Source organism: Dendropsophus ebraccatus, chromosome 13 (genome assembly GCF_027789765.1).
Source record: "Dendropsophus ebraccatus isolate aDenEbr1 chromosome 13, aDenEbr1.pat, whole genome shotgun sequence".
In the NCBI taxonomy this organism is placed as follows: Eukaryota; Metazoa; Chordata; class Amphibia; order Anura; family Hylidae; genus Dendropsophus; species Dendropsophus ebraccatus.
The window spans coordinates 16,231,768-16,375,946 of NC_091466.1; the positions used below are offsets into that span (position 1 = coordinate 16,231,768).

The following is a 144,179-nucleotide window of genomic DNA, read 5'->3' on the forward strand; positions in this document are numbered from 1 at the left end:
ACAGTGCTGTTATATACAGTGTAGTTATATACAGAGCACAGTGCTGGTATATACAGTGTAGTTATATATACAGAGCACAGTGCTGGTATATACAGTGTAGTTATATATACAGAGCACAGTGCTGTTATATACAGTGTAGTTATATATACAGGGCACAGTGCTGTTATATACAGTGTAGTTATATATACAGTACAGTGCTGATATATACAGTGTAGTTATATACAGAGCACAGTGCTGTTATATACAGTGTAGTTATATACAGAGCACAGTGCTGTTATATACAGTGTAGTTATATACAGGGCACAGTGCTGTTATATACAGTGTAGTTATATATACAGAGCACAGTGCTGTTATATACAGTGTAGTTATATACAGAGCACAGTGCTGTTATATACAGTGTAGTTATATATACAGGGCACAGTGCTGTTATATACAGTGTAGTTATATATACAGGGCACAGTGCTGTTATATACAGTGTAGTTATATATACAGGGCACAGTGCTGTTATATACAGTGTAGTTATATACAGAGCACAGTGTTGTTATATACAGTGTAGTTATATACAGAGCACAGTGCTGTTATATACAGTGTAGTTATATACAGAGCACAGTGCTGTTATATACAGTGTATTGTTATATACAGAGGACAGTGCTGTTATATACAGTGTAGTTATATATACAGGGCACAGTGCTGTTATATACAGTGTAGTTATATATACAGAGCACAGTGCTGTTATATACAGTGTAGTTATATATACAGAGCACAGTGCTGTTATATACAGTGTAGTTATATATACAGGGCACAGTGCTGTTATATACAGTGTAGTTATATACAGAGCACAGTGCTGTTATATACAGTGTAGTTATATATACAGGGCACAGTGCTGTTATATACAGTGTAGTTATATACAGAGCACAGTGCTGTTATATACAGTGTAGTTATATATACAGGGCACAGTGCTGTTATATACAGTGTAGTTATATACAGAGCACAGTGCTGTTATATACAGTGTAGTTATATACAGGGCACAGTGCTGTTATATACAGTGTAGTTATATACAGAGCACAGTGCTGTTATATACAGTGTAGTTATATATACAGGGCACAGTGCTGTTATATACAGTGTAGTTATATACAGAGCACAGTGCTGTTATATACAGTGTAGTTATATACAGGGCACAGTGCTGTTATATACAGTGTAGTTATATACAGAGCACAGTGCTGTTATATACAGTGTAGTTATATACAGAGCACAGTGCTGTTATATACAGTGTAGTTATATACAGAGCACAGTGCTGTTATATACAGTGTAGTTATATACAGAGCACAGTGCTGTTATATTCAGTGTAGTTATATACAGAGCACAGTGCTGTTATATACAGTGTAGTTATATATACAGGGCACAGTGCTGTTATATACAGTGTAGTTATATACAGGGCACAGTGCTGTTATATACAGTGTAGTTATATATACAGAGCACAGTGCTGTTATATACAGTGTAGTTATATATACAGGGCACAGTGCTGTTATATACAGTGTAGTTATATACAGAGCACTGTGCTGTTATATAGAGTGTAGTTATATATACAGGGCACAGTGCTGTTATATACAGTGTAGTTATATATACAGAGCACAGTGCTGTTATATACAGTGTAGTTATATATACAGGGCACAGTGCTGTTATATACAGTGTAGTTATATATACAGTACAGTGCTGATATATACAGTGTAGTTATATACAGAGCACAGTGCTGTTATATAGAGTGTAGTTATATACAGGGCACAGTGCTGTTATATACAGTGTAGTTATATATACAGAGCACAGTGCTGTTATATACAGTGTAGTTATATATACAGGGCACAGTGCTGTTATATACAGTGTAGTTATATATACAGTACAGTGCTGATATATACAGTGTAGTTATATACAGAGCACAGTGCTGTTATATACAGTGTAGTTATATACAGGGCACAGTGCTGTTATATACAGTGTAGTTATATACAGGGCACAGTGCTGTTATATACAGTGTAGTTATATACAGAGCACAGTGCTGTTATATACAGTGTAGTTATATATACAGAGCACAGTGCTGTTATATACAGTGTAGTGTTATATACAGGGCACAGTGCTGTTATATACAGTGTAGTTATATATACAGAGCACAGTGCTGTTATATACAGTGTAGTTATATACAGAGCACAGTGCTGTTATATACAGTGTAGTTATATACAGAGCACTGTGCTGTTATATAGAGTGTAGTTATATATACAGGGCACAGTGCTGTTATATACAGTGTAGTTATATATACAGAGCACAGTGCTGTTATATACAGTGTAGTTATATATACAGGGCACAGTGCTGTTATATACAGTGTAGTTATATATACAGAGCACAGTGCTGTTATATACAGTGTAGTTATATATACAGGGCACAGTGCTGTTATATACAGTGTAGTTATATATACAGAGCACAGTGCTGTTATATTCAGTGTAGTTATATACAGAGCACAGTGCTGTTATATACAGTGTAGTTATATACAGAGCACAGTGCTGTTATATACAGTGTAGTTATATATACAGAGCACATTGCTGTTATATACAGTGTCGTTATATACAGGGCACAGTGCTGTTATATACAGTGTATTGTTATATACAGAGGACAGTGCTGTTATATACAGTGTAGTTATATACAGAGCACTGTGCTGTTATATACAGTGTAGTTATATATACAGAGCACAGTGCTGATATATACAGTGTAGTTATATACAGGGCACAGTGCTGTTATATACAGTGTAGTTATATATACAGGGCACAGTGTTGTTATATACAGTGTAGTTATATACAGAGCACAGTGCCGTTATATACAGTGTAGTTATATACAGAGCACAGTGCTGTTATATACTGTGTAGTTATATATACAGAGCACAGTGCTGTTATATACAGTGTAGTTATATACAGAGCACAGTGCTGTTATATACAGTGTATTGTTATATACAGAGGACAGTGCTGTTATATACAGTGTAGTTATATATACAGAGCACAGTGCTGTTATATACAGTGTAGTTATATATACAGGGCACAGTGTTGTTATATACAGTGTAGTTATATACAGAGCACAGTGCTGTTATATACAGTGTAGTTATATACAGGGCACAGTGCTGTTATATACAGTGTAGTTATATACAGAGCACAGTGCTGTTATATACAGTGTATTGTTATATACAGAGGACAGTGCTGTTATATACAGTGTAGTTATATATACAGAGCACAGTGCTGTTATATACAGTGTAGTTATATATACAGAGCACAGTGCTGTTATATACAGTGTAGTTATATATACAGGGCACAGTGCTGTTATATACAGTGTAGTTATATATACAGAGCACAGTGCTGATATATACAGTGTAGTTATATATACAGGGCACAGTGCTGTTATATACAGTGTAGTTATATACAGAGCACAGTGCTGTTATATACAGTGTAGTTATATACAGGGCACAGTGCTGCTATATACAGTGTAGTTATATACAGGGCACAGTGCTGTTATATACAGTGTAGTTATATATACAGAGCACAGTGCTGTTATATACAGTGTAGTTATATATACAGAGCACAGTGCTGTTATATACAGTGTAGTTATATACAGGGCACAGTGCTGTTATATACAGTGTAGTTATATATACAGAGCACAGTGCTGTTATATACAGTGTAGTTATATATACAGAGCACAGTGCTGTTATATACAGTGTAGTTATATATACAGGGCACAGTGCTGTTATATACAGTGTAGTTATATACAGTGTAGTTATATATACAGAGCACAGTGCTGTTATATACAGTGTAGTTATATACAGGGCACAGTGCTGTTATATACAGTGTAGTTATATATACAGGGCACAGTGCTGTTATATACAGTGTAGTTATATATACAGATCACAGTGCTGTTATATACAGCGTAGTTATATACAGGGCACAGTGCTGTTATATACAGTGTAGTTATATATACAGGGCACAGTGCTGTTATATACAGTGTAGTTATATACAGGGCACAGTGCTGTTATATACAGTGTAGTTATATACAGGGCACAGTGCTGTTATATACAGTGTAGTTATATACAGAGCACAGTGCTGTTATATACAGTGTAGTTATATATACAGAGCACAGTGCTGTTATATACAGTGTAGTTATATACAGAGCACTGTGCTGTTATATAGAGTGTAGTTATATATACAGGGCACAGTGCTGTTATATACAGTGTAGTTATATATACAGAGCACAGTGCTGTTATATACAGTGTAGTTATATATACAGGGCACAGTGCTGTTATATACAGTGTAGTTATATATACAGAGCACAGTGCTGTTATATACAGTGTAGTTATATATACAGGGCACAGTGCTGTTATATACAGTGTAGTTATATATACAGTACAGTGCTGATATATACAGTGTAGTTATATACAGAGCACAGTGCTGTTATATACAGTGTAGTTATATACAGGGCACAGTGCTGTTATATACAGTGTAGTTATATACAGAGCACAGTGCTGTTATATACAGTGTAGTTATATATACAGAGCACAGTGCTGTTATATACAGTGTAGTTATATACAGAGCACAGTGCTGTTATATACAGTGTAGTTATATATACAGGGCACAGTGCTGTTATATACAGTGTAGTTATATATACAGAGCACAGTGTTGTTATATACAGTGTAGTTATATACAGAGCACAGTGCTGTTATATACAGTGTAGTTATATACAGAGCACAGTGCTGTTATATACAGTGTATTGTTATATACAGAGGACAGTGCTGTTATATACAGTGTAGTTATATATACAGGGCACAGTGCTGTTATATACAGTGTAGTTATATATACAGAGCACAGTGCTGTTATATACAGTGTAGTTATATATACAGAGCACAGTGCTGTTATATACAGTGTAGTTATATATACAGGGCACAGTGCTGTTATATACAGTGTAGTTATATACAGAGCACAGTGCTGTTATATACAGTGTAGTGTTATATACAGGGCACAGTGCTGTTATATACAGTGTAGTTATATACAGAGCACAGTGCTGTTATATACAGTGTAGTTATATATACAGGGCACAGTGCTGTTATATACAGTGTAGTTATATACAGAGCACAGTGCTGTTATATACAGTGTAGTTATATACAGGGCACAGTGCTGTTATATACAGTGTAGTTATATACAGAGCACAGTGCTGTTATATACAGTGTAGTTATATATACAGGGCACAGTGCTGTTATATACAGTGTAGTTATATAGACAGGGCACAGTGCTGTTATATACAGTGTAGTTATATAGAGAGCTCAGAGATGTGATATAGAGTGTAGATATATACAGGGCACAGTGCTGTTATATACAGTGTAGTTATATACAGAGCACAGTGCTGTTATATACAGTGTAGTTATATACAGAGCACAGTGCTGTTATATACAGTGTAGTTATATACAGAGCACAGTGCTGTTATATACAGTGTAGTTATATACAGAGCACAGTGCTGTTATATTCAGTGTAGTTATATACAGAGCACAGTGCTGTTATATACAGTGTAGTTATATACAGGGCACAGTGCTGTTATATACAGTGTAGTTATATATACAGGGCACAGTGCTGTTATATACAGTGTAGTTATATATACAGGGCACAGTGCTGTTATATACAGTGTAGTTATATATACAGATCACAGTGCTGTTATATACAGCGTAGTTATATACAGGGCACAGTGCTGTTATATACAGTGTAGTTATATATACAGGGCACAGTGCTGTTATATACAGTGTAGTTATATACAGGGCACAGTGCTGTTATATACAGTGTAGTTATATACAGGGCACAGTGCTGTTATATACAGTGTAGTTATATACAGAGCACAGTGCTGTTATATACAGTGTAGTTATATATACAGAGCACAGTGCTGTTATATACAGTGTAGTTATATACAGAGCACTGTGCTGTTATATAGAGTGTAGTTATATATACAGGGCACAGTGCTGTTATATACAGTGTAGTTATATATACAGAGCACAGTGCTGTTATATACAGTGTAGTTATATATACAGGGCACAGTGCTGTTATATACAGTGTAGTTATATATACAGAGCACAGTGCTGTTATATACAGTGTAGTTATATATACAGGGCACAGTGCTGTTATATACAGTGTAGTTATATATACAGTACAGTGCTGATATATACAGTGTAGTTATATACAGAGCACAGTGCTGTTATATACAGTGTAGTTATATACAGGGCACAGTGCTGTTATATACAGTGTAGTTATATACAGAGCACAGTGCTGTTATATACAGTGTAGTTATATATACAGAGCACAGTGCTGTTATATACAGTGTAGTTATATACAGAGCACAGTGCTGTTATATACAGTGTAGTTATATATACAGGGCACAGTGCTGTTATATACAGTGTAGTTATATATACAGAGCACAGTGTTGTTATATACAGTGTAGTTATATACAGAGCACAGTGCTGTTATATACAGTGTAGTTATATACAGAGCACAGTGCTGTTATATACAGTGTATTGTTATATACAGAGGACAGTGCTGTTATATACAGTGTAGTTATATATACAGGGCACAGTGCTGTTATATACAGTGTAGTTATATATACAGAGCACAGTGCTGTTATATACAGTGTAGTTATATATACAGAGCACAGTGCTGTTATATACAGTGTAGTTATATATACAGGGCACAGTGCTGTTATATACAGTGTAGTTATATACAGAGCACAGTGCTGTTATATACAGTGTAGTGTTATATACAGGGCACAGTGCTGTTATATACAGTGTAGTTATATACAGAGCACAGTGCTGTTATATACAGTGTAGTTATATATACAGGGCACAGTGCTGTTATATACAGTGTAGTTATATACAGAGCACAGTGCTGTTATATACAGTGTAGTTATATACAGGGCACAGTGCTGTTATATCCAGTGTAGTTATATACAGAGCACAGTGCTGTTATATACAGTGTAGTTATATATACAGGGCACAGTGCTGTTATATACAGTGTAGTTATATATACAGGGCACAGTGCTGTTATATACAGTGTAGTTATATACAGAGCACAGTGCTGTTATATACAGTGTAGTTATATACAGGGCACAGTGCTGTTATATACAGTGTAGTTATATACAGAGCACAGTGCTGTTATATACAGTGTAGTTATATACAGAGCACAGTGCTGTTATATACAGTGTAGTTATATACAGAGCACAGTGCTGTTATATACAGTGTAGTTATATACAGAGCACAGTGCTGTTATATTCAGTGTAGTTATATACAGAGCACAGTGCTGTTATATACAGTGTAGTTATATACAGGGCACAGTGCTGTTATATACAGTGTAGTTATATATACAGGGCACAGTGCTGTTATATACAGTGTAGTTATATATACAGGGCACAGTGCTGTTATATACAGTGTAGTTATATATACAGATCACAGTGCTGTTATATACAGCGTAGTTATATACAGGGCACAGTGCTGTTATATACAGTGTAGTTATATATACAGGGCACAGTGCTGTTATATACAGTGTAGTTATATACAGAGCACAGTGCTGTTATATACAGTGTAGTTATATACAGGGCACAGTGCTGTTATATACAGTGTAGTTATATACAGAGCACAGTGCTGTTATATACAGTGTAGTTATATATACAGAGCACAGTGCTGTTATATACAGTGTAGTTATATACAGAGCACAGTGCTGTTATATACAGTGTAGTTATATATACAGGGCACAGTGCTGTTATATACAGTGTAGTTATATATACAGAGCACAGTGCTGTTATATACAGTGTAGTTATATATACAGGGCACAGTGCTGTTATATACAGTGTAGTTATATATACAGTACAGTGCTGATATATACAGTGTAGTTATATACAGAGCACAGTGCTGTTATATACAGTGTAGTTATATACAGGGCACAGTGCTGTTATATACAGTGTAGTTATATACAGAGCACAGTGCTGTTATATACAGTGTAGTTATATATACAGAGCACAGTGCTGTTATATACAGTGTAGTTATATACAGAGCACAGTGCTGTTATATACAGTGTAGTTATATATACAGGGCACAGTGCTGTTATATACAGTGTAGTTATATATACAGGGCACAGTGCTGTTATATACAGTGTAGTTATATATACAGGGCACAGTGCTGTTATATACAGTGTAGTTATATACAGAGCACAGTGTTGTTATATACAGTGTAGTTATATACAGAGCACAGTGCTGTTATATACAGTGTAGTTATATACAGAGCACAGTGCTGTTATATACAGTGTATTGTTATATACAGAGGACAGTGCTGTTATATACAGTGTAGTTATATATACAGGGCACAGTGCTGTTATATACAGTGTAGTTATATATACAGAGCACAGTGCTGTTATATACAGTGTAGTTATATATACAGAGCACAGTGCTGTTATATACAGTGTAGTTATATATACAGGGCACAGTGCTGTTATATACAGTGTAGTTATATACAGAGCACAGTGCTGTTATATACAGTGTAGTGTTATATACAGGGCACAGTGCTGTTATATACAGTGTAGTTATATACAGAGCACAGTGCTGTTATATACAGTGTAGTTATATATACAGGGCACAGTGCTGTTATATACAGTGTAGTTATATACAGAGCACAGTGCTGTTATATACAGTGTAGTTATATACAGGGCACAGTGCTGTTATATACAGTGTAGTTATATATACAGGGCACAGTGCTGTTATATACAGTGTAGTTATATACAGAGCACAGTGCTGTTATATACAGTGTAGTTATATACAGGGCACAGTGCTGTTATATACAGTGTAGTTATATACAGAGCACAGTGCTGTTATATACAGTGTAGTTATATACAGAGCACAGTGCTGTTATATACAGTGTAGTTATATACAGAGCACAGTGCTGTTATATACAGTGTAGTTATATACAGAGCACAGTGCTGTTATATTCAGTGTAGTTATATACAGAGCACAGTGCTGTTATATACAGTGTAGTTATATATACAGGGCACAGTGCTGTTATATACAGTGTAGTTATATACAGGGCACAGTGCTGTTATATACAGTGTAGTTATATATACAGGGCACTGTGCTGTTATATACAGTGTAGTTATATATACAGAGCACAGTGCTGTTATATACAGTGTAGTTATATATACAGAGCACAGTGCTGTTATATACAGTGTAGTTATATATACAGGGCACAGTGCTGTTATATACAGTGTAGTTATATACAGAGCACTGTGCTGTTATATAGAGTGTAGTTATATATACAGGGCACAGTGCTGTTATATACAGTGTAGTTATATATACAGAGCACAGTGCTGTTATATACAGTGTAGTTATATATACAGGGCACAGTGCTGTTATATACAGTGTAGTTATATATACAGTACAGTGCTGATATATACAGTGTAGTTATATACAGAGCACAGTGCTGTTATATACAGTGTAGTTATATACAGGGCACAGTGCTGTTATATACAGTGTAGTTATATATACAGAGCACAGTGCTGTTATATACAGTGTAGTTATATACAGAGCACTGTGCTGTTATATAGAGTGTAGTTATATATACAGGGCACAGTGCTGTTATATACAGTGTAGTTATATATACAGAGCACAGTGCTGTTATATACAGTGTAGTTATATATACAGGGCACAGTGCTGTTATATACAGTGTAGTTATATATACAGTACAGTGCTGATATATACAGTGTAGTTATATACAGAGCACAGTGCTGTTATATACAGTGTAGTTATATACAGGGCACAGTGCTGTTATATACAGTGTAGTTATATATACAGAGCACAGTGCTGTTATATACAGTGTAGTTATATACAGAGCACAGTGCTGTTATATACAGTGTAGTTATATATACAGAGCACAGTGCTGTTATATACAGTGTCGTTATATACAGGGCACAGTGCTGTTATATACAGTGTATTGTTATATACAGAGGACAGTGCTGTTATATACAGTGTAGTTATATACAGAGCACTGTGCTGTTATATACAGTGTAGTTATATACAGAGCACTGTGCTGTTATATACAGTGTAGTTATATATACAGAGCACAGTGCTGATATATACAGTGTAGTTATATACAGGGCACAGTGCTGTTATATACAGTGTAGTTATATATACAGGGCACAGTGTTGTTATATACAGTGTAGTTATATATACAGTACAGTGCTGTTATATACAGTGTAGTTATATACAGAGCACAGTGCCGTTATATACAGTGTAGTTATATACAGGGCACAGTGCTGTTATATACAGTGTAGTTATATACAGAGCACAGTGCTGTTATATACAGTGTATTGTTATATACAGAGGACAGTGCTGTTATATACAGTGTAGTTATATATACAGAGCACAGTGCTGTTATATACAGTGTAGTTATATATACAGGGCACAGTGTTGTTATATACAGTGTAGTTATATACAGAGCACAGTGCTGTTATATACAGTGTAGTTATATACAGAGCACAGTGCTGTTATATACAGTGTAGTTATATATACAGGGCACAGTGCTGTTATATACAGTGTAGTTATATACAGAGCACAGTGCTGTTATATACAGTGTATTGTTATATACAGAGGACAGTGCTGTTATATACAGTGTAGTTATATATACAGAGCACAGTGCTGTTATATACAGTGTAGTTATATATACAGAGCACAGTGCTGTTATATACAGTGTAGTTATATATACAGGGCACAGTGCTGTTATATACAGTGTAGTTATATATACAGAGCACAGTGCTGTTATATACAGTGTAGTTATATACAGAGCACAGTGCTGTTATATACAGTGTAGTTATATACAGGGCACAGTGCTGCTATATACAGTGTAGTTATATACAGAGCACAGTGCTGTTATATACAGTGTAGTGTTATATACAGGGCACAGTGCTGTTATATACAGTGTAGTTATATACAGAGCACAGTGCTGTTATATACAGTGTAGTTATATATACAGAGCACAGTGCTGATATATACAGTGTAGTTATATATACAGGGCACAGTGCTGTTATATACAGTGTAGTTATATACAGAGCACAGTGCTGTTATATACAGTGTAGTTATATACAGGGCACAGTGCTGCTATATACAGTGTAGTTATATACAGGGCACAGTGCTGTTATATACAGTGTAGTTATATATACAGAGCACAGTGCTGTTATATACAGTGTAGTTATATATACAGAGCACAGTGCTGTTATATACAGTGTAGTTATATACAGGGCACAGTGCTGTTATATACAGTGTAGTTATATATACAGAGCACAGTGCTGTTATATACAGTGTAGTTATATATACAGAGCACAGTGCTGTTATATACAGTGTAGTTATATATACAGGGCACAGTGCTGTTATATACAGTGTAGTTATATACAGTGTAGTTATATACAGAGCACAGTGCTGTTATATACAGTGTAGTTATATACAGGGCACAGTGCTGTTATATACAGTGTAGTTATATATACAGGGCGCAGTGCTGTTATATACAGTGTAGTTATATACAGAGCACAGTGCTGTTATATATAGTGTAGTTATATACAGGGCGCAGTGCTGTTATATACAGTGTAGTTATATATACAGAGCACAGTGCTGTTATATACAGTGTAGTTATATATACAGGGCACAGTGCTGTTATATACAGTGTAGTTATATATACAGGGCACAGTGCTGTTATATACAGTGTAGTTATATATACAGAGCACAGTGCTGTTATATACAGTGTAGTTATATATACAGGGCACAGTGCTGTTATATACAGTGTAGTTATATACAGGGCACAGTGCTGTTATATACAGTGTAGTTATATATATAGAGCACAGTGCTGTTATATACAGTGTAGTTATATACAGGGCACACTGCTGTTATATACAGTGTAGTTATATATACAGAGCACAGTGCTGTTATATACAGTGTAGTTATATACAGAGCACAGTGCTGCTATATACAGTGTAGTTATATACAGGGCACACTGCTGTTATATACAGTGTAGTTATATATACAGGGCACAGTGCTGTTATATACAGTGTAGTTATATATACAGAGCACAGTGCTGTTATATACAGTGTAGTTATATATACAGAGCACAGTGCTGTTATATACAGTGTAGTTATATACAGAGCACAGTGCTGTTATATACAGTGTAGTTATATACAGAGCACAGTGCTGTTATATACAGTGTAGTTATATACAGAGCACAGTGCTGTTATATACAGTGTAGTTATATACAGAGCACAGTGCTGTTATATACAGTGTAGTTATATATACAGGGCACAGTGCTGTTATATACAGTGTAGTTATATATACAGAGCACAGTGCTGTTATATACAGTGTAGTTATATACAGGGCACAATGCTGTTATATACAGTGTAGTTATATATACAGGGCACAGTGCTGTTATATACAGTGTAGTTATATACAGAGCACAGTGCTGTTATATACAGTGCAGTTATATACAGAGCACAGTGCTGTTATATTCAGTGTAGTTATATATACAGGGCACAGTGCTGTTATATACAGTGTAGTTATATATACAGAGCACAGTGCTGTTATATACAGTGTAGTGTTATATACAGGGCACAGTGCTGTTATATACAGTGTAGTGTTATATACAGTACAGTGCTGATATATACAAGGTAGTTATATACAGTACAATGTAGTTATATACAGAGCATAGTGCTGTTATATACAGTGTAGTTATATACAGAGCACAGTGCTGTTATATACAGTGTAGTTATATATACAGAGCACAGTGCTGTTATATACAGTGTAGTTATATATACAGAGCACAGTGCTGTTATATACAGTGTAGTGTTATATACAGGGCACAGTGCTGTTATATACAGTGTAGTGTTATATACAGTACAGTGCTGATATATACAAGGTAGTTATATACAGTACAATGTAGTTATATACAGGGCACAGTGCTGTTATATACAGTGTAGTTATATATACAGAGCACAGTGCTGTTATATACAGTGTAGTTATATATACAGAGCACAGTGCTGTCATATACAGTGTAGTTATATACAGTGTAGTTATATATACAGGGCACAGTGCTTTTATATACAGTGTAGTTATATATACAGAGCACAGTGCTGTTATATACAGTGTAGATATATACAGAGCACAGTGCTGTTATATACAGTGTAGTTATATACAGGGCACAGTGCTGTTATATACAGTGTAGTTATATACAGAGCACTGTGCTGTTATATACTGTGTAGTTATATATACAGAGCACAGTGCTGTTATATACAGTGTAGTTATATATACAGAGCACAGTGCTTTTATATACAGTGTAGTTATATATACAGAGCACAGTGCTGTTATATACAGTGTAGTTATATACAGGGCACAGTGCTGTTATATACAGTGTAGTTATATACAGAGCACAGTGCTGTTATATACAGTGTAGTTATATACAGAGCACAGTGCTGTTATATACAGTGTAGTTATATACAGAGCACAGTGCTGTTATATACAGTGCAGTTATATATACAGAGCACAGTGCTGTTATATACAGTGTAGTTATATATACAGAGCACAGTGCTGTTATATACAGTGTAGTTATATATACAGGGCACTGTGCTGTTATATACTGTGTAGTTATATATACAGAGCACAGTGCTGTTATATACAGTGTAGTTATATATACAGAGCACAGTGCTTTTATATACAGTGTAGTTATATATACAGAGCACAGTGCTGTTATATACAGTGTAGTTATATACAGGGCACAGTGCTGTTATATACAGTGTAGTTATATATACAGGGCACTGTGCTGTTATATACTGTGTAGTTATATATACAGAGCACAGTGCTGTTATATACAGTGTAGTTATATATACAGAGCACAGTGCTGTTATATACAGTGTAGTTATATACAGGGCACAGTGCTGTTATATACAGTGTAGTTATATATACAGGGCACTGTGCTGTTATATACAGTGTAGTTATATATACAGGGCACAGTGCTGTTATATACAGTGTAGTTATATACAGAGCACAGTGCTGTTATATACAGTGTAGTTATATATACAGGGCACAGTGCTGTTATATACAGTGTAGTTATATATACAGTGCACAGGGCTGTTATATACAGTGTAGTTATATACAGGGCACAGTGTTGTTATATACAGTGTAGTTATATATACAGTGCTGTTATATACAGTGTAGTTATATATACAGGGCACAGTGCTGTTATATACAGTGTAGTTATATACAGAGCACAGTGCTGTTATATACAGTGTAGTTATATACAGAGCACAGTGCTGTTATATACAGTGTAGTGTTATATACAGAGCACACTGCTGTTATATACAGTGTAGTTATATATACAGGGCACAGTGCTGTTATATACAGTGTAGTTATATACAGAGCACAGTGCTGTTATATACAGTATAGTTATATATACAGGGCACAGTGCTGGTATATACAGTGTAGTTATATACAGAGCACAGTGCTGTTATATACAGTGTAGTTATATATACAGGGCACAGTGCTGTTATATACAGTGTAGTTATATACAGAGCACTGTGCTGTTATATACAGTGTAGTTATATATACAGGGCACAGTGCTGTTATATACAGTGTAGTTATATATACAGAGCACAGTGCTGTTATATACAGTGTAGTTATATACAGAGCACAGTGCTGTTATATACAGTGTAGTTATATACAGAGCACAGTGCTGTTATATTCAGTGTAGTTATATACAGAGCACAGTGCTGTTATATACAGTGTAGTTATATACAGGGCACAGTGCTGTTATATACAGTGTAGTTATATATACAGGGCACTGTGCTGTTATATACAGTGTAGTTATATATACAGAGCACAGTGCTGTTATATACAGTGTAGTTATATATACAGAGCACAGTGCTGTTATATACAGTGTAGTTATATACAGAGCACTGTGCTGTTATATAGAGTGTAGTTATATATACAGGGCACAGTGCTGTTATATACAGTGTAGTTATATATACAGAGCACAGTGCTGTTATATACAGTGTAGTTATATATACAGGGCACAGTGCTGTTATATACAGTGTAGTTATATATACAGTACAGTGCTGATATATACAGTGTAGTTATATACAGAGCACAGTGCTGTTATATACAGTGTAGTTATATACAGGGCACAGTGCTGTTATATACAGTGTAGTTATATATACAGAGCACAGTGCTGTTATATACAGTGTAGTTATATACAGAGCACTGTGCTGTTATATAGAGTGTAGTTATATATACAGGGCACAGTGCTGTTATATACAGTGTAGTTATATATACAGAGCACAGTGCTGTTATATACAGTGTAGTTATATATACAGGGCACAGTGCTGTTATATACAGTGTAGTTATATATACAGTACAGTGCTGATATATACAGTGTAGTTATATACAGAGCACAGTGCTGTTATATACAGTGTAGTTATATACAGGGCACAGTGCTGTTATATACAGTGTAGTTATATATACAGAGCACAGTGCTGTTATATACAGTGTAGTTATATACAGAGCACAGTGCTGTTATATACAGTGTAGTTATATATACAGAGCACAGTGCTGTTATATACAGTGTCGTTATATACAGGGCACAGTGCTGTTATATACAGTGTATTGTTATATACAGAGGACAGTGCTGTTATATACAGTGTAGTTATATACAGAGCACTGTGCTGTTATATACAGTGTAGTTATATATACAGAGCACAGTGCTGATATATACAGTGTAGTTATATACAGGGCACAGTGCTGTTATATACAGTGTAGTTATATATACAGGGCACAGTGTTGTTATATACAGTGTAGTTATATACAGAGCACAGTGCCGTTATATACAGTGTAGTTATATACAGAGCACAGTGCTGTTATATACAGTGTAGTTATATACAGAGCACAGTGCTGTTATATACAGTGTATTGTTATATACAGAGGACAGTGCTGTTATATACAGTGTAGTTATATATACAGAGCACAGTGCTGTTATATACAGTGTAGTTATATATACAGGGCACAGTGTTGTTATATACAGTGTAGTTATATACAGAGCACAGTGCTGTTATATACAGTGTAGTTATATACAGAGCACAGTGCTGTTATATACAGTGTAGTTATATACAGAGCACAGTGCTGTTATATACAGTGTATTGTTATATACAGAGGACAGTGCTGTTATATACAGTGTAGTTATATATACAGAGCACAGTGCTGTTATATACAGTGTAGTTATATATACAGAGCACAGTGCTGTTATATACAGTGTAGTTATATATACAGGGCACAGTGCTGTTATATACAGTGTAGTTATATATACAGAGCACAGTGCTGTTATATACAGTGTAGTTATATATACAGAGCACAGTGCTGTTATATACAGTGTAGTTATATATACAGAGCACAGTGCTGTTATATACAGTGTAGTTATATATACAGGGCACAGTGCTGTTATATACAGTGTAGTGTTATATACAGAGCACAGTGCTGTTATATACAGTGTAGTTATATATACAGGGCACAGTGCTGTTATATACAGTGTAGTTATATATACAGTACAGTGCTGTTATATACAGTGTAGTTATATACAGAGCACAGTGCTGTTATATACAGTGTAGTTATATACAGAGCACAGTGCTGACATATACAGTGTAGTTATATATACAGAGCACAGTGCTGTTATATACAGTGTAGTTATATATACAGAGCACAGTGCTGCTATATACAGTGTAGTTATATACAGGGCACACTGCTGTTATATACAGTGTAGTTATATATACAGAGCACAGTGCTGTTATATACAGTGTAGTTATATACAGAGCACAGTGCTGCTATATACAGTGTAGTTATATACAGGGCACAGTGCTGTTATATACAGTGTAGTTATATACAGAGCACAGTGCTGTTATATACAGTGTAGTTATATATACAGAGCACAGTGCTGTTATATACAGTGTAGTTATATATACAGAGCACAGTGCTGTTATATACAGTGTAGTTATATATACAGGGCACAGTGCTGTTATATACAGTGTAGTGTTATATACAGAGCACAGTGCTGTTATATACAGTGTAGTTATATATACAGGGCACAGTGCTGTTATATACAGTGTAGTTATATATACAGTACAGTGCTGTTATATACAGTGTAGTTATATACAGAGCACAGTGCTGTTATATACAGTGTAGTTATATATACAGAGCACAGTGCTGTTATATACAGTGTAGTTATATATACAGGGCACAGTGCTGTTATATACAGTGTAGTTATATATACAGTACAGTGCTGTTATATACAGTGTAGTTATATACAGAGCACAGTGCTGTTATATACAGTGTAGTTATATATACAGTACAGTGCTGTTATATACAGTGTAGTTATATACAGAGCACAGTGCTGTTATATACAGTGTAGTTATATACAGAGCACAGTGCTGATATATACAGTGTAGTTATATATACAGAGCACAGTGCTGTTATATACAGTGTAGTTATATATACAGAGCACAGTGCTGTTATATACAGTGTAGTTATATACAGAGCACAGTGCTGTTATATACAGTGTAGTTATATATACAGCACAGTGCTGTTATATACAGTGTAGTTATATATACAGGGCACAGTGCTGTTATATACAGTGTAGTTATATATACAGGGCACAGTGCTGTTATATACAGTGTAGTTATATATACAGGGCACAGTGCTGTTATATACAGTGTAGTTATATACAGAGCACAGTGCTGTTATATACAGTGTAGTTATATACAGAGCACAGTGCTGTTATATACAGTGTAGTTATATACAGGGCACAGTGCTGTTATATACAGTGTAGTTATATACAGAGCACAGTGCTGTTATATACAGTGTAGTTATATATACAGAGCACAGTGCTGTTATATACAGTGTAGTTATATATACAGAGCACAGTGCTGTTATATACAGTGTAGTTATATATACAGAGCACAGTGCTGTTATATACAGTGTAGTTATATACAGGGCACAGTGCTGTTATATACAGTGTAGTTATATACAGAGCACAGTGCTGTTATATACAGTGTAGTTATATATACAGAGCACAGTGCTGTTATATACAGTGTAGTTATATACAGAGCACAGTGCTGTTATATACAGTGTAGTTATATACAGAGCACAGTGCTGTTATATACAGTGTAGTTATATATACAGCACAGTGCTGTTATATACAGTGTAGTTATATACAGAGCACAGTGCTGTTATATACAGTGTAGTTATATACAGAGCACAGTGCTGTTATATACAGTGTAGTTATATACAGGGCACAGGGCAGTCATATATATACATACAGGGCGCAGTGTTTATATATACATACAGGGTGTAGTGCTATATATACATAGAGGGTGCAGTGTTATACATGTATACAGGGCGCAGTGTTATACATATTATATACATATATATACACATACAGGGCGCAGTGTTATATACAGGGTGCGGTGTTATATATACACATACAGGGCGCAGTGTTATATACAGGGTGCAGTGTTATATACAGGGTGCGGTGTTATATATACACATACAGGGCGCAGTGTTATATACAGGGCGCAGTGTTATATACAGGGTGCGGTGTTATATATACACATACAGGGCGCAGTGTTATATACAGGGTGCAGTGTTATATATATATACAGGGCGCAGTGTTATATACAGGGCGCAGTGTTATATATACACATACAGGGCGCAGTGTTATATATACAGGGCGCAGTGTTATACATATATACAGGGTGCAGTCTTATATACAGGGTGCAGTGTTATATATACACATACAGGGCGCAGTGTTTATATATATATATATATATATATATATATATATATATATATACAGGGCGCAGTGTTATATACAGGGCGCAGTGTTATATACAGGGTGCAGTGTTATATATACACATACAGGGCGCAGTGTTATTTATATATATATATATATATATATATATATATATATATACAGGGCGCAGTGTTATATACAGGGTGCAGTGTTATACACATTATATACACACACATATATATATATATATATATATATATATATATATATATATATACATATACAGGGCGCAGTGTTATACATATATGCAGGGTGCAGTGTTATATACAGGGTGCAGTGTTATACATATATACAGGGTGCAGTGTTATATACAGGGTGCTGTGTTATACATATATACAGGGCGCAGTGTTATATACAGGGTGCAGTGTTATACATATATACAGGGCGCAGTGTTATATACAGGGTGCAGTGTTATATATACACATACAGGGCGCAGTGTTATATATATATATATATATATATATACATATATACAGGGTGCAGTGTTATATACAGGGTGCAGTGTTATACACATTATATACACACATATATATATATACATATACAGGGCGCAGTGTTATACATATATACAGGGTGCAGTGTTATATACAGGGTGCAGTGTTATACATATATACAGGGCGCAGTGTTATATACAGGGTGCAGTGTTATATATACACATACAGGGCGCAGTGTTATATATATATATATATATATATATATATATATACAGGGCGCAGTGTTATATACAGGGTGCAGTGTTATACACATTATATACACACATATATATATACATATACAGGGCACAGTGTTATACATATATACAGGGTGCAGTGTTATATATAGGGTGCAGTGTTATATATACATATACAGGGCGCAGTGTTATATATATATATATATACATATACATACAGGGTGCAGTGTTATACACATTATATACACATATATATATATATATATATATATATATATATATATATATATATATATATATATATAGGGCGCAGTATTACACAGGTGTACTCCCCCTCCCGTCCCGGACCCTCCCCGGCTGCAGCAGCATCACCGGTCCCCGTTGCTATGGCGACCCTGCTGTATATAAAGCGCCGGGGCTCGGGAATCCTCGGGACTCGCAGCGGGGAGCGCAGAGGTCAGCACACCGGGCCAGCTCCCGTACCGCCCGCCAGGATGCTCCGTCCCCGGGACCTCCGGCGCAGCTCGGGCACCCGGACCTTCCTGGACGCCATGCACGGTGGTAAGGTGCACCTTGCCCGCTTCGTGCTGGACGCCCTGGACCGGCGGATCGTGAACTCCCCGGCGGGGGATGAGGGCCGCACCCCGCTCATGTTCGCCGTCTGCCTGCGGGAGCCGGAGCTGCGGAGCCGCTTCGTGCGGTTGTTGCTGGACAAGGGCGCGGATGTGAACGGCAGAGACGAGTCGGGGCGCACGGCGCTGAGCCTGGCCTGTGAGCTCGGACACCTGGACGCCGTGAAGCTGCTGGTGCAGCACAGCGCCGACCCGGAGATCCCGGACAGGCACGGTAACCGGGCGCTCATGTACGCGGCCTCGTGCGGCCACAGCGCCGAGCTCCTCTTCCTGCTCCGCTCCTACAAGCGCTTCGGGCTCCGCCTGGACGCCACCAACCGGGCGGGGATCTCGGCTCTGGACGCCGCCCGGGTGTCCGGTCACTGGGAGTGTGAGCGAGCCCTGAGCGGGCGCAGCGGCCGGAGCCCGGACTCCAGCTACGGGGAGAGCCCCGCCCGCAGCCCCAAGCCGCTGTCCCGGCACATGCTGGCGCGCTTCTCCCGGCGCTTCTCTCACCGCAGGGGGGAGGAGGAGGAGGAGAGCCGCGGGCAGCCCCGGGGGATCCTCGTCCGCTCCGCCAGCTGTTCTCCCGCCCACACGGAGGAGGAGGAGGCTGCCCTGCCCCCGGAGAAGGCTTCCCTGCGCATCCCGGAGCTCGTTATACAGCGGGCGTACAGCTGGGACGGCTCCAGCACCGGGGACACCTCACCGTGCAGCCGCCTGCTCCGCCGGGTCACCTCACCGGACTTCTGCCAGGGACTGTGCCGGGGGCTGTCGGGGGATGATCTGCCCTTTTACCCCGTGGACCTACGGAGGGAGAGGAGGGGAAGTGACTGCAGCCGGAGCCAGCTCCTACCGACCAGCAACCGGCAGGCCCTGGCCTTGTGACCCCGGCCGGGAGGAGCGAGAGGTCTCCGGTATGAGGCGACCCACCTCACAGGGTCTTCTACTAACTAACTCACTGCCCAGCGCTTCATGAGCCAGAGAACCAATGGCTGGAGGGTTACCGATCACATGACTCAAAGGAGATGAGCGGGAATAGTACTGGTCACATGACCCTTCCCTTCAGACTGTGCTCATTACTAAAGGCTCCTCACATGTTATATAATGTTATTGAGAGGGGATATACTATACAGTGATGTCATACTGTGTATAGATTGTAAATAAGGATCAATTACTTCATTGTCACATGGGGCTGTATGATGAAACACCTACCTGGTGGGCTCATTGCCTTTAATGGGTCAAGTGCACCATGGACCCTCCAGAACTGTGGCGTCTCTGGTCCCCGTTGCCATGGCGACCATCCTGTATATAGTACTGGGGCTCGTAGTCTAACTGATGCTAATGTCGGCTTCATTTCACAAACATCTGTCTGTGCAGGTGTATAACCCTCCACACTGAAATGGACCCGACATAGTCATGGTTGGATTACATTCGGCCCGTTAAAGTCAATGGACCCACCAGCAGGATGTCTAGTTTTGACAAGATGCTGATATGTTGTTAAAGGGGTTATCCAGCGCTACAAAAACATGGCCACTTTCTTCCAGAGACAGCACTGCTCTTATCTCCAGTTCAGGTGTGGTTTGCAATTAGGCTCCATTCTCTTCAATGGAACTAAGTGGCAAACCCCACCTAAACTGAAGTGGTGCTGTCACTGGAAGAAAGCGGCCATGTTTTTGTAGCACTGGATAACCCCCTTTAAACGTCATGCGAATTGAGCCCAAAGCTGGGTTCACACTCTCCTTTGCCGTGGCTGACCCATTCACTTTAATGGGCCAAACATGTTGACTAGACTCAGTCTATTTCCCTAATGTATACTTTTATTTTGTGGGATTCAAAGCGCCGTAGATCGTGCAAAATAAACGTATTCCGGAAATAGTCATTTGTAGACCTCCCTCCATTAGAGTCAATGGGGATGGTGTGTATGTCACAATACCTTTGCTTATACAGGTTTTTACCGCCCAAAGATGGTGCCAGTCCAGTCCTACATACTGAGATGTGTCGGGTTATCGGTCACCCAGGCCACTCTATTGGGCGGTCAGTATGAGGTGTAGAATTATATATATATTTAGAGGTAAAAATCTGTAAGGCAGCATTAGGACCCTGCGTCCACTCTCTCAGCTGATATATACCATAGATATATGACAAGGCATTTATAATATTTATGTACTAATCCTGGTGATATAGGAGACTGTCAGCAAGCTTGATATAATCCCCCCCAGTATGTTAGCAGAGCCCCAATAATGCTGAGGGACTATTATCACACTAACTGCAATGTAGATCACCGGAGAGGGTTTCAGCTCTGAAGTCTGGAAAATTTTGAATGCAGCTCTGGACTGTGATCTAGATTAGCTGAAAATCTGTTCCAGCTATTAAATGTTTCTTGCAATGAATATGTGTTTTTTTTTTTACTGGAAAATATATTCTTTAAAAGGTGTCTGGCAGCAGTTATGAGCCCTGAAAACTGCATACAGGACTATATACAGAGACTAGGCAATGGAGTGTAATCGTAACTAATGATGTTCCAGTGGCCTCCACAGCAAGTGCCCAGGAGGCGGGCTCTCGCATTAGTTGTCTGTTGCTATAGCAGTCAGTCATAGCCTGTCGGGAGACTACTAGAGCTGTCAGGAGATTACTAGAGCTGTCAGTCATAGCCTGTCAGCAGACTACTAGAGCTGTGAGTCATAGCCTGTCAGCAGACTACTAGAGCTGTGAGTCATAGCCTGTCAGCAGACTACTAGAGCTGTCGGTCATAGCCTGTCAGCAGACTACTAGAGCTGTCGGTCATAGCCTGTCGGGAGACTATCAGAGCTGTCGGTCATAGCCTGTTGGGAGACTATCAGAGCTGTCGGTCATAGCCTGTCAGGAGACTACTAGAGCTGCCGGTCATAGCCTGTCAGGAGACTACTAGAGCTGTCAGCAGACTACTAAAGCTGTAGGTCAGCTGTTGGTCATAGCCTGTCAGCAGACTACTAGAGCTGTCAGCAGACTACTAGAGCTGTTGGTCATAGCCTGTCAGGAGACTACTAGAGCTGTCGGTCATAGCCTGTCAGGAGACTACTAGAGCTGTCGGTCATAGCCTGTTGGGAGACTATCCGAGCTGTTGGTCATAGCCTGTCAGGAGACTACTCGAGGTGTCGGTCATAGCCTGTCAGGAGACTACTCGAGCTGTCGGTCATAGCCTGGCAAGAGACTACTCGAGGTGTCAGTGTAGCTGAGAGGAGGCTTTTAATGCAGCACTATACAGAGACCACCTCCTGGGCACATCCCGGACATCAGATTACATATCAAGTAGTAAGAGAAACATACAGCAGCACCAATAGACCCAGGAGTGCCTGTTAAAGAGGGTATCCAGCACTCCAAAAACATGGCCATTTTCCCCCTCTCTTGTCTCCAGATTGGGTGTGGTTTAGGACTCCGTTCCATTGAAGTAAATGGAGCTTAATTGCAAACCATCCCTGAACTGGAGGCAAGTAAGGGGGAAAAGTGGCCATGTTTTTGTAGCGCTCGATAACCCCTTTAAGTAGGATGCCCACTGGTGAACCCACAATGCCTCCAGTGGGTATAGGCAATATGGTATAGAAAAGGTCCAACTGCATCCAAAAGAAATCTTCAATGCCTTATTAAGCAGATCAGCTTACAGAAATACGTCGTTTCGACCCCATCCAAGATATACTTGACAAAGACCCTAGATGGGGTCGAAACGTCGCTTTTATGTAAACTGATCTGCTTAATAAAGCATTGGAGATTTCTTTTGGATGCTGTTGGACCTCTTCCATGAGATGACGGATTACATCTGTCTCATTCATGTTGCTCAGCCTAAAGGCACTTTTACACGGAACGATTATCGGCCGATAATCGTCCCGTGTAATAGAAGGCAACGATCAGCTGACATGAACGATGTCGGCTGATCATTGCTGTCGTTTGTCTTTCAACATGTTAAAAGACAAACGGTCCATCTGTTAGAAGCAGCTGCTCAGTAAGTGCTGCCAGCAATGGTGACTGTCACTATATTATTAATATGGGAGATTTACGATGCCGAGGAACATATGTGGCCGAAACCACCACCCCATGCGTAACTCCCATTGACATTATTGATCGAGGTCAGTGATGAGGAACCTTCGGCCCTCCAGCTGTTACAAAACTACAATTCCCATCATGCCTGGACAGCCAAAGCTTTGCTTTGGCTGTCCAGGCATGATGAGAATTGTGGTTTTGCAACAGCTGGAAGGACGAAGATTCCTCATCCCTAATCTATGTCCTAGATGAGGATGCCCCCTTTACACTGGTTATACGTTGGTCCCCATTGTTAATACTGGAGGATGAGACTTTGTAGGTCAGTATTTCCCAGCCTAGCACTGGGGTCTCTTATGAATTGTAATGGCGCCTGGAGCAGAATGTCTGTACTTATTCATGCCTTTACGCTTGCTGTCAGTGCGGATTACAGTAAATACATTTACATTTGCTTCCGGCTATATGTATCATTTACAGCTTGTACAACTTTGATGTGTAATTTCCTTCTATTTGCAGTTTAGTAAACGGATGATATTTGTTAAGTATACCGTGAATTTATTTAGTAGTTACAAATGATGACCAATAGATCGGACTGAAACCATCTCAAAAGTCCCCATACACCTTCACTACACAAAAACGTTCAGCATGGTGTTCATGTGTTCTCTATGGGGAGGGCTAAACCGACTTATCTCTCCCAGAACAGAGGGGTCGAAAAGTAATTTTTCAATCACACCTGATCTCCTATATCTACCGACATCATCTCTTGATGGATGGTCAGGAGAGCCCCATACACCTTATATGGATGGCCGAGCCCACCGCCAGTGGCAGGTACGGCTGACAAAAGGGTAACATGTACCTGTAAGAGGTCTTTTATACGTGATTTTGACGGAACGATAGAGGAAGCAGCAGCATACAGATCAGGGAAGGGGTCTCATAAGGGATGATGTCATCTGACCCAGGACAGAAGCCTTCCTCTTAAGGCCCTATTACACTAAGCGATTATCGGCTGATATTGGCCGTTACAGCCAATAATCGTCTTGTGTAATAGAAGACAACAATCAGCCGACAGATTATTGTCATTCAACATGTTGAAACATCAATGATCTAGATAGCAGCGATATGCTGTTGTCACTCCGTGTAATAGGAGTGACGATAGCAACAGACTGCCACTATCTTCTATGGGCTGCCCGGACGATCTAGTGATCACCCGGGCAGCCTTCCCGAGGCCCGCTCACTGCCAGCATGTGTTATAGCGCCGGCAGCCATCAGGGAACAAGGAGCAAGTGAGCGCTGACCTGCGAGGTAGGCACTTCCTTGCTCTTCTGAAGCACCCCGTGTAAAAGGGCCTTTACACATTAAGGGTGGGTTCACATTGAGGAATTCTCGCGGATAAACTCGGCGGAATTCCGGCGGCTGTACGCGCGCCTTTCCACCGGCTCTATAGACAGCATTCTATGGGCCGGCTGATTCCGCATTCCGCCGAAAGAACTGACATGTCAATTCTTTTGGCGGAATCAGCCGGCCCATAAAACGGTGTCTATGGAGCCGGCGGAAAGGTGCGCGTCCGTTAGCGCGTACAGCTGTCGGAATTCCGTGGAGTTTATCCGTGAGAATTCCCCAATGTGAACCCACTCTAAGCGCTGTTATTTTCTGTGGGTCAGACTGATAATCACATGATCCAGTGCCTGTAATAAACTGCAGCCAGGCTGGGATGAAACGGATGGTGCTGTTGGACTAGTAATAGTCAGTGTGTGCATCTTTCAGCATTTTTGCACATTAGACACGTTCTCACAGACTGGCAGATTTACTATAATTTACATTAAATTGTGGCTGTGATCTTCTCCAGTGTATGGACAGACATTTATCTCCTATGGATGCCTAGGTGTATAGCTCATCTAATATAGATCTATAACGTATACGGTCATGCTGCACCAAAGAAAGATAAGCTGGTGGTCCTAGACAAAGTCCGGCAGCTATGGTTGCCATTGTGCTGGCTATTCACCTGTTCCCAATTTTGCTGCTCTAGATCTATCCTGTGATGTATCCTAGTGGCAATGGTCGGACCTCTGGCTTAAAATGGAGTTCATAAGGGTTCTGATCTGACCCCATGAGCCATATCTACCAGAAGGCATAGTACATTCTGGGAAAATAAACCAACATTATTAAATTAAAGGGGAAGTTTGGCCAAAGTGAAACCTCTGCTACATAGTAAATATTCAATACTTACGTCCATCATTTTAAGTAGCTCACACGCAGTCCATTCATTTCACAGTTCTTTGTATTCAATTCAATGGATTTTTCAATTAAAGACTCACCCAAAGGGCTATCACCTGAACTGTAATAATGTTCCAGCGGCCGCCATTGTAGTAAACCACGGACGTTATTTAATGCTCAGAACAATTACCGTTGTTTTGAGTATCAAACAATAGCCAGAAAAAACAAATATATGAACATAGCCATGCATGTATATTGCAGTCTACTACACAACTTGTTAGGGTTGCTAAAATAATATCTGAACACAAACCAAAAATCTATTCAAATAACATTATTCCCAAAAGTGAATGCAGTAAAAGGCAAAACTATTGAATGAGCAAAATTACAGTACAATAAACTCCAAATCTAATGGACCAGGCATCGATTAGTTAAGTCTGGCCAAATAAGTTCCGCTATGGAGGTGCTAGCATTGCCTGGAAAAGACAGATACAGACCGAGGAAACCTCACACTGTCATGAGGGAGTTTTCTTCAAAGCCAAACTAATTTGGCCAATCTGTTAGGATTTATGTTTAAAGTTACTGTTGATTAAAATTTTTTTGCAGAAATCAATAGTACAGGCGGTTTTAAGAAACTTTGTAATTGGGTTTATTAGCCGAAAAATGCATTTTTATCATGGAAAAGCAGTTTGAAGCTCTCCCCCCTGTCTTCAGGGTTCTCTTATGGAGAACCCCCCCCCCCAGTCAATCCTCCCAAACCACCCACATTATAATCCGCTACTGCCCCTCCCCCCCCACGCTGTCCCCAATAAACACTGCCTGCCTCCCCTCCCTGCTGGCCCCAATAAACATAATGTTTGCTACCCCCAGTAAGCATTGTCCACCCCACCTCCACTGCCCCCAATAAGCATATTGCCACTTGTTCACCCACTGTTGCCCCCAATAAACATATTGCTACCTGGTTTCCTGCTGTTGCCCCCCCCCCCCCCCCCCCAGAGAGGTCCCAGCAGCACAGAGGATGTCAGGAGAGGAGGGTGCTGATCTATAGGGGAGGTCACAGCAGCACAGAGGATGTCAGGAAAGGAGGTCACTGATCTTATAGCTGAGGTTGCAGGGTCCCAGCAGCACAGAGGATGTCAGGAGAGGAGGGTGCTGATCTAATAGGGGAGGTCACAGCAGCACAGAGGATGTCAGGAGAGAAGGGTGCTAATTCTATAGGAGAGGTCCCAGCATCACAGAGGATGTCAGGAGAAGAGGGTGCTGATCTATAGGGGAGGTCACAGCAGCACAGAGGATGTCAGGAGAGGAGGGTGCTGATCTTAGGGGAAGTCGCAGAGTCCCAGCAGCACAGAGGATGTAAGGAGAGGAGGGTGCTGATCTATAGGGGAGGTCATAGCAGCACAGAGGATGTCAGCTGGCCCCCTCTTCCCTATTACCCCCTTATAGATGGTCCCCCTCTTCCCCCCTTATAGATGGTCCCCCTCTTCCCTATTTCCCCCTTATAGATGGTCCCCCTCTTTTCTATTCCCCCCTTATAGATGGTCCCCCTCTTCCCTCTGCCCCCCTTATAGATGGACCCCTCTTCCCTCTGTCCCCCTTATAGATGGACCCCTCTTCCCTCTGCCCCCACTTATAGATGGTCCCCCTATTCCCCCCTTATAGATGGTCCCCTCTGCCCCCCTTATAAATGGTCCCCCTCTTCCCTCTGCCCCCCCTTATAGATGGTCCCCCTCTTCCCTATTCCCCCCTTATAGATAGTGCCCCTCTTCCCTATTCCCCCCTTATAGATAGTGCCCCTCTTCCCTCTGCCCCCCCCCTTATAGATGGTCCCCCTCTGCCCCCCGCTTATAGATGATCCCCCTCTTCCCTCTGCCCCCCGCTTATAGATGGTCCCCCTCTTCCCTCTGCCCCCCCTTATAGATGGTTCCCCTCTGCCCCCCCCCCCCCCCCCGTGCAGATAACACACAAAAAACACAACACAACTCACCTGCCGTCTGTTCCCCCGTCGAGCCTCACGCCTCCTGGTCTGTCCCAGGCTGACGTGCGGCTGCCGGGGGTGTCCCGTCCTACCCCCAGCAGGGCGTGCATCAGAGAGCTCCCCACGCGCCAGAAGTCACAGCCACAGGCGCACAGGGAGCTCTCTGATGCGCGCGCTGCCGGGGATAGGACGGGACACCCCGGCAGCTGCGGCAGTGCAGTGGCGGATTATAATGTGGGCGGCGTGGCATGGGCAAAACCCCCCCCCCCCCCGGAGCCTCGAGCGGCCGCCCAAACTGCCCATATTATAATCTGCCACTGGAGATGAGGCACCAAAACAGGACAAGAAAGAGTTAATTTACAGCTACATCACTGGGCTATCTCCTCTGAAGTCAGCACTAACCTCTGAATACCGGCTTTCACACAGGTCCCGCTGTGTAATCCTTTGTTCTCTGCTCTCTGCCGCCGACTAATCTCCCTCCTCCCCCTCCCCTCTCCATAGGTTACACAGGTTACTGATGTAAAAGAGTTAAGATTTCCTGATAATGAGCAGTGAATGAGAGAGAGGAGGGAGGAGGCGGAACCCGGGGAAAGGCTTTTTAAATGCAGATAATGGCATATTTGCCTAATACTATATATTTTTTTTTTTTAAAGGCGGAATTCCTGCTAATCGTTTTCTCTTTCAAATCAACAGGAATCATAAAGTTATATAGATTTGTAATTTACTGCTATTTAAATGTCTCAAGTCTTTCAGTACTCATCAGCTGCTGTATGTCCTGCAGGAAACGGTGTATTCTTCCCAGTCTGACACAGTGCTCTCTGCTGCCACCTGGACATGGACAGAGGTGGCAGCAGAGAGCACTGTGTCAGACTAGAAAGAATACACCACTTCCTGTGGGACATACAGCAGCTGATAGGTATTGGAAGACTTGAGATTTTTTTTTTTTATATAGGAGCAAATTATAAGAACTATATAATTTTCTGACCCCAGATGATTTAAAAGAAAAAGAAAATTAGCTGGAGTTTCCCTTTAATTAAAAAAAAAAAAATCTTTGTAAACCCAATTAGCACAAGTAAAATGAGTAATTCATCTGCCAATGTACAGAGGACAATCAATAAAGTGGATGGCGGGTGGGACACTGGCCACATGGCAATGTAAGCGACGTCCTGCAACGTCCTGGTTCCAGCTGCGAGCTCTCAAACATCAGCGGAATGCAGATAAATATCCTAATCTCTGGGAGACTTCCTGCCATATTGCCGGGATGGGATCGAAATAATTCCTCAAGACAAATGTCTTCTGGGGAAGATCTTCATCCAAGTAGAGATCTCTCACAGGAAAGGAGGGAACTGGCCGCAGCCTCCATGTAAACACAGCGATCACAAAGAGCAGACCATGTCAGACCATCAACGCTTTTATTACAACAGGTTTGTGGAAAGTGCTTGGTGTCTGGACATACATGTTACATCGGATAGCAGCAGCACAGCAGACTTTTCCCTTCTACTCTCCGGGAGCAGACGGCTGGATACCTGGTCTACAATAAGACCATCTTGACTCATTTAAAGGGGTACTCCAGTGAAAATCTTTTTCTTTCAAATCAACTGGTTTCAGAAAGTTATATAAATTTGTTGTTTACTTCTCTTAAAAAAAATCGCAAGTCTTACAGTACTTATCAGCTGCTGTATGTTCTGAAGGAAGTGGTGTTTTCTTTCGTCTGACACAGTGCTCTCTGCTGCCACCTCTGTCCATGTCAGGAACTGTCCAGAGCAGCAGCAAATCCCCATAGAAAACTTCTGCTCTGTCTGGGCTTTTTTTTTCTTTTTTAATTCTGTATTTTTAGGTTTATTTTTTTAGACCATGTCTGGGCTTTTTTTCCTTTTTTTAATTCTGTATTTAATAAAAAAAAAAACAATACAGAATTAAAAAAGAAAAAAAAAGCCCAGACATGGTCTAAAAAAATAAACATAAAAATACAGAATTAAAAAAGAAAAAAAGCCCAGACATGGTCTAAAAAAATAAACATAAAAATACAGAATTAAAAAAAGAAAAAAAGCCCAGACATGGTCTTTAAAAAAAATAAATAATAATAATACAGAATTAAAAAAGAAAAAACTTCTGCTCTGGACAGTTCCTGACATGGACAGAGGTGGCAGCAGAGAGCAGAGTGTCAGACTGGAAAGAATACACCACTTCCTGCAGGACATACAGCAGCTGATAAATATTGGAAGACTTGAGATTTTTAAATAGTCGTAAATTACAAATCTATATAATTTTGTGAAAAATTATATACCCCTTTAAAGAGGTTATCCAGTGCTACAAAAACATGGCCACTTTTCCCCCCTCTCTTGTCTCCAGTTGAGGTGCGGTTTGCAATTAAAGTGAATGTACCATCAGGCCTGGGCTGAAGCACTGGAATCGGGCCAACCCACCCCCAGTGGGAGGAGACCCCTGCCCCTCTAATGGTCCTTTTACACGGAGTGATAATTCGCCCAATCACACGATTAACGATTTTGAATGAACAATGTTTTTTTTATAACGATTTAGATGGAACGATATATTGTACGGAAAAATCGTTTTGCGATCGTTTAAGCCTCTCTCACACATAGGTGAAATCGTTGAAAGACTGTTTACACGGAACGATCTGTGAATTTTTTTGCGAACGGCCAACGATAATTTGAAAACATGTTGAAAGATCAAAATGAACGATTTTTCGCTCGTCGTTTGATCGTTCGCCGCGTTTACACGTACGATTATCGTTCGAATTCGACCGTTATCGCGCAAAAACGAACGATCAATCGTTCCGTGTAAAAGGACCATTAGATGCAGCTCCGTTGATTCTAATCGATTTCCTCCCATTGGGGGTGGGTCGGCCCACCTCCAGTGCTTCAGCCCAGGCCTGATGGTACATTCACTTTAAGCTCCATTTACTTCAATGGAACCTAGTTTCAAAACCCCACCCAATCTGGAGACAATAGTAGTGCAAAAGTGGCCATGTTTTTGTAGAGCTGGATAACCCTTTTAAGGCTAAAAAACTAGTAGATTTGGCACAAATGGGGCCTAATTTTGACTTCTGATAAATATACAAGGTGTTCTGTATTTTTATTAAATAAATCCTTCTCAGGTATGAGTACATGAATTCTGATCTCCAGAAGGTGGACCTGTACTCCCATCAGACTATAGCAGCAGTACTGTGATTCACTCTCTATAGAGCACACTATACTCAGCCAGCTCCAGCAGTTTGCATGGAGTGGTGGGGGTATGCCCACGTGACCTCCTCCGGGCCCCCCCGATCAGTCAATTATCCCCAATCCTGACGATTGGACATAACTTTGGATGGCGGGACAACTCTTAGCTGCAGGAGCAATTGTGTATTTACTAGGGATGAGTGTGACTCGAGCATGCCTAACGCCTATGGCTGTATCCATGTATTCCCAGCCTCCTTAGGGCTGCATCCAACTGCTTTAGTACCAGTAATCAAATGCAGAACTCTCGGGTTGAACCCACGCATGGTTGATGTTGGCTCATCTCTACTCTGGTCAGGAATGGTTTAGAGGGGAACTCTGGCAAAATGTTTTTTTTTTGTGTGTTTCAAATCAACTGGTGGCAGAAAGTTATACTATGATTTATAATTTACCGCTATTTAAAAATCTTAAATGTTCCAGGACTTATTAGCTGCTGTATCCTTTCCAGTCTGACACACTGCTCTCACAGTAGCTGCTCTGGACAGTTCCTGACATGGACAGAGGTGGCAGCAGAGAGCACTGTGTCAGACTGGAAAGAATACACCACATCCTGCAGGACATACAGCAGCTGATAAGTACTGGAAGACTTGAGATTTATAAATAGAAGCAATTACAAATCTATATAAAACTTCCAGACACCATTCGATTTGAAAGATTTTTTTTTTCTTTTGGAGTACCCTATAAAAGGGACAAGACAAAGAAATGGAGGTATTGTCTTACAAGGCGTAAAGGGTGTGCTGCTTACGTCTTGGCGGCAGACACCACAGGGCACATGCAGAGGTTAAGACATATATATGGGTAAGCCTATATATGATTAGTTCAATGTTATGGCTCATTATATACAACATGGGGTAACACAGGTCTCAGAATCACCATCTCAGATTAAGATGGTTGACACACCTAATAAAAAAAAAAAGAAATAGTCCCTATATTTATATAGCGCCAACTTATTCCACAGCGCTGTACATCACTCAGATCAGTCCCTGTTCACATTCTAAATTCCAAACTCACCTATCTGTATGTTTTGGAGTGTGAGAGGACACTGGAGTAACCGGAGAAAACCCACACAGTCATGGGGAGAAGACACCTTCAAGACTGCTTCATGCTAAGCGACTCCCAGTACAGTGCAAAACAGATCCCACAATCCCTAGGCCATAGAGCCTTTCGCTTTCAGAGTAACTACTAGCACTGGCATTTCATACACTCTACCCCTTAGAGTCGCTCTTGTTTGTCAGGAGGGGTCCAATGTTGATTAAAGGGGTTCTCTTTTCAGTCTGACACAGTGCTCTCTGCTGCCACCTCTGTCCAAGACAGGAACTATCCAGAGCAGGAGAGGTTTTCTATGGGGATTTGCTGCTGCTCTGGACAGTTCCTGACATGGACAGAGGTGGCAGCAGAGAGCACTGTGTCAGACAGGAAAGAATACACCATTTCCTGCATCTGATAAGTTTTGAAGACTTGAGATTTTTAAGTAGTATTAAATAACAAATTTCTATAACTTTCTGACACCAGTTGATCTGAAAGTAAAAAAAACAAACATTTAGCTAAAGTACCCCTTTAAAGCCCACTCTTAAAGGAAATAATTTATTGTTTAAGGGTGTGTTCACACGTACAGGATCTGCACTTGAGAATACATGAAATGATTAGTCAGTGTCCATGGATATATTTCCATAAGAGACGTGGATTTATAAAAATCAAATCGAAATAAATCAATACCACAATGACCAAATGCAGCTAAAAATTTACTTAATATATTAGAAATCTAACAACATATGATGAAAAATATTAAAAAAATGTTAAATATAAATGGAAAAGATTTAAAAGATTTAATCTCGAATCACTGTGCCGGATATCTATCATTCCACAGCGGAGATTACGATTACTGGGCTCATATTTTTTACTTTTTAATCATCTTTTATTTTTTATTTTTTCATCTACATTAAATCTTTTCCATTTATAGTTAACATTTTTTTTTATATTTTTCATCATATGTTGTTAGATTTCTAATCTATTAAGTACATTTTTAGCTGCATTTGGTCATTGTGGTATTGATTTTATTTCGATTTGATTTTTATAAATCCACGTCTCTTATGGAAATATATCCATGGACACTGACTAAACTATATTAAATGTTTCATTATTACCTAGATCCATTTTTATATATACATGGTCTATATCATCACAATTTAGATCCATTCTACATCATTTTTCATATATCATTTTACCCTCTTCTAGAGAGCCTACTACTTCTTCCTATTTTACTCTCTACATTATAGACTACATCCTGAAATCTTGCAGTTTTCATTCTCACCACTAGGTTTAAAACTAAGCTGAGACTTCCTGCTCTGTTTGTGGTGATAGGGAGGAAGCTGCTGGAAAGTGATCTGTGCAGCATTACAATAGATGGAGGAGACAATAGATGAAGCTCACAACTCAGCCTCCCCCTCCCTTTGGAATCTTTAAAGATTTACAGAGTACACTCAGTAATCTTCCCCATTCATGTCATTGAAACATGTAATATTCATTGTTGTCCATGTCCTACCCTACACCTTCCTGCACACTGGGGAAATCATGATTCGCTCTGAAAGTCTTACCCGACATCAACCCCATTAGTTGTTACATACATTGCTCCAACATGCAGAGAACTACTCTCAGCATTTATATACTACCTCACTACCACAGGCAACTTGGCCTCTAATGCAAGTAACATCCTGTTGTTACCCTTAGGCTTCTCACTAGTTTAGTGGCTGGGTCTACAGATAGAGAAAAAGTAAGGAAACTCTTTGGAATTCTATGGATTTCTGCATTCATATCTAACATTATTATTATTATTATATGAATGATACCTGATAACATGTAGTCAGATGTTTATGTGACTACACATAGTTGCAGTTATAGACAAACACCCAGCTAACCCAATCTTTTATTAGGTAAATGTCCACTGTGCAGGGAGAAAGAGTAAGGGCCCTATAACACGGGACAATTATCGGGTGATAATCGTTATAGCGTTCAAATTTAAACGATAATCGTTCTGTGTAATTGCAGGCAACGATCGAAAAATCGTTCGTATGTCGTTGATCGTTGATTTAGATCTGAACCTAAAATGATCGTTAAATGTTCGCTGTAATTCCACGTTCTTTCAAGTACCACATTTTTTTCACTAATCGTTCAGTGTAATAGCACATTGCCCATTGTTTTCCTGAGATCAGAAGGAATAAACGGTCGCAATAACGATCGTATCTAACGATTATCGTTCTGCGTAATATGGTGAACGATTTCAGGTTAACGATAAACAATCTCGTTTGCGATCGTTTATCATTAGTCGTTAATCGTTAAAAATCGCTCCGTGTAATGGTGCGTTTACACGTAACGATTATCGTACGAATTTGCTCGATAACGATCGAATTTGAACGATAATCGTACGTGTAAACGCAGCGAATGATCATACGATGAACGATACATCGCGCATTTTGATCTTTCAACATGTTATCAAATCGTCCTTCGTCGTTCGCAAAAAATTCGCAAATCGTTCCGTGTGAACAGTCGTTTGCCGATTTAACCAATGTGTGAGATAGGCTTAAGCGTTCGCAAAACGATCGCACAACGAATTTTCCGTACGATATATCGTACCGTCTAAACGCTGCTCGTTATGAAAAAAGAATTGTTACTCCTACATCGTTAATCGTACGATTGGGCCAATTATCGTTACGTGTAAACGCACCATAATAGGACCCTAAGGGCCCTATTACACAGGACGATTATCGTGTGAAAAATCGCTAAATAGTTTGAATTTAAACAATAATCGTTCTATGTAATTGCAGGCAACGATCGAAAAATCGTTCGTATGATCGTTGATTTAGATCTGAACCTAAAATTATCGTTAATCGTTCGCTAATCATTCGTTAATTGTTCGCTGTAATTCCACGTTCGTTCTCTCAAGTTCCACATTTGTTCACTAATCGTTCAGTGTAATTGCACATTGCTCATTGTTTTTCTGGGATCAGAAGGAATAAACGATCATAGTAACGATCGCAATAACGATCACAGTAACGATCGGAACTAACGATTATCGTTCTGCGTAATACGGTGAACGATTTCAGGTTAACAATAAATAGGACCCCTAAGGGTCCTATTACACGGAGTGATGTTTAACGATTAACGATGGCAAACGAGAGTGTTTATCATTAACCTGAAATCGTTCACCATATTACACAGAACGATGGTCGTTAGATACGATCATTATTACGATCGTTATTGCAATCGTTTACTCCTTCTGATCTCAGGAAAACAATGGGCAATGTGCTATTACACTGAACGATTAGTGAAAAAATGCGGAACCATAGCGAATGAATGTGGAATTACAGCGAGCGATTAACGATAATTTTAGGTTCAGATCTAAATCAACGATCTGCGAACGATTTTTCGATCGTTTCCTGCAATTACACAAAACAATTATCGTTTAAATTCGAACGATATGACGATTTTTCATACGATAATCGTCCCCTGTAATAGGGCACTTAGTGGACATTTGAATAACCTGTAGATCCCCCTTCACATATGAATGTTACCCAACATCTCTTGAGCGTGAGGTCATGGACTTCTGCATTTACGTTCTCATGTACCTTGGGTTCTCTTGGCCTTTTCAGGATTACCCATTGTTGTGTTCTTAGAGAGCAGCTCTAACAGTTTGTCTCTCTTTAGCAATGCTTTTGCCCTTTCCAGCTTTTGGGTGCCCTCACATCGTTTTGTTTTTAACGCCAGCTAAAAATGCCAATATGTTATTTTCACAAAATTTGCAAAATTTTTTCTGCCATTCTTTCTAGCTTTATGACTTTATGTGTGAATAATCTTTTTTGTGGTTTAGGCTTTTTTGTGTATTGAACTTTTTTTTGTCATCACATGACCTAGCTGCTGGACCTCAAAAAGTGACTCTTCTGGTTGGTCAGGTGACATCTTGGTGAGACGGCTATCGGAAACTACTGATCTCTCTTTGTGTAGGGTGGAGGAGAGCTATCTGGCATACTTTGGCGTTTTCCGCAGTGTGCAGTATGGACCAACGTAAACAGTACAAGAGGCCGAGCGTTGTAGCCTCCTCAATAACTGATCACCGGGGGTGCCAAGAGTTGGACCACCAGTAATCTAATGTTGATGACCTATTCTAAGGATAGGCCTTAAAGAGTCGCTGTTTGTTTGTTTGTTTTTTTTGCAGAAATCAATAGTCCAGACGATTTTAAGAAACTTTGTAATTGGGTTTATTAGCCAAATATGCCATTATCTGCATTTAAAAAGCCTTTTCCCAGGTCCCCCCCCCCCTCCTTCCTCTTTTCCATCCACTGCAAAAAAAATCAGGAAATTGTGACTTGTTGCATCAGACATAACCCTGTCTGTTCTAGGGAGAGGGGAGGAGGGAGTTAGCAGATAACAGAGGATTACACAACATGGAGCTGTAATCAGAGCTCAGAGAGGTCAGTGGTGACTGTCAGAGGAGATAAAGGGTGAGGTATTTGTAGATTAACTCTTTGTTGTCCTGTTTTGGTCTTTTATTTAGCTCTCTCCATAGGAGAACAATGAAGACAGGGGGGAGAGCTTCAAACTGCTTTTTCATGATAAAAATGCATTTTTTCGGATAATAAACCCAATTACAAAGTTTCTTAAAATCACCTGGACTATTGATTTCTGCAAAAGAAAATTTCAAGACAGTGACACTTTAACTTATAATTACCTGAATGACCTCTAAACTACGGTAGTTTACTCCTGTAGCGTTACTATTATAAACAATTTCATATAATACATTGAAATGTTAAAAGTCATCTGCAACTCTATGTACATCACTCTATGGAAAGGAGAGAAGTTCCAGCCAACTTATTTAAGGGTAGCGGTGCAGCCATTGCTTGTGGACAAAACCTCCTCCACAGGCATACGATGGCCAATGGGTGCACAGTCTACTGTGTGACGTCATACTGCCACTGGCCATTGCATGTGGGTGGCGCTTTGTTCATATGTGGTAGATACGCTGTAAGACCATACCCTGAGGGTGAATCCAGATAGTTGCCAGGCTTGTGCAAACCTATCATAAAAACCAACGGCCTCTCTGGGGATTTTTCAGGGTCCACCATTATGCCTTATCAGGGTGACACATTATAAAAGGTGTTTGTAGATGCTTGTTGGTAGCCCTTTAAGAGTGTTGTCCAGGAACATTCATTGATGACCTATCCTTAGAACTGATTATCATTACCTGTTCATATGGGCGTGTGTGGCTTAGCCCCATTCATGAGAATAAAGTTGAGCTCAATCTGAGCCATAGCACCAGTGAAAGTTGTGTCACCGAGTCTGGAACAGTGACAGCCCCTTGGTTCATTTTACCAATTGGGGTCTCGGGGGCTGAATAGGTCATCAACTGATATTCCTGAAAAACCCCTTTAAATACCTCAAAGAAGCCGCGTCACAGAACAACAATGAGCAGTTTTCTTCTGAGCAAGGGGTTATCCACTATTAGAAACACATAGCGGTTTTATAAACAGCACCCCTATTGTCCGCAGATTGTGTGTGGTATTGCAGCTCATTTTCATTAAAGTGACAAGAGACGAGTTGTAATAACAAACACAACCTGAGGACAGGGGGTGGTGCTGTCTTTTTTTTGGATGTTTTTCTATTTCTGGATAACCCATTTCATCTCTACGGCCCAGAGAACAAAAGATCTACAGATGACCGACTCCTTCTACAAGCTTAGTCAGGAGGATTTTGCCCCATTATGGACCAATAGAGAGATGTCATAGAAGGAATTATCAAAATAGTTTGTAGCCACAGTGATATAAAAGCAGGTAAAATTCTATTTTAAAGCACACTTCCAAGTAAAAATCACATGGGTGTTCTGCAAACTAGGACACCACTAAAACCACGCCTAACTCTAAACCCTGACACATCGGAGACATGGATAAAAAAACCAAACATGGACGCACTCTGGACAGCTGCACGACAGGAGCAGACGTTAGTCAGAGACCTGCAAACTCTATATTAAACTGGTCACCTATCAGGTATCTCATAACATTGTGTCCCGTAATCGTCTTTACGTCATCTGTGTGCAACACACATAACCGCACCCGTGTTCCACTTCAGCACTGCTGAGCCAGCATTTGTCACCATACATCCTCCCGTTCATCCGCTTATCCTTTGTATCTGCTGTGCAAAATTTTTTTTTTTTTTTTTTGCATCTAAAATACCATTTTTTTTAATTTTTTTTTAAAATCCCTGTCTGATCAGACCGTATCCTGAAAACACTGCAATAAATGGGCTCATGATTGTCAATGTCTAGTCATTCAGCTCCCTCTGCTGGTAGTCTGAGGAATTGTCTCCAGTGCCACTACGGCCAGGTTTGTTTGTTTTTTTGGGTAAAAGTTGATAAGGTGCTTCTGTCGTAGTCCGTGTTACGATTTTTTTTTTTCCAGTGTAAAAAATAAATTATTTCCCCCACTTTGATGCTAGCGCCGCCAGCATTGGATTTGCTGTACTTTCCAGCAGTGAAATGGTTAACTACTGTAAACAATCACATTTTAACCCAGCTAAAAAAGGTGCCGGGAGGTCAGGAAAAAAGATGCAGCTTGAGTTGTTCAAGTCGATCCTTTGCTTTACCCCAACTGAGATCTCCTATACCTTGATCCTTGTATATGGAGGACTCTTCTGGGAGCATATAGGCAAGGTGGTATAGATACATGAACAGGTTTCCAAGTACGTAGGTTTTCCCCCAGGATTAGCAAGTAGAGTTCCTCTTTTGATATTGCTGGATCAGTGGAACCAAGCATTCCGGAAGGCCGGCCTGGAGAAGGAAAAAGTGGTCAAGAAGCTCCTGGGCTGTGGCTCTTTCCGCTGCTTCCCGAGTCAACATTCGGTCCAAGAAATCGCGCAGAATTGGGGATGCCTAGGAAAAAGGTGAAAACCCATTAGTAGGATATGTAAATGAGACTATATACTATATAGACTTTATACTATCCTTAGCTTTCTTTAGCCAATTGTGCATTTTTTCTGGTCTTTGGTAAGCTTTATATTGCTAGTCCCTATATTTGTTACTTATCTCTCTTTGTTCCCCTGATGAACTTATCGTCTCTCTGAGGGAAACCCGTTGGGACCATTGGTATCATGTGGGAATACATTTTGAGCATGGGTACCTCACTATGTGCTAGTTGTGGCCGTTATATCAGGATGAGATAGTAATAGCTAAGGGTCCTATTCCACAGAGCGATAAATTGGCCAAATCGGCCTGATTCGGGTGATTATCGCTCCGTGGAATGGAGACAATGATCAGCTGATGATCATGTCATCGGCTAATCGTTTATTTAGGTTCAAACCTAAAATCATCAAGTACCGACCACGCATCACTGTGTGGAATAGCGATGCGCGGTGGGCAACCGACGATTTCACAAGCCCAATGCTTTACCTAAGCATGTTGCAGGTCTTCTCCTGCGCTCCTTCTTCCTCCGGTCCAGTGCGCAGCAGCAGCTTTGGTGCGGCGTCTTAGCCGACAGACCGCTCAGCCAATCACTGGCCCGGTCCGCCGCAGCCAGTGATTAGCTGAGCGGCCTGTCAGCTCAGACAGGCTGCACCGAAGCTGCTGCTGCATGCAGGACCGGGAGGAAGAAGGAGCACAGGAGAAGATCAGCAACATGTTTAGGTAATGTATGGTGTTTAAACAAGGGCTGCAAGGACATCAGTAACGATGTCCCTGCAGCCCTCGCTAAACGATTATCGCACCATATTTACATTATTGATCAGTCCCCCATCGGCTTGTGGAATAGGACCCTAACTCCTTAGGGCTGCATCCAACTTCTTCAGCTACTGGTAATCAAATGCCACATGCCCGAGTGCAGACAAACCTGAGAGTGCTCAAGCTTCGCTTATGTCTAATAATAATGAGTTCACCAAATTCAGAAGGTTTGACCGATACTTCTCTCATCTGTATTTCCAACATAAGCCATTAGCACCTCCAGTTCTAAATAAATTCTGTATCTGCTCTTTCCTCAATCTTGAGACCACCTTCATCTGCAACATGCTCTCTTTTTGCACTCCCTCCTTCTTTCTTAATGCCACTGTTTTCTCTCTCTCATTAAATAGCTTCTGTTGTTTAAAAAGCTTTCTATATTATAACATTTTTTAAACATATCTTATCAGAAAAAAATGCCTCTTTCTCCACTATCAAACTCCCTTCCTAATCCTACTCATCATTGACTCCACTTTACAAGACAGACTAGTAGCTCGCTGAGGGATTATTATTTATTGATTCCAGGGAGCTGTACATATTATAAGGGGTGAACAGGATACAACATGTGTCAGACTGGAAAGAATAAACCACTTCCTGCAGGACATACAGCAGCTAATACTGGAAGACTGGAGATTTTTTATATAGAAGTTATTTACAAATCTGTATAACTTTCTGGCACCATTTTTTTTATTGGAGTACTCATTTAATGCATGTACCCTAAAACGGTTTAAAAAAAAAAACTGCAACTCAACCCTCAAAAAACAAGCCCTAATACAGTTCCAGAAACGGAAACTATAAAAATTAGGACAATGCTAAGAACTAGTAAGACATAACTATACTTACACTGCCCCGTGTAATACAGGTAACACATCACTTTTCAGCCCATTATATGGTAGAATAAGCAAACATTATTAATAAATACAACTTGTCCTGCAAAAAACAAACCCTTGTACAGAAAAGGGGAAATATTAAGGATGTAAGTAATAAAAATGGAAGGGTTAAAAAGATTCCCCCCAGGCAAGAGGGCTGGGGTGTAACTATAATCCCTATAGTCACACCCTGAGTAAAACCGCCAAGATCCTTTTTATACCTCCCATAGACTATAATGCAGAGGGAGAGCCGGCTCACATGTATTTTGGTCACTACCAAAAGATTTTGTTTTCAATTCTGGAATAGGCTAAGCATACTGACCGAATAACTACGTGTGAGCCCGGCCTAACCTTGAACGTCCCAAACTATGGAACAGCGGCCGGACTTTTCTATCACATCAAACACCAAGTAGAAAAGAGTTGTTGGGGTTTTTTTTCACTTAAAATATAGTTTTGCTTTGCCATTTTAGGCCCCGCTCTCTGCATAAGCTGGGGTTTATATTTATAATAAGTCGAACGTTATGGATTTCATGGTGCCAGAAACTGCGAGAGATTTGTAATTTCCTTTTATTAAAAAAAAATTCTTAAGTCTTCCAGTACTTATCAGCTGCTGTATGTCCCACAGGAAGTGGTGTATTCTTTCCAGTCTAGACAGCAGGAAAGGTTTTCTATGGGGATTTGCTACTGCTCTGGACAGTTCCTGACATGGACAGAGGTGGCAGCAGAGAGCACTGTGTCAGACTGGAAAGAATACACCACTTCCTGCAGGACATACAGCAGCTGATAAGTACTGGGAGACAACATTTTTTTATAGAAGTAAATTACAAATTTCTGGCACTTTGATTTGAAAGATTTTTTTCTTATCAACAGCAATATAAATGATTTGTTTTCACATAATGTTCGATGGCCACAGGCCCAAACCACAACTTCCCGTTCGCTGCCGTCATGCCATTGTTAGCGTTGCCAGATCACAATGAGCGATTTAATTTATACCTCACTAAGTGAAAGATCCAGGAAATTATTCATTGTGAACATTGTGAAGGTGTTTGTACGGTCTTATGTGTAAGCTGTGGCGGTGACTCACCTTGTGAGAGTTCCTCAGCTTAGGAGGAGGACTGTCTCGCAGTCTCTTCATGGCCTGCACAGGAGAGTCACTGAAGTAGGGAGGTTCCCCATCCACCATTTCAATCACCATAATCCCCAAAGACCAGATATCCACCTAGGGATTAATAAGGGATGACAGGACAAGGTGATGACTAGGAATCTACAGAGATGATGATGGACGGGAAGGTCATCGATAAACCTCACGGATACAAACCACAAGGCAAATGAAGGAACCACAAACTAAATGGCATCTAGAATCATTAAAGGGGTATTCCGGATATAAAAAATCAAATCAACTGGACTTTTATTTAAAATTTTCAACTCTCTTAGTACTTATCAGCTACTGTATGTTCTGCAGGTATTCTTTCTGCTCTCTGCTGCCACCTCTGTCCATGTCAGGAACTGTCCAGAGTAGTAGCAAATCTCCGTAGAAAACCTCTCCTGCTCTGGACAGTTCCTGACATGGACAGAGGTGGCAGCAGAGAGCAGAAAGACTACACCACTTCCTGCAGTACATACAGCAGCTGATAAGTACTGGTAGACTGGAGATTTTTAAATAGAAGTCATTTACAAATCTGAATAACTTTCTGAAACCGGGTGATTAGATTTTTTTTTTTTTACTGGAGTACCCCTTCAGGGTGCGTTCACACATACAGGATCCGCAGCAGATCTGCAGCAGATTTGATGCCGTGTTCAGTTATTTAGATGAAATCTGCTGTGGATCCGGTACGTGTGAACGTAACCTTAGGCTACAAACACACTTGCCGGATCCGCAGCGAGTATTTGCAGCGAGACTCGCTGCGGATCCCGGCCCTATTCTTTTAATAGCAGACAAAATCGCAGCAGAGATGTACATCCCTGCTGCAATTTTGTCTGCAGCCCGCCCCATTAACCCCCCGGCTGCCGGAGATTATACATTACCGGGTCCCCGCTCCTGCTTGCTTCGGGGCAGGAGCGGGGACCCGGTAATTTATAGCCTGGCCGCCCCCCTGCTGCCCCGATCGCCCCCTCACAGCACTGATTGCCCCCCACAGCCCCCGTCCGCACAATATCCCCCAGCCCGTCCGCACGATCCCCCACAGCCCCTGGCCACACGATCGCCCCCTGCAGCCCCCGGCCGCATGGCAGCCGGGGGGTTAATGGGGCGGGCTGCAGACAAAATCGCAGCAGGGATGTACATCTCTGCTGCGATTTTGTCTGCCATTGAAAGAACAGGGCCGGGATCCGCAGAGAGTCTCGCTGCAAATATGACTCGCTGCGGATCCGGCAAGTGTGTTTGTAGCCTGAGGGTATAAACACACACACCGTATACGCAGCGTATTTACTGCTGCGATACGCAGCAAATACGCAACAAATCTAAATAACTGAACACAGCATCAAATCTGCACCATCAAATCTGCTGCAGATCTGCTGCGTATCTGCTGCGTATACGGTGTGTGTTTGTACCCTGAATGAAAATTTCCCAATGAAGGAAAGGTCTGAACAGATAAACCATGCCATATGCTTAGAAGAATATCACATTGCTGCCCCCCCCCCACCACCAGGTATTCCGATAGACAGCCAATTAATTAAAATTTATAGTAGAGAATTCCAACATTTTTGTGTACATTTTTTTATATTATTATACAGATTGCTTTTGATTGATTCAGTTGTGATTTTACACTGTAACTTTTTTTTTATCACATGTTAGTGGTTTACCTCTGTGCCATATGCCGACCTCATGATGACCTCCGGTGCCATCCAGTATGGAGTACCCACTAAGGATTTCCTCTTTGGAACATCTTTGCTAATTTGAGCACAAAACCCAAAATCAGAGAGCTTTACCTAAAAAAGAAAGAAGGTCCGTAGGTTATATAGGTGATTTGCAGAAGGCCTCCATATCAACCAGCTGCAGGATAGAGGACTATGGCAGTCCATTGAGCACTGTGTTCTTGGTAAAGTCTTCTCCACTTCTCCATCCTCCACCACCCTCTTAATCGGCACTGTGTCTCCTTCCTCCAGCTTCTGCTCTCCTCCATTGCTGACCATGGGGCTTGGGAATTTTCTGGCTTCCAGACTCATGGACGGTCCAGTGCATGATAAATGCTGTTGACCTCAGACAACCTTTAAGGACTGTTACCACTCTGGTTTGTGTATCTGACCACGCCTAAACAAATGCTGTCTGTCCCGACCTTTGCCTGGCCGCCATTTACGATTGTATACTGTCTACCTTGACCCGTGCACTGAATGACGACTATGCTACCTGCTACCTTCTTACTGCAAGCTGGTGACTACTCTCTTAACCAAGGACTATGCCCCTTTATTTCTGATCACCTCGATCAAACATTACCTACCAAAGGTCATCTATGTCACTTACAAACCTATTATAAAGAATGGCCGCCACTTGTAACCAGGGTCTGTGGACACCGTATACCATTTACAACGTACTGTTATCTATCCTTTAGCCACCTGCAAATCCATTGAACTCTAGAGAGTAAAGTCCACTTTTCAGCAACGTCTCCATCAGCCCTTTATATGGAAGGGAAGTCCACTTAGTTGCTAATGTTACTTATTGCCATATGTGTGACACTTATTGCATCACATGCGTCAGATTTATAGCAGTAGCTTCTGCAACAGTTCGATTCCTCTGATCAATGGGAAGTTGAGGTCTCTATACACTTTATATTAAAAGTCGGAGACTCCACCAAGAGATGATGCAGGGTGTGATGGAAATTGACTGCCCAACCCCTTTGTCCTTGGAGACATAAGCCACCACCAGAGCAGTCTGAATGTGGCCTAACCTTCCCATAGAGAAATCAGAAACATTTGGCCGTGCTGTTTGTGGAGAGGACAGGAGAGATGGAGTATATCCAAGGGCAGATTGAATGTACCCTGGACCGTCCACCCCCTATAGCCAGCCAAAAGTAGATTGCCCCTGTGTAGTCCTAATATACTAGATGGCCTTCTATGCAGCCCCCTATAGTAAATGGCCTCTGGTGCAGCCCCTTATAGTAGGCGCACATACAATTGAGTAGTGTGCTCGCCTGGGAACCCGGGATGGTGCTGCAGTGCAACATGGTCCCCTGAGTGATGTGCTGCACTATAGTGCCACTTGGCACACTGTAAGATGATGTGGGTAGTTTGGATGGCCATAGAACCCCTATATTATAATCCGCCCCTTCTTATATCCCTGATATAACCCCTTTAGATCTGTGATTTGAGGAACTTTGAATGTGGCCTTTGCGAACGGTTGCTGTGTCTATAATGGAGAAGTCAGAAAATGCACTGACGGCTGCCTGACAGACTACGGGAGATAGATGAATGTAGCACGGTTGTGCTGAATGTCAGCTCAGCGTGCTATGTTTGCAGTTGACAATGATCTGCCACAATTGCAGACAATTATCTAGTGTTCTGTCAGACTTCATAGAACTAAATGGACTCTCTGCATCCTATTGGCGGAACCTGCTGCAGCTGACCAGTGCATGTCATGTCAGCAATGTTAAGTGGTGGTTGTGTCTGTGAAGCAGATCTATCATTAGTTACAGGTTATGTAAGGGTTGTCACTGCTCATAGTCCTGTCACTCACCCGACCATCCAGTGTCAGCAGTATGGAGTCACTCTTGATGTCTCTGTGGATCACGCCCTGGGAGTGCAGGTATACCAGAGCTTGCAGCACAGACTTGCAGACGGTAGCAATCTGCTCCTCATTCAGCCTAAATCAGAACAATACGGATTAACTCTTGTGAAGACAGATAAAACATTTAGCAGAAAGTCAAATTCTTTTCTGACGACTAATATTGGAAAGTTTCCAAGGACGACTCAAGCAATACTAGTTAGATTTCATCGGTTAGACTTTCCTTATAGTAATCCCCTATCGCTCTAAGTAGGGCTTCTGGGTGTAGTTAGGCTTTGATCACACCACAATCATGGTCTCTATTATATCAGAAACCATTATGTACCCATCAAACCAAAGGTGCCCAATAGATCCCATTGACCAATGTTTGAATCCATCCGGTTCCATTGTGGTGTCCGTCAGTCTGTCCAAATCTGATGGAACCACCAATGGAGCCTCTGATGGTAATGTAAAGGCAGCCTTACTTAGAGGTGCAGAGGGTGATGTACAATGTGTTTAAAGTAAAAAGTTTGGGCAATAAAAAAAATTTTAAGTTTGCAGTGGTGAATTATATAGGTATATGTTATGATACTCTAGGGAAAAAAAACAGACATGGTAGCACAGCCATATACTTATCACTGGTCATTTTGCTTTGCAGCACTAAAAATTCTACTTTATACCATGCTTACGTTAGTGACCCAAACGAATCAGGAACCTTGAAGCAGTGTGAGCTCATGGTAATAACACATACTGTATAGTGTAAGACTGGGTTCACACTACGTATATTTCAGTCAGTATTGTGGTCCTCATATTGCAACCAAAACCAGGAGTGGATTAAAAACAGAGAAAGGCTATGTTCACACAATGTTGAAATTGAGTGGATGGCCGCCATATAACGGTAAATAACGGCCATTATTTCAATATAACAGCCGTTGTTTTAAAATAACAGCAAATATTTGCCATTAAATGGCGGCCATCCACTCAATTTCAACATTGTGTGGACAGAGCCTTTCTGTGTTTTTAATCCACTCCTGGTTTTGGTTGCAATATGAGGACCACAATACTGACTGAAATATACGTAGTGTGAATGTAGCCTAAAGATGATGCAGCACTTATAAATGTTTTTTTTCCTTACATGCTCGTGGATACAAACAAAGGACACAGTAGGCTACGATCATCTCACGCTCCCACCGCGCTTCCTCTCGGCCCAGAGGAAGTGTGGTGAGAGCGTGAAACTATAGTGGTAGTGTATAGTGGTGAGAAGCAGATGGTCAGTCATAAGTTTATGGAGGTGCTACCTTCTCCCCATAGAAATATAGGCATATCTTGCTGTTATATTGTGCTTCTCTGTGTTGGTTCTGCTGGTTTTGAATAAAAATGTGAATTGAGCCTAAGGTTCAGAATATTTTTTTTCCAGGTGATGTATAAATGTGCCTCGTTAAGGATCTATTAACTTCCTATGGACAGGGGCCAGAATGAGGCCCCTTTCACACATCCGTTTATTCTGTACATGTATTTATGGGTTACAGATGTGTGTTATTGGGCAAAACAGGCAAAACATTTTATTAAAGTATTGTATAGCCCCTCAAAAGTTATACAACTCACCAATATACACTTATTATGGGAAATGCTTATAAAGTGCTTTTTTCGCTGCACTTACTACTGCATCAAGGCTTCACTTCCTGGATAACATGGTGATGTCACTTCCTGGATAACATGGTGGTGTCACTTCCTGGATAACATGGTGATGTCACTTCCTGGATAACATGGTGATGTCACAAGCCAACTCCCAGAGCTGTGCGGGCTGTGGCTGCTGGAGAGGATGATGGCAGGGGGACACTGAGGGATACAGGGCACTGGAGGGACACTGAACATCCCTCTGCCATCATCCTCTCCAGCAGTCACAGCCTGCACAGTTCTGGGGGTTGGGTCGTGACATCACCATGTTATCCAGGAAGTGACATCACCATGTTATCCAGGAAGTGACATCACTATGTCACTATGTTATCCAGGAAGTGAAGCCTTGATGCTGTAGTAAGTGCAGGGATAAAGCACTTTTTAAGCATTTCCCGTAATAAGTGTATGTTGGGGATTTGTATAACTTATGGGGGGCAATACAATACTTTTATAAACATTTTAGCTGGACTTCTCCTTTAAATGAAGAATGGACAAAAGGTTCAAGTTAAAGAGACCCTGTCAGTAGATTTAGGCTGTCCAATCTCTGTCCAACTAGTGACAGAGAAGCTGTGCAGAATCATGTATCACTTATATTGTTCTGTGCAGCTGATCCAGAGATCTCCTCCTGAATAACATGGACAATAAGTAGTCCTCTCCATTATGTCCATGAGCTCAATCGTCCTTCATATTCATTAGAAGCGGAAAACTCTACCTACCAGCTGCTGATTGGCAGTTATCTATCCATGCTGTGTATAGGCAGCTAACTGTCAATCAGCAGCTGGAGGGCGGGGGGAGGGGTGTGGCAAGAACCCTATTCTCCTGCATATTAGGAGAACAGCTGTACAGAATGATGTAAGTAATACACCGATCTGTTCAGCATTTCTGTCACTAGTTTATGCCGGCCCCATTTAAGGCACCATTAACTTATTGACACATTCCCTTTAAATTGTACCCTAACGCTTTACATATGACTCCCGATAGCCGGAGAAGATGGATGCAGCCCTAGGGATTCCTATGGCCTATTCCTGTATCCATGCTTTCAAGGATTCCCTAGGGCCGCATCCAACTTCTCCAGCCATTTGGGAATCAAATGCAGAGCGTTCAGGTTCACACGAGTTATGTCATTGGATTATAGGCATACTATAAGATTAGGTGATGGTAAGTTGCACATACCTGGTCTGTGATACAATATCAGTCAGGGCACCTCCTTGTACATACTCCATCATAACCCAGAGTTCTTCTCCCACCAGATAGCTCTTATACATCTCCACCACATTGGCATGCTGATAATCCCGCATGATAACAACCTACACGCCACACAGAGACAAGCTTGTGTCAACAATCACAGAAACCGCCCGCCAAATGAGTATAAAGGAAAATACAACTGCACTGACTGATGATTTAAGGAGAGTATATATAACATTAAACAAGTGAGTCAAACTAGAACAACATACAACAATGGAGTAAGAGGCACAGCTGCTGAAAGGCAATCTATGATTAATACATGGGATTTGCAGAGTAAACTGATCTATTCTCATACGCCCCATCCACCAAACAACACACGGACGCCACTACAAAAATTCAGTGACGTCCATTGCACCGCCATTGGTTTTCCTTTCTGTGGCCGAGCACACTCACCATGGATGACTATTGCGAGAGATTAGATCCCTCCATATACATGGACACTTGGCCAAGCAGAAAGAGGAGAAAGCCGCTGCCAGACTACTTTGGCAGTGGTTATCTCTTCAAGAACAAAGGAAGCGGGCATTTTATATATTGCTCAATACACTATGGATATACCGATACTATTCAGCATATAACACCGCTATATCAGTTACTACCTGTAACCTGGTGGGAGAGAGTCACAAGACCCTTTTTATAAGAGGATCATAGGGTGTCTGGCGGCTGATCAGTTGGATTCTGGCCGCATTTAATTCTTAAAGGGGTACTCCGGCTGAGATCCCTTCTTTCACAATCACCAGGGAGGGATGAAAACAATTTCTGTACATCCACTTATCGCCCTGGCCCCAGTGCTGCCGCCCACATCCAGCTACCCCGGTCCAGGTCTCTGGCCGCTTCCTGGTCTGAGATGGGGCTTGAGATGTCACGTCCCGCTTAGCCACTCGTCAGCAGAGACAGGACACCGCTACAGCTGTAAAATGGCTGAGCGGGCCTGCCCATGTCACGTCTCAGCGACTGGGGACCATAGCAGCTGCATGCATGCAGTAGCACTAATTGGGGTGGTAAGAAGACTCATTTGTTTTCACCCACCCCTCCTTGGTAGTTGAAAAGGAAGAGGTCCTGGCTGGAGCACCCCTTTAAGCAGCATCAGTAATGGGAAAATAAAGCGTTCTGCAGGGGCCTCACCAAACATAACTTCATGTTACTTTAAAGTAATCTGTCATCTTTTTATCATACTAAGAGCTGCCATCATAGGAAAATAGCTGATGGAGAGATAAATGATACATGGTTTCAAAAGTTCTAAAATTATGTTTAACTACTAAGCTGAAGTGTCATAAAGGCTGGGCTGAGCTGCAGCATGCATGTCATCTTCCTCCCAAACTCTTCCCTGCCCTGTACAAATAATGCACGGCTTTCTGCCTGAGCCTTGTACATCAATCATGCATGGTAGGAAGGAGGGATGGAGGGGGAGGTGTGCATGCTGCTGCTTAGCCAGGCTTCTATGACACTTGAACTTAGAAATAAATCATAATTTTAGAACTTTGAAATAAGCCATGAGCCAAGAGCCAGGTATCATTTGTTATTTCCCCCGTCAGCAACTCAGAGTTGACAGATTCCCTTTAAACAGATATATACGTTAATCACAAGCCAACAAACAACCAGCTCATCATGAGTCCTTCCTTTTCATATGATTTTATGCATTGAAGACCTTGTCCTCATTTCAGAGAGAATGAGGTATTCCATGGTTCCCAATGAAATTAAGTAGTATACTTCCATGTAGTCTAATAGAAGGGTATCCGAGGAGGTTGACCCTCTATTATACTCGCATCGCATCCCATAATAAGTTGTATAAACCAGACTGACAATCGATAAACCTTCACCATATATATGGGCCTGTAGTACTTACCTCATTAAACAGAAGTTCTCTCCTTTGTTGCTTTCTTAAGTCCATCATTTTTACCGCCACCTGGCGCCCACTATGCTTCTCCCGAGCAATACAGACAACCCCAGTTGATCCTTCCCCAATTTTCACATAGTCCTCTAAAAGCAGACGAGGATCTCCCTTATCCACCACCATGCGGAGCGCTGTCTTGAACTGCTCATGGGTCACCACTGTTGTGTCCTGGTTACCCAGCGGAAATTTGTTAAAAGAGTCCTGACATAAATGGAGGTTGGTGGAGCTGGTTTGAATGGGGCGGCTACGTGGAGAACCTGCAGGAGAGGGTCTGCATGGTCGGAGAGGAGATACTCGCTCTGATGGTGTCCCTGAAACAACCCTGCCGAAATCTGGGGATAAATGATCGGGTGGGAGAGAATTAGCTTTGGCCAAAATTCCTCTTGCAGATATCATGGGGCGATGATATTCCTCAATCTAGGAAGAAAACACAGAGACGTTCCTGTTAGAGAATTACAATCCTGACACATTATACCAACAATCACATACCGCCATATTTTCCATCAGAATTTTCCTTTATGTAATGCGGAACACACAAAGGCCCTTTGAGCAACAGACTCCCAATGAACCCTTAGAAAACACTGTCCCCATACAGCATGTTTACCTAGGTTATCATAGAGACCCTCTACCTTGTGCCTAGTGGGCACAAACCTCTACCAAGGTTGCCAATAGTGGTGGGTGCTTGCCCTGTACATATACACACAAAACAACATCCTCTTGGGCTGGATTTCAAATTAGGCTAAGAAAGTTAAAAAAACAGACAATATAAACACTGTAAAATTCCAGGAATTACATAGATCGTCACAGCTGCACTTTATCACAGACTTAAGTGAGCATTCTGTTCCTCTACCCAAGTGCCCCCTGAGGAAGCCTAGAGGTGAAACCTGCATTGGTGTCTTCATCTCCTGTGCAGCACCACCAGGGGCATTGTACCATCTTTTCTGACATGAGGGTCAGACATCAGAGCAAGAGGCAGGTTAGGCCAGCCAATCAGAGTGCAGGGATGCTTGCCCAATCGAGCTTGGCCACTGGTATCCTGGTGCTACGATTTAACATTCTGATCTATTATGTCTATGATATGGGTGTTCTGACCATCACTAGCATTTCCCTCTTGTGATTGCCTGGACTAACGACCCTTGGCTTATTTCTTCTGACCTCTTTTATTGGATTGTGATTTGGACCATACGTAATCTCCTTTTGTGACCCAGTTTGACCTATCACATAGTACTTGGGACTGCAATCCTGTTCTGACTCCTGGCCTGACTAGTCCATGTTAGAGATTGAGGACTATTTGGGGGTCAATGTGTAGGGCAGAACAGTGGACTGCGTTCAGCGCAGAGCTCACTGTTCCCCTATGGACATAAGAGATAAGATAAGATAAAGAATTCTTAATAGTCCCACCATGGTGAAATTCAGTGTGTTACAGCAGCATACAGTTACAGATAGTTACAGATATTACACATACAAAAAGCTAAAAAGGTAAAGTAAAAGCATTACGATTAGGGCCCTATTCCACCAGACGATTATCGTTCGCATAATCGTTAACGACTAGCGATCTCAAACGACCGCTATTGCGAAAGACCTGAAAACATTCACTCATTTCCATGGAATGATAATCGTTACTTATGATCGTATTTGTAATCGTTTTTTCTTCGCTATTGCGTTCGTATCTACTGCTAATGACCGATGTCTTATTCAATGCGAACGATTTGCAAACGTTTTGCGAACGAGCAACGATAAAAATAGGTCCAGGTCTTATAAAGCGATCCAACGATTTCTCGTTTGGTCGTTAATCGTTAACTGCATTTCAATCAAACGATTATCGTTTAGATTCGAACGATTTAGCGATAATCGGAACGATAATCGTCCGGTGGAATAGGGCCCTTAAAGTAGACAAAGTGAAGAAAAGGTAAAAAAAGATACAATAAAAACAGACTATTTTAGTTCTTTTTATGGAGTGATCTCTGCATGGGTCAGTGTTGGTTGTACAGCCTAAGCGCTGCAGGAAGGAAGGACTTCCGATATCGCTCCTTCTCGCACTTTGGGTGAATAAAACGGTCACTGATAGATCAAGGTCTCGTGCATAGGATGGGAGTAATTCTCCAGTATGGAGCTGACCACTGACAAAATCCTTCGCTCCCCCTCCACCTGCATCGGTTTCAGGGGGCTTCCAAGCACAGAGCTGGCCCTTCTGATCAGCGTGTCCAGTTTGTTCCTATCCCTGGTTAATATACCGCTCCCCCAGCAGGCCACTCTGTAGTGGCATCAGCCATCTTCTTCGGAGTTAAAGAAGGTCCTAAGAAGTGCCCCCTGGACTCCAAAGGCCCTCAGCCTCCTGAGCAGGTAGAGCCTGCTGTGGCCCTTTCTGTACAATGTGTGTATGTGATCAGCCCAGTCCAGCTTATTATGGAGGAGCACACCCAGATATTTATACGTGTTCACTGTCTCAATGTCCGTCCTCTGGATGTCCACTGGACTTTGAGGAAATTTGTGTTTGCGGAAATCCACCACCATCTCCTTGGTCTTTCCAGCATTAACCCGGCACTGTGGTTGTATTGATACTATATATTAGAGGTTGTTCTTTTCGATAGAAATACCCTGCTGCACAGGCCAACTCTGATCCTGGCCATTTAACCCCTTAGATGCCCCAGTCAACATCAGCCAGGGGTGCTTCTGCCCTCAAGGCCAGTTTAAGTGGCTCCTAAAGGGCTTCTTAGACCATAGGCAGCTTTATGCCTGCAGTCACAAGAGGCAACTCTCTTGTCCTAAGGCCTGATGCTCAAGTGACATCACAGAGCACCAGGCGGAGGAAGAGAAGATGCCGGGGGAGTGTGCCAGAGCCAGGTATGTATGGGTGGGTTTTTTTTGTACTACAGAAGGGAGAGGCCTACATGTGGGATACTACCTACTGGGAAGCGACTACTTACACGATACGATACTACAAGTTAGATGCCTATATTGGACATATTACTTATTGGGAGGCCTACTACTACATAGGGACATAAAGGGGCTTAAAACTATATGGGGGCTGCACAGAGATGCCTAACTACTATATAAGGGCTTAGGGCGTCTTTACTATTTGGTCACCCAGAGGTGCCTTAATACTATATGGAAATAATGGTCCTACTACCGCCCTTACTGAAAACAAACACAGACTCAGGCAAGCATGCATGGAGGTTGAAATAGCTGTTGCACAGATAGCTGTCTAAAGTGTTTGGCCAATTTATTATTCAAGAAACAAGCTGTGTGAATTCAGGTCAAGAGAACACATTAGTTTTATTAGCCACACATTCCAGCGAGGCCATTCATAGTATATACTGCCTGAGACGCAGTAATGTTGGCACAGTATTATACCTGACAATTAAGTTATTTTAGGAAATGGCGTAATTGCAGAATGTGTCGATAACACGTGGTGTCACCGTGATGGTATGTAGATTAGAAGTTATCTGTATTTTACAGAACGGCTCGGAGATCGCATTGCCAAACACATGCTGTGTTGGTTACTTGATGGAGACCTCAGAAGCCTGGAGGTCTTCATGTCTATAGTGAATGGTATGTTAGACCTAGCTGTAAATTATAACACAGCTGCAGAGGACTATGAGAAGAATTCAGTTTATATCCCAAGTGACAGACAAAGCTGAATTTCATCAGTTCACAGCCCATTTCATGCTAAAAATCAAAGCTATTGAAACATCCTAAATATTTATTATGATGGAGACTACCTGTCCGAACTGGAAAGACACCATCGACACCTGCTTGCCTGTTCATACTGGAAAAAACACGGAATTCCTTTTCTGAATATAGAACCATACAGTGCAATAAAAACTGTGCGCACCTTCTACAGTCATTTCCGTCAGAGCATAAAGTACCATTGTTCCCGTCAAAAAGGCAGATGCTTTGACTGAACCAGCCTGGTCCAGGTTATAAGACAATGGAAGTCAGCAGGCACTGATGGTATCCATCATATGACTAATACAGCATTAAGAGATATGCTTTATGGCAGTCACGTGGACATAGGAAGCCATGGATAACACATTCTATATGTGGGCATGCTTTGTGACCTGTGCAAAGGTCAGTGTACAGGGTTGGGTAAAAGGGGAACCATGAAAATCACCTATTGTGAATGGTGGTTTCTTTGTTATCTGTATATTGGTATCAAGTAAAAAACAATGATTTCTGGATTTGAAAAAAAAAAAAGAAGGAAATATTCCCCTTTAAGACGTTAATCCTAAGGTCAGCTGGGTGCACATTTACATCAGTAGGGAGAGGGGTACAGATAAGTGAATCTTGAGCATGCTCGAATACCAGTTGGTTGGTTGGTTGGTTGGATGGATGTAAATAGAGGTAGGGAGTCCTAGACAACATGGATACAGCCTATGGCTGTATCCATGGTTTCCAAACAGTCTTAGGCTATGTTCACACAACGTATTTTTTTAATTAATCACGGCCATTGTTGCAATTTGCAAGAATGGCCGTGATTGATTCCAAAAATATGTTCAATGGAAAATTAATGGGATCCCGGCCTTAGTGTATACACAGTGAGAAATTTATCAAAGTGGTATAAAGTAGGATTGGCTCGGTTGCCCCTAGCAACCAATCAGATTCCACCTTTCATTTTCCAAAGAATCTGTGAGGAATAGAAAGTGGAATCTGATTGGTTGCTAGGGGCAACTGGACCAATTCTCTTTAACACCAGTTTGATAGATCTCCCTCAGCGAAAACTGATGTTTTGTGCGACCGCTATTCAGGTCACACAATATAGAGAGCGTGGCTCCATCACATGGATGCGCTCGCGTCCCAATTCAATAGAAATAAAGTTTATCCGTCTAGCACTGCAGTACCGACCGGGATAAACTTCACTGACACCAGCTGTTCTGTGACCCGGCCAAGTCACAGAACGGCCAGTGACTTCTGTAGTGTGAACACATTGACACATTCCGTGAATCACATAAACTACAGACCTTAAAGCTCTTCACCGGAATCACAAACCTTCCGCATCATATAAGCTTTTGACGTCTCATTCCTGATACCCCCAGTAATCAGGAGAACGAGCGAGGACTCTTTTAGCTCTAGTACAGAAGCCTACTAAGGGCCCTATTCCACGGACGATCAAACGACCGCTATTGTGAAAGACCTGAAAACGTTCACTCATTTCCATGGAACGATAATCGTTACTTATGATCGTATTTGCGATAGTTTCTTCTTCGCTATTGCGTTCGTATCTACTGCGAACGACATCTTATTCAATGCGAACGTTTTGCGAACGAGCAACAGTAAAAAAAGGTCCAGGTCTTATAAAGCGATCAACGATTTCTCGTTCAGTCGTTAATCGTTAACTGCATTTCAACCGAACGATTATCTTTAAGATTTAAACGATTTAACGATAATCTGAATGATAATTGTCCGGTGGAATAGGGCCCTTAGGGTGACCCAACTAGCCCACAAGTGCTGCTCAAAACCTGTAACACAAAGCACAACAGGGAGACATTTGTAGGCCTTCTATCCCCAATAATGCCCACTTGGGATAGTCTTCAGTCTTTTAAAACTAAAGAATTCTAGTCAAATAAATGTCATGATAGTCTACAGACTTTGATGATTTTAAACTTCCACCTATTCAGTCATGCATTAAGCCCAGAAAATCCTTAAAAACATATTGAAGACTGAATAACGAGTCTTCCTGAACTATTGTGCATTCTTCCTAATCCACCACAAACCATAAAAATGCGGCCTGGGAAAATAAGCTTATATAAACAGCTCAGGTATACCGTTAAAGAGAACAATCCTACCTTTCTCTGCTGTGCTGGGACAGGCTTCTCCGAACACTTCTCATGGCCCGAAGGCTCAAAACCACTCCTTAACAGTCCCGGTTTTGTAATACTCTCAGTGGATCTGGAGACAGGACCCTCTTCTAACAGAGTCTCATGGGATAGCTGTCTTCTTGTAGTATGTGTGTCCTGCTCAAAGCTACTGCCTCCATTAAAGTTCTTGAGTTGGCTAATAGGAGATTTGGATTGACTCACGCGATCCACTGTGTCCTGAAAGTCTCCAGGATCCAAAGATTTGGCTTTGAAAACAGAACCATTGGTTTTGCACGGGCTGTCATCTGCAGATTTGTAGTCCGGCCACATAGTCTGCCTCCTGCTGGCCTTAGAGTCACCATTGCAATTAATATAGTTGGAATACTTATCAGATATATTTGGCTCCGGTATAACATATTGTCCATTGTTTGGCCGCTCCTCTCCAAGCACTCCCAAAGATTGAGCTCGCCTTCGTGCCAGGGGACTTCGTCCTCGCAGAGTGTTAGAGCTGGTTACAGACAGTTTTTGAATATCAACCAGTATCCCTGAGATGTATCCTTCCAGTCCAATGGTGCTGCCACGAACAACAGTCTATGAAGAAAAGACATAAGTCTATTATATATAGAAGTTTTCTTTGTAGGCATGAGTATTACTTGTTGGTGACCTTCTAAGAGGTTTTGTTGCTGAAGTAATAATTGAAAGTTGAAATAGTGATTGGAATATATTTACAAGGTACTGATAATTTCTAAACACTATTATGGAAGTAGAACTCTCTGCTACTAGAACTCCCTCGGAAAGGAAAGGAAAGAAAGGAAAGGAAGGAAGGAAAGGATTACCACCGCCACTAGAAGCAGGGAAGACTACTATCCTTACTATAATCTGGAAGGACAACCACCCCTACTAGAGGCAGGAAGGAGAACCACCCCTACTAGAGGCAGGAAGGAGAACCACCCCTACTAGAGATAGGATGGAGAACCACCACTACTAGAGGGAGGAAGGAGAACCACCCCTACTAGAGGCAGGAAGGAGAACCAGCCCTACTAGAGGCAGGAAGGAGAATCACCCCTACTAGAGGCAGGAAGGAGAACCACCCCTACTAGAGGCAGGAAGGAGAACCAGCCCTACTAGAGGCAGGAAGGAGAACCAGCCCTACTAGAGGCAGGAAGGAGAACCACCCCTGCTAGAGGGAGGATGGATAACCACCCCTACTAGAGGCAGGAAGGAGAACCACCCCTACTAGAGGCAGGAAGGAGAACCACCCCTACTAGAGGCAGGAAGGAGAACCACCCCTACTAGAGGCAGGAAGGAGAACCACCCCTTCTAGAGGCAGGAAGGAGAACCACCCCTACTAGAGGCAGGAAGGAGAACCACCCCTACTAGAGGCAGGAAGGAGAACCACCCCTACTAGAGGCAGGAAGGAGAATCACCCCTTCTAGAGGCAGGAAGGAGAACCACCCCTACTAGAGGCAGGAAGGAGAACCACCCCTACTAGAGGCAGGAAGGAGAATCACCCTTACTGGAAACAGGAACTAGATCTGGAGTTAAGTCATCAACTAGAGCAGGGAGGGCCGAAGGTTCACTATCCAGCTGTTGCAGACCTACAATTTCCATCATGCCTGAACAGCCAAAGCTTCAGCTTTGGTTAGCTAGGTGTGACGGGAATTGGAGTTTTGCAACAGCTAGAGGGCCACTGAACTAAAGAAAAGAACGTTCTGAATTTACAATGGGGAATCTGGTGCCATTTATTAGAAGCGAAAAATATGTTCCAGTGACCACTGATGTTCACAAAAGCAGTCCAATGTGTACTGCATACACATTGGACAGTTAGCCAGTCTCACAAAAAATTTACAGAGCCAGCCAACTTTTGACTGTGTATCTTTTAGAGATGGTATTAAATCTTGAAGAATAAAACTTGCACTTGTTCCAAGACTACATAGAATGAGGGCCAGACAAATTCTTCAAGATTTACTACCGTCAGCCTCAAAGGGAGATCTTCCTGATGATGGAGAATGGATGATGTTATACCCATCCACAAGAAAGGTAGTATAGAAGAGGCCAGCAACTACAGGCCAGTTAGCTTGACATTTTTAGTAGTACAAATGATCGAAGCGCTTCAGCAAAGCGTTTCATACAGTTCCACCTAAACAGTTCATTGATAAGGATCACACTACGTTTTTGCAATCAGTTTTTACAAACTGATGCATTTTGATCCATTTGTCCATCGACTTTTATTATAAAAGAAAAAAAAAAAAACGGATCAAAATGGATCTGTTTTTTTTTAATGGACACAAAAATGAGGTTGACTACATTTTTGTGTACATTTTGATCATTTTTTATAATAGAAGTCAATGGAAAAACAGATGCACTCAAATGCATACGTTTTTCCATCCATTTATTGCAAAAACATAGTGTGAACCAAGCCTAAGTTACTGAAAAGTTACTGGTAAAAAGAGTCTTTAGACGGCACTTCTGTGTCTGTGGGTGGTGCTCGTAGTAGGAAAAAATTCCAGCAATACTGTAGAAATTCAGTCTCGGCACTCACCATAAATGCTTCATAGTTTTATTGTAGAAAATTCATATCCATCATAAACACAACAGGACGTTTCGGCCTTTCAGCTGAGAAAGGCTAACGCCAAAACATTCTGTTGTGTTTATGATGGATATGAATTTTCTACAATAAAACAAAGCATTTATGGTGAGTGTCGAGACTAAATTTCTACTGAAAAGTTACTGGACTGCTGAATAAGTAGTAGATGCTTGGAACAAGCGTCCAGCAAATGTGGTCATAAAATGCACAACTAATGAAATTAATAAAGAGCAATTTAAAGGGTAGACAAGATGGACCTTCTCCAGCATATGTAACACATATAACGAAGTGTCTAAGGACAGTAGGAAAGCTGTAGAGGATGTATCAGTGCTATATTATATGTACAGAGTATAATACAATATTCAGTACTCACTTTCATAGGCTTTAGCTGCACTGGTGTAATTCGGGAAGGGTCCACTACAGGTTTTGGACGCCGCAAAGTATCCAGGACATTTTGCCATTGTGGCGGGAGGCCAATAAACTTGCCTGCCTTAGCATCAAAGGAAGTATGTACACGATGCTGAAAATTCAGAGGAGCCGAGATCTCGGGTCGTTTCTTTTTCTTTTTGCGAAACATGATGTTAAACTGGAAAAGAAAAAAAAAAGTATTACATAAAAAAAAATAATCCAACGTCATCATCAACAAGAACATTACATCACCACAGATTCCAGCATTAACAACAGGCCAGGCTAGTATTATTCATACAAGACAACAGCACTATTTGGGAGAGCAGAGGTTGTAGTTGTGTCGTCTTGCGTCCCGAAGTCTGCGGGTCCCCATTTCATATTAGGAGACCAGTACTCTAAGAACAGCCTATCATCTCAAAGTCAAAAGAACTGAGCAAAATGTCTGATCTTTATGTCGTTGGGAGAGTCCTAAAGCCCCTCCATTCATATTAGATGTACAACTAGTCCTGCCAAATCTGGGTTCTCTAGCCAATGTTGTCTAAGGTGTATGATCTTCTACAGGCAAATAACCCCTATAAATAAAAGCGCAGTTCTCAGTTGCCCCGTGTAATAGGGGCTTTACATCTAATATCCTAAGGGTACTATTACACGGACTGACTACGGCCAGGTCATTTTAGTAAACTTTACATTTACATTTAAGTAAAGTTTACTGGACCTATAAGATGGCCCGAGAGGATCTACAAAGGATCTACAAAGTCTACAGTGATACTTCACACAAGGCTGGCCCAACATTACAGGACGACTCTTGTAAACCCGTCCTACACTCGTTTTCCACAGATCCGCTCAATTGTGCAGGTAATGATATCATTTTTTTTTCCAATTCAAAACTTCTACTCTGGAAATATTGCATTTTTCATCATCATAAAATTAATTGCTGAAGTTTCATGTGTCAGGCAATGGTGGCGGATTACACGTCTCATTCACACAAATAGCAGATGCTGCAGGCAACAGAGCGATCATGGGACAAAAAGGAGACCATAGCTGGATGGCTTTAGAGAAAGTGATGTTCTCGCTCCTCGATGAGTCACACGTAGGATTACTCATTTCACTTTAAGGACCAGTTGGGTTTTAAAAATTTTTAGGTCAATAATGTTCTTCAAAAGACAAAAAAATTATCCAATGCTCAAATCATCATCCACTTTCATAGAAAAGGCCTAGTATTGTACATGCATAGCCTAGTCTTGGGACCCTCCCCATACCATTAGCGTGACATGTCCCATTATATGTGCAGATTATCTGGCATGTCAATTTACATAAGAATACATTAGAGATGAGTGCAACTCGAGCATTTGGAATTTGAATATCAGTGGTTGAAAAAGTTGGATGCAGCATTAAAAGGGTAGTTAAATTACTTCTGTTGAAAAATCTCAAGTCTTCCTGTCCTTATAAGCTGCTGTATGTCCTGCAGGAAGTGATGTGTTCTCTCCAGTCTGACACAGTGCTCTCTGCTGCCATCTCTGTCCATGTCAGGAACTGTCCAGGTCAGTAGGAAATCCCCCATAAAAAAACTCTCCTGCTTTCCAGACTGGAAAGAATACTACTTCCTACAGGTCATACAGCAAAACAAGATTTTTTTTTTTTTAATAAAAGTAAATTACAGATCTCTGCCACTTGCTGGGACCAGTTAATTTGAAAGAAAAAAAAATGTTTGGTGAATTTTTGCCTGGAAAACATGGATACAGCCATAGGCCATGGACTCCCTAGGGCTGTGTCCAACTTCTTCCTCCACTGATATTCAAATGCCATACAATGGAACTCGAGCATGTTCAAGTTGTGCTAGTCTCTAGAATACATGTATTACATGTAGAAACTGATTCACAGGCATTCTATTCCCGTCTAATAAGTCATTGCAGTATTGAATGACCTTGGCCACACAATGGTTCTAATATATCCAGTCACACAGACATATCCACACTTGTTGGCGTGACACTTTTGAGTCCACACCCTAGCAATAAGACATATCTACCAGCAAATAAAGGATCAGGTGATTGCTAGATTCCAGTGTGATAAGCGAGCTGTACACAGGAGTTGGTTAAAGCCCAACAATTTTGGCGGGACCAGTTAAACATATAATAAGTACTGGTTTCAACTGCTGGAACCTTTTGTTAATGGGGATATAAGCCAGCACTGGTGGGACTCATGCCTTAGGTCCTATTCACATGTCCGTGGTTCTGTCCACCGTTACGTTCACTATCTTCTATGTAGTGGTCTGTGAAGCGCATTATTAGTGCAGTCCGCGGGCTGCACTACGGAGGTGTGAATGAGGCCTTAGAGGATGGGTGACTATTCCTTTTGGAGGAGGCTCTGGGTTGTCTAGCATCAGTGTTCTTCCTCCTATAGAAAAACATTTTTGCATACTTTTTTTCCCATGAAGCTTCCATACTAGAAATAAGCGAGCCTCAAACATGCTCGAGTCGATCCGAACCCGAACTTTCGGCATTTGATTAGCGGCGGCTGCTGAACTTGGACAAAGCCCTAAGGCTATGTGGAAAGCATGGATATAGTCATTGGCTGTATCCATGTTTTCCAGACAACCTTAGAGCTTTATACAGTCTAATGTGCAATAGGTCATGATATGAGCTGTTGTCGTTTTTTTTACAGATTTTATGTAAATCTACAAGAAGAGAAGAAATTAGATCATCTTCATATATACGCCATATGGCCCTAGATCGGTCCAAAATACTGATCTATAGTGTTACAACGATAGAGGGTCTACGCTCCTGGTGACCACCTGTATTCAGAAGATTGGTTCACTCCTTATCTCGATGTCCTTTAGGTAAAGCTTTCTTTGTTAATCATTGTTGTCTTCTGCCTCTAGTATTTGTATTACTACTTTGTTTCCAGTCACCAGCGCATAGAGACTGATAACCAACCCATCAGTATTCTCTTATTGACGTTCCCACCATGTATTTACCTCCTCAATGTTATCTCATGAAGCAGGATTTTACATACAACTAAATCCCAGCCCTTTGTCTGAATGCTAAAGACGATAACACCTTAGAGGGGATTATTGGAGTCCATTTCACTTGTGCACCAAGATGCTATTTATACGGTCACATACCAGGACAGTGCTCCCCTTCGCTTGCAATAACGATGGTCCTGGAAGCCAAGAGGAAGGATCTACACCATGACGACTGCAAGGGACATACTGTTCTTTACTCCTGCCATTTTGCTGGCCATATACAATAAAGTCAAGGAGACCGATTCATTGGATTGGCCAACCATATTATGTGTATGGGAGCAGACCCTTTTAAATTGGCCGTATTTAGGCCTACCACTGTCTCTGCCTATCCTCACATACTCATGAATGAGTACAGAGGTAGAAGCCATTGCCAGACACCTTGGGCAGTCACCTATCTCTGCCAAAGGATCCTTTTCTTTCTTCATCTGACATTGAGGGAAGAGTCAGGAGGCCACCATACACATAAGATGGATGGTTGATCTTGCCAAAATCGGGTTTGGCCAACTTTTAACGTAAATGTTCGTACCAATTTTTTTGGAGACAGAAGAAATTATTGAATATTTTCAAAGAGCCTGTGGGCAGGAAAGCAACTACAGACTGCAAAAAGGTGAAGAGATGCCACATTTTACTCAACAGATATACAAAGTTTCATGGGTTCACTATAACTTTTGTAGCTTCTTCAACTAAGGTTTGGTACAAACTATGATTGTTCTTCTATTGCAACCTGTCAAAATTGGATGCCGGTGTACAATTAAAAGCATGGACAAGCATAGGCCCCCATTGAATTCAATAGCTCAAACATACTCAGCCAGTAACTACTTATGGGTCATTTCCCACACATATAATTTTTTTGATTTGGACAAAAAAAAAATGGTTTACTGCACTTTTAAGTCCGAGAACTAACCTGAACATAGTCATAAGTTCACTTTCAGGCCATTAATGTCAATAGGGCAATTGCCTTTCCATGCTCATATACATCAGCATACCATTTTGATAGGTTCCCTTAAGTACATGGGCTACAGAAGACACAATCATAGTGTCAACCCATTCTAATATCAAATATGTAACCCTATTAAGCCAAGAGACAGTAAACTATTCACAGTCTGAAACTACCCATATACATAAGATAGCGATCAGCCTAATGATAGTCCCTGACTAATGAAGATTGAAGCTATAGAGTGCATGAAACCTCCCATGACGGTACAAAGTTCCAAGATAAAAGGAAATACCATAGTGCCATAAATATCCCATTATTCATGGTCGCTGAGCGCCAGAGCTCGATCCAAAGCTTTTAAAAGTGCATAAAATGAGATATAACATTTACTAGCCATATTATGTCTGCACTCTAAAAGGGAAAGAATTGTTACTTACACCGTAGTCCGATACAAGAATGTTGATTGACTGGTCCGTCCATTGTATCGTAAAAGATTAACCTTTTCAGGTTCTAACAGTGAAGGCCAAACATTCGTGGGTAGTGATTAAACCTGTAGCCTTGAAGGCATGGATTACACACGGATTATGAGGTTTAGGCTGCATTCACACGTCCCCTAAAGTTGTCGATGGTCGTGACCATGGAAAATTTTAGCTACGATTCAAATGAATGCAGCCATTCACACAATCCGTGCCATGACCCCCACCTCGGAAAACTAGGACATGTCCTGGTGCGGATCACGGCATGGATACTCCAATGTGCAGCCCCTCCTCCCTGCCAGAGATGGCAGAGATGACAGAAGCACAGAAGACAACTACTCACCTACTCCCCCCCATGCCGGTGAACATGTGAGTCGGCCGGCATGGGGGGAGGAGGCAAGTAGTTGTCTTCTGCGCATTAGTCTTCTGTGCTCCTGCCATCTGTGCTGCTGGGCGGAGGGGGGCTGCACTTCTATTAGGGGATCCGTGCTGCAATCCTCCTCTGGCCATCGCGGTACAGATCGTGTGAACAAGGCCTAAAGGTCCTTATACATGGGCCATCGATAATCGATCCATGTAAAAAAGGCGACCAGCTGAGGACCTGGCAAGACACCCGCTGGTCGGCTGAGCACAAAATTTGTTGCTAGCGCCTGCACATAGGGGGCATGCAAAAAATATGAATCCAATAAATGGCCTCATGAACGATATAGGGATCGTTTGTGCGACCCTGCCACTTGATTAATGGTGCCTTCTAAAGGGCCCATCAGTGTAGGCTAGGCCTTATCCATGAGAGTAGTGATAAGTAGTAGATGGACCCACACACACACACACACACACAAAACCATAACAAGAATAAAGGTTCTATGTCCCTCATAGTGTCCCGGTACATGTGTAAGTACACCGCAATCCTCACTGTTGAAGATCCTATAATGTCATAGACTTTGGAAACCCTTTAAGCCTCTAAATCATCTAAACAATGCACAGGAAGACTTACCAGATACCGTAAAACTCAGATAGACAATAAAACACTCTTCACAATGAACATGACCTATCGGGGGTCCTTGAGGGCTACACTTGAAATACCCCGGCCTAGATGACCCACACAAGACAAAGAAATCCAGACAGGGCAATGCTTGGACCTGCATGGAGAGTACTAAAAAAAAAACCACAATTACGCTCCTATTATTACCTAGTGAAGTGACAACAATTTCTATCATTACCATGTAACCCGGCTGACAGACATGCCCTGGGGCTGAGGTATTAAGTTACACACAGATTTGTATCTTGGTGAACCATGTCCTGGACGAGGCTTTGGGTAATGGACCCCAGAGGATAACCCTTTGTCTATGAGGGCAGGAAGTATGAGTAGACACCAGCTTTGAACTTCATCCATGGCGAATGGTTTTTTAGGTTTTACATTTCCTAACTGTATACAGGGGTGTAGCTAGAAAGTATTCTCCAGCTGTTGTAAAACTACAATTCTCAGCATGCCCTTTGGCTGTCAAGGACAGCTGGAAAGGCACAGGTTGGGGATAAGTGCTATAGAGAGTGCAGATGTACCTGGCAAAGCCCCTGTGCCTCACATGAAGACTGGTGGGTGCCCCAGTACAGACTTTGCATGAAGTTACAGCTCCTACACTATAAAGCCTATGCTAGTCACCCCCAATGTATACAAAGAGGGGCGTAACTAGGTTTCATGCAAAAGACAATATGGTCCCCATTAATCCCCACCACCAACCCCCCAGATGGCACAGCTCCTCAGAGCGACTCTCACAGCACTATCAACCACACACGCACACACACATATCCCTGGCGGACATGGTTCTCACAGCATCCCAGCCCCCCCCCCCCCCCCTCCCGTCCGGGATGGCACAGCTCTCACAGCAAAGCGATCACATAACACCCTTCTCCCCGGGTTGGCACTACAAGCGGCTCTGGGGGTTCTGGGGAGGTACTGCTCTGCTGCGCTGTGGGTGCTGTTGGGCCCTGCCGCATGGGCCCCATAGCAGCTACGTGGTCTGCCTCCATGGTAGCAACGCCACTGTATACAAATATGTCACTCTCTTGCCTATAGGACAATGACCTAAAGAGCTTAAGCAATTCACATAGATAACCAGTTCCTTGTATATACATTGTACAAATACATCCAGGCCAACAGGAAACTAAAGAATGGGCTTTTATAGAAATATGTAGATTTGGACAAGCCTTATCTGTCCTCGATTGTGAGTTCCTAATATTTGTTACACAGAATAGATATACAGTATCTGCTCAGCATTTGCCACGCTGCATTGCTATGGAAACAGAAAAATTGAAGAGGGGGGAGAGCGACTTTGCTCATCTGAAATGTTGACCTTCAGAAGGTCACACCGCCTGAGGCTTTATTCACACAGCTGTATTAAAGCTGTGTGGGAGCCATAGATTAAGTGACGAAAGTTGGACCAGACTCCATTAGGCAAATGCGGGTCTGGACCAAGGTCGGTGGATGTAAAAAGGTTAGATAATGTATGGTGAGCATACACTGTGTCTGTAGAGATAGCCATATACATTAGATACCTTAGGTATGGTGGCCTACTGGACATGGATTGGGCAAGTTCAATTTCAACTGCTTAATCCTGATGTGTCTGGCAGCAGCTTGCTTCCTTCTACCCATTCAGAAAACATGCAGCTTGTGCATGGGTATAGAAGAGACCAGGTTAGCCACCAGGATCGTTGGGACAGCTGCCAGACAACAGGATCGCTGGGGTGGCCATTGGGGGAACAAAATCACTGGAGTGGCAAATCGGCCAATAGGTTCACTGGGGCAGCCATTGGCCGACAGGGTCACTGGGGTGGCCAGCAGCCAACAGGAACAGAGGGATAGTCATTAGGAGAGGCAGCCATTGGCCAACATGGTCACTGGGGCGGCCAGCAGCCAACAGGAACAGAGGGATAGTCATTAGGAGAGGCAGCCATTGGCCAACAGGGTCACTGGGGGCAGCAAACAGGAACAGAGGGATAGTCATCAGGAGAGGCAGCCATTGGCCAACATGGTCACTGGGGCGGCCAGCAGCCAACAGGAACAGAGGGATAGTCATCAGGAGAGGCAGCCATTGGCCAACAGGGTCACTGGGGGGCCAGCAGCCAACAGGAACAGAGGGGTAGTCATCAGGAGAGGCAGCCATTGGCCAACAGGGTCACTGGGGCGGCCAGCAGCCAACAGGAACAGAGGGATAGTCATCAGGAGAGGCAGCCATTGGCCAACATGGTCACTGGGGCGGCCAGCAGCCAACAGGAACAGAGGGATAGTCATCAGGAGAGGCAGCCATTGGCCAACAGGGTCACTGGGGGGCCAGCAGCCAACAGGAACAGAGGGGTAGTCATCAGGAGAGGCAGCCATTGGCCAACAGGGTCACTGGGGGGCCAGCAGCCAACAGGAACAGAGGGATAGTCATCAGGAGAGGCAGCCATTGGCCACCAATAGCCATCTCATGTGTATGGCCACTTTAGATCTCATTGACATTGGCAGAATCTGACAGCAATCTAACATGCACGGTGGTCATCGAGCTTCCCCCCAGCTTCTGTTGTAGGAGGAACCACAGTTCATCATGATGGATTTACCATCCTCGATTCCTTGTACTAGGAAATAATACAACCGTTATCTAGCAGACACTTATCCACCTCTCCCGATAGCAATAAACTGGATTCCTCCTAGATAGCAGTGCCGGCATGAGGCTTCCCTACATTTACATGTGCACTCGCCGCTGTACGCTTGTGTGTACAAAGGCGTCTATTCACACTACAATATCCAAGTCAGTGTAGTTACAAGAACAAATGCCGAGAACACATTCTTTGTATGCACCATAATAGCCATTTCTTTGCCGGTAATCCATGTGCTCAGCAGACAATACAAAGGGGAATTTGAGAAAAAGGAATAAACCCATTATGGATGGCTTGATATACTGCTATACTATATCAGTCACCGACAGTATGACATTGCTCTACAGGAAACCAATCCAGGGCAGATCAGGACCCATACATAGGGCACTTATACCCCACCTAATAATGGACGTGATTCCCAAAGTCAACAAAGCGCTCGCCCTGACCTCCTACTGATCCCTATGAAGAATACACCTGTCAAGTGACCGCCATCTAATGAGAGTGATATTGGCGTCTTTCATCTTCAAAACCAGGAGCAGGAATTCTCTGCATAGAGGCAAAGGCCATAAGGCCTAGAATTCAGAAGACTGCCATAGTACAGCAACATGACTGGAGCATGGAGGGAGGGAGGCAGCCATGGGCACAGTCTCCGTGAGCTGGAATAAAGGTAAGTATTCTCCAGCGCTCGTCATGAATTTTTTTTAGGCCATTAAAAGCACATGTTATACCAGATAAAACCCCAAAAATTCAAGTCCCGGGGACAGAAAAAAATTGTTCAACATTTTTCGAACCATAAGTCCAAACTGACTTTGATGGAAGAATTGACATGTTCGAAACAGCGTGTGTGTGAACAGGCTCTTAGCCAGTTTTCTCAGCACATCATATCCGGCACTGCTTACAAGAGCTTGGGTACGCCAGCAGGGATAAGGGTAACATGGCGGGGAAGGGACAGGTGAGTATGATTATTTTTTTTTTCAGTTGCAAGGCACCATGACCCCTTTAAAAATATCCTTTAAAAAGCCCTTTAAGGGTTAAAGGAACATTCTCACAGATTTTCAGTCCATGTTTCCTCTGTATATATGTTTGAAACGTTTCCCTGTTATGGTCACGTGATGCACCAGAAGCCTAAGCAATAAGCTGAACAAGCTGTAAACTATATTTCCCCATACCAGGTCACATCTCTGTGAAGACTACAGCGCAGGCGACAATGGCTGCCTAGCAACCGAGAACTCCTAGAACAGAACGATAGAGCTGCTGACGGAGCAGAATTCTGGAAGCGCTCTACAGGACAGCCTGTGGGTCACAGAAAGAGAGCGGTGTATAATCCTTCACCTCTGGTTATTCTGAAGTTTTATCTGTTTCTGAGGGAGCAAAGGTCTGAAATCCAGAACACACCCTGTTGACGTGGAATTTTATGGACAGATGTAGCAGAGCCAAGTTGGTCAGTAGCGATAGAGATGACTTATATGGCCCAGCTACTACATCAGATGTAGACTGAGGTGACCTGTGTTCCTCAATTCCACAATAAGTCTATTTTATTTGATGTACATTTCAAAGATATCTCCCTAAATCTATGTTTATACAATGTCTTTTTAGACAGCCGTCATTTTGAGACGACAATACAGCTCTATTATCGTGCCAAAAAGACGGCCAAGATAAGATGTTGTGTGAACATAGCCTAAGGGAATGTTTCCACGCATGCAATCCGAACAAAATGGAAGCCATGTCTCCCCCCCCCCCCCCCCAATAGCTGCACAATGAGGTCGATAATCCCGGCAACATCGGGGGCAGCTGATGGGGGGGGGGGATGGTTTCACCATGTTCGGAACTCATTCTGAAAATATATGTGGAAACACAGCCTTAAGGAACCCAACTTATCAGTATCCATTTTGTCCCTAAATATATAGAAGTAACTCAGTATATAAAGCGTTCCACTAATATAGTCACAATAGAAACATAGAGTGAATCAATATATATATTTATAAAAAAAAAAAAAAAAAAAAAAAAAAAAAATCGATGCAACCAGTAAATAAAATAACCCCACAACGTGCAACAATGGTGACAATAACTACCATCCAAAAGAGATAAAAAGAAGTATAAAGAAACAATAGTCTTACTGGGTGATGTGGACTCTACGCATATCGCCACCAGTGTGGCTTCCTCAGGGGTCAGCACAGCAATGGTTTAGTTTTTTTTTTTTTTTACTAAATAGAAGCTTATGGACAAAAGCACCTACATGATGTTTTATAAAAGACAAAAATGAGTAACCTTTATGCACCCATATTACCGGTCTAATCAGAATCAGTGTCTTTCACAAGACTACGACTCCCATCATGCCCTGACCACCTGCAGATGTCATGGTAGGATGGTGGTTGTAGTTTCGAAACTGAAGGAACTGTGCGCTCACTCTTCTCACTAACAAGGCAACTCCAAAAGCTTAAATAACGACAAGCTTAGTGCGTCTACATCTCCGTACCTACTATACCCATACCTATGAATTAACCCTCCGTGTTAACAACTTTGATCAGAAAATGGATAACTGTCCCGGTAGAACTGATCACACCTTTCACTACTGAATACCAACAGAGACCCGGCGTGTTACGACAGGTAATATATCTTGATGTAACTTCTCTGTATATAGACTAGGATCCTTGCGGTTAGGTAATGTTCACCCTAAGCGAGAGCGCTCAACGATTTTTCAGCATAAAAAAAAAATTCAGACAGCAACATTCTTTGTACAACGCTGCGGAATATGTTGGTGCTATCTAAGAAACAAGATCAGTACAACTCTAGAGTAGTGTTATTACAGTCTGCGGGCTACGGGATAGGGCTCAGCTACATAGTATAGACAAACCCGTCCTACTGACCAGGAAAGCCGCCACTTACCTGCAGACCTGATCACCGGCATACAGTAATCCACTCACTGCGGGAATGTAGGAACAAGAAGAGGGAAGGAGAGAGCATGGGAGAGGGGTGGGGAGAGGAAACCTGACATGTTTGTACAATCTTTTTTTTTTTTTTTCACCTCGCTGGGAGTTTGATTACAGGGTGGGGCGTAGCTGACACAGGTAGAGGAGGCCTGTCTCACAGATGGCTCACTGACTGACATGCAATCTGCTCTTTTCCCGGGTTTTACAAGATGTGAAGCTATAGGGAAATACGAGTTAAATAACGCGGATTAAGGGGAGATTATTTGTGGATTATAATCTCTAATTTTACAGTTTATAACCGGATAGCTATGGTTCAAGAGGCAAATCCATGTACAGAGACATTGGTTAAAGGGGTTGTCCAGCGAAAATCTTTTTCTTTCAAATCAACTGATATCAAAAAGTTATATAGATTTGTAATTTACTTCTATTAAAAAATCTCCAGTCTTCCTATACTTATCAGCTGCTGTATGTCTTGCAGGAAATGTTTTATTTTTAGTCTGACACAGTGCTCTCTGCTGACATTTCTGGCCGAGACAGGAGCAGAAAAAGTTTTCTATGAATCCCCATAGAAAACCTCTTCTGCTCTGGACAGTTCCTGTCTCGGCCAGAGATGTTAGCAGAGAGCACTGTGTCAGACTGAAAATAAAACATTTTCGGCAGGACATACAGCAGCTAATAAGTATGGGAAGACTTGAGATTGTTTAATAGGAGTAAATTACAAATCTATATAACTTTCTGACACCAGATGATTTGAAAGATTTTCGCTGGACAACCCCTTTAACCCCTAGGCGACCCTGGACGTACCCGTATGTCCAGGGCCGCCTCCATGTGTTCAGAGCGGGGCCGTGCTGGTCCCGGGTGCCGCTCGTAGCCCGGGACCGCGGCTATTAGCCGGCAGGGTCCGATCGCCGTGCAGTACAGTAATCGGATGCAGCTGTAATATTTGACAGCTGCATTCGATTACTTGATGCAGCCGTTCCCTGGTGTCTAGTGGGGAGGATCGCTCCTCCGGGACGTTGTCCCGGAAAAGCGATCCACACATCTTAGCCCGTCCGGCGTCAGCGCCGTAATGGCGCTGATCCCGGCTCGGCACTCGATTGCTTCCGGCTGCAGCAGCCAGAAGCAATCAATGTGCCTATCTCATCGATCTATGCTGTATATCTATGCAGCATAGATCTGTATGAGAGATCAGTGCACTTATACTAGAAGTCCCCTAGGGGGAATAACCCTAACCCCAGGGGGGCTTCTAGTATAAGTGTAAAAAGCCCCCTGCCCTAGTAAAAGTTTGAATCACCCCCCTTTTCCCATGTTATAAATAAAAATAAATAAATAAACATGTTTGCTATCGCCGCGTGCGTAATCGCCCGAACTATTAATTAATCACATTCCTGATCTCACACGGTAAACGGCGTAAGCGCAAAGAATCCCAAAGTGCAAAATTGCGCATTTTTGGTCGCATCAAATCCAGAAAAATTGTAAAAAGCGATCAAAAAGTCGCATATGCGCAATCAAGGTACCGATAGAAAGATCACATCATGGCGCAAAAAATGACACCTGACACAGCCCCATAGACCAAAGGATAAAAGCGCTATAAGCCTGGGAATGGAGCGATTTTAAGGAACGTATATTTGTTAACAATGGTTTGAATTTTTTACCGGTCATCAGATACAATATAAGTTATACATGTTATATATCGTTGTAATCGTAACAACTTGAGGAACATGCATAACAAGTCAGATTTACCCCAGGGCGAACAGAGTAAAAACGAAAAAACCCCAAATAAAAGAAATGCGGGTTTTTTTCAATTTCACCACACTTGGAATTTTTTTCTGGTTTCGCAGTGTACTTTATGCAAAAATTCAGCTTGTCATTGCAAAGTACAATTAGTGTCGCAAAGAATAAGGGCTCATGTGGGTCTCTAGGTGGAAAAATGCAAGTGCTATGGCCTTTTAAACACAAGGAGGAAAACACGAAAACTCAAAAATTGAAATTGGCCTGGTCCTCTAAGGGCTGGATGATGAGATCTGCATCAATCACTAGAAATAGATTCGATAGAGCAGGAGTAGGGAACCTCGGCTCTCCAGCTGCTGCAAAACTACAACTCCCATCATGCCTGGACAGCCAAAGTTGTCATAATGGGAGTTGTAGGGAGTTGGGAGTCCATAATGGGAGTCCAGGCATAATGGGAGTTGTAGGTTCCTAACCCCTGCTCTACAATAGTCTATGAGCCAGTATGCAGTAAGATGTTAGAAGGTGAGAAAAGAAGCACATACCTGAACACTTCTCCCTGCTCATTCCAGTGATCTATCCATGTCAGGAACTGTCCAGAGCAGTAGCAAATCCCTATAGTAAACTTCCCCTGCTCTCCAGACTGGAAAAAAACACCACCGCAGGACATACAGCAGCTGATAAGTACTGGAAGACTGGAGATTTTGGAGATTTGAAGTAAATTACAAATCTCTGGCACTTTCTGGCACCAGCTTATTTGAAAGATTTATTTATTTATTTTTATTCAAAATGTACCTGTCACAAAAATAAACTTTTTGAGTGTTCAGACCATGATCTATGCGCAGCATGGAGGAGATGCTGGCCTTGCAGGGAGGTGAATGCTTCCAACCTCAAGCCAGTCTCAGTGAAGAAAGAAGTCAGCCCTGGCGGGACTGGGCCCCTAGGGATGCTGTGGGCCCCGGCACTTGCCCAGGTAAGCCGGGTGCTGATGCCGGCCCTTATGACAGGTGTAAAGTATTATAAGGATTTGTGTCGTGTCAGTTCAGGTCATTAGACCTATGCTTGGCTATATTATGCTTATCTAACACCAGACTAAATAGAGTAATCGTATGCTCTAAATGTGGCCTTCTGAAATATAAAGCGTTATCCAGGATTATAAAACTATGGTGATTTCTTCCAAAAACAGCGCCACCCCTGTCCCCAGGTTGTGTGTGGTATTACAATACAGCTCTATTGACTTCAATAAAACTGAGCAGCAATACCACATCCAAACTGAGGACAGGAAGAAAGCAGCCATGTCTTGCTAATCCTGACTAACCCCTTTTATTTAAATATGGCCATAAAAAACATCTGACCATCTTAGCAGATGCAGTGACTAACTTTATATTCATGATCTTTAATACTGACAAAACCGACGGATACAACGTAATTGTATAGGGATTAGGAAATAAAGTGATTATTCCTATTATTACAAAATATTATTAGGCATCATCTTACATCATGGATCCTGCCATGACCTAAAGCTGTATATATATATATATATATATATATATATATATATATTAGAGCTCATCGGACTTCTCTGGCGTTGGCTTATCACTCTCTTAGAAGAAAAGAACCAGAAGTTTGGGGTTCCCTGGTGTTGAATCCTCGCTCTCTAGTTAGACCATCATGTAGTCTATTTAAAAAGACCTCTTTAATACTTATAGGGCCTAGTTGCAGTGGCGTAGCTACCATAGAGGCTGGGTAGGCAATTGCTTTGGGGCCCATGAAGGAAGGGGCCTGGGGATGCACAGGTAAGATAAGAGTCTCCTGGGTCCTTCTGCTTAACCCCTTATGTACTGCAGTGTGTAAGTGACCCAGTGTTCACTTACATGCTGCAACACAAAAAAGGGTTAATATGCATGTAACGCCTGGAGTAGTGGATCCACTGGACCGTCACCAGCGATGGCACTAACCTCACCAGAGAGCGGAGTCTAAGGGGCCGCTGGTTTTCACCAGAGCCCGCCGCAAGGCGGGATGGACTTGCTGCGGCAGGCGACCCCCAGGTCGCTACCCCTGGCTTGGTTGCTGGTGATGGCAGGCGAGGCGTGGCAGGAGCAGTAGGCAGGAGATGGTAGTGGCAGAGGTCTGTAGTCGTGACCGCAGGAGACAGGCTGAAGACAGGAGCAATAGAGTAACGGGGAAGCAGGAACCAGGAACAAGGACTAGGGACCAGGTAGCGGGCAGGAATCAGGAACAAGGACTGGGGACCAGGTAGCGGACAGGAATCAGGAACAACAGGGAGCTGGGCCAAACGCTATGGGAAGCATGTAGAGGCCCCAACACAAGGGACAGGGCATGCTGGGATTTATAGGGGAGTGATTGGTGCAACTAACCAATTAGGGACGCACTGCCCCTTTAAATCTGAGACAGCCGGCGCGCGCGCGCCCTAGGAGGTGGGGACGCGCGCGCCGGCCGGCACAGCGACGGACAGGAGCGTGGAGAGGTAAAGCGCCCCCCGGGGCCGAAGTGACAGCAGCGCCGGGTCCCTGCCTACGGACACCGGCTGCTGCATGGGGCAGTGGGGAGTCGCGGCGGCGGCCCGGAGCACGGGACGCCGCCGCGGCCGTAACAGTACCCCCCCCTTTGGCCTCCCCCTCTTTCTGGCCTGTAGGAACCTCTTGATGAGGTCTTGGTCCAGGATGTTAGCCTCGGGTTCCCAGGACCTCTCCTCAGGACCAAATCCTTTCCAGTCCACTAGGAAGGATCGTCTCCCTCTGACAGTTTTCATAGCCAGAATGTCTTTGACAATGTAAACGTCATCAGAGACGGCTTGTGGAGCAGAGAGCGAAGCCTTATCGGAGAACCGGTTGAGGACCACTGGCTTTAAGAGGGAGACATGGAAGGCGTTTGGAATCCGCATCGTAGGGGGTAGGCGGAGTTTGTAGGTGACAGGGTTGAGGCGTTTTAGCACCGAGAAAGGACCGAGGAATCGAGGACCCAACTTGTAGCTGGGAATCTTGAGTCGGACATATTTGGCCGAGAGCCAGACTTTGCCACCTGGGAGAAAATTCATGGCGGGTCTTCTTCTCTTATCCGCCTGGTCCTTCATGCGGACAGATGCCTTGAGCAGAGATTGTCGAGTCTGTTCCCAGATTGACTGCAGGTCAGATAACAACTCCTCCACGGCTGGGACCTCAGAGGATGGAGAGAGAGGCAGAGGAGGACGAGGGTGACGTCCATAGACCACATAGAAGGGTGACTTGCCTGTGGAGCTTGAGTCCAGATGATTGTAGGAAAACTCTGCCCAAGGAAGCAGACTGGACCAGTTGTTCTGGCGAGCGGAGACGAAATGTCGAAGATAATTGCCAAGGACCTGATTGACCCTCTCCACTTGCCCATTGGTCTGGGGATGATAGGCCGAAGAGAAGTCCAGCTTCACTTGGAGTTGAGAGCAGAGAGCACGCCAGAATCTGGAGACAAATTGTGAGCCTCTGTCAGAGACTATATGAAGAGGAAGACCATGGAGGCGGAAGATATGCTGAAAGAACAGCTGGGCCAGGCGAGGGGCTGATGGTAATCCAGGAAGAGCCACGAAGTGGGACATCTTGGAGAAGCGGTCCGTGACAACCCAGATGACTGTGTTACCCGCAGATGGAGGTAAGTCTGTGACAAAGTCCATGCCTATATGGCACCAGGGGCGGTCTGGGACTGGCAAGGGCTGAAGTAGGCCGGCAGGTCTTTGATGAGAGGACTTGTTTCTGGCACAGATGGTACAGGACGCCACAAAGTCTTTGACATCCAGGAGTAGGCTAGGCCACCAGTAGTGGCGGGAGATCAGTTGCCCGGTCTTTAGAACTCCCGGATGCCCGGCCACCATAGAGGAATGACCCCATTTCAAGATGCGTTTACGGAGTGCGGGGCGCACATAAGTCTTACCGGGAGGCAACTGCTGCAGAGTAGAAGTGGCAACTGGTACTAGGCGATCAGGAGGTATTATGTGTCGAGGAGATTCCTCTTGCCCCATAACATCGGATGCTCGGGATAACGCATCGGCCTTGATATTCCTCTCGGCTGGACGGAAATGAATGGTGAAGTTGAACCGAGAGAAGAAGAGGGACCACCTGGCCTGCCGGGGATTGAGGCGTTGAGCCGATTGGAGGTAGAGGAGGTTCTTGTGGTCCGTGTATATGTTAACGGGATGTTTAGCCCCCTCTAGGAGATGACGCCACTCCTCCAGTGCCAGCTTAATAGCCAGGAGTTCCCGATCTCCTATCGTATAGTTCCTCTCGGCAGGGGAAAAAGTCTTAGAAAAGAACCCGCAGGTTCTGGTCTTGCCTGATGTGTCCCTTTGCGAGAGGACTGCTCCGGCGCCCACAGAGGAAGCATCAACTTCAAGAGAAAACGGCTTGGAGATATCCGGGCGAACTAGAGCAGGAGCGGAGGCAAAGGCAGACTTTAGGCTATTGAAGGCATGTTCGGCCTCGGGAGGCCAGCGTCTAGGATCCGCCTTCTTCTTTGTGAGAGCCACTATGGGTGCAACCAGGGTAGAGAAGTGAGGGATGAATTGCCGATAGTAGTTGGCAAATCCAAGGAATCGTTGGATAGCTCTAAGTCCCTCAGGACGAGGCCACTGGAGAACAGCTGAGAGCTTGGCAGGATCCATCTGTAGGCCCTGGTCGGAGACAATGTATCCAAGAAACGGCAGGCTGCGCTGATGGAAAACGCACTTCTCCAGCTTGGCATACAAACGGTTGGCCCGTAGTCTCCGTAGAACCTGTCGTACATGGGACACGTGGGTCTGCTGGTCGTGGGAGAAGACCAGGATGTCGTCAAGATAGACTATGACGCAGACATAGAGGAGATCGCGGAATAAATCATTCACGAATTCCTGGAAGACCGCTGGGGCGTTGCATAGGCCGAATGGCATGACCAGATATTCGTAGTGCCCATCTCTGGTGTTGAAAGCGGTCTTCCATTCGTCTCCTTCACGAATACGGATCAGGTTATACGCTCCCCTGAGATCCAACTTGGAGAAGATCCTAGCTCCACGGAGACGGTCGAATAGTTCTGGGATTAGCGGAAGAGGATAGTGGTTCTTGACAGTCACCTTATTTAAGCCCCGGTAGTCTATGCATGGGCGGAGGGAACCGTCCTTCTTCTGCACAAAGAAAAATCCAGCGCCAGCGGGAGACGTGGATTTACGGATGAAGCCCTTCTGTAAGTTCTCCCGGATGTAGGAGGACATGGCTTCCGTCTCGGGCACAGAGAGAGGGTATACTCGACCTCGTGGGGGAGAAGTTCCAGGAAGAAGGTCTATAGGGCAATCATAGGACCGATGAGGTGGTAGAGAGTCTGCCTCCTTGGCCGAGAAGACATCCATAAAGTCTTGGTATTCGTGCGGTAGACCAGACAAAGGCTTGGCATTAGCAGGTGACCTCGTAGAGCACTTGGGTTGAGCAGGTCTCAGACACCTATTTGGACAGTCCTGGCCCCAGCTGAGAACCTCCCCAGTTCTCCAGTCCAGCTTAGGGGTATGTAATTGCAGCCAAGGAAGACCCAGCAAGATGGCGGAAGAGGAATGGCGCAAGACGTAGAAGGAGATCCTCTCCTGATGTAAGGCGCCCACCTGGAGGACTAGGGGTTCAGTCTGGCAGTGCACAGCTTCGGTAAGAATCTCGCCCGTGATCGAAGAGATAGACCGGGGTTGGGCTAGCTGTATCACGGGTAGCCGCCATCTTTGGACCAACGAAGCAGAAATGAAACTGCCAGCAGTGCCAGAGTCGATAAGGGCAGTAGTCTGGAGAACTTGCCCTGAGGGTGTCTGGATGGAGACTGGCATAGTCAATCTTGGAGAGGTGGCATTCACACCTAGGGAGACCTCTCCCACTGGACCTAGGTGCGAGCGTTTCCCGGACGCTGAGGACGTTGGGGACATCTCTGCCGAAAGTGATCAGCGCCACCGCAGTATAGGCAGAGATTCAGCTCTAGTCGACGGGCCCTTTCTTCAGTCGTCAAGCGAGCTCGATCCACCTGCATAGGAACTTCTGGAGACGACTGGGGCATAGGAGCAACGAGATTTTGGAATACCGGTGCCAACCGAGGATGGCGACGGGGCAGGCTCAGACGCCGTTCTTGTCGGACCTCCTCCTCTCTCTCGGAAAACCTGGTGTCGACTCTGGTAGCCAGTAGAATGAGTTCGTTCAAGGAGGTAGGAAGGTCTCGGGCAGCGAGCACATCTTTCACTCGAGTAGAAAGGCCCTTCTTGAAGGTGGCTAATAGGGCGGCCTCGTTCCAGTCCAATTCAGCTGCCAGGGTGCGGAACTGGATGGCATAGTCACCAACAGAGGAGCTCCCTTGAGAGAGGTTGAGGAGAGCTGTCTCAGCTGAAGTAGCACGGGCAGGTTCCTCAAAGACGGAGCGAAACTCGGCCAGGAAGGTTCGGAGATTGGCAGCAACAGGGTCATCTCGGTCCCACAGCGGCGTGGCCCAGGCCAGAGCTCTACCCTCCAATAGGCTAATGATGAAAGCCACTTTAGAGCGCTCGGTGGGAAACTGACTACTTAAAAGTTCAATATGCATGGTGCACTGAGCCAGGAATCCCCTGCACAACTTGGGATCGCCTCCATATTTAGTCGGGAGGGCCAGTCGAAGTCTCGAGGTGGCTGCTGGTGGTGGTGAGCGCTGGGCTGTAGCATGCTGCTGTAGGGCGGCAGTCAATTGCTGGATTTGCTGCGACTGTTGCTGGATTTGTTGAGCCTGTTGCGCGACCACTCTGGCGACATCACGGAGATCAGGCACCTCGCCGGGATCCATGGTTGGAGCCTACTGTAACGCCTGGAGTAGTGGATCCACTGGACCGTCACCAGCGATGGCACTAACCTCACCAGGGAGCGGAGTCTAAGGGGCCGCTGGTTTTCACCAGAGCCCGCCGCAAGGCGGGATGGACTTGCTGCGGCAGGCGACCCCCAGGTCGCTACCCCTGGCTTGGTTGCTGGTGATGGCAGGCAAGGCGTGGCAGGAGCAGTAGGCAGGAGATGGTAGTGGCAGAGGTCTGTAGTCGTGACCGCAGGAGACAGGCTGAAGACAGGAGCAATAGAGTAACGGGGAAGCAGGAACCAGGAACAAGGACTAGGGACCAGGTAGCGGGCAGGAATCAGGAACAAGGACTGGGGACCAGGTAGCGGACAGGAATCAGGAACAACAGGGAGCTGGGCCAAACGCTATGGGAAGCATGTAGAGGCCCCAACACAAGGGACAGGGCATGCTGGGATTTATAGGGGAGTGATTGGTGCAACTAACCAATTAGGGACGCACTGCCCCTTTAAATCTGAGACAGCCGGCGCGCGCGCGCCCTAGGAGGCGGGGACGCGCGCGCCGGCCGGCACAGCGACGGACAGGAGCGTGGAGAGGTAAGGCGCCCCCCGGGGCCGAAGTGACAGCAGCGCCGGGTCCCTGCCTACGGACACCGGCTGCTGCATGGGGCAGTGGGGAGTCGCGGCGGCGGCCCGGAGCACGGGACGCCGCCGCGGCCGTAACAATGCATAGGACAAGGAGAAAATGTTTCAGAGGTCAGGGGTTATCAGTGCAGGAGCAGTGAAGCAGAGATCTCTCTGTCTTCCTTTTTAACTCTTTTTTTTGTGTTGCAGCATGTTAGTGAACATTGGGTCACTTACACACAGCAGTACATAAGGGGTTAATCAGGAAGTAGTCTGCATCTATGTATTTAAACAGAAGAGCTCCTAATGGGCCCTTATATAGTAAATACAGTGGACCGACAGAGCAAGCAGCCATTGTTTCTCTGCTCTGCCAGTCACTTTTGTAGCTGCTTCTGCCTCTGGTCACAAGAGATTTTATTTTTTGGCCACATTACCAAGTATATATATATATATATATATATATATATATATATATATGTGTGTGTGTGTGTGTGTGTGTGTGTGTGTGTGTGTGTGTGTGTGTGCAGTACTTTGTATTGTGGGATAGGGGGGCTTTGGTGGCGGCCTATGTCTCCAAGAACAAAGGGTTTGGGCAGTGAAATTCCATCATGCCCAATCCCTATGTTCACTGTCATCATCTGTCAGTGGAGACTCAGGAGGCCCCCATTCACTTGGTCCGGTTTGGTGATACTTGCACCCACATACATTTTTTTCTTGTGCTGCTGAAAACCTATTTTTGAATTGTTTAAGAAAACTGCAATTTTTGCATCATAATCTACAGTTTTTAGTGGCTGGAGATACTGGGTGATGTCAATTATTTTACGTCTTGTGTTCTTTAAACTGTGTGTGAACATAGCCTTAAAGTTAGGGAAGACTATACTTAAATATCATGCTATTAAATCAAATTAGAGCTGTCTCATGGAGGGTCCGGCCGACCATTATACATGGTTGGGGGAGTCATCAGGAGGCTCGGATATAGTGCGAGGGAGCTACATGAAAATGTGGACCCGACAGTCCTGAATGTTTCTTTAAGAGGATGTACCACCAGGTACATCCTCTTGATTTTAACACACCGACAGATCGGCACTGTCATGGGAAAGCCAGTGCTGCGGTCCGTTTTTCAAACCGGGCGGTTCCCGTGTATGGCGCCGTTCTATCCAGCGGTACAGGGCTGTGCTGAAGCACTGGAGGTCTAACGGAGCCGCGTCATAGAGGGGAGGGAATTCCCTCCCACTGGGGGCGGGCCGGCCGACCTCCAGTGCTTCAGCACGGCCCGGTACCGCTGGATAGAACAGCGCCATACACGGGAAATGCGCGGTTTGAAAAATGGACCGCAGCACTGGCTTCCCCATGACGGCGCTGATCTATCGGTGTGTTAAATTCAAGAGGATGTACCTGGTGGTACATCCTCTTTAAGGGAACAGGAAGAACAAGGAATTCACTACAAGTAAGTAAGGGCCCTATTCCACCGGACGATTATCGCTCGCATAATCGTTACCGATTAACAATCTCAAACGAAAGAAAGACCTGAAAACGTTTACTCATTTCCATGGAACGATAATCGTTACTTATGATCGTAATTGCGATCGTTTTTACTTCGCTATTGCGTTCTTATCTAACGTCAATGCGAATGATTTGTGAACGTTTTGCGAACAAGCAACGATAAAAATAGGTCCCGGTCTTATAAAGTGATCAACGATTTCTCGTTCGGTCGTTAATCGTTAACTGCATTTCAACCGAACAATTATCGTTTAGATTCGAACGATTTAACGATAATCTGAACTATAATCGTCCGGTGGAATATGGCCCTTAGTGTGAGTGAGCTGGTTCAGCTTTCTCTTGCCTGGCAACCACCGAGCTAATATTAAGTGTAAAGAGGTTAACCTTTTGTAAAGAGGGGGGTTCAGGGCTACTAGTTTGCCGCCTGGCAGGCGGGCTGGGGGATGGGAAGTCATAGTGCAGTGGACTTGTGGGAGGAGAGATGGGGAGGGATCAAGAAGGGAGGATAGCAGTATTAATGGCGAGATAACTCGCAGTGGCGCCGAGGGGGCCGGGCCGCAGCTATGATTACTGTAAAACATATTACTGAGTTCATAGTCTAAACGACTGTCAAGGACACCCCTAAGGCTGGGGTCTACTAATGCTTCTATTTATAAAAAATAAAATTATTCTCTTTTTTAATTTGTTTACGTAAAGTAAAACAATAAAGGAATTTGAATGTAAAGTTAGAGAAGACCACTGTCCTAGTAGTTATTGGGTCACATCTGTGCCTGGATCTATGGTGCCTATGAGAAGCTGTGAAGAGAACATGTGGTTTCTGCAGGTCTCAGATTCACAAGTTTCACTTTGCACCTTCACATGACGGCTTCGCGGCTCCAGCGATCCCGACGTCATCCGTCCTGCTGGATATTCTAGCCTCGGCATCACACAGCCTGATGACTCACATCAACGCTATGGAATTCGGCGCTAACAATTGATCTGGATGACCCAGTTTGGTGACTGGATGAATTGCTGACTCCTCATAGAATAAACTCGGGATAAAGTGACTCAGGGATTTCACATTTACAGGGATAATGAGGAAAGAGCTGGGAGGCTGGATTAACTTGTCCTACCTATTCCATCTTACCCAACCACACGTGCCTGATGCTGAAATTTAAGACCAAAGCTGCATCTATTAGTCAGGCCTAGGCTATTCCAGAGCAGAGAAAAGAGTTTGGCACAATATAGTCCTGGACTAGGGAGAAAAGATCAAGAGGATGAAGCCGTAAAAATGGCAAAATGTTCTCCATATTGTATGTGACCTCTTTATCCAGAGCTGACCGGCCCACCAGATGAAAGGTCTAATAGGCCTCCATGGTAGTAGGACCACAACAAAGACCATACTATGTAAAGGAGACTTGGAAGCAGGCTTTGGCTGTCCAAGCATGATGGGAGTTGTAGTTTTGCAACAGCTGGAGAACCAAGGTTCCCTGCTAGAGATGAGCGAACCGGGTTCGGGTTCGAGTCGATCCGAACCCGAACGTTCGGTATTTGATTAGCGGTGGCTGCTGAACTTGGATAAAGCTCTAAGGGAGTCTGGAAAACATGGATACAGCCAATGACTATATCCATGTTTTCCACATAGCCTTAGGGCTTTATCCAACTTCAGCAGCCACCGCTAATCAAATGCCGAAAGTTCGGGTTCGGATCGACTCGAGAATTAATTTACAAATCTCTGTAAGTTTTTTAAAACCATTTAAACATGGACTGAGCAGGTGCAGATGCTCATAACAATCTCATTAATCAGCAGTTTTTGATCAGCGATTTTTAAAGCCAAAGCCAGAAAAAGACTATAAACAGAGATCAGGCCTTAAAGAACAGACTGAGATTTCTCCTCTTCTTTTTTTTTTTAATCCATTCCTGGCTTTGGCTTCAAAATTCTGTCATATAAATCTGTCTGTGTGAAAGGACCCTTAGATCCTTCACATGGCTTAATCAGTTCCAGGCCCCCCCTACTCTCTGTTTTTTTTTCCGTACCCCCAAAACTGTACAATGCTGCAGAATATGTTGGTGCTATATAAATAAATCTATTAATATTATAAAGTGATTATTATTGTTGTCAGTCACACGTGTCCCATTTACACAGGGTGACGTGGCTGAGAACGATGCCGCACAGGTGATCCGATCAGCTGATGAACAAGCTTTTCTCGTTCATCCGCTGATTTTAGGCTGTGTTCACACAGTCAGGTTTTTAATTGCAGTTTTTGATTACAAAGCCAGGGTTGGGTGATAAATGGAGGGCATATATACAGGAAAGACTGAGACTTTTACTCCTTTCAAAACCCTTTCTGTCCTTGTATTGAATAATTATAATGAAAAACCTGATTGTATGAACACTCCCTTACATCGGCCAATTATTTCTATGAACACTCATTCTACCAATCATCAGCCCCTGTAAAGGTCTCTATACAAGTTTGAGAAGCCCTGATCTAGACTATAGTCGACTGAGCATAGCCGCTTGTGGTGGTGATAGGCGTTGGGGATGATGGAAGATCATGGCCGACCCCTTTGTTCAGAGAGAAATAAGCCGCAGTGATAGTGTTCTGGCTGCGGAATACCGATCCCATTAGAGAACAAGGGAACGCTTGTCTGTGCCAAAGGTTCCTGTGTATGGGTAGGGCGGATGGTGGGCGGGAGAGGTTACTGACGGCCAAATGTTTGTTTGTCCATCAGATATTGAAGGTGTATGGCCAACCTAAGGCTATGTTCAGAGTTTTTTAGCCATTTTCTGCATAAGCAGTGCTACTTTTTATATGGTTGAAAATACTGGTCACAAAAAACCTCAATCAGTTTAACACCCATAAAAATCACAGCTGTAAAGTTAATAGGGGACATGTATTAAGGTGCGTATCAGTGGAAAGTGCCGATTTGCGTATTATTTTATTCGCAAATGGCCGATTTGCAAATAAAATATTCGCATATCGGCACTTTCCGCCGGGTATGCCGGACTCAGAGTCCGTGCGATTTATCTTTTGGTCCGGCAAAAGATACGCCCAAAACCTACTCCACCTTTCAGGTGGCGTAGGTTTTCTGCCGTGCGCACCGACGCGCACGGGATTTATGTAGAGGCAATACGCCTCTACATAAATCTCCGTAGCGCCGGAGATGCGGGGACATTTTTAAGTCCGGCGTAAAAAACGTCGGACTTAATAAATGTCCCCCAATGTGTAGAGAAGCAGACTTTTTTTTCTGATAAGATATATTATAAAGTTTTAGTTTTAGGAATGCCCCTTTAAGCGTCTACTGATAATTGTCCCCTATTGTGTATACTGTATGTACACTATATTTACATGGTCAAGGTTGGATGATAGGATTCTTTTTCCTAGCTGCCTGCTGCAATTTACAGCAGGTGTGCCCCCACACCTGTGTGCCCAACCGGCACTGGCGTCACGACAACCTACTATCCGACTAAGCTATACTCCAACCAACCACCACATTAGTGGCGTCACACAGCACCATCTGGCAAGTGACCGGTCGGGCACACACCACATATACTGAACTATTTTACTATAAAGTGGCCAACCCCTTTAAAGAGGTACCCCTGGCTCTATTCATAATAAAGAAGCTGGGCCCGATACTCAGATTAGCGGGGGGTTCAGAGGTCGGACTCCCCCGCAATCTCCAACTTTTCTTGCACTACCTCTTTAAACCCGCAATAAGGTTGAGACCCCGTAACAATGACGAAGATTAGCGGCCATATTCCTCTCATCACCCTGAGGTCATTTGGTTTCAGACGAGCATATTATGAGCCTCAAACGCGTCTGCTGTATACTCATATAAAACCAGCCCCACGCATAGTACAACTAAACTGAATAAAGTAATCAGATATCTATTGGACTCACAGACAATGTAGTCAGCAGCTGGGTCTCTGGCAGTACAATATATATTATATTATAGAGAGCTCTGTGGTGTGATCACATGGATGTACTCTCACACAGAGAAGGTGCTTGCTTAGTCCACCGAGCGTTCCTCCCAGCGCTTACACCTGCCTGAGGGTAAATGAAATATTGAACAGACGTCAAATACTAATCATATTTCAGCGTCTCAGCAAAACTAAGGGCTTGACAGGGTTGTTAAAGTGATTTTCAGCAGGTTATGGCAGCCCGAGATTTACTGCCTTCTTTTAATCAGGAATAATTTGATTTTTTTTATCGTTTATCGTTTACTGCTGAATATTTTTATTTGTCCCCCTGAGCGGGATCCACCATCTGTCTGCAATCTTACCTAAAGAGCATTATAGGTACTTAAAGGAGTTGTCCAGGCTTAGAACAACATGGCCGCTTTTTTCCAGCACCGCTCTTGTCCTCAGGTTGGGTGGGATATTGCTGCTCAGTTCCATTGAAGTTGTGAGGAGATGAATTGTAATACCACACACAACCTGAGGTCAGGGGTGGTGCTGTTTTTGTAGGAAAGTAGCTCTGTTATTTCTAATCCTAGATAAAACCCCTTTTAAGGAGAAGTCCAGCAAAAAAATTTTATTAAAGTATTGTATTGCCCCCCCAAAAGTTATACAAATCACCAATATACACTTATTACTGGAAATGCTTATAAAGTCCTTTTTTCACCCTGCACTTACTACTGCATCAAGGCTTCACTTCCTGGATAACATGGTGATGACACTTCCTGGATAACATGGTGATGTCACTTCCTGGATAACATGGTGATGTCACTTCCTGGATAACATGGTGATGTCACTTCCTGGATAACATGGTGATGTCACTTCCTGGATAACATGGTGATGTCACGACCCAACTTCCAGAGCGGTGCGGGCTGTGACTGCTGGAGAGGATGATGGCGGAGGGATGCTCAGTGTCCCTCCAGTGCCCTGTGTCCCTCAGTGTCCCCCTGCCATCATCCTCTCCAGCGTAGAGATGAGCAAATCTCGAACACCCTCGAGTTCATCCAGACCCGACCGCTTAGCACTTGATTACCGGTGGCTGAAGAAGTTGGATGCCGCCTTAGGGAGTCCTGGAAAACATGGATAAAGCTTAGGGCTCCATCCAACTTCTTCAGACACTGGTAATCAAAGGCAGAGCTTTTGGGTTTGGTCAATATATATATAGCTGAGAACCATCACATGATGCCACAAACTGGGTAGATGTACACAATAGCTGCAGCATGCTGTGTTTTAAAGCAAATGTAAGAATATGCCTTGTCTGAAAAAACCTTCAAGGTGGTGTTACACGGGACAATTATCGTTTGAAAAATCGTTAGATTGTTCGGATTTGGACGATAATCGTTTAGTGTAAAAGCAGACAACCATTAAATGACCAACGAGAAATCGTTGATTGTTTGATAGAATCTTGACCTTTTTTCATCGCTGAGTGTTTATAAAAATATGAAAAATTACCAAGGAGCAGAAAATTGTCAAACACAAAAACACCCAGGTCGGTATGTCGTTTCTTATTTCCCTATTGACTTTCAGCTTACATCTGCCCGTAACGTTTTTGAGTAAACAAAGACAAACATGCACCAATTGGCTTTTTTATTGGCGTTTTTTCAGGGTATTCTGAAGTTTTTCAGCACCTTGAGTATATGTTCTCATGTAGTGTTAATGCAGAAAGGAAATCTGCAAGTGTGGTGTCCCACCACTGGTGCTGTCTATGGCACCTAAGTAAGTCACTCCCTCAGGTTTACAAAAGTGGGAGATGTAGTATTGTGTTTTCCCCACTAGGTGTCACTACTGTTCTACTTGACTTGTTGCACAGTTGAAGGAGCAGAAGGGTTGAACTGTTTGTATCACATGTTTTGACCAATCTCAGGTGCTTGTTCTCTCTTATCCTATCACTTTTCTTCTCTCTCACACACACGCACTCAGCCCCACCATGCACAAGAGGGTTTAGTTTTAGCCCCTGTAGGAGGAGTAAGCTTTGGTGGAAGGAAGTGAGTTCTGTTCAGACTTAGTATTCAATGTGAGAGGAAGCAAATGCAAAGCAGTCTCTGCAGAAGTTAAGCCAGGGCCTGGTTTTGGCCAGAACCCCTGACAGAGACCAAAGATAGCAACTACAGATGTCTCTATGAAAGTAACTGAAGCAAGTATGCAGTGCTAAGCTCTACCTAAAGGAGAGAAGCCACCTAGGAAAACCCTTGCCCATGGCAGGATCCTCTCTAAAAAGAGCAGTATAGTCTACTGAAGCAAGAGGAACTGACCCCTGTAGGACAAAGCTACTATGCAAGGTTTACGTATCTTACTGTGCAACACACGACAAATGGGAAACCTCGGAAATCTGCTACACCCAGATAACCAATGACTAGGGCTCATATTACCCACCTAGGACTGATACCTCGCATAAGGCGGTTCTGTGAGTATCTTCTTATCTCTTCTACTTATACACCTGTTCTGGCAGATCACATTCACTACTTTTGGCAGGGCTCCTCTGGCAACTCCTCTTCTCTCTCTCTCTCTACAAAGCACCTTCTACTTCTACAAGCACTGGTTCGACCTCACTGTCAGCACCAATGTTCTGTATCAAGATTTGCACTATTGTTATTACATGGACTGTTCAACTTACAGTAAAGTATTATATTTTTTTTACTAAACGCACGGGACTCTGGTCTCCTCTGTCAATATCTGCACCTACACACCACTGTATACTCGGGTATAGTTTACTACATGAGCCAATCTCGAGCACCCTTGGGTTTGTTCGAATTCGGACTCTGCATTTGATTATCAGTGGCTGAAGAAGTTGGATGCAGCGCTAAGACTGCCTGGAAAAAATGGACACAGCCATAGGCCACAGGTTGTATCCATGTTTTCCAGGACTCCCTAGGGCTGCATCCAACTTCTTCAGCCACCCGTAATCAAATGCAGAATTCGGATTCGAACAAATCCAAGGGTGCTCGAGGTTGGCTCATCTCTATTTACTACTCCACTTTCTCCCCGACACATGTTCGTACAGAACCATCCCCTCATATGTATGTAGTGAGCTCTTCTCAGAAGTCAGAGCTCCCATAGACAACAGTACGAGGCTTTGACTACAAGCCTGGGAGGCAGTATACAGTGAGAGGCAGGTGTGATACAAATTCCCAGACGGGAAAAAAACGCGGCCCTGCCCTCTAATTTGGTCCGATTAACCCTTCTTGTTCTGTTGCCTGAAAGATAAGGTCTGTGCAGATTGGCGGGCTGGGTCTCATCTGTACATTGTTGAACTTGACTGCGTGCTGTAGCCTGTCTGTGAGAGGGAGTGACATGGCGTAACTTTATACCTGCAGGGGACAAACTGCTACACTTTCTTAAAGGGAAAGAAAATAGAAAATCACTGCTAAGTATGTCATTTACCGCAATGAAGGAAACAATAGGCCTTGATATAAATGAATCACTCGTTTTATGTGTTACGTTCAAGCTGAATAATGGCTCCGCAACCACATTCACTTTCACTAGCTGTGTTGGGCCTTGACACACATCACACAGCAGACAGGGATTATATGCCAAACCAGATCTCTACCACCTGTAGACTCCATAAATCATCTTCTTAAAGGGGTACTCCAGCGGGGAAAAAAAATTCTTTCAAATCAAGTGTAGTGTATTCTTTCCAGTCTAACGACCCAGTGCTCTCTGCTGCCCCCTCTGTCCATGACAGGTTCTGTCCAAAGCAGTAGCTAAATCCCCATAGAAAACCTTTCCTGCTCTCCAGACTGGAAAGAATACACCACTTCCTGTAAGGCATACAGCAGCTGATAAGTACTGGAAGACTGGAGATTTCTAAATAGAATTATTTTTCAAATCTCTGGCATGAGTTAATTTAAAAGAAAAAACTTTTTACTGGAGTACTCTTTCAAGGAGACAAAATCAGATCCCAATCAGGAATAATGTGTGTGCAACGGTCGCCAGAAGAAGGCTACTGAACCAGAGAGGGGCCTGCCTTGAAGGTAAGCCATGGAAGCCAGGTGCGCTCTACTTTCTTACTGGTCCTCTGCTGTCAATGATTCCATCTGGTATATCCGGAAAATAGTGAAGGGGTTTACAGAGGGCACCCCATTAATGTAAGAAACATTATCAGGGTGAAAGATGGATATGTAATGACTAGGGCTAGAGAAAAGTGGACGAACTTCAGATACCCAATATAACCAACATTGGGGGTTACCTTTATACAGCCACAAGCCTATTGATGTGTTCAAGAACTACACTGCTCCAAAAATTTCTTTCTGGCTGATGTTTTGGTCACTTTTGAATGTTGGTGGTGCTTTCCCACTCGTGGTAGCATGAGACGGACCCTACAACCCACTCAAGTGGCTCAGGTAGTGCAGCTCATCCAGGATGGCAAATTAATGCGAGCCGTGGCAAGAAGGTTTGCTGTGTCTGTCAGCATTGTGTCCAGAGGCTGGGAAGCGCTACCAGGAGACAGGCCAGTACACCAAGAGATGTGGAGGAGGCCGTAGGAAGGCAACAACCCAGCAGCAGGACCGCTACCTCCGCCTTTGTGGAGGAACAGGAGGAGCACTGCCAGAGCCCTGCAAAATGACCTCCAGCAGGCCACAAATGTGCATGTGTCTGCACGAACGGTTAGAAACCGACTCTATGAGGATGGTATGAGGGCCCGACGTCCACAGATGGGGGTTGTGCTCACCACTGGGGTCCTGTGCTCTTCACAGATGAGAGCAGGTTCACACTGAGCACATGTGACAGACGTGACAGAGTCTGGAGACGCCGTGGAGAGCGATCTGCTGCCTGCAACATTATTTGAGCGCTCTCTTTATTTTTTTGAGCAGCGTATATCTATGTTTTTGGAAATATGTGTTATTTCCAGTAAAGAATTGTAACTGCAAGTTTGTTCAGATTGCCATTACGTCTGGCCTCATCCATTGCACCTGTCTATCAAATACTTTTAAAAAAATGCCATTGACCCAGACACTACTCAGGGTGTGCCCCCTGGGAACATCATTACAACCACCATTAGTGCAGCTCCTCACTGTGCCAGTCGACAGAGTGTTAGGAGTCTCTGTAGAAGTCCTTAAAGGGGTACTATGGAGAAATAAAATCTTCATAATCAACTGGTGCCAGAAAGTTGTACAGATTTAGGCTATGTTCACACACTGTATAACAACGGCCTTTGTTACACTGGCCGGAGGGTGGTTAAAAGTTTCTATGGCCGTCAAAGCTCTGACAGCTGCAGGAACATTTATTTCCATATGGCCCATTTGGGGTCTGTATGGAAATCAATTAAGCATTGATTTCCCTACACACCACGGATGAACAAACTACGTCCATGTGTGCATGGAAGATTAATAGCGGCCGCTATTTGTGGAATAACGGCCGTTATTACTTGGCATGCACAGCCGCACTGAACAACAGCTCATGTTGGTGTGGTGTGTGCATGGAATGTGCGGCATAGCATTGATTTCTAAGCATTGCCACCCAGGCAGAAAAGAACGTCCGTTTTTATTGAAAACAGCAGTCGTTCTTTTCAAAAATAGTACACAGGTCTATAAATTACTTTATTTAAAAATCTCAAGTCTTCTAGTACTTATCAGCTGCTGTATGTCCTGCAGGAAGTGGTATATTCTCTCTAGTCTGACACAGAGCTCTCTGCTGCCACCTCTGTCCATGTCAGGAACTGTCCAGAGCTGAGTTCCTGACATGGACAGAGGTGGCAGCAGAGAGCACTGTGTCAGACTTTAGAGTACCCCAAGTGAAGCAAATGCATTTGGGCCTTGTAAATATACATGGCTCTGGGTCCAGTCTGGTGAAGCATGCATTGACCAATATATGTGTTTAGCTACCCCCTATTGGGATCTTGTACAAATTCACAAAAAGTCTTTTCAAAATAGATTCATTTTAGCAATTGTGGGGGGCTCTGGAAACACTAGAAACTTCTGATAAGCTGCTTCGACAGGTTCCTGTTAAGGAGTGGATGCTAGTATAGTGGTTCTCCACATAGAGATGGTGACTGTGGGTGCATTAAATCCCACAATACATTCCTACCAAACCTGGCCGTACACATTACATATGTTGGCCAAACCCACGGATTTCAATAGTATTTACCCCCCATCCAAAGTGTATGATGGCCTCCTGACTCTCTACTTTAGGGAGATTGAGTGCAACAAATACTGGCTCTGAGGCACCGTAGTCAGCTACCAGGAGGAGGAACTTAAGTTTACTTAAGTTGGCATCTTTCTCCTCCCTCTCTATTCAAAACACATGCAAACTAGGCGATTGTGACCAAAAATCTTTTCTTGATGGATTTTTGGCAAGTATTGAGTTGTGGTCATGGCACCTTGTTTCATTAGTTGCATTCAGTGTAACATGATCTTAGGGAGTCCACCCTGTTTCCGGCCAAAGTTGTGTGGCCTTCACCAAAAGGTGTCTTAATTCTGAACCTGAATACTCTGCATTTAACTCCCCACGTCTGGAAAAATTGGTTGCTGCCCTCCGGTGTCCTGGAAAACATGGATACTGCGGTGTCCCACCACTGGTGTTACCAGTATTTTTACACCCTTCACAAAAGTCTGTACTTCAATTAACTGTGGTGATGAAGTAGTACCTAAGTTTTGCCACAAGATGTCCCTATTGTATGTAACTGTACATATGTTTTGCTCAGCTGCAGGTAACCAAAGTGTTATTGTTTATTGTGATCTGTGACCTTCTCTTCTTCTCTACCTATCCCTGAGCTCCTTTCTTTCCTATGCTTTCTTCTTCACAAGTCAAAGGGGATATTACACCACTTGTAAGAAGTTGTCACATGGGGAGAGGAAGTATACACCCGCACTAGTCAGTCTTAGGTTCCTGTGTAGAGCAGACGCACATGGGAGACCCAGTTACCAGTTTCTTGAAAGCAGCACTTTTACACACTATGCAGTGTTAAATTACTCAAGGGAGAGGATAAGTCAGATAAACCCCAACCTACGCCGAGAACAAGTCTAAAGGTGCATCCTATAACAGAAGAACTTATCCGGATAGAGCAAAGTTGCTAGAAGCCTACGTACTCTATCTCACAGAGCGGGTGTAACCAGGAAATCTTGGCCACTCTGCTCAACCAGGTAACGAGGTCTGGGGCTTGTGTCACCCTCACAGGACTGGTCACCCGACACTGGTGGGCAAAAGGTGGTATAGCGACAAAGGTCGAAACATGGGCACAAGTAAACGTCTACTTTCAAGTCTTCAGTATTCTACTTATTCTTCTTCTTCTAAAGGTCTGGCACACTTCTACCCTGGGTTGGAACTCTCACGACACACTCCTCTCTACTATTCTGAACTTGCAGTAAAAACTCCTCTCCACTGTTCTGGACTCTCAGCACAAACTCCTCTCAACTACTCTCAGCTCTGCTACTCTAAAGATCCTCAGTACAGCCCCTGTCTTGTCAAGTCTACAGTCCGCCATCAGCTATTGTACAAAGTATTTCTATAGTCAAGAAGATTTATTTATGCTAATGGGACTCAGTGGTTATTGCTCAAGCACCTACACAGTAGAGACCACATTCTTGGGTCATCTCCCCTTTCTGTGGGTGGTGGTACCGATAGTCTGGGTGGGTCACAACTGCACTCCGGACAACCGTGACACACCCAAGGGACACAGCACGGCACACATCCGCGCTCACAGCCCGGCAAGTCACCGACCACAGGGGAAAGGGTATAGCTCGCCACTCTAAACTAAAAGCAGCAACAGGCACTGGCGTCATGACAGTATACCATCTGGATGAGCTATATCTCGACCAACCACCACAGCAGTGGTGTCACGCGTTACCACCTAACCAGTGACCAATCGACCACCGTAAGGTGGCACCACAATACTGCCATAGGCCATAGGCTATATCCGTGTTTTACTGGCAGCTCTAAGATGGCAACTAACCTTTCCAGATGCAGAATGTTCGGGTTCAGAGACGTTTTTGAACCCAGACTTAAACTTGAACTTCGCTCATCCATACTGCTTTATAAGTCAATGAAGAGGTTCAAGAGTATCTCTATCGAAAACTTGGACAGAAGTGACAACATAAGAGCACAGACATCTTGGTTGTCCTCTTTGACTTTGCTAGTCTGTAAATGGTCACTTTATTAGTAATGAATGACAGTATAATAGTTTGACCACACTTTTCTGGTTTGTGAGCTACTAAACTGGTTTACAGAGTATTATTATTTTTTTTACTACTTCAAAGTACCTGTAAAAGTAATATCTATACAGGTGACAGGTCACGTAAGGCTATTTGTTAGAGGGAACGGCCTTCATAGGTCATCATCTCCAGATGTCTCTTCAATGTTCTCATTTTAGTCATTTAAGAAAAGCCTTGTGTGTCCAAAGACTAGTCGACAAATCTACTTGCCCCCTTGGGCATAGTACGGAGGGCCTGGTTGGGCCGGAGCATGACATATTCCATGTGTCATACACCACTTTCTCACAAGTTTTGCTTGACTGTTCCTTTAAATGACAGCTACGTACTGTATGTATGGACGGTCATGCAGCCATACTGTATGTATACTCCTCCGATTGTCACATGACATGCATACTAAGAAACTCTTGTTGAGAGTGACGCGTCTATGTTCCTATACTAAGGTCCTTAACACCATACACCATAACAATAAAGCCGCTCCAATGTATATAGTGATAGGGTACCTCAGAAGGAACGCTGCATGAAATGAGCATAGATTACATTGATAATACCATCTATCTCTTATTATAGAGATATTTCCTGTCATGATAATTAAATGATTAAAAAAAATTGTCAATGTGGCGATATAGGGTGCATGGTACCTGTGTCCCCGGAGGCTGCAACCTGCGAAGTGCTGGATCCACTATAGCGGGTGTAGAATCGCCATCCCCACAATAACACAAGGAAATGTTCTCCAAACAGAGCGCAGGAGTAAAAAACGGAGATGGTTCCTCATTCTGAGCCAGAACACCTGCTGAGCTACTTCTCCGAAGACGGTCGACGAGAAGAGAAGGTCAACACCTTCCCTCCAGTAAGGAACAAAGCAGATAAGGGACAATTCCTCGCCGATGTCCTATAAGAACACGGGACCGTGTAAGGCGTCCGTCCGTGCAAAGGTGCGTCCCTCGCTCTGGAAACCTAATCCCTCCTTTAAGGACTCTTATCCGACCTGTTCTTTTTTGGCACCTTCTGACTCAAATGTTGCCTGGGAATTTTACTACAGCCTCTAGTTGCCATGGGAAGGCAGCTGATGTCATTGGCATGAATGAGACCCTGCAAATTCACAACTCAGACAGGAATAGAAGCATTCAGCCTTCGCTTAACCCGCTCATCCCCTATGGTGGGGGGAGATCACAGCCATTATTCTAAGGCAGGCACTAAACGCTCGCACCATGAAAGGGTTAATCTCCGCTTGACCGGCGTGTCAGCCCTATTATTATTATTACGCTGGGGGGCTGGAATGCTTTGTAGGAGTCGTATATTGCATCCTTGAATATTGGCTATGGTGGTCGACGGTGACTGTATAGGAATCATATTGGAGGAGAGGAGTCACTATCTCCACTTTAAGCCTATAATTACATTACAAAAAAAAAAATCCACTTGACACAGTTTCTCGTCTGTTTCTATAGTAACCACTGGCGGATACATAAAATCAGAGGCAGACTATATAATACACAGATGTATCGGGGTGTATATCCTGCGCTGGGTACCTACAGTGGGTCACGTGCTTCAAGGGTAATATGGCCTGATGCAGCTATAAATTATTCATCGTATTACAGATTCTGTGCATTTTTACTGCTCTATACATAATAGAAACCACGAAGAACATGAGTATCAGGCCTTAGATATACATGTAGTGTATGTATGTATGTATGTGTATATATATATATATATATATATATATATATATATATGTAGTGTTATATTTTATTTTATTATATTATTATGTGTGCATGATTATATTTTATTACATTATTATATATATGCATTATTATATTTTATTATATTATTATGTGTGCATGATTATAACTTACTACATTATTATATATATGCATTATTATATTTTATTAAATTATTATTACATATGCAGTATTATATTTTATTATATTATTATATATGCCTTATGTTTTATTACATTATTATATGTATGCATTATTATATTTTATACGTTTATGTGCACATGATACACTAGGCATGTGCATTTTTAATGATCTATATATCATAGAAACACGAATAATCATGCCTTTGATATCCTTAGACATACATAGTAGTATTTGTGCACGACCACACAATGTTACCATGTTTTTATGGCCGTTTGGCAGCTGTTTTTTGGGATGGCTGTCATTTTGTGACCAATAACATCCGTTATTTGACCACGAGATGGCGGCCATTCCATTAAAGGCCAAAAAAAAGACATTGCGTAGTTGTAGCCTATATACACATTATGGGGGAGATTTATCAAACATGGTGTAAAGTGAAACTGGCTCAGTTGCCCCTAGCAACCAATCAGATTCCACCTTTCATTTTCCAAAGAGTCTGTGAGGAATGAGAAGAGGAATCTGATTGGTTGCTAGGGGCAACTGAGCCAGTTTCACTTTACACCATGTTTGATAGATCTCCCCCTATATTCTGTAGTTTTTTTTGTGCACATGATACAGTCTTAGGCTGTGTTCACACACTTTAATGAATTTTGGAAACTACAATCATAGTGGTCATTGAACACAAAGGTTTCAGAATTCATTGATTTCTACCAATTTCAACTGAACAACGGCCGTACAAAACAATGATCATGTCTATTTTCTAAGACCATTGTTTGTGAACAACGTCCGTAGAAAATAGACTGTTCACACTCTGTGTGACTGTTCTGCCGGTCATAGTGTAAAGTCAATGGTTAAATGATTTTCATTCATACCCATATGGCCAGTAGACTTGTATGGGTGGAAAATGGCATTATTGTCCAGACGAACACATTATGTAATGTGTGAACATAGCCTAAGGCCAGGATCACACACACAGTAAAAAAATAAAAAAATTCCAACCTTATTTCCAATATAATAATGAGCTCCATTGAAGTCAATGGGAAATTATATATATATATATAACAGTGGCTGTCTAACCTGCTGATAGCCCCCTATTGCGCACAGGGCGCCGAGAAGGTTGGTATGTCTCTTACCTTCCTCCTCAGCGCCGTACCCGTGCTGTTAGTAGTTGAATCCACGTCCCAGGGCACCATTAAGAGCACTGCCCCACCCCCTATATCTCTGCATTTGCAGCGGATTTCACGATGCGAATTCGCAGTGAAATACGTTGCAGATCTCTTGCCTGTTACTTTAAATGAGAATACATACTCGCATCGGATTGACATCCGCTGCGAGTATGTAAGTGACAGCCCCCTTAACCCCCCGCCGGACGATACATGCATGAAGTCATGCTCAGCCAATAGTGGGGCGTCCAGATGCCGGAAACCCCTGAAGCAAACCGGAGCGTGGAGCAGGTCTTTTTTTTTCTTTTTTTCTTTAAAAAAGGGCTTCAGCTCCTTCCAGACACAGTTCTGCACACCGCTTAGTGACTTTACCTGCTAATGCAGCCATCCTGTTGAGGTAAATGGACAAAAAAAGTCTAGAGAACCCTTTAAAGGGAACCTGTCACCATGAAAATACTACCTAAGCTATTGGCATCATGTTATAGAGCATGAGAAGCTGAGCGGATTGATATGTATCTTTATGGGAAAAGATTCAGTATAACTTGTAATTTATGGATTGATATCTCTGATGTTTCTGTGCTAAAGAGTCCAGTCCCTTGATTGACACCGCCCACTGGACTCCTTATCACAAAATGAGCAGGGATTTCTATCAATAAGTTACACATTATACTAAATCTTTTCCCGCAATGATATATATCAATCTGCTCAGCTCTTCCTGCTCTATAACATGGTGGTGATAAATTAGAAAGCCCTGTCTTGGCGACAGGTTCCCTTTAAGCCCTGTGAAGGCAAGAATTTTGCTATGAGAAATATTCATTGCGTATCCATAATATTTGGCCATCCCATGGGGCAAATCCACATAGATGGGGTTTTGTTCTACCATATTTTTTTGCCGATTGGATAAAACTGTAAGAACAAAAACCCCACCCCAATGACCATTGACCTTTGTGGTTGGTAAATAAAGCTCAGATCTGGTAAGGCTCCACTCACATCTATTTATTATAAATGTATTACATGACAATTAGAGCTAATGGGACATCATACACTAATGGGATCCATCAGACGGTGACGAGTCGTGTACCGTATCTGGCCTTACATAATGCAGATGTGAACATATATGGATATACTGTATATGAACATTTGTGCAGCGTATAATATCGCCACAGAGCGAGGTTCCTGAGCAGCTGTTTCCATGGTAACTTCTTTAGCCATATTAAAAATCAAGGTAAAAGGTGGGAATAAGACTCCGTCTAGAGTTCTCACTTCCTCTTCCTCTTTTCTATTGCTTCTCATAGCTCACACCACGGAGGTATGTGTACTGTGTATTCATTCTTACATGGAGTCCCATGCTTCATTGGATCTCACATATCACAATATTTAAAGGGGATTTCCAGGATTAGAAAAAATATCATAACTACTATCTTGCAAAAGAGCACCACCCCTGTCCTCAGGTTGTGTGTGGTATGACAGTTCAGCCCCGTTCAATAGAACTGTGCTGCAAACTGAGGACAGGGGAGGTGCTGTTTCTGGAAGAAAGCAGCCATGTAGTAAGTAAAGTGAATTTGTAATAAATACCCCCTTAAAGGGATACCCAAGCGGAGAAAAAAATGTAAATCAACTGGTGTCATAAAGTTATAGAAATTCTCATGTCTTCCAGTACTTATCAGCTGCTGTACATCCTGCAGGAAGTGATGCATTCTTTCCAGTCTGACACAGTGCTCTCTGCTGCCACCTTTGTCAATGTCAGGAACTGTTCAGAATAGGAGAGGTCTATGGGGATTTGCTGTGGAAATTCCTAATATAGACAGAGATGGCAGCAGAGAGCACTGTGACAGACTGGAAACGACAGTGTATTCCATTCCTCATTTTTTTTGCAGCATACTAACGCTTACCTGCTCTGTGTATATTGTGATCATCCTATACACCTCAGTATTATCATTACTCCGTACTTCAGAGGGGAAACCAGCACTTTAGTTTTCCTCCCACTTAGCATCTTGAGCTGACACATCAGTCTGTGTCCAGGTAATGACATAGTCTGGATGCTAAGGCTTCCTGGCTATAGGGCAGACATGATCCTCTTTAGACAGCGTTGATAATTGAATGTCTGCTGGGATATAGACACCCCTCTGTCAGCGGTTTGTTTCACCATCACATTTCATAGCACATGCAAAAAAAAAAAAAAAGAAAAAACTGTTCACTTTAAAGGCTCTTGTACACAGGCCAACACTGCCCAGATACCGATCTCTGATCTTAGTGATCGACGCTCATTTGCGTCAATCATGCATTTTATGGTAAAAAAATAAAAATAAACAGTGACATTAAAAAAAACTTGTCCCGCAAAAAACAAGCTCTCAGAGGGGTGTTGGATGGAAAAATAATAAGTCACAACTTTTGAAAGACCAGGATACAATTTTTTGTAAATTAAATAAAAGACAATAAATCAGCCCTTAAAAGGGTGTTCTATTCATATTTATCCTTTGATATGTTGCTGTCCATGGTGAGACTAACAATTCCTTCCATACTTGTTATTATCTATTCAGTCTCCTTCCCCTAGTTCTGAGCTCCTGCTTTCTGCTGAAGACACAAAAATCTATATGTGAACTTTTATCTCTGTCTCTTCCCCCTCCCTTCTGAGACGGCTGATGTAAACAAGTGCCTGCCAGGTTTTATATGCAACTTTGTAGCTTCTTTGTAATGCTGGGAGGATTCATCAAAGTGATTTCATAAGCAACTTTAGGGTGCGTTCACACATAATGGATCCGCAGTGGATTTCTCAATGCAAATTCACAGCGAGATCCGCTGCCACAGCACATCCCTGCATTGTACACATAAGGAAGAAAGCTCGCAGCGGGATGCACATCCCACTGTATATCCGCAGCCGCCCCGTTAACCCACCTGCCGCCAGAGCGTATACTTCACCTGCTCCCCGCTCCGGCTTGCTTCAGGGTTCCCGACACATACCACTCGGCCAATCCGCACTGCTTGGCTGAGCGGGACGTGAAGGCGCCAGGAGCCTCGAAGCAAGCCAGAGCTGGGAGCAGGTGAAGTATATGCTCTGGCGGCAGGGGGGTTAACGGGGCGGCTGGGGACATACTCACAGCGGGATGAAATCTGCAGCCTTAAATCCGCTGCCGATCCGTTACGTATAAACCCACCCTAAGGGTACCTTCACACGTACCGGATCCGCAGCTGTGGGTTTGCAGCGAAATTTTCATTCTGCTGCGTATATGTAACCGGCCCTTTTAACCCCTGCCACCTGCAGCCCCGGCCCACCGCAGAAAGCAGCAGCTCAGAACTGGGGGAATGAGACTGAATAGCTAATAACAGGTATGGAAGGAATTGTTAGTCTCACCATGGGCACCACCCCTTTAAGAAGTTATAAGCTATACAATATTACAGGAACGCTTATATTCTGGTGAAGATGTGGAATGGGGACGCACAGATTCTGAATCACCAGATCCAGTCTTCTATGTAACCAGAGGTAAGTGCACATTATGAGATTTAAGATAAAGCCAAACAAAGAAAACGCAGAGCTCATTATAGATCCCAGTAACATTTACAATGAGATATAAAGCAAACAAATCACATGGTAGCAGATTATCATCGGAATAAATTGTTGTCATACTGGAGTGACGGCATAATCTAATCCCACATAATCCCTGAACGCAGCAGCTCTAACCAGTCCTGTCTATGGAGCTCCCATCCCTCGGGTAACGCCGGCTTACCATTCTGCCAACCAGGATCCTGGAACACGATGAACGTCCCCAAAATGCAGAACTCCAGAAGAACACCAAGCGGGATCACAGCTCTGGCTCCATCAGATAGGTGTCTGCTGACTGTCTGGGTGCTTCTAGCTGTTTGGCGTAATACATGGAGCCGTAACCTTTTCCCTCATCTGCTTCCCAGCACAAATATTTAGTCTCACTTGGTAACATCACATTCGTTCTGACAGAAGGAACCCAAAGTTCAGGAGGTTCGGAAAACAATCATAAAAACGGCGATTGTCAGAACATTCCGAGGAACCAGAGAAGAGATTGCACCCTTCCTTTAAGGATTGAGGTCCAGGGTTAGCAAAATTAAAGGGATTATCCAGGATTAGTAAAACATAGCTGCTTCCCCCCCCCCCCCCCCCCCCAAAACAGCACCACCTCTGTCCTCAGGTTGTCTGTGGTATTACAATTTGGCACTTTCAGGAAGAAGGTGGCCATTTTTTAAGCATGGATAACCCCTTTAAAAAAAGGACCTGTAATCAACCCCCCCCCCCCCCTGGATAGACACAGGTTGGGAAAAAAAAACAGCTACTTTCTTCCTGAAACAGCGCCACTCTTGTCCTCAGTTTGGGTGTGGTATTGCAGCTCAGTTACTTCGAAGCAAATCGAGCCAAGCTGTAATACCACACAGCCTGAGAACCGATGTGGCGCTGGTTTTGAAATAAAGGTTTTCAAATCCTGGATAACCCCTTTAATAATAGACACCATTTACCCTGAACACACTATAAGATTTCATATTAGCTACTAAATATCTGAATTGGCATTGCTGCTAGTATTAGAGTATTAGGAAACTCTGACTAACTTGTACACAGAAATACAAAGGTATTTAGCATGGTGCAAACGCCCTGCAATACCAAAAATCAGATGTTTACTCCGGCCTCATAGATATGGCTGTATTATAGCTCTGGAGTGTATGTATACAGCTGTAATAGGTTTCCTATATATTATATTAGCACTATATATATTACCGCCATACTGTTACTGACCAAATCCTGTATACTGAGACCAACCAATAATACAAGGAGGATCATTATCACCACCATACCGTTCCTGACCATATTCTGTATACCCAGACCAATTGTAGCAGAGGAATATTACATGGCTAAAGCACTGCACCAGAGGTTCATTGATCAGTCACTGTGCTTTCTGAGCTCACTGCCCAATCATTAGAGGGGTTGTCCAGGCTCAGAAAACCATGACCGTTACCTTCCAGAAACAGCACCTCTCCAGTCCTCAGTTGCGGGTGTGGGTTTTGCTGCTCAGTTCTATTGAAGTGAATTGTAATACCACACACAACCTGAGTGCAGGTGTGGTGCTGTTTTTGCAAGAAAGTAGCTGTGCTTTTTTCTAATCGTGGATAACCCCTTAAAAAAACCTAAATTTTTGAAGAAATGACGTGCAGTGTCAAAATCCCCCCCCCCCCCTTAAATTCCTGAAAAATCAGGAGGTGACATTCAGACACTGTGTGATCTTTGAGGAACATCTCCCTAGATCTGACATGCATCTTGCAGAATTTAAGATGGCTATATACCTTCAATAACTAGAGGCCACTCTCCACCATCTTCCCCATATACATAGACACTAAGCCCTGGCAAATGTCCCTGCGTTCTCTATTGGGGGCAGTAAGCCACAGACAGACAGCTCTGGTGGCAGATTATATCTCTGAAAACAAAAGGGTTCAGGAACTGAAATTCCATCATGGCGCCCCCATATACTTTATACTGATGGCAGGTTCATGGGGGCCCTACAATGCTTATCCCAACATGCAGCTGCGGCCTAATGACTCCCACCATCCTGACCTCCAGCCTGTGTGCACGCTCTTGCCTCAGGTGAACCTCCCAACCCAGGTGAGTAATAAGTGATCTGTGATTCTCCATGGCATAATACTCCTGACATCACTGCAGCTCTTGTACCATTTTACCTTGTTGGTAGCTGAGACTTTTCCTCTTTTCAAATCCATTCCTGGCTTTGGCTTCAAATCTTTGTCAGATAATCTCTGTGTAAATGGACCCTAAAGGTTGGATTAGATACTGAAAACGTGACACTCCTAACATGTCCAGTATTATCCCCAGTTGTCCACTAGAGGTCACCCTTCACTTATATTAATAAAAGTCATAGGAGCCTCAGATCAGTTGTCTGACCCATCTCCTAGTTCTGATGACACCATTGCATTATGGAAGTCAGATTCAGACAATTCCCCAATGGTTGCCGCAAGGCAGCTCCAAGAAAAAAAAAAAAAAAAAAAAAAAAAAACTTACTGCAATCTGAAAGAATGGACTCAAATTAACCAAAGTTTCCCCCTGTACCATAGTAACACACCACAAAGAAATGGAAAACACTATTTAAAACAATACAGACAGCAAGATGTGGAAAAAAAAAAAGTTTACTAGAAATCTCTGTAATAAAAAGTACAGAACAATGAATAAAGGAGGCATAAATATCTATTCTATATAACATATAAACAGGAAGGAAAGCAACATTAGTGAACAGCCTAATATAAAACAATTATTCGCCTGACAATCACAAGGAGTGAAGCCGCATTTCCAGCTGGATAAAATAGCTGCAAACTTCTTCTAGGAAGCAGCTGTCAAATAACTCCGCCATCTTGTCCTTCGCCTCCTTCAATACATCTGTAGTGGACCCGTGGCTTGCGTTCAAGATCTTTGAGAAGAAGGTGTTCCATAGACTCTCATTACACAACCTGCAACAAAGCAGAGTCCGATTAGATAGGAAGAAGGCATCTTTACTGACAGCGCTCAGATATTATGGACCCCAGAGCATAAACGCAGAAGAGACCCCACTGAGAGCTTTGCCAATTGTACCACAAAAAAAAAAAAAAAAATTATATTATATTATATATATATATATATATATATATATATATATATATATATATATATATTTATTCTGTTATAGCTTTTATTAAGTAAAAGTTTCCTTCTGTATTCAAAAAGCTGTTTTCCTACCTCCCGCCCTCACTTCAGAAGAAGTAGGATTTCTGTGTCCATTATGCTCTATGGAGAAGGAAGGGGCCGAGGGGGATGAGGGAGCATGGAGAGGAGGAAAAACAAGGGTGCAAAACACTACATCCCGCAATCTTCTCCAACCAACCTTCAGACTAGCAGTGACCTTTATGATCTCAGAATCCAGCGTTTTATATGCCCAGACAGTCTCCAAACTTCTGGGCTGCTTTTCTGCTCTTCCTACTCACTCATCCCCCTCAGCCCCTCTCCCCTTCATAGGTTATAATAGCAAACCAGTCTTCACTTTGCTCTTCTGTAATACCAATCATGCCTGCATAGCCATAGCGCTCTGCAGGAGAAGGTCTCTATAGACTTACTAGAAAATCCCCAGCATTGAGCCAAAGAGTGAAGAGCCCAGTTCTCTGGCAAAACTTCTGACAAGTGACCACTATTATTAGTGGGGTCCTAGAGACCAGCACCCACCGATCATCTCGGGATAACCCCTTTAATGATAAAATCTACTTATTCACCCTGTAAACTTCTGAGTGATTTCCCATGAAGAATCCTTTTGCTGAATCTGAAGGTGTTTCTTAAAGATCATCAAATGGACCACATCAGCGATAGCAAGAAGATCCGCCTGAGGGGGAAGCAACAAAGACAATATAAGAAGGAGACAAAGCATCTGTCTCAGGGTAGGAGCTCAATTCCTATTCACTACATTCTAAGCTTCCAAGATGCAAATACCGACAAACCATAAACAGGAAAACTAAAGTATGAGGGAGATTTATCAAACATGGTGTCAAGTGAAACAGACTCAGTCGCCCCTAGCAACCAATCAGATTCCACCTCTCCTTCCTCACAGACTCTTTGGAAAATGTAAGGTGGAATCTGATTGATTGCTAGGGGCGACTGAGTCTGTTTCACTTGACACCATGTTTGATAAATCGCCCCCTATATCTCTATACAAAACGAATAAAGCAAAAAAAAAAAAAAAAAGTTTTCTTTCCCATTTACCTGGTAGGGGGAGGTTTGGGCACCGAGAATCTGCTGTCCGTGTTCGCTCTGTGCTATTGGAAAAGCTTTTGCTGTCAATGTCGGACACAGTCTCATGTCCATACTGCGAGAGAAGTCAACCAGCTTCACGCAATTGTTCATCTCTGTGCAGGAGGCGAGAGTGAAGATCCTGGAGAGCGAAGAAGATGGATTAAAACCAAAGTCAATGGCGAGTCTATGGAAGAAGACGTGTTTGGAATGACACCTAACGTCATAGCACCTAGATCCTATAGGCTTCTCCGTTCTAACAATTTTACAAAGAAGAACCTTACCTAGACATAATATAACCCTTATGTGTGTGGTTGGGTCCCTAATATAACCCCTGTATCACATGCAGTGTGGATACCATAGTATGATGTGTAATATGGCAGCACTGACCCAGCATCCAGCAGTAGGGTCTCCGGTCTCAAGTCTCCATGGACCATCTCTGCTGTGTGCAGCTTCTCCACAAGACTCAATAAGTTGTAGGCAAACAGGATGATAACTTGGCTCGCCAGTTCTTCGGGGTCCTGAAGTATATCCTGCATTGGGGAGAAAGGGACATGATAACTAAGTAGTGAATGACAAGGGGGACCGCAACATTGTGAGGGCTTAAAGGGTTGTCGGATTTAAAACTAAATGCCCTTTATCCACAGTATAGGGGAGAAGTATGATATCGCAGAGGGTCTGAGCCACTGTTTAAATGTCCATTTCAAGCACTCACTTGGATGGTGAAGGGGCAGATCTCTCTGTACAGGGTAATGCATCCATCCTGATATAGATAACATTCACATTGGTCGACAAAATGGCTCTCAAATGCTTCACCAAGTCTCTCCTTCAGCTGCTGCACAATGTAGAAATCCCAAGGAAGAGGCTTCAAGTCCACCTGAAAGAAGAGCACATGGTCATCAGGGGAGCTTACCCACAGGAGCGGTATGCTGCGGAATTTACACAGTAGATCTGTGTGTTGCAGCAGACAGTAAAAGTGACATCCACACATCTGCACGGCTGTGAGAAGTCCGGTGAAAATTTTTATTAAAAGTATTGTATTGTCCCCCCAAAAGTTTTACAAATCACCAATATACACTTTGAACGGGAAATGCTCATAAAGTGTTTTTTCCCTGCACTTATTGCTGCATTAAGGTGTCGAGCCCCGGATGACATGGTGATGGCGAGCCCCGGATGACATGGTGATGGCGAGCCCCGGATGACATGGTGATGGCGAGCCCCGGATGACATGGTGATGGCGAGCCCCGGATGACATGGTGATGGCGAGCCCCGGATGACATGGTGATGGCGAGCCCCGGATGACATGGTGATGGCGAGCCCCGGATGACATGGTGATGGCGAGCCCCGGATGACATGGTGATGTCGAGCCCCGGATGACATGGTGATGTCGAGCCCCGGATGACATGGTGATGTCGAGCCCCGGATGACATGGTGATGTCGAGCCCCGGATGACATGGTGATGTCGAGCCCCGGATGACATGGTGATGTCGAGCCCCGGATGACATGGTGATGTCGAGCCCCGGATGACATGGTGATGTCGAGCCCCGGATGACATGGTGATGTCGAGCCCCGGATGACATGGTGATGTCGAGCCCCGGATGACATGGTGATGTCGAGCCCCGGATGACATGGTGATGTCGAGCCCCGGATGACATGGTGATGTCGAGCCCCGGATGACATGGTGATGTCGAGCCCCGGATGACATGGTGATGTCGAGCCCCGGATGACATGGTGATGTCGAGCCCCGGATGACATGGTGATGTCGAGCCCCGGATGACATGGTGATGTCGAGCCCCGGATGACATGGTGATGTCGAGCCCCGGATGACATGGTGATGTCGAGCCCCGGATACAGTGGTGTAGCTATAGGGGTCGCCACGGTCGCCATGGCGACCGGGCCCCTAGCTCCCTTGCCGCTTCCTGCCTCTCTGCCTCCTGTGATTCTGCAGGAAGCCTAACGCTGCAGTGTGGGGTCCTGAATCCTCCCCATCACCTGTTTCCTGCTCCTCTCTGCTGTCCATGTGGAGGAGGGGGAGGGGTGGAAGAGTATGGTCCGGCACCAGGAGGGAGGAGGAGCGAGGCCAGGAGCTGCTGACAAAGTGAAGTTTCCTCAAAATAAATGTGTCTGTGCTGTGTGTGTGTGAGAGAGTCTGTGCGTGTGCGAGCCTGTGCTCTGTGTGTGTGTGTGTGTGTGTGTGTGTGTGTGTGTGCGAGCCTGTGCTCTGTGTGCCTGTGCTCTGTGTGTGTGAGCCTGTGCTCTGTGTGTGTGTGTGAGCCTGTGCTCTGTGTGTGTGTGTGTGTGTGTGTGTGTGAGCCTGTGCTCTGTGTGTGTGTGTGTGTGTGTGTGTGTGAGCCTGTGCGTGTGTGTGTGTGTGTGAGCCTGTGCTCTGTGTGTGTGTGTGTGTGAGCCTGTGCTCTGTGTGTGTGTCTGTGTGTGTGTGTGTGAGCCTGTGCTCTCTGTGTGTGTGTGTGTGAGCCTGTGCTCTCTGTGTGTGTGTGTGTGAGCCTGTGCTCTGTGTGTGTGTGTGAGCCTGTGCGTGTGTGTGTGTGTGTGAGCCTGTGCGTGTGTGTGTGTGCGAGCCTGTGCTCTGTGTGTGTGTGTGTGTGTGTGAGCCTGTGCTCTGTGTGTGTGTGAGCCTGTGCTCTGTGTGTGTGTGTGTGTGTGTGTGTGTGTGTGTGTGCGCGAGCCTGTGCTCTGTGTGTGTGTGTGTGTGAGCCTGTGCTCTGTGTGTGTGTGTGAGCCTGTGCTCTGTGTGTGTGTGTGCCTGTGCTCTGTGTGTGTGTGTGCCTGTGCTCTGTGTGTGTGTGTGCCTGTGCTCTGTGTGTGTGTGCCTGTGCGTGTGTGTGTGAGCCTGTGTGTGTGTGTGTGTGTGTGTGTGTGTGTGTGAGCCTGTGCGTGTGTGTGTGTGAGCCTGTGCTCTGTGTGTCTGTGCGCTGTGTGTGGGGGGGGGGGGGGTGGGGGAGGGGGCAAGCTAAAATTTTGCACCAGGGCCCATCAGCCTGTAGCTACGCCCCTGCCCGGACAACATGGTGATGTCACGCCCCGGACAACATGGTGATGTCACGCCCCGACTGCCAGAGCTGTGCGGGCTGTGGCTGCTGGAGAGGATGATGGCAGAGGGATGCTCAGTGACCTCCAGTGCCCTGTGTCCCTCAGTGTCCCCCTGCCATCATCCTCTCCAACAGCCACAGCCCTGGGAGTCGGGTTGTGACATCACCACGTTATCCAGGAAGTGACATCACCACGTTATCCAGGAAGTGAAGCTCTGTGCAGGGAGAAAAGCACTTTATAAGCATTTTCCGTAATAAGTGTATATTGGGCATTTATATAACTTTTGGGGGGCAATACAATACTTTAATAAAAATATTCACCGGACTTTTCCTTTAAACACTTTCAGAGCTCCCAGTATCACGAAGCATGCTGTTGGGAACTCTGGTCCACAGAATACTGACAGTACACGGACAGAATTTTGCAGATGTGTGAACAACCCCCTAGGAGCTTGCAATTTGAACGGTAACACTGAGTATATTATGTATAAAAGAACTTGCTGGAAGCTGGAACAAATGTTTTACAATCTGCAAAAAATAATAATTGGATGTCAAAGTTCAGAATCTGGGTGCCAAAGTCCTGACCGATCAGTAAAATTAAGGAGGAGAAGCACTCAGCCCAATGCATCTCTCCTTGCTGCAAATTCTACAAAAACTCATCCAATCTGCTGCCAAGAGGAGAGAAGCTTTCAGCCGAGAGCTTCTCCCAGTTTATTCTAGCAATCACTGGGGGTCTCGGGACTCAAAATGTTTGACAAGTTTTTATTTTAAAAAAAGGACAGGGCCACTTTAAACCTAACTTCAGCCATCCAGATGTCACAGGTAAATGTTGTGCCATAAATGTACATAAAAAAATATATATATTCAAACCTTTAATGCCACTCCTTTCTCATTTTCCATCTCACAATCTGCTTGGGCCCCCATATAAATTCTGTTGTTGTCCCCCAGAACAACTTCACCTTTAAGCTGGTAGGTTTCGGTGCCTATAAAGAGAGTAAACTCCAGTAAAAATCATCTTCAATGGGAAGTGGCTTGTGGGAGACCATAAATCGCAGTTCTGTAACGGCAGCCATACTGCAGCTCCCTTCATAGGCAGTAACCATACAGCCTGCAGCGCTATCAATTTAAAAAACCGCAGAGTCCATAAATCATATTACGAAATATCACTGGGATTCACCATATCAGAAGATGGGAATACAGTCTAAAATACAAGCAGTGGGTACTGTGTGACCTTAGAGGGTCTCCTGGCCACTTGCAGGGATTCCAGACCCAAACTATGAGAGCTAACATTCTAGTTGAAGGTAGGGCTGGGCGATATGGCCAAAAAATAATTTTTTTTTTCCTCGTTTTTTTTTTACATTTTTTAAGGGTGCGTTCACACCTACAGGATCTGCAGCAGATTTGATGCTGTGTTCAGTTATTTAAATGAAATCTGCTGCAGAAAATCAGCTGCAGATCCTGTAGGTGTGAACGCACCATAAAAATGTATTTTTTGTTAATTATGATAGGTGTAGTAGTAGAGGCATAGTGTATAAGGGGTGTGGTAACAGTAGAAGCATAGAAAAAGAGGGGTGTAGTAGTAGTGGGCGTAGTAGTAATAGCAGCAGTACTGGGAGTAGTATTGGGGGTAGTAGTAGAGCAGCATGTACAGACATCACTACATGGGTGCAGTACTGACTAGCACCACACACTACCGTATGAAGGTTGTAATACATGGAAACATGACAGGACTTCTAGGAAGATGGCCCCATCGGACGCACATAGTGACAGGCACACTACTCACTCCATTAATTTGAATAATCGCCCAGCCCTAGTTGAAGGGTTCTCCATCAGCCTATCAGAGCTTAGCAGCTGTATGTGTGTCTCCTGGCTTACCCAGCAGCACAGTCTCCTGATCCAGAGCAGGCATCTGCCCACCCTCCCGAATGATCGCCTCGGATGCCAATAGTTCAGGCATCGACTCCAGTATGTTGCTTTGCAGTTTTGTGATGTCTAATACAGTGGCGTCATCTGAAATATAACAAAGATACGCAAACACAAGTTCATGATGAAAAAAAATGTCCATAGTCCACTGGAAACCTTCTTTCATATACTGTAGTAGGGAATTCCAATTTAAAGGGTAGCTTCACATGTACCGTATTTTCTGCACTGTAAAATCTGCTGTGAATCCGCAGCAGATTTTACAGTGCGGATTTAATGCTATGTTCATTCATTTAGCCAAATCTGCTGCAGATCCGCAGCAGAATATCAGTTGCGATAGAAACAGCTGAGATACGGTATGTGTGAAGCTACCCTAAAGGGGTATTCCTTCAGGAGGGGGGAAGGGACCTCAAATCAACTGGTGACAGAAAGTTATAGGAGATCTGCAACTTACTTCTAGGAAGTGGTGAATTCTTTCCAGTCTGACACAGTGCTCTCTGCTGCCACCTCTGTCCATGTCAGGAACTGTCCAGAGCAGGAGAAGTTTTCTATGGTGATTTGCTGCAGCTCTGGACAGTTCCTGGCATGGACAGAGGTGGCAGCAGAGAGCACTGTGTCAGACTGAAAAGAACACACAATGCCCTGGTTAAGTCTAGATGTGAACACTCTCCATACTCTCAGAAGAATACAGAGCCAGCATTATACCTAGTATCCCAGCCAATTCTAGGTCTTCTTATAGCGTAGGTGTAACTCTAAGGTTACAGCTGGTCTTACAAATGAATAGGTTCAGTACAGGAACACACACACCAGGAGTTATAAAGAGTTAATACTGACTAATTCCGAGGCTTACCCAGAGCTTGCTCATATACTCCAGACATCTGGGACACCAGATCCAGGTTGTCTTTGATGATCAGCGTCTTGGAAGCCAATAAGCAGGAAGAACTGGCAGAGATGGATGACACAGAAGACACTGAGGAGCGGGTGTCCTCCTGGCTGGCTTCTAAGATGGGGCTAAAAAATGATGGATAAGTAGTCACACACTATCTATTCTTTCAGCTCAGGTATAAAGTATTGCCAGAGAACTGGTATAATGCTCCACCTCAGCTCCTTGGGGCACACGACTTGTCTGTAGGACTTCTCACACACAGGAGTCTTCTCTCTAAGCGGCATTCTCTCCAGGCCGCCTTGCTGCAGCTCATCCTTGGTCTTCTGGAAGGGAGTGGATGCCAGATGAGCGGCTCTCATGAAGTCACAGGTGTCCTCAGTGTCTGTGAATAAAGTTTTGTTTCCGTTTGAGCCAGTCACAATGGCGTCTTCACTCAGGTGTTCAATATCATCAAGGGTGTCCTGTAAGAAAGAATCATACTGAAAACACTGAAGTTACCATATCGAGGGTCTGTCTCTCACCGGTCCTGGTATAAGTGTTCAGACAGCAACCAGACGAGTTGGGAGAGGTCCACAACTGCGTGATCTCTGTGTTATCTGACTTGGGCGGCCACAAGTCTATGCAGCCGACCAAGTCTATTTTGAGACAGACTCAGAGCCAAGAGTGAATGTGCAGACTTCCCCCAGCTCGTTCTCCTGATCGGTTGCGGTCTGAACACTGAACCACAAGCGATCAAAACTTTTGATGTCACTAATTATTTTTTATGAGATCACTGAATTCCTAACTAGAGTGTATAGCAGGAGCAGGAAGTCTGTTAGAGGATGTACATTAGACAGGAAAGGAGCAGAAACAAAGGCAACAGAGCAGAGAGTTTGCATCAGGGTTCTGAAACCATTTTAATGTGAAGCAACATCCGAGTCCTAAGTGCTGACTAAGACGAAGGTGCACGACAGAAGAGGTGGCCTAAGGTCACCACACTTGTCTGGGTCCCCACTAAAAAGTAAATGTGGTATTGCGGCGGAGAAACAGAGGCCCAAACTATAACACAGATAGCAGCAGAAAACGTGTTGAGCTGTGCTACACCTTTAAGTACAAGCTACATTGTGCATTAAAGAGACTCTGTACCCACAATCTGACCCCCCCAAACCTTCGCATAGCTGCTTTTAATCCAAGATGTGTCCTGGGGTCCGTTCAGCAGGTGATGCAGTTATTGTCCTAAAAAACAACTTTTAAACTGGCAGCCCCGTGCCCAACGACTGTGGCCTAGACTGAATACATTAGGCTGGCACAACCTCTCTGTCCCTCCTCCCCATTAGGAATGCTCCAGGCAGATTGCCTCCTATTCATCAGCTGTGTCAGCACGGCACATGGGCTGGATCGTTAAGGCACCTGTGAAATGTTCAGACAGGAGAAAATGTTCCAGTGGCATTCCTAATGATGAGGAGGGTGGGGAGGAGGGACGGAGGGGTGGTGCAAAGTTAGGGCACAGATTATATAAGCTCCGGCCGTTGGGCACGGTGCTGCAAGTTTAAAAGTTGTTTTTTAGGACAATAACTGCATCACAGATCTTGGATTAAAAGCAGCTATCTGAAGGTACAAGCGGTTTGGGGGGACAGATTGTGGGTACAGAGTCACATAACACAAACACAAAAAAAATAAAAAAAAATAAATAATATGTAATTATTTTTTTTTAACTTACTGAAAGTGGGGCATCTGTTTTTACAAGGGCTCTTGAAACAGATGCCAGTGGGCGACGTTTGGGAGGAGGCATGCTATTCTTGGCGTCACTATAAGAGACGGACAACATATGAGATTATGTATAGACTCCAATTACATCTCCCGGCGAATGGTATAGTTTCACTATTATGGGCTAGAACCCAATCTGTAGTGCATGGGATGGCCCTGACTGGTGGAAACAAAGGAAATGCAGATACTATAACCTGCTTACATAGAACCCGTGGCCTTGTCCGAGCTTTATTTTATTAAATCCTTGTACAAAAAGTCTGGAACCTCTTTCCGTAAACCTCTGATCTGCTGTTTCTTAGTAGACATGTATGATCTCTATTGGGTTTTACCAGCTGGGGGCGTATCCCTGCATTGTGAGACCATCCAATCAGAGCTGACAATGAGGGACACGCCCCCAGCAGGTAACTCCCAGATGACTATTCTATTTGGCAATACATTTATTATAAAAACAGAGGAACGACACAACACAGTGCTAGAAGAGAAGAGGATCAAAAATGGTTACTTCATAGGGAATAAAAGGATTTACTAAAACGAACAGGTCAGGAGTGGGCACAGTACAGTGGATTAGATGACTGAGGATACTTACATATCAGGTTGTGCTTCACAGGTCTCATCAAATATAGTGAATGGCACATTGGAGGAGAGCGCTGGGGAGGATCCTGCAGTACGATTAAGACAAAAAAATACACAGATAAACAGATTCATAAACTTTAAGGACGATATTTAATTTAGTGGCATCCAATATATCACTGCACTATAGTGTGTTAAAATAATGGACACCATGCTGGAAAAAAATCCTAAAAACCCCCATTAATGTCACTTGGTCCATCAGGCGATGTCTGGGTCTTGCTCTGCTACACTATGCCATGGCTGCAGCGATAACGCAGACAGATTCCCCAAATCTAATGTCTAGTCCAATACCAACATGCATTAGAATAGCAATCAGGGGAAGCTTAGCCAACATGCATGCTGAATAGAGATGAGCGAACCGGGTTCAGGTTCGAGTCGATCCGAACCCGAACGTTCGGCATTTGATTAGCTGGGGCTGCTGAACTTGGATAAAGCTCTAAGGTTGTCTGGAAAACATGGATACAGCCAATGACTATATCCATGTTTTCCACATAGCCTTAGGGCTTTATCCAACTTCAGCAGCCACCGCTAATCAAATGCCCAAAGTTCGGGTTCGGATCGACTCAAGCATGCTCCAGGTTCGCTCATCTCTAATGGTAAAGCATTAGTCATATGTGAACTGTGGGCGAACCAGGGCTTGTGCAACCCTGCAGATCCCGACACAGCCATTGGGGGCAGTAGAGGAGCCATGTCACCCCTGACTGCTGCCAAACATGAAATATTTCTTAAAAGAATGTAATTTAAAAAAAAAAAAAATTGTAGTGTGTGTGTGTGTGTGTGTGTGTGTGTGTGTGTGTGTGTACTAAATCCTAACTCACCCATAGCGCCAACGTTCTCTTGAACCCCAGAAAGGACCTCCATGCTGGAAATGAAAGGGAATGAATGAAATAAACAATTCTAAGTAACTGATAAAACTAGCATGCACTTCAGCTGGCCACAGAGAATAAAGATGGCTGATCTGTTGATTTTTGGCAGGATCGACCAGTCGTCTTATGTCTAATTGCAGATGTCAGAGAGAAGCATGGTGTTAGATTGCAACGTGCCTAATCTTTTTATTTTTGGGAGATGTAGTGAGTGATAAATGGTGTGAGTGCTGGTAAAGGCTGAAGAAACTACGAGGCTTGCACAAGTGGCACAGTCTCTTCAAACATCTGATCAGCAGGGGGTGCTGCACACCACTCAATTTTATAAAGTGAGACAACCCAGGCTTCTAAGGTCCAGGTAATTTACTGCTGGAACGGAGGACTACAAGTCAAGACATCAATGTAGATCACAGCAAAGAGGGAGAAAACAAAGATACATATATTATACTATATATTATAATTTACACATATATACACACACATACATACAGCTTTGTTTTCTCCCTTTTTGCTGCATATATAATCCATCCCGTTCTCAGGATCAGTGGAGTCACAGAGGTCAGAACCCCAGATATCAGCTTGTTATAGGATAAGGGATAAGCAGCTAAAGCATGGGCATGTAGAACAGATCACAAAGCCAGAGTGACTCTCTATCCCACCATGTTTCATGTGTCTGGACACCTACCTTTGGACTGTAGAAGCAGTGACCATACTTTCCACTGATCCACCTTCAACAACTTCAGAGCTTTGTCTCCTAAGAACACAGGAGTCTTCTGGCTGCAAAGGGAAAGGGAATTCATGTTCAGTATAGACGCCTAAAACACGGCCTGTGTGCTGAGCCCTGGGCTCCAATACTGTGCACGTCCGCCAAAGAAGAAGCTACAGCAAAGTGTCCGCTCTACCGCCACTTACAAGCTCATCCCCCATGTGAAAACAACCATCTCACATGTATATAATTGACCTTATGGGATCTCTTATTTTAGGAGATATGTCAAGACTTGTTGGTGGGGGTCCAGGTGCTAAGACCCCCATTGATCTATATGCTTCTACCCCTAGTTTTAGCAAACAGTGACTCTCTCATTGGCTCTACCTAGAAATCAGAGTCGGCGGTGTATGGATTAACAGGGAGTTTTCAAAAATTAGATTCTGCTAGCAACCAAGAACAAACGGCATAACAGCGAAGATGTCAGAACGTATGGGAAGATAGCAGGCCCACCCAGTGATGTGGGGTAGGTCAGCGGCTTCTATCATACACACAATTTAGGTCAGGGAGGGGTATTGTGTGCTGTAGCTTCTGCATTGGATTGACCAGTCACTGTACACACAGAAATAAGACAAAGAAACTAAACTTTATATTTAATATATGTAAAGTATCCCCATCCCTGTTCCTATAGACAGGTCATGACACTTGGCAAGCAAGCGCTGATCCATGTGGTCAGGCTCCATCTAACGATCAGTGGAGGTCTGAGCAAAAATATTACATGTTTCTGGGACATATAATAAAGTCAGAGATAAACTTCTGATGTAAAAAGACTATGTACCTGGTTATCCTCTGGTCCTTGAGTTGTAACACATTTTCCTTTAAGCTTCTTCTCCATTTCTTCAATCTGCCTCTCCATCTCTAATCTACGTAGAGCGGAGGCTTGGAGTTCTTCTGCAGAAGAGTAGGATAGACTTAGTTTTGCGTTTGTCCACCATTACAAGTGCAATATGGTAAGGTAACCTACATTACAATGGGCCAATGTAGGTCCTCAAGAAGCCCTCAATGTAAGTCCTCAAGAGAATGTAACATCACCAGCGACCTGTGCCCTATATAGTGCAGGCAAGTATATATAGGCAGCCTGTCTCTAACATCCCCTCCCTTTCATACCTACTACTTTAGGACAAACCTTCTCTTTTCTTGCGGATCTTCGCCATATAAATCTCTGCCCGGATCTCCTCTAAGGAGAATTCCGCCACACCGGCGTACACTTTATTCTTGCAGTACATGACCATCTCCTCTTTGCCTTCTGAATGGCTCTGCAGCCGCTGTAGCGGATCTTCTTCCTTCCCAGGCTTACGAGAACTTAGGACGTTGCTGACTGAAGGGTTAATTTTGCAAGGGGTTCTAAAAAGGGAAAACCAATGAGAACACACTGAGATGGTAGTATGGGGGATGTTTAGCGTACTCTTGTCAGGCTACCGAAGGACCAAGCACTTCTGAACCTTATAAGTTAGCCTGAAGGACTCTTACACAGTTTGTTGCTCGGCCGTTTCATCCACATAAGGCGTGAAGCTGGGGACGCTCTGAGGCGGCTCGCTGCTCGCGGACTGGCGACTGCTGCGGGATTGCTGAAATGAAAAAATCCCTGTCATGGATGTAATACAAATCAAAGATCTTGGGCTTTTACAACTAAATCCATAAGAAAAGAGAAAAGTGTCCTGAACAATGACATCTATTCATGGGCTAATAAAGGCATGGCTCTTGTCTTATGCAGGAAACCAAGCAGGGATGGTTAGGGAAGCAACAGGCCTCTTTAGGAAGCAGACAACTTTTAGCAGCCACACAACCAAACCAAGGTATGTGGTGGCCAGTGGTTGCCATTTTTGCTGGTAAATTTCTAGCCACTGTCCTCAATATTTGGTCATGGTAGTGTTGCATGCAGCTGCCACAGTGCGCGGATCTCCCCTCATTGACTGCCTACCACCTAAGAGACCTCAAAAGAAAAAACACTTGACATGTCAGAGATACACATCAAAGGTTTGAATGGTTCCTGTTCTAAGTGTTCAGACTGTGATCAAAAGAAGACATGGTCCTCTCCCATCTATGTGTCACATAGCTAGACAGCCTCATAATGTAAGTGTATGGAGCACATTAAAGGGAAACTCCAAGTTTCCAGGGATTCCTCCAAGTTTCCAGTTACCTATTTAGAGGGAATTCTGTAGGTAAGCTGGCAGTCTTAGAGGCAGGTCTGAGACATGGTCTGCGCCCACCTCCTTCAGAATGATTGACAGACTGCTCATCTCCAGCTGTGCTGGATTTCAACGCGAGTTGGCTGTCAGTCAGTCTGAAGGAGGCAGGAACAGCCTGAAGACATGGCGGTGGACAGAGGGCAGGGTGGGCACAGACCGGCCTCGGTGACACTGTTATCATGAAATAAAGACAATTCTTGCCAAAATGTGGTATCGCACACCAAAGCAGAAGGTGCTTACGGGATGTATGCTGAGTAAGCAGGCGGCAGCACGGATATATGCTTATGCACCCCTTTTACTATTCCCAGGTCCATGAATGAGACTATTGGCCAACCTTCCAGTGAACTATCTACAAAGAGGATACAAACCATACTGACCACTACAAAGCCCCTAAGTTATGACGGACCTCACTGAAACTCATGGACACTCACGTATTTCACTTGGCCCCAATGATGCATAGTATCAGCACTTACCCTTCCGGAGTTCCAGGGTCCTGCCTTCTGCTCATTTTCTTTGGCTCGGGCTGGTGGTAACGCTGCCCAGGGTTGCACAGCTGGAGGGGCCATTCCTCCCACCCCCGAGACTCCCGAATTCTCATCAAATACAGCAAAACCGGAGCGGCTCGGGATCTGCTGAGGAGGAGCGCTTAGAGGGCCGAGGCTACGAGCTTGAAAAGGAGAAAACATACATTTATAGCTTTCCTGCCCTGCACAACAACATGAGGAGCGGGGAACATCCAGCACCTACATTTCACAGCGTCTCCCACTCGGTTTACTGGAGCTCGCACTTTATTCTTTCCTTTGGTTTTTAGGTCAACCAGTGAACTGCGCTGTGGTTCAGCCATCTCAGATTCCTCTGTGTCGGCCCCCTCATTGACTCCTTGTATTACCTGGCGTAAGACTCGTGCCTGGAATTGTCTGAAACACAGTACAAGGAATGCTATAGAACATGTCGATGTATGAAGATGGACGCAATAAGTTAATAGGTCTACCAATCTGCCCGCCAGCTCATGAATATTCAGGCAGCGCTCTGCAGTGAGGTCACTTTGGCCGCTCCTTACTGACTCTTTAGCAGTCCTATAGAAAGTCAATGGAGTGGCAACATGTAAGCTCGACCGCTACTCCAATCACAAAGTAGGAACAAGAGACTTTGTTCTCATGATCGGGAAAGGCCGCAGCAGTCTGACCACCCCCAATTGATATTGGTAAATTGGTTATTCAAAGATGACAGTATAAAGCACGGGTAGAGAACCTTGGTTCTCCAGCTGTTGGAAAACTACAACTCCCATCATGCCTGGACAGCCAAAGCTAAAGCTCCCCCACCATGATGTCCATATTTCTCAATAAGGCGTACAAATGGGTAGACAAACGTTTTGGTTCACACGCAGATCTGCTAAAGAAACATAAATGGGGGTTATGTCTGCCGTAAGAGTAGAGATTGTGCTACCTATTCAGATACAGCCACAGAAAGGCTGGCGCATGTGAATATCCCCCCAAAAGTATGTACTAATACACTGATAGAAAACCAGGCTTAGATCAGGAGCTGCTCACTTGTGATGAGTCTCCAGCTTCTCCAGAGGTTCAGCTCTGCACTGGATGCCATCCTGGAAGATGGAATCCGCTTTCTTGTGGTTGCCCCTGGCTTCATACTCTTCTGCCCATGTGATGTAGAGTTGTGCTTGTAGAATACCGATCCCTTGGCTGTGTAGATAGCTGTACAGGTCAAGCGGCTCGGTGCAGAAGTGTGCCTGGGACGGGAGAGAAGATCTCAGAATGAAATGCTTAGGTTATTACTACCCCCATCATATTAGGTCAATAAGCTGACCCACCAAATGTAAAGGTCTGACGCCAACATGGGTCATGTCCTTAAAGCGTTACGGTCACAATGTTTGGCATGTTACACAGACATGTCAAAAGATCGGTTGAGATCTCTATGCTCCAGGAGGAGCATAGAGGTGGAAGAAGCATGCGACTCTGCACTTCACTCCACAGCTTGGATACAGAAACTTGCCCCATCTGATCAAAAGTTTTGACATGACTGTAACAAGTCAAAGGTTATTTTGGGGGGAGACAGTAACACTAAGGGGTTAGATGGTGAACATAGTGGAAACGAGACATTCTGCTGAACTTACAAACTTGAGGCAAATGGTGAGATAGCGCAGGTCAGTGTAATACTTTGGCTCCTGGTGGAATATCTTGACCGCTCTCTCCAGCAGTGGGGCCAGGTTGCTGTCTTTACCGCCCTGAGGAAACGCTTGTTCTGCCCATTTTATATACCTACAACATAGGAAAAGCATGATGATCAACATTTCTACCATATACAGAACTGGCACAGACCCAGCCACCATCACAGACCCGCTAACAGAAAAACTTCAAAAGGACGCCCTTATGATGGGAACAATTGAGAGTAAATGAAGGTGAATATGACTTCTCTTTTTGCCTCCCCTGGACTACTTCTTTAGGGTATGTGCACACTACGGAATCCAACGAAAAACCCATTGCGGATTCCACGCATTTCCGCCCATGCCATAGACTCCATTCCATGCACAAGCGGATTCCACCGTCCGTCCAAAGAATCCACGAGCGGGTGGGAGCTGCAGAATCAGTGACGGATTTTCCATCGGGATTCCGTAGTGTACACATACCCTTAGGGTGCGTTCACACGTACAGGATCCACAGATCTGCAGCAGATAACCTAGATAAGATTCAAAGCAAATCTGCAACTTCAAATCTGCTGCAGATCCTGTACATGTGAATGCACCCTTAATGGTGTCCGGCAACCAGGGAGCTCACACTGATCAGGAGAACAGCGGTCCCGGAGAAACCACAGACTGACAGATAGCCATGTACATCACTCCATTACTACTGTCAGTTCCATAGACAATAGATGGAACCATGGTTACACTCATTCTGATGGTTGGTGGAATCTCAGCAGTCAGTCCCCCGGCGATCACTCTTTTATTATCTCTTCTGTCATTAGTTGATACATGATGACTACAGACATACCTGTCCCAGACATCCAGAGGGTCATCTCCAGTGTAGAAGCGAAGCTCCAATTCAAAGGCCCTAAAAAAAAAAAAAAAAAAAAAAAAAAAAAAATCATATATTTCTTCTATAAAATTATATATCCGCACATATATTTTTACTGTTTAACAAATTAAACAACTGTCTTTATCAGGATTTTCGGTCACAATCTACATATCGATCGCTCATTGATCAGCCTATATCCCAACCCATATGACCTGTTAGGAACTATGTCACCAGGGAAACATCATGGGTGGCTCTTTTTAGAGAGGGGCAGATTATTCCAGCACATTATACTGTATACCCTATGTAAAGGGGTCGTCCCTTCTATTGATGCAATCTGAGAACATTCACCTAACGTATCCAGTCGCTTGTATCTCCCCAATTCTTACTGGCAGTCTATAGAATAACAGGAATCACTACGCTGCCCAAGTACAAAAGGATCTGGGCATTAGGCACTGAGCATGTGTGACCACTGGCAATGGATACAAGGTTGACGGTATGAAAGGTAACAGTGAAATCTACACACAGGGGGATTATTAAAGGAGAAGTCCGGCGAAAATTTTTATTAAAGTATTGTATAGCCCCCCAAAAGTTATACAAATCACCAATATCCACTTATTATGGGAAATGCTTATAAAGTGCTTTTGTCTCTGCACTTACTACTGCATCAAGGCTTCACTTCCTGGATAACATGGTGATGTCACTTCCTGGATAACATGGTGATGTCACTTCCTGGATAACATGGTGATGTCACTTCCTGGATAACATGGTGATGTCACTTCCTGGATAACATGGTGATGTCACTTCCTGGATAACAAGGTGATGTCACTTCCTGGATAACAAGGTGATGTCACTTCCTGGATAACAAGGTGATGTCACACCCTGACTCCCAGAGCTGTGCAGGCTGTGGCTGCTGGAGAGGATGATGGCAGGGGGATGCTCAGTGTCCCTCCAGTGCCCTGTGTCCCTCAGTGTCCCCCTGCCATCATTCTCTCCAGCAGCCACAGCCCGCACAGCTCTGGGAGTCAGGTCGTGACATCACCATGTTATCCAGGAAGTGAAGCATTAATGCAGTAGTAAGTGCAGGGAAAAAAGCATTTCCTGTAATAAGTGTATATTGGTGATTTGTATAACTTTTGGGGGGCAATACAATACTTAAAAAAAAAAAAAAAAATATTCACCGGACTTCTCCTTTAAGTTATTCCAAGCGTAAATGTGTTAGATATACTGAGATGGGTGCTCTTCATCTTCTTCAGTTTATTCTAAGTCCCCCAGGCTATTCTTTAGGTTGCAATGAGGATCCCCCAAAACAGGTTCTAGAACGCCGCCAACCCCTCGGGACGCTCCCTTTGCAATCTATAATAGGCAGCAGCAGGGTAAGTGATCCTATACAGTATATAACATATAAGTAACCTCATGTACATTCACTATATATAGCGCTCCCCAACAGTGCTCCAGACCGAGGATTACACTGCTAACGCACGGGAATGGCGCCTACAAGGAAGGTAAGAGACATACCCTCCTCTTCAGTGCCCAGTGTGTCTAGGGACATATCAGCAGGGGAGATTTATCTAACCTGCTGATAGTTCCCCTTAAATTTTGTTCTGTAATCATTTGTATAGGGTTTTCTTAACCCACTTATATGACTTGAACACTTGTCATGTGAATTTGTTAAAACAATAAAAATATATTTACAAAAAAAAAAAAAAATTTCTTCAAAAGTTTCTTAAAGTGAAAGGGACATGTTGAAGTCAACCAATCAGCCCAATCGGGCTGATATTGTTTCCCGAACTGCTGCATACAGCTCCTGCATGTAGCAGCCACAGCTGCAGCAGTAGCTGTATACATGAAAAAAGGACTTTAATCCCGCGTGACAGGCAGAGGTGGGGAGGTAGTCATCTGGGCGGCTCCCCGCTGTATCTAGTCACCGCTCTCTGCCTGTCAGCGCACTCGGAGGGATGACTGACAGGCAGAGGTGGGGAGGTAGTCATCTGGGCGGCTCCCCGCTGTATCTAGTCACCGCTCTCTGCCTGTCAGCGCACTCGGAGGGATGACTGACAGGCAGAGGTGGGGAGGTAGTCATCTGGGCGGCTCCCCGCTGTATCTAGTCACCGCTCTCTGCCTGTCAGCGCACTCGGAGGGATGACTGACAGGCAGAGAGGCCAGTAAAGGACCTCTGGTGACCAGATACGGGTGGGGAGCCGCCCAGATGACTCCTTCCCCGCCACTTCCTGTCACGTGTCCTTTTTTTCAGGTATACAGCTCCTGCTGCAGGAGCTGTATACAGCAGTTCAGGGAACCATATCAGCCCGATTGGTTCCCTTTAAAGAGGATGTACCACCAGGTATGTCCTCTTTAACCTGACACAGGAATAGAACAGCGCCGTCATGGGGAAGCCGGTGCAGCGGTCCATTTTTCAAACTGCGGCCCGGTTCCCCTCTGCGGCTCCGTTCTTTCCACGGTTACCGGCCGGTGCTCAAGCATTGCGATATAGGAGTGTACAGACAGCAATGCCCCTGGGGATGGTGCACATAACACACGGAGGAGGTCTGGTGGGTCACTCACTGTTTCTGCTGCTGGATGGCATGGTGGTGGGCGCTGTCTTGCTGGGACAGCACTTCCTGCAGGGTGGCCATCACTCGCCCCTGGCGGAGAGGCTGCACATTCTCCTTACACAGCTCCCACTCGTCTCCACCCTGTGCCATGCTGGGGGGCAGCTGGACATGGAGAGAAACAATAAAACATAACACAAGGTGTGACTACTATAGCGCCACCTACAGCTAATACAGACCTGCAGTTTACACAGTGGGGACTATAGCAAGAAAACAATGGAAAGCAGATTCCACACGTCTTATATACACATTGTAGAGCAAAATCCGCATAAAACTATACAAACTGGTGTGAACAATGCCCAAGACTGGGGAGACATCACCTAGGAACTACAAGCCCCAGCACCTCCTGCAGCAAGGACTGCACCCTGTCATTAGTAACGGCCTCTCGCCCGCAGCCCCGGTTCTTTCTCCGCCACTCACCGCCGGTTCGGTTATATCCGCGGATCACAAGGCTCCGTTGCGCTAAACCACATTTAAAATAACGCAGCTGCTCTCTGATTGGTCGGCTGCGGGAACTGTCGCCTGTCTTCAAGACTCCTACCTTGTGTGGATTGGCTGGAATATACCACGTGACAATGAAGGAAGTAGAAAGGGCTCTTGGGAGATGTAGTTTTTTGCCTCGCTGTACGGATGCGAGGCGTTGTGCAATAATTTGCCGTAAAGTAAAATGAGTTCTCTGCCTCTATCTGGGAGTCTGTACCGCTGATCCCTAACCTGTGGCGCTTCAGCTTTTTTGCCCAACTACAATTCCCGAAGGCTGTACCGGTATGATGGGAATTGTAGTTTTGCAACATTTATGGTCACCGATCACGTGATAACAACTATTTCCAGTACTGAAAGATCAGGTGACTTAGAAGACAGGGTGCAACCATTATTTTTGCCCCTCTGAGCCATACATTTCTATGAGGATAGATTCTTATGGGGCAGGTTGTTCTTTTTTAATGCCTAAAGCTTTGCCTGGGGCTGGGGTAGTAGCAGGTGTACTATGGCCGACATGGAGACCTTGGTAACCGATTGGCACCTGATGTGGAACCTGTCAGACAACCTCTAAATGTTGTCATAGCTACTGACTGTGGCATTTAGGGGGCTGACTGACTGAAATCAGCGGGGTCGCTGGGACCAGTGACAATGATCATCCAGCACCACAATCAGAGCCGCATCATAGAGGGGCTGGGGTTTCCTCCCACTGGGGTCCGGCCCGCCTCCAGTGCTTCACCCCAGGACGGTGCCCGGGAATAGAACGGCGCTGGATGCAGGAACCAGGCCGCAGTTCAAGAAAAGGACCGCGGCACCGGCATCCCTGCTCCGGCGCCGTTCTATCCATATGCAGATCTTAAAGCGAATGTACTGATGATACATTCGCTTTAAAGTGTCGCTGTCGTTACAAAACATTTTTGACAGGGGACAGAGACATGTCTAAAGCTTTGATAGGTCCGGGTCTGAGTGTTCACACCTGCACCGAGCGGGGAGAGGACTGCGCTGCACCACTGTCTGTTCTCAGCTCCAGTCGGGCTCCATTATAAGTCTGACGCTTTTTTTCTAACTCAGGGTGGGTTTACATTACGGAATCTGCGCGGATAAGTTCTGGCTGATTCCTGCTCGTACCTGCTCCTGGCGGCGTGCAGACATGTCAATTCTTTTGGTGGATGGCGGAATCCGCCTGGCCATAGAATGGTGTCTATAGCACGGGCGCCGTGAGCGGGTACGAGCGACGGAATCCGCCGGAACGTATCCGCGCAGATTCCGTAGTGTGAACCCACCCTCAGAGTGGACACGTTGCAGCTGAGGTCCTCTCCCGGCTTGTTTTCACGATCGCTACGGGTGTGAACACTCAGAACTGGACCGATCAAAACTCATGACATGTCTCTATGCAAATCGCACACATGCTTTATATCACATCTAGGCTGGGTTCACACACCGTCTTTTTGGACGTCAGTCATTTTAAGGCCAAACCAAATCCATTATGTAGAAATCACATAAAACATTGCAAAATAACGGACTTTATTTGGTCTCAAAATGACGGACGTCATAAAAGATGGCCTACAAAAGACGGTGCGTCAGCCTAGAAGTTATAATGTGACACTTAAAATAAAATTGGGACACATCAAATATTTCCATCTGAGTGTTATGAGCTCAACCGTCTGTGTCTCTATGCCATATCAAAAGTTTTTTTTTAAATTACAGGTACCATTTATTGCCATGTGTCAGCGTCATAACCCCCCCTTTTTAACCTTTAGCATAGGCAAGCTGCTGTGCATGCATCAGGAATGCTCATCCAGAGCTGTATCCCACCTTTCCTATGTATATGATATTTTCCTGTTCAGCCCTATCCCGGTTAGTGTATTATTGATGTATTTAGGATTTCTCTGTAGCTTCATCCCCTGTGATTCTTGGATCCTGACCTGCTGGTCGGCCTCAGACGGAGACACTATTACCTTTCCTAATTGGACATTTGTTGACTTAATTGCACCTTGTGTCCCTGCATCAGCAGTCTGGCTTCTTCCTCTTCGCTATGCATGGATGCCCCTCAGGTGGCGAAACTCTAGGGAGTGATGTCTCTGTCCCTCTTATTTATTAATGCCAAGCGGTCATAGGAGACAGTGCTAATTACAGGCTCTGTCAGCTAATCCTGCCATTGAGAAGCTGTTGATGTGGTTGACTGCCAAGTGCCAACAAGGATTTATATATCTGTAGACACAGAGCCTTAAAGTGACACTGTCACAAAATTTTTGATGGAAGTTGCACCTTTCGGCAAAATCGCTACCAGAGTGTTGTCTATTTTCCTCCACAACCGGATTGTGTTGTTTGTTGCCGGCTTTTCATCCTCCAACTGCAAAATTACTTGCTGACACTGTTAGATAGCTCTTAGGTCAAGGAGATCAGTCTGCGCTCCTATAACGTACTGTCAATAAGGTGTTTCCAAGTCTCCTTATAGAGGATGTACCATCCACGGGTACCGGGCCGGAGCTGAAGCACAGGAGGTGGGGCGGCCTGCCCCCAGTAGGAGGGTATTCCCTCCCCTCTATGACGCGGCTCCATTGATTCTAACGGAGCCGCGTCATAGAGGGGCAGGGGATTCCTCCCACTGGGGGCAGGCCGCCCCGCCTCCTGTGCTTCAGCTCCGGCCCGGTACCCGTGGATAGAACGGCGCGGTACACAGGAACCAGTCCGCGGTTCAAAAAACGGACCGCGGCCAAGATTCCCCATGATGGCGCTGTTCTATCCCTGGGTCAGATTAAAGAGGATTTACCTGATGGTACATCCTCTTTAAAGTGCTGAGGGCTATAACACCTCCTCGCTCCCCCTCCCATCCCTATGCCTGCTTCATTGGCAGTACCCTGGGAGCTAAATCCTGGATTCCAAATCTCACACCTGTGCACAATGTGTATGTGCAGCACAGGAAGCACAGGGTCCGGTTTCCAGGTGACTGTCAATCAAGGAGGAATCGGGATGGGAGGGGGAGCACGGAGGCGTTATAGCCCTCACACTTCAGGACATTGGGAAGCCTCTTTACACCAGGGAAAAAAACATTTTTGTATATTATCGAAGCCCAGACAGGTATATGAAAGCTACCATTTGTCTCCTTGTCCTAATATCTAACAGTGTCAGCAGTGTGGAATGTAAATTGTAGCTAATAGATTTAAATGTTAAAGAGAGGCACAGGCCCCTTCATTACCATGACAAGAGTACGGGATGCTGGTGGTCTTTCAGCTTTTTGCCTTGTAAAGGAAGAGACCTGTCAATCAAGTCCGGCAGGGTGTGAAGAAGCCCCGCATGCCATATCCAGCAATACTTTATGTGTCTCCTTCCCCAGCAAGTTTCCCAAAGCCTATAACACCCACCAGTCCCAATGAACACACTGTATCGGGTCCTTGTACCAGGCGTGTTTCGCACACACACCTCCTCAGGGGAATCTTTGCTGTGCTTTTGTTTTCCATACTGCCTCCCTTCCTACTGGCAAAGATAAAAAATTAACAAAAGCGGTATGATTTTTTTTTTCGTTAGAATTCAATAAATCTGAAATTCCTTTTGAATATCTTGTTACCGACTAACAACTTGGCTACTTACTCTTTTCACCTGCCCTCTTGATCAGAAAGCTTTGCTATCATTAAGAGTGAAACGAACCTCATCCAAACCCCTAAGGCTAGGCTCTCTAGGGTTAAATCCAACTTCTTTAGCAGTCCTTAACTGCATGTATTCTGAACAGGGACGGGAAGAAAACCAGGCACCTCTTAAATCAGGATCAGGCATGTTAGGTTTCAAAAGCTGCAGTTGGGGGGGTCACTGTTCACATTACATTGTCAGCTGATCCCACCAAAATGACTAGCTTTGGCAAAGAGTTTGCAATAGAAAATTGTAATTAAAGGGTTGTCTTGATGGATATGCTTTCCTGAAGGGGTTTTCTAAGCATAAGAAATATATTACAATGCAGTAAAGTGGTTAAAAGAAAAAGAAGGCATACTCACCTTCCCCAATCCCCCACAGCTGTTGTTCTGATGTCTCTCATTCCTTTTTGCTGCATGCGTCTTGCTTCCACTGACATTTAACTTGTGCTCAGTGTTATGATCCATTCAGTAAAAGAGCTCACATGAAATGTCATAGGAGGCAGAAAGAAGCGCACATCAGAGAGGACCGGAAGTCTTCAGAATAGCAGCTGGAGGGGATCAGGGCAGGTGAGTACGCCTTCTTTTTCATTTTTAAAGCACCTCTACTGCATTTTTATATATTTCTTGCCCGGGAGTGTTTTCCCATCAAGACAACTGTTTTACTGATGTGGGTTTGGCCAACTTTATTATAAATAGTATAGGGCATGCTGGTTTTTACCATGTCCAATGCTTTGTTAAAAAAAGAGACTGGTCATACACATCAGACAAGCTAAAAAAAACACATCAATTCTGGCAATAGCAGCCAACCATTTCCCCTGAAGACAGATGTAAGGGGAGAAAACAGTTGAGCCTGATGACTTTGAACCACCCAATCCCAATCCTTTTGTTCTTGGGGAGAACACGCCACCAGAGGAGCTTCTCTCCTCTCTCAATTCAGTGTTTGGGGGGTGTATGACAAAGGAGTCTGGCAACAGCTCTTTCTTTTCTCTTCCCACTAAGTTAAAGGGGTATTCCAAGAAAAATTATGTGGGGTCCAACCTCCGAACTCCCCAGCGATCTCCATATCGGGCCTCGGCTTCTGTGTTATGAATAGAGCCGCGGGTCGGCACGAGACCTGCGGCATTATTCATTCCTATGGAGGTGCTGGAGAGATCCGAGTTAGGGCCCTATTCCACCGGACGATTATCGTTCAGATTATCGTTAAATCGTTCGAATCTAAACGATAATCGTTCGTTTGAATAGCAGTTAGCGATTAACGACCGAACAAGAAATCGTTGATCGCTTTATAAGACCTGTACCTATTTTTATCGTTGCTCGTTTGCAAATCGTTCGCTTTGAATAAGGCGTCGTTCGGTCGTTCGCAGTAGATACGAACGCAATAGCGAAGAAATAGCGAAGGAAAAACTATCGCAAATACGATCATAAGTAACGATTATCGTTCCATGGAAATGAGTGAACGTTTTCAGGTCTTTCGCAATAGCGGTCGTTTGAGATTGTTAATCGTTAACGATTATGCGAACGATAATCGTCCGGTGAAATAGGCCCTAAGTGTGCCTTACCCACGGCTCTATTCATGATACAGAAGCCGGGGCCCGACATGGAGATCTCCAGGGGGTTTCGGATGTCGGACCCCCGTTATCTCTTACCCTGTGAATAGGCGGCAAGTTTATTTTCTTGGAATATCCCTTTAAATTAATACGCCACAAATCTAGGACAGCGATAGTCATAAAAAATTACATCAAATAAAAAGTTTGTTTTTCTAAGGAATCAACAACTTCTCCGGATTACTCAATCGTGTAGAAAACATGTGCTAAGGTTTCTCGATAGCAGGCGGTATGAGAGTCCTGAGACGGGCAGATCTCTTCTTCTCTATGATACATCACCAACCATTATATATCCATCATCTTATATCCTTATAAAAAGCATAGCACAACTTGAAAAAATTTCCGAGACACGAGTTTACAATTTCGGCAAGCTTTGTCCTTTGGTGACTTTGTGCGGGAGCTCATAAATACTGGTGACTCCTCCAGCCACTCACGCCACCAAGATTAAAGTTTAATCCTGGGTTTTGATTGGCAGCTAGCAAGAGGATTGATGAAGGGAGAAACCCTAACTATAGACTGTCTGCTTCCTCGGTGCTACACGATTTCCATCTTTCTGGTCAGCATTGGCTTAAGAAGAACAAAAGAACTCAAGGTGGATGAAAATTTAATGTCATGGTAGAAAGCCCTGATGTAATGGATCATCAGTGTACACGTTCAGCCATGACCAGTTGGAGGAGTATAGTTTTCTCATTTACACATGAGCCGGACACCAATGTAATGCTATGAAGGCAAACTGAATTTTAAGGCATTTATAGCATTACGAAGCCACAAAATACAGCTGGATACTGAGAGAAGCCAGGCAACGGGGGATGATGGGAAAGATGACCGGCAATTTGGAATTCCAAAAATTTATTCTTTTGGGACACGTCAGTTTTTTTATTATTTGGCCTTGGCTTCCATTTAAAGCTATGAACCAAATCCAAGAAATAATCACGCCATATGGTGTTAGACAACATTAAACTAATGTGTATGGGCAGCTTAAAGGGGTTGTCCTAATTTGCCCATAGCACCCAATCACAGCTCAGATGTCATTCTACCAGAGCTCTGTAAGATATGAAAGCTGAGCTGTGATTGGTTACTGTGAGTAAGTTACACCAGGCCTTGTTGTACGCAGATAAATCTGGGCCAAGGTTACACAAATGTTCAGGAATTGGACTATTTCCTTAAAGGGATAATCCTTTCATTGGCCATTAACATAAGTATGGCTTTAGGATGCTATTAAAGGTGTACTCATCTGCCCAGATCTCCACTGCTGCTCCATCAGTGGCCGGTCCCCACTGCTCACTACTTACCCCTCTCCTCTTGCACCTACCTAATGGGGGATGTTATCTACAGGGGCCACCTACCTAATGAGGAATATTATCTACAGGGACCACCTACCTAATGAGGGATATTATCTACAGGGACCACCTACCTAATGAGGAATATTATCTACAGGGACCACCTACCTAATGAGGGATATTATCTACAGGGACCACCTACCTAATGGGGGGTATTATCTACAGGGACCACCTACCTAATGGGGGGTATTATCTACAGGGACCACCTACCTAATAAGGGATATTATCTACAGGGGCCACCTACCTAATGAGGGATATTATCTACAGGGACCACCTACCTAACGGGGGATATTATCTACAGGGACCACCTACTTAATGGGGGATATTATCTACAGGGACCACCTACTTAATGAGGGATATTATGTACAGGGACCACCTACCTAATAGGGGATATTATCTACAGGGACCACCTACCTAACGGGGGATATTATCTACAGGGACCACCTACTTAATGAGGGATATTATCTACAGGACCCACCTACCTAATGGGGGATATTATCTACAGGGACCACCTACCTAATGAGGGATATTATCTACAGGGACCACCTACCTAATGAGAGATATTATCTACAGGGACCACCTACCTAATGGGGGATATTATCTACAGGAACCACCTACCTAATAGGGGATATTATCTACAGGGACCACCTACCTAATGGGGGATATTATCTACAGGGACCACCTACTTAATGAGGGATATTATCTACAGGAACCACCTACCTAATGGGGGATATTATCTACAGGGACCACCTACCTAATGAGGGATATTATCTACAGGGACCACCTACCTAATGAGAGATATTATCTACAGGGACCACCTACCTAATGGGGGATATTATCTACAGGGACCACCTACCTAATGAGGGATATTATCTACAGGGACCACCTACCTAATGAGGGATATTATCTACAGGGACCACCTACCTAATGAGGGATATTATCTACAGGGACCACCTACCTAACGAGGGATATTATCTACAGGGACCACCTACCTAACGGGGGATATTATCTACAAGGACCATCTACCTAATGAGGGATATTATCTACAGGGACCACCTACCTAATGAGGGATATTATGTACAGGGACCACCTACCTAATGAGGGATATTATCTACAGGGACCACCTACCTAATGAGGGATATTATCTACAGGGACCACCTACCTAATGAGGGATATTATCTACAGGGACCACCTACCTAATGAGGGATATTATCTACAGGGACCACCTACCTAACGAGGGATATTATCTACAGGGACCACCTACCTAACGGGGGATATTATCTACAGGGGCCGCCTACCTAATGGGGGATATTATCTACAGGGGCCGCCTACGTAATAAGGGATATTATCTACAGGGACCACCTACCTAATTGGGAATATTATGTACAGGGACCACCTACCTAATTGGGAATATTATGTACAGGGACCACCTACCTAATGAGGGATATTATCTACAGGGACCATCTACCTAATGGGGGATATTATCTACAGGAACCACTTACCTAATGGGGGATATTATCTACAGGAACCACTTACCTAATGGGGGGATATTATCTACAGGGACCACCTACCTAATGAGGGATATTATCTACAGGGACCACGTACCTAATGGGGGATATTATCTACAGGGACCACCTACCTAATGGGGGATATTATCTACAGGAACCACTTACCTAATGGGGGAATATTATCTGCAGGGACCACCTACCTAATGAGGGATATTATCTACAGAGACCACCTACCTAATGGGGGATATTATCTACAGGGACCACCTACCTAATGAGGGATATTATCTACAGGGACCATCTACCTAATGGGGGAAATTATCTACAGGGACCACCTACCTAATGGGGGATGTTATCTACAGGGACCACCTACCTAATCGGGGATATTATCTACAGGGACCACCTACCTAATGAGGGATATTATCTACAGGGACCACCTACCTAATGAGGGATATTATCTACAGGGACCACTACCTAATGAGGGATATTATCTACAGGGACCACCTACCTAATGAGGGATATTATCTACAGGGACCACCTACCTAATGAGGGATATTATCTACAGGGACCACCTACCTAACGGGGGATATTATCTACAGGGGCCGCCTACCTAATGAGGGATATTATCTACAGGGGCCGCCTATGTAATAAGGGATATTATGTACAGGGACCACCTACCTAATTGGGAATATTATGTACAGGGACCACCTACCTAATGAGGGATATTATCTACAGGGACCATCTACCTAATGGGGGATATTATCTACAGGAACCACTTACCTAATGGGGGATATTATCTACAGGAACCACTTACCTAATGGGGGGATATTATCTACAGGGACCACCTACCTAATGAGGGATATTATCTACAGGGACCACGTACCTAATGGGGGATATTATCTACAGGGACCACCTACCTAATGGGGGATATTATCTACAGGAACCACTTACCTAATGGGGGATATTATCTACAGGAACCACTTACCTAATGGGGGAATATTATCTGCAGGGACCACCTACCTAATGAGGAATATTATCTACAGAGACCACCTACCTAATGGGGGATATTATCTACAGGGACCACCTACCTAATGAGGGATATTATCTACAGGGACCATCTACCTAATGGGGGATGTTATCTACAGGGACCACCTACCTAATGGGGGATATTATCTACAGGGACCACCTACCTAATGAGGGATATTATGTACAGGGACCACCTACCTAATGAGGGATATTATCTACAGGGACCACCTACCTAATGAGGGATATTATCTACAGGGACCACCTACCTAACGGGGGATATTATCTACAGGGACCACCTACCTAATGAGGGATATTATCTACAGGGACCACCTACCTAATGAGGGATATTATCTACAGGGACCACCTACCTAACGGGGGATATTATCTACAAGGACCATCTACCTAATGAGGGATATTATCTACAGGGACCACCTACTTAATGAGGGATATTATGTACAGGGACCACATACCTAACGGGGGATATTATCTACAGGGACCACCTACCTAATGAGGGATATAAACTACAGGGACCACCTACCTAATGAGGGATATTATCTACAGGGACCACCTACCTAATGAGGGATATTATCTACAGGGACCACCTACCTAATGAGGGATATTATCTACAGGGACCACCTACTTAATGAGGGATATTATGTACAGGGACCACCTACCTAATGAGGGATATTATCTACAGGGACCACCTACCTAATGAGGGATATTATCTACAGGGACCACCTACCTAATGAGGGATATTATCTACAGGGACCACCTACCTAATGAGGGATATTATCTACAGGGACCACCTACCTAATGAGGGATATTATCTACAGGGACCACCTACCTAACGGGGGATATTATCTACAGGGGCCGCCTACCTAATGAGGGATATTATCTACAGGGGCCGCCTACGTAATAAGGGATATTATCTACAGGGACCACCTACCTAATTGGGAATATTATGTACAGGGACCACCTACCTAATTGGGAATATTATGTACAGGGACCACCTACCTAATGAGGGATATTATCTACAGGGACCATCTACCTAATGGGGGATATTATCTACAGGAACCACTTACCTAATGGGGGGATATTATCTACAGGGACCACCTACCTAATGAGGGATATTATCTACAGGGACCACCTACTTAATGAGGGATATTATGTACAGGGACCACTTACCTAATGAGGGATATTATCTACAGGGACCACCTACCTAATGGGGGGATATTATCTACAGGGACCACCTACCTAATGGGGGATATTATCTACAGGGACCACCTACCTAATGGGGGATATTATCTACAGGAACCACTTACCTAATGGGGGATATTATCTACAGGAACCACTTACCTAATGGGGGGATATTATCTACAGGGACCACCTACCTAATGAGGGATATTATCTACAGGGACCAACTACCTAATGGGGGATATTAACTACAGGGACCACCTACCTAATGAGGGATATTATCTACAGGGACCACCTACCTAATGAGGGATATTATCTACAGGGACCGCCTACCTAATGAGGGATATTATCTACAGGGACCACCTACCTAATGAGGGATCTTATCTACAGGGACCACCTACCTAATGAGGGATATTATCTACAGGGGCCGCCTACCTAATGAGGGATATTATCTACAGGGACCACCTACCTAATAAGAGATATTATCTACAGGGGCCGCCTACCTAATGCGGGATATTATCTACAGGGACCACCTACCTAATAAGAGATATTATCTACAGGAACCACCTACCTAATGGGGGATATTATCTACAAGGACCAACTACCTAATGAGGGATATAATCCACAGGGACCACCTACCTAATAAGAGATATTATCTACAGTGACCACCTACCTAATGAGGGATATTATCTACAGGGACCACCTACCTAATTAGGTTTATTATCTACAGGGACCGCCTACCTCATGGGGGATATTATTTACAGGGACCATCTACCTAATGGGGGATATTATCTACAGGGACCATCTACCTAATGAGGGATATTATCTACAGGGACCACCTACCTAATGAGGGATATTATCTACAGGGACCACCTACCTAATGGGGGATATTATCTACAGGGACCACCTACCTAATTGGGGATATTATGTACAGGGACCACCTACCTAATGAGGGATATTATCTACAGGGACCACCTACCTAATGGAGGATATTATCTACAGGGACCACCTACCTAATTGGGGATATTATGTACAGGGACCACCTACCTAATGAGGGATATTATCTACAGGGACCACCTACCTAATTGGGAATATTATGTACAGGGACCACCTACCTAATGAGGGATATTATCTACAGGGACCACCTACCTAACGGGGGATATTATCTACAGGGACCACCTACCTAACGGGGGATATTATCTACAGGGACCACCTACCTAACGGGGGATATTATCTACAGGGACCACCTACCTAACGGGGGATATTATCTACAGGGACCACCTACCTAATTGGGGATATTATGTACAGGGACCACCTACCTAATGAGGGATATTATCTACAGGGACCACCTACCTAATTGGGAATATTATGTACAGGGACCACCTACCTAATGAGGGATATTATCTACAGGGACCACCTACCTAACGGGCGATATTATCTACAGGGGCCACCTACCTAACGGGGGATATTATCTACAGGGACCACCTACCTAACGGGGGATATTATCTACAGGGACCACCTACCTAATGAGGGATATTATCTACAGGGACCACCTACCTAATGGGGGAAATTATCTACAGGGACCACCTACCTAATGGGGGATATTATCTACAGGGACCACCTACTTAATTGGGGATATTATGTACAGGGACCATCTACCTAATGAGGGATATTATCTACAGGGACCACTTACCTAATAGGGGAACCTGAACAAAACGGGATGAAAACCTGAACGTGTTTGGTCAAACAAGGTAAGAAGTAAAGACGATAGGATCCAGTAGCGGGGCTGGCTTTACGTCTGTGTGCGGTAACATGTTATAACACTAGAGGGTAATATACTACAGATATGAGGCGGACGTCCCACTCCTCACTCATCCACAGCACATTTTCCATTCTCGATATTGTCCCTTTGACCCCGGTTTATTGTGCACACAGTTTGGGTTGTGGTCGGACTATTTGGTTATCTAATAAGGACAGCCACTCATTTATCACAAAAATACACGAGAACATGTCACGGCCCTCTCCCTGCCGAACAACGTAATGGTCAAAGTCCTGACAGATACACGGTTAGATTTAACCCATTAATGTCTATAGGTAATCAATGGGCCAAAGTTCACAGTAAAGGCAACTTTATAAGTATAACACTCGCTTTTAACACTGTATAGCTCTGCTGATGGGGAATGGATTACTTTTAGTTCCCTGCCATGTTAGCAGGTTTAGGCTACTGTAGCGGAAATGTCATTCTAAGTAGCGTCAGACTGCATGTCAATATGTAACTACCCTGGGGGAGATTTGTCAAACATGCTGTAAAGTGAGACTGGCTCAGTTGCCCCTAGCAACCAATCAGATTCCACCTTTCATTTTCCAAAGAGTCTGTGAGGATAGAAAGGTGGAATCTGATTGGTTGCTAGGGGCGACTGAGCCAGTCTCACTTTACACCATGTTTGATAAATCTCCCCTTTTAAGCCTATAGTGACCTATATGTTACCATGGGTTTTCTATGCTGGGTAATGCAGGGTAGTTAAATCCCTTAAATACCCCAGTCAGATAATAACTGAGGCATCTGGCCCTAAGTAAAGACTATTAAAATATTCTGTTTAAAAATCTCCAGTCTTCCAGTACTTATCAGCTTCTGTATGTCCTGCAGGAAGTGGTGTCTGACACACTGCTCTCTGCTGCCACTCTGTCCCTGTCAGGAAGTGTCCAGAGCAGGAAAGATTTTCTATGGGGATTTGCTGCTGCTCTGAACAGTTCCTGGCATGGACAGAGGTGGCAGCAGAGAGCACTGTGTCAGACTGAAAATAAAACAACATTTCCTGTAGGTCATGCAGCAGCTGATAAGTACTGGAAGACTTGAGATTTTTAAACAGAAGTAAATTACAAATCTATATAACTTTCTGACACCAGTTGATTTGAAAGAAAAATATTTTCTCTGGACAACCCCTTTAATATTGTGAAGCTATAAAGACCTATTACTTCACAGGTAAATACAGTGTTACCTTGGTTTAAGAGTAACTTGGATTAAGAGCGTTTTGGTTTAAGAGCTCACAGATTTTCAAAATTGTGACTTGGTTTAAGAGCATTGCCTTGGTTTAAAAGCTCTTTGTACTGGGTGGGAGCGCGAGTGAGGGAGGGGCATGGTCTGCACAGCGGGGTCTACAGCCCTGTACTCTGACACAGGAAGTCTCCCTCACCTTCCAAATCATAGCAGATCCACTTCGGGCTGGGGCTTGCATCAGGGGACAGGACTGTGAAGGTAATCTCTCCATAGCTGTAACCCCTCTCTCCCCGGACAGAGAGCGCTGCTATACTGTGCCCACATCTGCCCTGCTCATTCCTTCATACTCCCTGCAGTCTCTGTCCGCCCTTGTGTTTCCCATCCTCTCTATTACTGTACTGTAACTTATAATATCACAGATTCTGCTGTTTCTGAATGTTTGTTTCATTAGTTTTACATGTTATTTAGAATAATAAATCATTATTTTTGGGGTGTGGAACCAATTGTCAGCATTTCTATGATTTCTTATGGGAACATCTGCCTTGGTTTAAGAGTGGACTTACAAGCACGATCCCAGAATGAATTATGCTCCTATTCCAAGGCACCACTGTACTTACAACCCCCTAAGGATTCTTTTAGCATTATTTTCAGTCTCTTTATTCGCCACATTCCAAAAGGAGGGATGAACATCATGTGGTCCTCTTCTGACACTCCACCAACAGATAATGTCGGTGGAGATAGGCGTCAGGTGTGATGAAATTTGAGTGCCCCACCCCTTTGTTCTCAGAGACATAAACTATGGCCACAGCTGCATAAAAGACTCTAAGACAACACCTTTTGGTTACGTTCTTGCATATATATGAATGCCTGCAGCCTAAACCAGGTCCTCATGCATTCACTGATAGCCACACAATATTGCCGCTATTAGTCAACAACGTTGAGCGGCTACTGGTGAACGATCGTGCAACATTTTGAAATGTTTTTTCACAAATGCAACATATCAGCTATCAACTCATCCTCTCTTTTAGTAGATTCTTGCTCCTAGTCAGCACAGACTATAGTGTACATTTCACCTAGGCCTGGCTAGTGCCGTTCCTGTTTCCTCCATGTTCTTGTCTTGGGTTTCCCTGATTTTTGCATTTGGTAGTCATAGACCCTTGTTTAGTGAGTTTTGCCTTAGGGTCTTATTGTACTGGCCGATGGTGGCTGATCAATAATGTAAACGAGTCTTGATTATAGTTTAGCAAGGACTGCATGGTCATCATTAGCGATGTCCATGCAGCTCTTGGCCTAAACTGTTATACATCACCTCTCCATGCTCTGCAGAGACAGATTTATAGGTGTCAGTGGTGGCTGCGGTGAGCAGAAATTCAGAAACAAGGGACACTGGGGGAGTGTGGAGAGGTAAGTATACATCTTTAATACTTTGTATACACAGAGTACCCCTGTCGCCTGTACATCACCCATTACACAGAGTGATGTGCGGCCGGCAGCAAATGAGTTATTTGAAAGACAACGATCAGCCGATGATTGGCTCCTCGACTGATCGCTGTCTTTATTATATAAATAATGATATGTGCCCGATTCTGCTTGATTCAACCGGTATTGTCCTGTGTAATAGGGTACTTAGTGTCTCTTGCTTGTTTGTCTGCATGGTATACTCTAGATATAGTGCCTTAACCACCCTACATCATGTGACATATCAGCGTAACATTTAATCTCTCTTTATGTGCCCGTATATACACGACCCTTTGTATATACGTTATCCTTTGTATATACACGACCCTTTGTATATACGTTATCCTTTGTATATACACGACCCTTTGTATATACGTTATCCTTTGTATATACACGACCCTTTGTAGCAATCTACGGCCAAATAGAGCCATACAGAGAACAGACCTTCATTATCCCCCTTTTTCTTATGTCACTCGAGAACATTTACATTATAACAAGCAAGATGCAGCTTTAAATCTAATATACTAAATAACCATATCCCAATTGCTGATGTGTACATACCCCTCATCTAGCACAGCCAGCACCATGTAAGAGTCTGCTCCGCTCCTGGCGGCAGGTTACACGGCACACATTACTCTTCTCGGTAGCGGTGATCTCTTCATCATTACGTCAAGCAGAAATTCATTCAGTCACGGTAATAGAGTGATTATGGCAGCGCCATTCCTGGCCAAAAGAACACTCATCAGGTCTGGAACAGTGAGCAGAGCTGTTAGGATCAATCTCCTGACTGATCCGCAATGTTCCTTACTGGCAGGAGCAGAGCTGGCGTTAAAGGCAGGATGCTACTGCTACTTATTCTTCACTTCTACTTATTCTTCAGTCACTGTCGTTTAATTTTTTTTTTTGCAGAAATCAATAGTACAGGTGATTTTAAAAAACTTTGTAATTGGGTGTATTAGCTGAAAAATGCATTTTTATCATGAAAAAGCAGTTTGAAGCTCTCCCCCCCTGTCTTCATGGTTCTCTATGGAGAGGGGGGTGGGGTGGAGGGAGATGAGGCACCAAAACAGGACAACAAAGAGTTAATTTACAGCTTCATCACCGGGCTATCCTCTCTGACAGTCAGCACTGACCTCTCTGACCTCTGAATACCGCTTTCATGCAGCTCTCCTTTGTTGCCGACTAATCTCCCTCCTCTCCCTCCCCTCTTCATAGGTTACACAGGGCTCAACTAATGTAAAAGAGTCGAGATTTCCTGATAATGAGCAGAGGAGGGAGGGGGGACCAAGGAAAAGTCTTTTTAAATGCAGATAATGGCATATTTGCCTAATAAACCCAATTACAAAGTTTCTAAAAATCGTCTAGACTATTGACTTCTGCAAAAAAAAAAAAAATGAAACAACAGTTGACACTTTAAAGGGAAGATGTGGCCAGAAAAAAACTATTGTTTAAATCAGGTTTTTATGTTAAATGCATTTAGGATCTTTTTTTTCTATTTTCCATGTTACTACCTATATTTTAAAATAATCTTGCAGTTTCCTTTCTTACCACTATACCTAGAACTAAGCATAGACTTCCTGTTTAGAGATGAGCAAATTGTTGAGCTCAATGAAGCAAAGTGCTTCATTGGATCAGCGCTCCACTTATCAAGCCTTCAGTCTTTCAGTGCTGATCCACACCCTGCTGCTCTACCAGGGGTGTCAGGGAAAGGCTGGATCCAATTCTGGAAAACTAGGCAAAGTTTCCCAGGATTTAATCCGGCTCTTCCCAGCATCCTGGGAGGAGTGGCAGGGAGCGGAGCAGCACTGAAAGGCTGCAGGCTTGATGAGTGGAGCGCTGATCAAACGAAGCTTTATGCTTTATTGAGATCAGCGATTTGCTCATCTCTATTCCTGTTCTTTCTGTGATGATAAAGAGGAGGCTGCTGTAAAATGATCTGTAAAGAATTACAATGAAAGGTGGAAAGTAAATAGGGACAATAAATGAAGCTCGCAGCTCAGCCTCCCCCTCCCTGCAAAGGTCACAGAGAATATCCAGTAATGTTTTTTCATTCATATTACTGCCAAAGGTTCATGTGGCTTGCTGTAAAGCATATTTCTAAATGCTGTTAAAACAGGTCAGTCAAGATGGCTTCCCCTCCTTAATAATGTAAAAAATATGAGATAAAAAAAATAAATAAATAAAATAATGGGAATGGATTAGAAAAAACATGTTCCAGTATCCGGCTCTAACCAATAAAAGAAAGATCTAGGTGAACCATTCTCTTTAATGTTACAGCCACAGGAGTAGTGGTGATAGGGCACGTCTCAAAGGGATGCCTGGGATTTTCATACAAGACCTAAGTCTGTGATGTCATTAGAAAATGACCTGTAATGAGCAAGACGTTAGCTGCACATCCTGGACGTCCTGGAAGGTGAGGCGCGGCCTCCATGGACTGAAGTTGTTTTTCCAGCACATCCCATAGAGGATTGCTAGGATCAAGATCTAGGGAATTTAAGGAGTCAGCTCTTTGTCTTGTTCTTCAAACCGGGCCTCAAATTATTGTACAGTGCCCGGAGCATTATTCTACTCAAAGAGGTCACTTAGGTGGGTGTTAGATGTCCCAGAAACATTCACACATACTGGTGAGCCAGTCGCTGGTATACTGGTGGACCTTACTTTGAATTTTAATAGGTACCAACCACCGCATATAGGGAAAACTCCATAAGACCTGATGTTCTGGAGATACGCTGACCCAGTGGTCTACCCATCACAATTTGACCCTTATAATAGCACCTCAGACCTTACTTTTTCCAGTATATCAACTGCGGAACTGACTGTTTATGTGCTGCTTCATACAGTACTTCCAACCCTTGACAGGTGCCATTATTACCAGATAATAAATGATACTCATTTCATCAGTGGTTTTAAAGAGGTACTCCGATGATAAAAATAAAATATATTTTTTCAAATCAACTGGTATCAGAAAGTTATACAGATTTGTTAATTACTTCTATTTAAAAAATCTTCTACTACTTATCAGCTGCTGTATGTCCTGCAGGAAGTGGTGTATTCTTTCCAGCCTAACACAATGCTCTCTGCTGCCACCATGTTATTGTTTCACTAGTTTTCTCACCCCTAGCCCAGGCCACAGTATACCCCAGGGGATAAACTCTATATTTGGGGGTGTAAAATAGTCTAGGCCAAACTATATCCCTCCATGGCATAATGTTTTCACTTCACTGGTTTTCTTTATCACTTTATCTCTAATTTGTTGAAAGTGCACAGATCGTTTTTTTTTGGCATACTTGGACACGCAGGTGCTTCCTCTTGTTGGGAAATACATTACAGTGCTTACACTGAACTGACAGTAGATGGCGCTGTCCCATCAGTGCATCATTGGCACATTTTTTTAGCAAGAGGAGCTTCTTATGGGCTACGCAAAATTTTACGGTTGTTTCCCAAAATAATCATTAGACGCAAGTGCCTTGATACCTCTTGCACAATTTATGCCTAAGGCGGGGTTCATACTGCGCTTTTTTGCAGTCCATTTTTTCATCCTTTTTTGCAAACAAAAAAATAGGATTAAAAAACGGATCAAAACACATCTTTTTTTTTTTATCATACACAAAAACGCAGTCAACCATGTTTTTTGTGTACGCTAAAAAAACATGCATTTTGTTTACGTTTTTTATTATTTAAGTTAATGGAAAAACTGATGAAAACAGAGACACATAAACGCTTCCTTTTATTCTATCCATTTTGCAAAAACGATTGCAAAAATAAAGTGTGAACCCGGCCTAAAATAGCTTGGCTACAAAGCTACGCAAGGGTAGGATTTTGCGCAAAAAAGCAAATTTACACATGATAAATCTAATTAAAAAAAGTGGTTAATAGAATTCCCAAAACCCTACATAAGTCTAGCCCAGATATTTATAAAGTACACAAAATCTTGTTATTAGCCAAAATAAAAAAAATAGTGCAAATGCAATGATAAATAAGATTTGCATCAGTAGCTTCGCACTTATCTCACAGACAAAGCCGAATCCCCAATAAAATGTTGAAAAAAAAGTAATTCTTGTGTATATCACTCACTGCTACTGATTTCATGGGGGTATAAAACGGCCTGAAGGGGTATGAATTGGCCTAGGCCAAAATATACCCCGGGTTATAATCTAGCCTAGGCCAAAATATACCTGGGGTATAATCTAGCCTAGGCCTTTTAACCCCGGGTATAGTCTGGGCTGGCCTGTTACACTGGATCAAAATTAAAATTTTATTTTAGGCTGGGCTTGTACTGTGTTTTTACTGTATGGTTAACGGATCTGTTTAGTGGAAAAAACTGATGCATTTGTGTGCATTTATTTTTCCATACCCTTCCATTCTGGAAAAAAAAAAAAGGATCCTACTGTGCATCCTTTTTTTAGCGTATACAAGAATGTGGTCGACCAAGTTTTTGTGTGTGCTAAAATCCATTTTTCATGTATCGTGTTTTTTTTTCAGCCATTTTTTTCCCATTAAATGCATCTCAGGCTTGCTGGAATTGAAAAACAGCAACAACTGAACGAAAACATGCTGTTATTAGTAAATATACACAAAACAAGCTGGAGGGGTAGAAAGCAATATAAGGAATCGCGTAAATTTCTGACACCAGTTGATAAGAAAACTTTTTTATTTTTTTACCGTATTGTCCCTTTAAGGGTGCGTTCACACGTAACAGATCCGCAGCGGATTTCACACTGCGAATTCGCAGCAAAATCCGCTGCGGATCCCGTCACTGTCAGTTTCAATAAGATTATATACTCGCAGCGGAATTATCATTCTGCTGTGCGTATGTAAAAGTTAACCCCCCTAACCCCCCCACGGGCTGGTGCATACATTACCGGTCCAGGCTCTGGCTTGCTTCAGGGGCTCCTGGTGTCTGGACAGTCCGCTTAGCCAAAGGATCATTTCCTCTGGTGGGCCCCAGATACCCCAGTCCCACACTGGACGCCGGGAACCCCCGAAGCAAGCCGGAGCCTATACCGGCAATGTATGCCGAGAGGGAGGGGGCTGCCTTTTACATACTCACAGTGGGATGGTAAAATTGACAGTTAGGGATCTGCAGTGGATTTCGCTGTGAACTTGCAGCGTGAAATCCACTGCGGATACAGTACGTGAGAACCCAACCTAAAGGAGAACTCCGGGCAAGACAACTTTTTTTAAAATGCCTGGGGAGCGGGTAGGTGAAAACAATTAAGTCCACTCACCTCCCTTTCTCCAGTGCTGATGCCCACATACCGCAGCCTCCACAACTATCCCCTTTTAAAAAAAACTCGTTCTGCCTGGAGTCCTCCTTTAATAGCTTATTGTGTATATATTTACCATATACCATATATACCAGAGACCCAGTAGTCTCACTTCTTCATTTCAGGCTTTATTTGCTGACAGGATGGCGGTGGTTAGACATGCGGTCGGCCCACGCGTCACATCTACTAGATCAACTAAAATTGTCTCTTGAACTTTGAGCACAGATACAGAAACGTCTCTATCATGGGTTTCATGGTGCTTAATGTTATTATAGCTTTCCTCACAAATTATCCTAGAGAGTCCTAGCTGCCACCAGAAAATCAATAGAGAGAGACAGGCAAAGACCTCACATAGCAAAGCTCAGAACAAGAGGCCTCTCTTAAAGTGGTAGTTAAAAAAATATATTTTAAATCAGCTGGTGCCAAAAAGTGCCAGGGATTTGTAATTTAAAAATCTCCAGTCTCCACTACTTATCAGCTGCTGTATGTCCTGCAGGAAGTGGTATATTCTTTCCAGTCTGACACAATCCACTTTGCTGCCACCTCTGTCCATGTCAGGAACTGTCCAGAGCAGCAGCAAATCCACATAGAAAACCTCTCCTGCTCTCCAGACTGGAAAGAATACACCACTTCCTGCAGGACATACAGCAGCTGATAAGTTCTGGAAGACTTGAGATTTTCTTATTAGTGGTAAATTACAAATCTCTGGCATTTTCTAGCACCAGTTGATTTGAGAGAATGTTCAGCTGTTAAACATTGTTTCTTTGTCACATCTGTGATTTGTGTATTTGCTCTGAAATAAAAAAAAAATAAAAGTGTTGCGGATCCATGTTTTTAGCCCTTGCTTATATAGAAAGTACTACATTTATACTTACCTCTCCAGGATCCCTGGTGTCCTCCTGCTTGTTCCCCACTGACCACAGCCACTGCTGAGAACGGGCTGTGGTGTGACTGGCTAAGCGGCCAGTCACTTCAGAAATGGCTTCAGAAGCTTTAGCGGCAGCTGCGGTGAGCAGGGAAAACACAGCAGGACACCAGGGAGCATGGAGAGGTAAGTATAATGTTTATTATTTTCTCTACACATTACATCATTATTATTATATGTGTGGTCGGTGGCCAATGACTTTTAAACTTGCTAAAAGATAACGATGATCGGTTTCTTAGCTGATCGTTGTGTTCATTAGGCAACGTTCACACGTAGCAAAAGTGACAGTCTATGGGAGGCTCGCGCGCCTCCTCCCTCAGCGCTGAAGAATGAACATGTTCATTCTTCAGTGCGGAGAGAGGAGCAGCGCGTGGCTCCCATAGACTTTTATTATGACAGGGAGGCTGGCGGCATTCTCCGCCACGGAATTCCGCCACTTTTGCTACGTGTGAACATAGCCTTACATGGAGCGATATCTGCCAGTGTACCTGTCATGACTGTCAGTGAATTCCCCTGTTCATCCATAAATTCAAGTCTCTACTACAGTCTCATTGCGAATTGGTGTCCATGGAGACCCGAACTTCTAGAAGGACATAGGAACTTGCCAGTAATCCAACAGTGGGCCGTCATGACAGGTACACTTTAAGTTTGGTGGAGGCAGTGGTAATAATCCTGGCCATAAGGGGAGAAACGGGGAACCGGTTTCCACCATGTTCAGGAATCCTTCCAAACCCACACTCACCCACTGGAAAACCAGTTATTAGTTAGTTTGGCCCAGCGGCTATGGAGCTATGTGGATCTTGTCTGCTTAGCCATCTGGAGGGTAATCTGAATTACTTTCCATTACAAATTCAGTAAAACCTTGAATTACAAATAACTGTGCCCCCCAACCTGATACTATACTGGGCAGAAAGCCTCTTATTTGAACCCTCTGCTACCTGATCAA

General features: G+C 43.6%; 3 protein-coding genes across 4 annotated transcripts; 1 reads left to right on the forward strand and 2 right to left on the reverse strand.

Annotated features, from left to right (window-relative positions):
* Positions 1–20,073: 20,073 nt before the first annotated feature.
* Positions 20,074–23,856, forward strand: ANKRD63 (ankyrin repeat domain 63). Its single transcript, XM_069949502.1, has one exon. The coding sequence runs from the start codon at positions 20,123–20,125 to the stop codon at positions 21,125–21,127; it is 1,005 nt and encodes a 334-aa protein (XP_069805603.1). The 5' UTR covers positions 20,074–20,122; the 3' UTR covers positions 21,128–23,856.
* A 14,637-nt stretch (positions 23,857–38,493) lies between these two features.
* Positions 38,494–70,639, reverse strand: PAK6 (p21 (RAC1) activated kinase 6). The gene is made up of 9 exons (XM_069950339.1): positions 70,559–70,639; positions 59,570–59,782; positions 56,598–57,200; positions 50,764–51,228; positions 48,849–48,982; positions 45,972–46,098; positions 44,105–44,230; positions 42,387–42,521; positions 38,494–39,596 (listed from the first exon to the last, which is right to left on the reverse strand). The coding sequence occupies exons 2-9, from the start codon at positions 59,771–59,773 to the stop codon at positions 39,429–39,431; spliced, it is 1,962 nt and encodes a 653-aa protein (XP_069806440.1). The 5' UTR covers positions 59,774–59,782; positions 70,559–70,639; the 3' UTR covers positions 38,494–39,428.
* Positions 70,640–102,510: 31,871 nt separating this feature from the next.
* On the reverse strand, positions 102,511–122,329 carry BUB1B (BUB1 mitotic checkpoint serine/threonine kinase B). 2 transcript variants are annotated; one of them, XM_069950484.1, is made up of 22 exons: positions 121,764–122,329; positions 119,178–119,237; positions 118,304–118,448; positions 117,723–117,919; positions 116,920–117,089; positions 116,646–116,839; positions 115,454–115,551; positions 115,110–115,327; positions 114,762–114,874; positions 113,906–113,997; positions 113,176–113,219; positions 112,314–112,386; positions 111,681–111,768; positions 110,195–110,442; positions 109,946–110,106; positions 109,051–109,185; positions 108,046–108,158; positions 104,844–105,005; positions 104,519–104,661; positions 104,102–104,270; positions 103,618–103,724; positions 102,511–102,825 (listed from the first exon to the last, which is right to left on the reverse strand). In XM_069950484.1, exons 1-22 carry the CDS (start codon positions 121,901–121,903, stop codon positions 102,645–102,647), a joined length of 3,051 nt encoding a protein of 1,016 aa, XP_069806585.1. In that variant the 5' UTR covers positions 121,904–122,329; the 3' UTR covers positions 102,511–102,644. The 2 variants fall into 2 exon arrangements, with proteins under 2 accessions (XP_069806585.1, XP_069806587.1); XM_069950486.1 differs by lacking the exon at positions 109,051–109,185.
* Between the last annotated feature and the right edge of the window lie 21,850 nt (positions 122,330–144,179).

Excerpts from the sequence above, each read along its gene's own strand:
- ANKRD63 (XM_069949502.1), top strand. The coding sequence starts at position 20,123 with ATGCTCCGTCCCCGGGACCTCCGGCGCAGCTCGGGCACCCGGACCTTC.
- PAK6 (XM_069950339.1), bottom strand. The coding sequence starts at position 59,773 with ATGTTTCGCAAAAAGAAAAAGAAACGACCCGAGATCTCGGCTCCTCTG. Across the intron at positions 44,231-45,971 it reads TGCTGACACTGGATGGTCGG|GTAAAGCTCTCTGATTTTGG; the intron begins GTGAGTGACAGG and ends TTTCTTTTTTAG. Across the intron at positions 39,597-42,386 it reads AGCTGAGGAACTCTCACAAG|GCATCCCCAATTCTGCGCGA; the intron begins GTGAGTCACCGC and ends CCTTTTTCCTAG.
- BUB1B (XM_069950484.1), bottom strand. The coding sequence starts at position 121,903 with ATGGCACAGGGTGGAGACGAGTGGGAGCTGTGTAAGGAGAATGTGCAG. Across the intron at positions 115,552-116,645 it reads GACCCTGGAACTCCGGAAGG|CAATCCCGCAGCAGTCGCCA; the intron begins GTAAGTGCTGAT and ends TTTTCATTTCAG. Across the intron at positions 102,826-103,617 it reads ATCACTCAGAAGTTTACAGG|GTTGTGTAATGAGAGTCTAT; the intron begins GTGAATAAGTAG and ends GCTTTGTTGCAG.